Source organism: Chelon labrosus (genome assembly GCF_963514085.1).
Source record: "Chelon labrosus genome assembly, chromosome: 7".
In the NCBI taxonomy this organism is placed as follows: Eukaryota; Metazoa; Chordata; class Actinopteri; order Mugiliformes; family Mugilidae; genus Chelon; species Chelon labrosus.
In genome coordinates, this window is record NC_140343.1 from 7,921,483 (window position 1) to 8,043,378 (window position 121,896).

General features: G+C 44.0%; 2 protein-coding genes across 2 annotated transcripts in view; both read right to left on the reverse strand.

Annotated features, from left to right (window-relative positions):
- The window catches only part of raver2 (ribonucleoprotein, PTB-binding 2), a gene marked incomplete at both ends in the record, with an annotated part of 88,484 nt that extends 72,616 nt beyond the window's left edge, over positions 1 to 15,868 (reverse strand). The window contains one exon of the mRNA XM_084548475.1: positions 15,593 to 15,868. Coding sequence (XP_084404601.1) covers positions 15,593 to 15,868 — 276 coding nt within the window. The remainder of the gene's footprint in view (positions 1 to 15,592) is intronic.
- A 12,781-nt stretch (positions 15,869 to 28,649) lies between these two features.
- Positions 28,650 to 119,327, reverse strand: cachd1 (cache domain containing 1). The gene is made up of 27 exons (XM_084547834.1): positions 118,540 to 119,327; positions 85,760 to 85,822; positions 78,916 to 79,064; positions 68,191 to 68,297; positions 60,450 to 60,576; positions 59,232 to 59,376; positions 58,898 to 59,114; positions 58,672 to 58,821; positions 55,102 to 55,380; positions 54,739 to 54,888; positions 53,138 to 53,261; positions 52,912 to 53,029; positions 49,921 to 50,089; positions 49,675 to 49,817; positions 48,700 to 48,881; positions 47,052 to 47,162; positions 46,132 to 46,254; positions 45,423 to 45,522; positions 45,163 to 45,279; positions 44,624 to 44,784; positions 44,243 to 44,329; positions 42,011 to 42,127; positions 41,485 to 41,636; positions 40,306 to 40,467; positions 38,891 to 38,968; positions 38,684 to 38,785; positions 28,650 to 32,785 (listed from the first exon to the last, which is right to left on the reverse strand). The coding sequence occupies exons 1-27, from the start codon at positions 118,786 to 118,788 to the stop codon at positions 32,541 to 32,543; spliced, it is 3,927 nt and encodes a 1,308-aa protein (XP_084403960.1). The 5' UTR covers positions 118,789 to 119,327; the 3' UTR covers positions 28,650 to 32,540.
- Between the last annotated feature and the right edge of the window lie 2,569 nt (positions 119,328 to 121,896).

Below are 121,896 nucleotides of genomic sequence, written 5' to 3' on the forward strand. Positions count from 1 at the left end.
TTCTTTCTCTGGAGTCGTTTGATTGCGCAAACCTCTGCTATTCTGTGCTTAAATCGCACTGAATGTTTGTTTCTCACAGCACTGGCACACGAAAAGACATTGAAAGACTATTTTTAGGAGAGCAAACAATGCTGCCTCTCGTCTCAGCCATACAATTTACCAGTTGAGCACACAGCACTGCTCTTCTACGATATTCCTGTTTGTTTCTCCCTATTCCATTTCCACCTTCAGCTCCATGTTTTAATGATCTCTTGCATTTACTACATCCAATCACACCGCTGTATAGTGCTGCACTCGTTTCATTGAGTTCCCCCTTTGCACTATTTTAACAGCTTTCTAATCAACACTTTCAGAAGTGTTTCAAAACAGCCACTGGGATCAACCACCAAAGAAAAATTAAATCTTGATTTTCACTTCCCTCTCTATACATGGTTTTACTTTTTATTAAAACTACCAGCCTACAAAAAAACGGTTAAAAAAAAAAAAACCATGTCCATGTCTTTTTAATAAATGGACTATGTTTCTTTAGCCTCGTTGTATTGTATTTTGTCGTATTCAGCTCCTGATGCCATTATTGAAGCGTTTTTGACTGGCAAAGGCCACAAACATGGACATCTCCAAGGTAACTGTGACTACTTCCTTTAATGTTGTGACTCCAGAGAAGAATTTCTCACTGCCACTGCTGGTGCCATTGACGACAAAGGAAGACGATTTCTCAATGTAGGCTTTTTATTACAAGGTGCAAATAGCAAATCTCAAATTATTTAAACATATATCAACCAAACATAGCCTACAGTTTCAAACTTACACCGATAAGCCACAACATTATGATCACTGACAGGAGAAGTAAGTAACATTGACCATCTTGTGACAATTCAGTGTTCTGCTGGGAAACCTTTGGATCTGGCATTTTGGGGATGTGACTTAGACATGTAGCACCCACCTAGACCAGGCACCCCCACCCCATAGCAATGACACTTCTTGATGGCAGCAGCCATCCCCAGCAGGATGCACCCTGACGCAGGCACACACACATAAACGGAATATGAACAACATGAAGAATAGCACAAGGTGTTGACCTGGCCTCCAAATTCATTAGATCCCAAACTGATCAAGTATCTGTGAGATGATCCAGGCCCCTCCCCTCAACCCATAGAACCAAAAGCCCCCACCCCCCACTAGACACCCTCAGAAGGACCATGTCCATTCTCTGATGAGTCACTACTATTTTGGAGGCACAAAGGAGACCTACACAATATTAGGAAGGTGGTCATAATGTTATGCCTGACTGGTGTACTGCAAATCATAAACAACCCTGACCTCAATAACCCACACCAAACTGAGCTACATTTAGTTTCCTGAGAGGTGAACAAAGTCAACCAAAACAGCTTCTCTAAAGATCAAGCTGTTCCATGATAGTATCAAGCATGTCATTCTTTGAATTGTGTGCTATAACGTTCCCTCTACATGCTTCAACACTTCAAAAAGTCAGCATCTCCTGCAAGTCCAGTCAACACCCCAGCACTAGCTTTAACCCCGTGGCCAATTTCAGATTGTTGGTTCACACTTTAGTGGCGCATTAAAGCAAAGTGCCCCTAGAGGATGGGCTTGATAAGGAATGTGATAGCAGCCTGGTCTGACACCTGGTAAGATTACATGTAGGTTCAGGGAACGTGAAGTCACTTGCACCGCACTAAAACAGCTGATAATCACCTCAGCCCATGTTGGCTGCACACTCACTAAACAGCTGCTGGTGTTGTTTTCAGCTGAAATTCACTGATCAATGACTGCAATGCAAGATTAAACACACCGCCCACCACCCCAGCCTCGTCTACACCACATTTAATTTTAAGCTACTGTTAGTAACTGCTACCCACAAGCTGAAAGAGCACACATTTTATTTAAGTCGATTCAAGCATCGTAGGCATATTTCTTCCAAATATTTTTACGGTCTGTGGTCTGTTCTGCAGAGATACAAGGAAATCTACTGGCGGATCGAATGAACGCAGCAAACATTTGCACTTCAGCCTACCAGTGTTGCAGTGCTGCTTACTCTCAGATGCAATATGTGGCGTCCACAAAGGGCTCCCTGAAAGCCGGTGCCCGTGCTCAGCCAAAGGTCCTTTGTAACTGAAGAAGTTCCAGTCTGGAAATACGACTGTATAATCCAAGTGGATCACATTCATCTCCAATTCCAACAACTCCAGAGTGATGCATCCTCTCTCTGGCCGACTTTGTCAAGTCATTAGGCCTTTTTCACAGAAGACATGTTCACTTTGTGATGTACTGGAAAAGTGAGACAAATGTATTTAATGGCTCGACTCCATCAAGTGTCGGAGCACAAAATGACGGAATGCACAATGCACTGACCCGGGCATTAGCTCCACTGACTGGAATCCAGCCACGATTGACATTGGTTACACCTGCGCTTTTCTTGCCATTACGCACCCAAATGTCTGCTGTGAAAACAGACAATGCAGGAGCTGTATTCTCAAAGTTAAGTTTCTATTCACACATCATTTTATTTATAAATTTGAATCAAGCCATTCCAGTGCTTGGATGAAGTAGCTCATGAAAAAGGAGTCGCAAGATTTAATAGGCCACAACTGTTATTTCAATCAACTGTTTAAGTATATACAAGATTTAGTAGGAGCAGATACTAAAATAAATCTGATCAGGATTGAAGCCAATAAACTGAGATTGAAAGCGTACCACTTGGAAAGGTGCGTTGAGCAAAGGCCATTGCATTAAATTAAATGCGTTTGGTACGGTCGTAAACTAAGACAGTGTTTTGTTACAGCCACGCGTGAAAAATGTAGGAGGAGAGACTTCACGTCCTGTTCTTTGACTTTTGGTTTCCATCATTGTAAGCACATGCAGACTACTTCCTCAAAAAATAAGTCACTGTCTGGTCTATAGGTTGGACAGTTTTTACTGGCATTATATCAGATATTTGTGCAGACTCGAGAACTGTCTTTACGGTCAGTTGAAATCCATGCTAAGTTCATGGCATTCATGCGGATGTTACTTAGACATGTAGCACCCACCTAGACCAGACCAGGCACCCCCACCCGATAGCAATGACACCCCCAGCAGGATGTAGCCTGACACAGGCACACACACAAAAAACGCTTTAGGAACAACTCAAAAAAACATGAAGAACAGCACAAGGTGTTGACCTGGCCTCCAAATTCATTAGATCCCAAACTGATCAAGTATCTGTGGGATGATCCACAGAGGCCTCTCCCCTCAACCCATAGGACCCAAAAGCCCCCCACTAACACCACAGGACACCCTCAGAAGGCCCATGTCCATTCTCTGATGATTCACAACTGTTTTGGAGGCAACTAGTGAGACCGACACTATATTAGGCAGGTGGTCATAATGTTATGCCTGATCGGTGTATCTACATCTGATGTTGGATGTCGTTACTTCTCAAAATCCTCATCGCCCCCAACATTTCAGCATCAGCCGAGGCTGTGCTGGTCTTCTTTCCCAGCATCAGCACAAGCCACAGTTCCTGAAAAGCAGCAATTCTGTTCTATTCAACCCCAATTTGTGCCATGGGCATCAAATAAAAAGACCCACTGTTTCAGGGACAACAGTTGCAGCAAGATGCTGAATCCTCAGCGGCACATCTGTAACTGTAACTAGCACTTCAACTGACCCAGGAGGCAGACTCAGAGAGAGAAGATCCCATTGTGGACAAGTGTTATATTGCTGCAATATCTGTGATGTGCAACGACAAGTCCCGTGTCTGTTACAGAGCGTCCCTTCAGCCTCAACTTCAATCAATTCCCTGCAAGTAAAGAGCAAACACGCTGCAAATTGCCTTTCAGTGTTGTTTTGACCCCTTCGCCGTTTACATCTGTCCATGTAGGCATTTCTAAATCCCCTGCTGCACTTTGTAAGTCAGTCTAGAGGTGGTCACATTCTATACAGAGAAGGTGTTGAAGGAAATGGAAATTAAGATTAAGATTAAGATTAAGTGTCTATCGGCCAAGTATACTTGTGTATACAAGGAATTTGGTCTCTGCATTTATCCCATCCGTGAATTAGTGAACACAAAGCACACAGTGAGGTGAAGCACACACTAACCCGGAGCAGTGAGCTGCCATGCTACAGCGGCACTCGGGGAGCAGTGAGGGGTTAGGTGCCTTGCTCAAGGGCACTTCAGCCGCTTTCTACCGGTCGGGGGTTCGAACCGGCAACCCTCCGGTCACAAGCCCAAAGCGCTAACCAGTAGGCCACGGCTGCTGAAATGTAAGGTGAGGAAGCGAAACTAGAAGGATTTTCCGCACTCAGACAAAGAGATAAAGAGGAGAGAAGAATGTGTTTACTGTGACACCTGTTCATTCGTTACACAAACAAGCGCGCGCACACTCATTCCCCTATTGTCCTGCTGTCATAAATGAGATGGCTTAAAAACACAAACAGGGGCACTGGGGAAAGGTAGCAGCGGTGTATCTCTTCAACTCGGCGTGTCGGCGTGAGTGGGAGAGATGGAGGGATTAGGGGACAAACGCACTCTGCATGGCCTCCTTACCGACAGAAACTGCGTCCTTGACCTACTGATAGAGTGATATATACTACGGAGAGGAGGGGGATGAAGCCCGGGTCGGCCAGCCAGAAGAGAGCTGTTCCCTCTCCACAGTAGCACTACGCTACGGTGACATTATTAGCTGCATCACTATTAATCACATTACTAGAGCTGTACTAGTAGCAGTGAATTCAGACAAGTGATTTTAGTGGCCCTGTGCATTTATGAACCACTTATGAAGTCCTGTCTAATAGTCAAACGCTTACACCGATCAGGCATAACATTATGACCACTTCCCTAATATTGTGTAGGTCTCCCTTGTGCCTCCAAAACAGTTGCGACTCATCAGAGAATGGACATGGGCCTTCTGAGGGTGTAGTGTGGTGTCTAGTGGGAGGTGGGGGCTTTGGGTTCTATGGGTTGAGGGGAGGGGTCTCTATGGATCATCCCACAGATGCGTGGTCAGTTTGGGGTCTAGTGAATTTGGAGGCCAGCCCAACACCTTGTGCTGTTCTTCATATTTTTTTTTTTGTGTGTGTGTGCCTGTGTCAGGCTGCATCCTACTGGGGATGGCTGCTGCCATCAAGGAGTGTCATTGCTATGGGTGGGGGTACATGTCTGACTAACATCCACATGAATGCTAGGTCCAAAAGTTTCGCAGCAGAAGATTGAATTGTCACAAGATGGTCAGTGTTATTCACTTCTCCTGCAAGCGGTCATAATGTCGTGGCTGATCGATGTAAATGTGACATAAAAGAGGGACTGTAAAATCATAAAAAAAACAAATGAATGAGACATCGCCGTCTGCTGCTTTCAGTTTCAACACCTACAAGCAGTTTGTTATGCGCTCACTGGAAATTCTAACAACGCGTCCCTAATAGATGTGAAAAACATTGTTTTCCATATTTGGTATGAGCCAGGCTCTGTGTCTGTGTGACAGGTGGCTCAAACCATGCACAGCATGGATCACTGGCCCATCAAATGGCTGCCAGGAGAGCTTCTTAGAAAACGTGCACACCCGCATATTGCGAGCAGGCAAGCATAAAAACACGAGTGGAGACATCTCTGTTTCTCTTCAGCCTTCACGTTCTCTCTCGAACATATTCTCAGAGGTTTCGCACCACGTACTCTACGCTAGTTCAACACCTTCGCTCTGCATACAAACTAGTCAAATTCCTTGGTTAAATGAGTTCACTGCAAATCCTCTCTTTTTCTTTTTTTTTCTCTGCATCCATTTCTCAGCCTTGTTGACTTTTCCCTTAAACTTATTTCTCATCTGAACCACACTGCTTCCACATGCTCCTCCCCTTTCTCTCTGCTGCACAGAACTCAAGCTGTCGAGTAAATTTTCATGTGCAATTACTGCTACCCTGCAGAAACAATGCAAAAATTCTCACCAAATACTACCCTTCACATACGACTCCCATTTCATCCTCCTTTTTCTTTCGTTTCATTTTCTTTTTTCCTCGCCCCCTCCTCAGTTCCTTTGCTCACTTCTAGATGATGCAGTAAAGCGGCGCAGCGGGAGCAGGGATTCAAACCCATAATCAACTTCAGCGGTCACAGGCAACGTGATTCAAGAAGTGCACTATAAGTCTAAAGTCTTACTGTGGCAGTTCGCTAAAGTGTAAATAGCTGCGAACCCACTTGGTGCTTACATCAGGTTATGTGTTTCCAGTTTACTTTTATTCTGACTGCGACTAAACATGAAATAATCTGATCAGTGTTTGTATTTATCAGATTATGCTGCTTTCAGAAAGCATTATTGGGATAGTACTGCTCCATGTAGGCAGGAACTTCAAATTAGTTCAGGGCTGAACTTTCATATCTGACTAAACGCATACAAGACAATATACACCCATCAGGCATAACATTATGACCACCTTCCTAATATTGTGTAGGTCTCCCTTGTGCCTCCAAAACAGTTGTGACTCATCAGAGAATGGACATGGGCCTTCTGAGAGTGTCCTGTGGTGTCTGGCGACAGAATATTGTTAGTGGGGGGTTTTGGGTCCTATAGGTTGAGGGGAGGGGCCTCTGTGGATCATCCAACAGATACTTGATCAGTTTGGGATCTAGTGAGATCAACACCTTGTGCTGTTCTTCATGTTTTTTTTAAGTTGTTTCTAAACTGTGTACCTGTGTCAGGCTGCATCCTGCTGGGGATGGCTGCTGCCATCAAGGAGTCATTGCTATGGGGTGGGGGGTGCCTGGTCTGGTCTAGGTGGGTGCTACATGTTTGAGTAACATCCACATGAAAGCCAGGTCCAAACGTTTCCCAGCAGAACACTGAATTGTCAAAAGATGTTCAATGTTATTTACTTCTCACTGGTCATAATGTTGTGTCTGATCAGTGTACAATGAGGGCCTTAAAGGAACTGACGTGTTTTTGAGAACATAATGACGTCACAGTTTAGTTGACCTTTGACCTGTTGGGTTAAGGCCAAAAAAAAAATGTGTTATGTAAGGCCCAAGGTGACCCTGGCCTTTGACAAACAAATCCTTATCAGGTTGTCCTTGAATCCCAGTAAACATTTCAGCCACATCTGAAAAGATTCTGTTGAAGTGTTGTTGATAATTGCGTTCACAAGGATGGGAGACACAAGGTCACGGTGACTCAAACAAACAAAACATGTCTCGAAATAGATTCTTCACACACCGATAACTCCTCGGCAGAACATTATTACAACAGGACGTCCATTAGAGGAAGTGAAATTACCTTCTAAGTGTTGGTGCGTTGTGAGGAAAATGTACTGTTTTAGTTTTTAGGTTTTCCTAAGGTGGCTTTACTCCCGTAAAGAAATGGATTTTACAGGAGTGTCTGGTCAAACACAGCCTGCTGCTCGCGTTTGTCCATTTCTTCATTTCACTTTTTCTTTTTGAGGAAAGCTGTCTGCTTTGATCTCAGCGAGGTCAGAATCAGTGGGTTGAAGGAAGCAGGTGGCTTGCCCTGAGACAGGACGGATTCTGCTGTCAGCCAGTGTGACCCTGCCTCCCTCCCCTTTTCACCCACCCGTCTCTGCTTGGCTCTGGCCCTGCAGCGACGGGGCTCAGATTGGAAGTTATTTTTCCCACCGAGTCAACAGATCACTCCCCCTTCAACGTATCAGCAGAGTCCTGCAGTCGCTGGGTGAAAACGTCCAGCAGTCTTTGATGTGTGGGGTTTACAGAATGCTACACTGCAATAATTGAGGTAAACTAAGAACAAGCTATGTTTATTATTTGAATCAGGCGTTGAACACTGTTGAAATCTTTACAGCGCTTTGTCTGTGGTCTAGCTTTGAATTCTGCACTACACTTAACTCTGAGAGGACAGTTTCTGCGCGAGGTTACAGCACGATGCATCATCACAGCAGCACAAAAAGCAAAAGCTCTTAAGACATAAAAGCTAAATGGCCTCTTGTAGTCGTTTGTACTCGTACACCGAGGCGCCAGTAGAAGCTGTGTGTGCACATCAACAGGTTGGGTGTGGGAAGGAAATGTCTCTCAGTGCTGGCATTACACACACATCATCACTGACTTTAAACAGTCAAAAGCAGCTTCACATTACTGGGACTCATAATAGTCTAAGCAAGTGCTCCAGCTTGAAGAATGACATTACTAACACAGTCAAAGGTAGAAGTGACATATGTCGTGTCCATTTAGCTTTTCTGTAAGGTGAAAAGGTGTTTTAGAGTTGACACGCTATATCTAAATAAGCAGATTTTACTTGTGACCGATACATTCGCAGCAATGTCCGCTGTGACTTCAGTTACATCGATGCCCTTATTCAAATGGCTAGCACTCAAATTTCATAAGTCATCAGATTAAAATACTTGATGCTGATCAAACTAAGGGAACAACTATACTCTCTTGCGAGTTTCTATTCCATTTGAAGGACACATAACCAAAAGGTGCAATTACAGCCTAGTAGCTACAAGCTACACGCACATCCACGCATATACACCACCTGATGGTTAAAGTCACTCAGAACCGAGTGAGCCCTCACACACGCGCAAATCCAGAACGCGCAACGCTAGCGCAAGCAATACATTTTGTCTCTTAACGTGGTTTTGCTTCATACACACAGAAATGACCAGGGAGAAAATAATTTATGGCAGTCCTTCACTTCCTGTTCTTTTAACTCAATACATCAGACTTGAAAACATCAAATAAAAAAAATGTATTATTACATTTCTGGATATGCGGTAATCATTTCAGGCAGGCTAACCGAATCAAGGCATTTCTGTAAAAAGTATTATATTTCAAAAAGACCTAAAGTAGTGACATTTCTGTCTCTTCCTTTCTGCCTTTATATTCCAGACAGATTGAAAGATCCCTATGTTCCCCCTGGGTGGAATAAAACTTCTAAAAGTGATTCATGAAAATAAACCACTGACACAAGGGATAATGGATGGGTTCATGCTGTTAATTCCAACTCTGCCATCAGCGCCTCACAGAAGAAACTGAAATCAATTAGATTGAGTATTGTTCGCTTTTTTTCCTCCCTCACATTTCTATTCTTATCGGAAATGGAAATTGGTATAGTTCGCTCTTATTCTGATGTAATCGCTCTGATTACAGACAATAGAGCTGCCACTGACTGGACTGTATCTTCTCCATTCATATGTATGAGGTTCATTGACCAGCCCAGATGCAATTTTTATAAATATCCAAACAGGAGCGGCAAAAACACGTCCGGAGCGTAGACTGTATAAAATATGCATGACGCACCCCCACTTCCTTCCATTGGTCAAACTTATGTTAGAATTCATGCCAACCTACCTACCTAAAATGACAGAAACCATCCTTGAAAAAAATAATAATAATAATTTTACATGTACTTTAGTGTTTTAGTTTGGCCCATTGACTAACATGGGGGAGGCGGAGCTTATGACCTATACTGCAGCCACCCACCAGGGGGAGCTCTACGTGCTTTGGCTTCACTTTCGAGAAGCTGTCATGGTGTCCATCACAGTCTACGGTCCAGACACTCAAACTGGAGCTCTGATTTTCTTTTAACATCTAATATGACACAATGACTATGTCAAATCGAGAGTGGTGAAAATGCGGAGCAGAATCCACGATAGCACTAGCAGAGAGAGAGGCAACATGAAGAACTAACATCTTGTGGAAAGATGTCAAAATAAATTGACTGCCAGCCCCGTGGAGTCTTCTGTACAAGTCGAGGAAGCAATCTACTGGAACATGATAATTCAAAGCAGCAACTCACCAGCATGGCTACATAGTTAATGGCCTCGCTGTTGTTTCCACAGCAAACTACGCACACACACACGATTGATGATGTACGGAGACAGTAAATCACTTACAAATAACAGTCTGTCCTAAAGATCAGACTTGAGACAGAAATCGAACACGCCTGCAGTTTGAACACAGACCCATGTTCGGTGTAAATTAAACTGTGCATCATGCAGTCATGAGGTTCTGATCAATGTGGAGGTTTAACATGCAGGTCAGGCATTACAAAAACCTCATGTCAAATACTTGATTCTTCTTTATTCTTGTGTATTGTATCAGCAGCATTACTTTCAGCTACCGCATAAACGTCAAGGGTCCAGAAGTCTAGAAGAATCTAGAGCGGTGGCAACCGGCCCTCCACCTGCTAATTCTCGCAATGACAAACACATGCAGCAATGACAGCAGGAGAGTTCAGCAGGCACGCAACTCTTGGCAAAGGCAGAACATACTTTAACCAGTGCTAAGAGCAAGATGATGAGCAACTGGACAGACTTTTGGCCGTGCAACCAAGAAGGCCACCCCGCCTCAGCGCTCCTCACACACACTCATTATTTCCCTTTAGCCCTTTATCCAATTAGTCTACTCTCCGTTCTTCCTGTACTTATCCAGTCGATGCCTTTCTTCCTCGGTTACTTCCAAACCTTTTATCCAGTCAGCACAATCCCCACCACCTCCATTTACTCTGAAACTATTTATTAAAAATAAAAGTGGCTTGTTTTGATTTTCAGTGGACGTATGCTATAAATTTGGTGGTTAGCACTGATGCCTCACAGCAAGAAGGTTCTGGGTTCGAATCAGTCAACTCTTTGCATGTTCTCCCTGTGTCTGCGTGGGTTCTCTCCAGATACTCCAGCTTCCTCCCACCGCCCGAAGACATGCTCGTTAGGTTAATGTGATTCTGAACTGGCCGTAGGTGTGAGTGTGAATGGTTGTCTGTCTCTCTGTGTTAGCCCTGCGATAGACTGGAGACCTGTCCAGGGTGTACCCCGCCTCTCACCAAGTGACAGCTAGAATAGATCTAGATCTAGCGCCGCCACGACCCTCCAGAGATAAGCGATTACAGAAAATTAATGAATGGATATGCTATACATTTACAAAATTCAGTTGATAAAGGGTTGACACAGATTTGAATTAAATCATCCAGTCCTAATTTACAACACCGCCCTTTGTCCTGCTTATCATCATCTTCGAACTGGCTCAGCATCAGAGGTCACTGTCCGTCTCCAGCCAAGTTCATTACCTCACCTAAACAAGGTCACCTTCATATCTGAAACGAATGGATAAATAAAGTGCATTGTGTCGGTCTTTCCTGGCCGCGCCAACAGTCTAACAGGTGCATCTTGAAATAGATGTGCCACAAACATCTGCGAAACTCCGAGGTGACTAATGCTACGGTAAACAGCTAAACGACAATAATGTGTGTGCACGCGGGCTCACAGGTGAAGAAGGTGACAAAGACTGCCCACTGTCAGGAGTGGCAGATTTCATGAACATCTGCTACTGACATACACACACATACACATACACACACACACACACACACAGACACATCGCAGCATGGAAAGTGAAAGGAGGAGGAGGAGGTGGGCGGAAAGAGAACGGCTCCGGGCACACTCCGCTCGGTCACATTTGCATGTATTTGTGTTTACCTGCGCATATGCAAACGTAACTGCACACACGCACAGACACAGTTCCTCCTGGTGCTCAAAAGGAAAACGTATAAACATGGGCACATGCGCTAAGCATGTTGTTGTACGTTTTGTGGGTTTCTAAGAAACTCATTAATCCAAGAATTTGGCAGAAGACCTTGGATGCTAACCTCCTCCTTGTGCACACACACACACACACACAAAAACAACCCACATTTATTTTACCCTGCTGTGCATCTGCGAGTATGTTTTCGCACTGGCTGCTTGGATTTAATGAAACATGATTTTTATTCCAGTGGAGGCCTGGGTGCATAGTTAGGATAGAGACAAAATTCTCGAAAATCATCCTAACTACTGCATGGTTCAAAGTGCACAATATTTATTTAATAATTTGAAAATAGATTTATTTAATCACCGAGCCAGATTAGTTGTTTTTTTATATAGATTTATAAGTAATTGTTGTGTCTTTCATGTCAGTAGAAAGGATTTCTGAGAAGAAGAAGCTAACAATGGCATGGTACTGGCTAATTGGACCTGATCTGTGAATCACACTAAAGACAGTATAAAGGCATCTATACTTCATCCTCTTTTAGGCCTGGCTAATCATGCATACAGTATCATGTAGCCAACAAGTGGTCTGAACGATGGGTGATGTCTATGGTTCGGGTCCCTCATTCAGCTCCACTACTAACAAATTTATTGTCCAACGTGTGATCGCTGTAATCTTTATTTTTTTTCCTGCAAGAAGCTATATCGTCAACATTATTCCTACTGATAATACCAAACTGGTAAGACAGAACTTGGGTGCTGACGGGTTGATGGGGCAAAGCTGGTATCTGCACTCGACCTGGGATTATCTTTAAGAGTAGCTTTGTGTTTGTTTTTGTACAGTGTCCTTCAGAGTCTTGAAAGGCGCTTATAAATCAAATGTATTATTATTATCATTAAGAAACATGACTTTGCAAGCCTGAGTGAACTGTGCATATGGCATCAATAATTTAAGCTCATCAACTTAAAAGTTCTAAACCAGGAAATTGAGGGCCTCCAGTATCTGGAGCAAGTAGCTCATAAAAAGTAATGGACAATTGTAAAAGACTTTTAGAGCATCAAGGCGCTTTGGGAGGTCATGGCCCTCATGGTCTGACAGAAGCAGCTCAATTCGCAATGTTGTCTAGGATCTGAAGATCAGAGTGTCTGGGTTTCAGATAATCTGCATGGAAACTAAAGCTACTCAGATTTATAGGGGATTCAAAAGAATTTCAATGGATTCTGATCTGATAAAATGCCAACAAACAATCACAACTACACTTGCTGCCACGTTAGCATTAGAGCTGTTAAGATATATGAGTTTGAACCTGCAATAACCGATTGTTTGAGCACTTTCGAGCTGTGGAAACAAGCTGTGAACACAACACCAGCACATCATGATGCTTAAGTTGACATACAAACGTGTGTCATTCGTACACATCCAGCAGTTAAGAAGCAAAATTGTTAATCTAGAGCGATCAAAGAGAGAGAGATAGAGAGAGAACACCTGTGGGAGATATCTGGCTCTACATATCATACACACAATGTTCACCAGTTAGCTGCTCTGTCTGTCTGCTAATTGGCGCTGAGCAGCTAGTGTAAAGCCGAGTTAAATTATTTGTTTCTGCTGAAAACAGGTGGATGCTGTGGCTATAAATGCAATGAATGCAGCGAGAGCAAATGAAGGCAGGAAATATGCCGGCCACGCGGCGTAACAATGGACAGCAACCCTCAAAATACTGATTAAGGCCAATTAAAAGGCCAATTAAAACCAACACCTCTCACATTCTCAACAAATTCCCTCAACATCCTTTCCCACCCTCTTTTCTATTATTTCCATTTCACTCTCCTCTCACCCAACACTTTTGCCTTCTCTCCACTTCCCTCATTGTACTTGCTCTTCCACCATCCCCCCACTTTTCCCCGAGATGAGGACTGTCAACGGGGCCATATATCTGACATAGTGCACCACACACACACACATCCAGTCCGCGATAGAGTGTTCACTAATGGGCCAGCGTGTAAGAGTGGAAAGGGAGATGGAGCAGGCCGTGTGTTGCTGACTCCATCAGACGGGTTATATAAGACAGTGACAAGGATTTTCCTCTGCTATAAATTTTTACAGTTATGGAAGATGCTGTAATGTCAACACCGGCACTATGAAGATCACTGGATTGTGTTTTAAGCTGTATACAACGCCAATGCAGGATGTGCGGTTATTAATACTGGTAGACTTATTTACTGTTTAATCTAAACGAATCTGAGCCACAGGTGGCATTTTCAAACCACCTCTTTGTACAACCAACTGTTGGAAAACCAAGATTACTTAGTGAGAAAAATACATATAAGGAAATGCGGCAAAAATCCATATTTGAGAAGCTGGCACAGGAATGTTTTGCATGTATCTGTGCGCCAGTTATATACCAAAACTCCACTCCATAGCCTGAGATCATGTCAGTTCAACAGTATCACTGTCAGTGGACACACCGTGTAATGTCAAACACTCAGTGCTACTCCTTTAAACGGATGGATTTATGCGGCGCGTTCAGCGGGGCAGCCCTCACGCTGCTCCGCTCAGGCTCACTCAACATACCGCTCTCGACTCGACACGTGAACAATACGGAAAACGCAGGGAGAAATTCCACTTCTGTAGCATCACCTGATCCAAGTGACTTTTCCTCCCTCGCCCCCCCCCCCCCCCCCCCCCCGTGTTCCTCATTTCGCACACACACTCACACACCATGCAGTCGCACTCTTTCACACTCCCTCTCTCACAAACACCAGGCAGAGTGCTGGCTCTCCTTGGCAGCGAGCCTCTCTGACATCGCTTAGTGCTACAACCCAGAAGGTATACGCCATCAGCGCCTTCCTGGAGGCTTGCATGCTGACACAAGTGATGAATGACTCCTAGGAGAAATCAAAAAGGTCGCGAGGCTGTAAACAGTGAAGTCACGCTGCGGGCTTTGACGAGAACCATGCGAAGTCCTCGCATGGGATCTGCTTTTGCCTCGAGTAAAGGAATCTGACAAGACTTGTATGCAAAGAATGAAACCACGGATTCCACCTGCCAAGTCTGCCACTTATTGACACCGATCAAAGCGTTTAAATATAAAACTACAAGAACGGATGAGAACTTAAAAGTTTACTGTACGAGAATTAAATAAAAAATGCTGGACTCTCTGAACACAGTGTCGGAGAGGGGGATGTTGGCAAAAGTGAAGGACACCTCCTCCCACCCACTCCAAAACACACTGGCCGGTCTAAGGAGTACCTTCCTTCCCAAATGCCCCACAGAAACGCCACTGAGGTCATTCCTGCCTGTGCCCATCAAACTTTCTAACTCCTCCTGCTGATTGCTGGTCACTCTCAACACTTCAGACTTTATTTGTAACCATTTTACCTCTATTAAATTGCTTTTTATGCATCTACATCTCATTTTTTATATTTATTTTTTATTCTATTTGTATTTGACTCGGTCACCTTGCAACTTGTCACTTTATGGGAGCAACAAAACAGTTTCCTTGACAGATTAACAAAGTATTCTGATTCTGATGAGCAAAATCAAAGCAACAGACTTGCAACGTTCAGCCCATCCAGTCAAGAATTCACAGAGAAACATGCGTGCATTTCATGTCATTGCTGTTCTGGTTCTGGTTTGTTTAAATCACCGTTTCAATAAATACAAGCGTCAAACTAGATTTAGTGGCCAAACTATACACGTCCTGATAGAGATGAGGAGAATAAAAGTCAAACCATTAAATAGTAGTTGGGTGTATGTTTTTTTATCCACTAGAGATCTTGACATACAAAATTCTGCTCAGGGTGATTTGTTTTAAGAAAAAATAAACCATAGCCTATGTAGGGCTGTCCCCAGGGGCGAATGAAATGGCACATTTCAGAACTATAAGCTCCTTTTAGATGGGAACTAAAAGTCGATCCTGGGTAAACTGACGTTCACCATCATCCCTAGAGAGCAGCCACCGACTCTCTTAGACGTACTGAAAAGTGCGACAGTCAGTGCACGTCTGTGAAGTTGAGTAGTTTAGTTTGCACCGAGTCTCGCCGCGCGTAAAAACTGATACCCAACATCCCCGCGCTACTTTCGCTTCAGTCCCTCCAGAGTCAAAGTGACATGTACCTGGTTGGTGGTGTCAGACGGCAGGTTCTTAATGAGGATTTTCCTCCTGTTGCTCAGCTCCTGGCGAGTTTTGGCGAGCCTCCTCTCGATCTCGTCCGGCTCCAGGTCCGGCAGGTCGCGGAGGCAAATCCCCGAGTCGGGTGGCTGCGCCGCCGCCGTCGTCTCCTCATCCTCCGGCTGTCGGCTCTCGGGGCTGTCCATCTCCGGGGAAAGTGCGCTATCCCGGGCGAGAGAAGAGTGAACGCTCGGCGGCTGAATGGATGAGGCTGCCGCCATCTTGGGTAGCTGAGGGAAAAGTGCGAGGAAAGCGAGCGAGGGAGAGAGATAGAGCAGGTGGGAGGTGTGTTAGTGAAAGAGAGAGAGACGGAGAGAGGGAGTAGCTACTGTAAATACAGCGAGGATAGAATGCAAAAATACTTTTAGAGCGTCAGGTAAAGTACTCTTCAATATGTTTCTGACATGGGAAAACGTTTCATTCATTTATTTACTTGTCTATAATAACCCAAACAACCGAATCAGATCTAATCTTTAAACTTGTGCAAGCTCTTACTTTTCTGGTTATTTTTATTTATTTATTTTGGAAGATGCGCATTTGCTTCAAGTGAAACCACAACTAAACAATGATTTTATTCCATTGTGCATAACATTTAGCGTGCACTTATCATTATTATTGATGTAACCACTTGTTTATCATGCCGGGCTGCACATCGGACTCCTGGCGACCCCAGCTGTCTGTTGAACGTATAGGAGCTCGTTAAAAGAAGCCCTTTAAACGTTTGTGTCTGAGCTGCGTCTTCACTAACAGCTTGTGATCAGCTACATCTGGAGGTGGCTTGATTTTTGGCGTGGACTCGAGCCCTTTAAACAACGAGCCTCCTGATTTAAAGGAAGCAGAAACAACATGAAGTGAATGTATAATCAACCACGTGTTGAACCTTCAGGATGGTTTGTGTTCTTTAAGCTACAGCACATTTTAGACAGCACTAAAATAGTAATATATGCACAACCTTCCTTGCATTGGTGAGAATAAAGAGGCACTCAGTTCTCATTTTTGTTCTTTCTGCAGCCTAATTAAAACATTTCTTCTTTTGTAAAGGAGAAAGACAGGAAGGCATTCAGTGGAGAATATCTCTGAACCGCCAGAGCTTTCCTGTTCCCCATGTGCATAATGTGACCATGAATGGCTGTGTGCCTTCCCTTCTCTCTACCCAACTCATCCAGTGAATGCCAACGTAACAGCCAACCAAGCAAGCCTGCCTGCCTGCCTGCCTGCCTGCCCACCGTGGGTGGAAAGCTGCTCCTGGCAAACACAAGGGGAGCAGAGCTCCCTGCCGAGCCCTCACAATGCCTATGTAGCTTCCGCAGGCAGCATGAGTCGCTGACAGACACACACACACTGCATGCTCGCGCTCATAGGATGCATTCACACTCGTGTAGACACACAAACATGTCAACAAGCACACATCAACCCACTTAGGAAATATTTAGAGCGCGATTATGCCGAGGCCTGCAAGAGACGGTGAAATCAGCCTCCATGTTCTCCCTCTCTCTCGCCATCTGCGTGGAGCGTTTCTTGGCAGATTGAAGTCCAGACAATCACAGTTGTCAGTGGGTGAAAATGATTTTACATTGCCAAGCGCCCGAACCAGTGTAACTGAAATGCAGTGACTGTATGTAGACTGTTTTTTTTTTTTTGCCTGTATGAAAGCTCCAGTCGAGCTTCGTCAGTCCGGGCGAGAGGGCAGAGGCCAAGCATTGCAGGATGAACATTGTTTTTGCCTGCTGAGGACTAAAAATGCAAGTCACAAATCAACTCCTGCAAATGTTCTCCTACAAATCGAAAGATGGCAACAGTTCCGATCACCGAAACGCAACTATACCAGACTTTGTATGGTTATTTGAATGAAGGACAACAAAAACTTTCAGGGTTCATTGCTTACAGGTTAAACTATGTGGGCGTGGTGACTATTTTGACAATAAAACAATCACTTATCAAGCAGAAATGCAGAATCTTTCCACTTCTTCTCAAATGTGAGAATTGGTAGCTTTCATTTTTAAGAAACCTGGAGCATCTTTCGCTTTTGTTTTGTACCGCTGACTAGGGAACACATCTGAGAATTGGAGTCCGGGAAAATTATGATTTTTTAAAAACTCTGAAAGAACAAACTGGTAGACTAATAGATGCTGGTTCCATAGACAGTTTTTTGATCAGCACGGTCCTGACACCCGCTACAAATCACAAACTTAAGTCCTCCTAAAGGGAAATCAAACAGGTGAATTCGACCAAGCCAGGTTGTCGGTCCAATAAATATTACATTCAGCTAAAACGGACGTTCTTAAAAAAAAAAAAAAAAAACACAGAGGGGAGTTTAGATTTGGATCCAACTGCAGCTCCAGCCAGTCGGCGTCTGCTGACAGATTGGGGGACATGAATCATTGAACAGTGGTTCTGTGAAAAGACAGCGAGGACTTGCCTGTCACTTAGACAAGCTGATTTTGGAGACGCATGAATCACTCCACTAAGTGCTAAACAACGTTTCCATGAGAGAACAATTAATTTGTTCTCTCTGTCCCCCTGACACACAAACCCACACACGCCTGCACCGTGTTACACTTACAAATGCACACCAACAAATACACACATGCATTAACTCTGGCATTAACTTTCATCTTTCAAAGCATTTTTATTTATTTTTTTTTCACCTATGTTGAAGTCAAATCCCCATAATAACGGGGTATGCTTCACCAAAGGGAAAGAAAAAAAAGAGATGTTAGTCGCTCTCCATCTAAAACACAAGAGCCTTGCTGGTGCCTCAGTGTGTCAGCCAGTGATTCACAGCCGTTTGGAGTGGGTGGCAGAGAGGAGAAGAAGAAAGCGGGAAAACGTTCACCGCTGCTCACCGGGACCGAGAGTGTGAGGGCGTGGGTGGGCAGAGTGGCTGAACAGGCGAACCAGGTACCTGGGATGAGCTCAGTAGGCGTGAGGACGGGAGGGGAAGGGGAGGAGGAGGTATCAGGATAGAGAGAGAGAGAGAGAGAGAGAGAGAGAGAGAGAGAGAAAAAGGGAGGGGGGGTTAACCCTAAATGGTGCAGTGGTTCATAGCGAGTGGGAGTTGATGCCGAGCACATCCACGTGAGCACAAATTGTGTAACATGATTGTGTGCCGCGTGATTATGGATATCTCACTCCGCAATCACGCCAGGAATGGGTTGAGTCGAAAGTGGTTTGTAGGCCGTCCCTCCGTTTTTTTTTGGAGCAGCGCTCTCACAAGTGAATTTAATGTGGTGGCTGGCGAGGCTTCCGTTCTCTTATGGCATTGAGATTAAGGGACATGTGACCTACTAAAAACAGCTGACCTGAACACACGGGGACAATATGCACAAGAGCTCCCTGCCCAATTCATGTCCTAATTACAGTGGTCATAAGCATACCAGTGACGCAGGGTGGCTACTTTTATGTGGTGAGCGAGAGAGTCGGTATGGAGGAAGTCCCGTTTGGTCAAGCGTGCTCCCTGTTTTCAAAAGCAAACAAGTGTGTACTTTTAAACATCTTGACCCCCACTAAAAAAGCCGTAATTATATATTTGTTTATAATAGTAAGGTTACAAGAATCCAGGCCGACTGGGGCCTTTCTGTGTGGAGTTTGCATGTTCCAAAGACATGCTCCTTAGGTTAATTGGTGATTCTAGGTGTCAGTTATTGCTCACATTTGACTCATTATAAGCAAAATCCACATGACAGGGTAGAAAGCGTCGCATGTCGAAGCGATTTCAAAGTGTTATAACTCGCTTGCTTGCATGCAAGATTTAAAATCACACTGCTAAGATGCGTTTGGGAAACTGGGACTCTGGACTGCACTAAAATATGCTGCTAGTGCATGTCTGCTGTACCAGTTGGCAGAGCGGAGACTGACTGAAATGACCCGAGGGTGCTTGGACACCGAGCTCAGTGCTCTAATTCACAGCGTTTCCCTGGCAGAGAGCAGCAGACAGCTCGAGAGAAAGGGAGCAGAGGAGATACGGTGACAGAGAGAATGGGGGGAGACAAAGACAGAGCCGTGTGGAGGAGGTACGAATGGATGCAGACAAACTGATAAGCTTTATGGGACATGGCGACAGGCGGGCAGACATGTCGAGAGCGCTCCTTCTCTCTCTCAGCTCTCGACTGTGCTGAACTACTTCCCTGCTGGAGTTCAGTAAACTGAAAGCCCAGCGCGCCCCTCAAGGAGAAACAATTTACCTGGCTACACTTTGTGACCTTCTCTTAAAATAGACAAAGAAACAGCAGCTATTTAGAAACAACATGTGCTGTTGTGCATTTAAATAATATGAGATCTCAAAAAGGTGCAATCAAATCAAAGTAGGAACAAAACAAAAAAGGAAACTCGCACTTACATATGCTGCAAACAGACTATATCTCAGTATTAGAACTAGTGACTGAAGCTGTGCAGTAGCAGAAACAATATATTTCTCACATCTTAATAGAAAGTAATAATAGGGGCAATAAAACAGAAGCCATATTTTATGGAGATGTGTCTAAAAATGGAGTATAATACAAGACCAAAGCATGAAATTTAGTTCACTTTCACTCCTTTTGGTGGGTTTCAAGTTAACAGGAATTAAATTTGTAGGTCACAATGCACACAGAATTATTGTTTTCTAACTATGCATCAAACAATTTAGTCACAAATCTGTCACGATCTGGTGAGATTGTGACAAAAAGATAATAAATACATTAAACAACGTTTTAAATGACAAGTATGTGTTAGATTATCGTCACCATATCATGTATGCCATTGACCCTGTACAGGTCGAGGAACCGTATTTGGTAACTTAGGGTTAGGGTGAAGGGTGTCATTGAGCGAGAGGCGGGGTCCACCCTGGACAGGTCTCCAGTCTACCACAGGGCTAACACAGAGAGACAGACGACCATTCACACTCACACCTACGGCCAATTTAGAATCACCAATGAACCTAACCAGCATGTCTTTAGACGAGGGAAGAAGCTGGAGTACCTGGACAGAACATGCAAACTCCACACAGAAAGGCCCCAGTCGGCCAGTGGACTAAAACCCAATCTGGTCTACAAGGTCCACCTCTGCATGAACGCTGAGCGCAACTGCTTTATTAGGTACCACAAAGAAGAGGTCTAATGTGGTCTAATGTGATAATGTGTATGTTGACAAGTGCCTGAATCAGCACTTATGTTCTAAATACATTTGTTTACCACTTCAGGGCAATGAACCATATATGGTAACTTCAATGACCTTGACAAAGGTGAAAAAAAAAAAAAAAAAAAAAAAAAAGTCTTCTTGTGTCCTACAATAACACTATAGGATTGAAATGTAGAATTTCCAAATATTTCAAAGGACGCCATGTGAAGGGTTAAAAGAGAGAAAAAAAAAAAAAAGCAATAAGTTCCTCCCACTCAATTCTTTCTAAGGCGTCCAGAGTCTCTCTCAGCTCCAAGTCCGTTTCGTCCCAATATATACATCTTTAAAAGTAGGTCACAGACATGTACCATCACTTTTAGAGCAGACGTCTGATGCAGTGCTGTCTAATAAACATGAAAACATATTCAGTGCAGTGAGTTAATACACAACAATCACAAAGAGCATCTGCAGACAATGCAGCAACAAGGATGTCTGAAGGGAAAGAGTGGACTATAATATGTTAATGACAGTCTTAAATCATTAACGTCACAACGACCGGTGATAAACTGTTATAGAATAAATCTCCTACAACAGTCTGAACACTGCAGCTTTGAGCGAGCTAAACATCACTCAGAGAGGTGTAAACTGTTGACGTTAGAAACTATTCAGCGGCAGTTTGGGTCCACGAGTGAGTGTTCAGCACAACGGAGGAGATTTTAATGTGTTTTCTGGGCTTTTGGACAAAAATTAAGGTTTATGGCACATAGATCATTCATTCATCTTCTGTAACCGCTTGTGCTCTGGAGGGTCGCGGGGGTGGCTGGAGCCTATCCCAGCTGTCATTGGGCGAGAGGCGGGGTACACCCTGGACAGGTCGTGTTTATGGCACATAGCACCAAGTTAAATTAAGTTTTGCAGACAATACCGAGTTAGTAGGATCAATTCATTGTTGGATTTTGACAGTATAACAAAATATCAAAGCAGCTACACAAAACTTTGGGTTTATTTAACTGTGCACATTGGTTGTATGATTGATAACATTATAATGTAGCTGAAGGCAGCATATAAGTACAGCTTATAAGTATTTGCAGCCCTCCGAAAGTTTAATATATCTGCAGAAAAATGATTCAAAGCATCAGCCGAGTGTCACACAAGACAGAGATAAACCCAATCAAACGGATATGTTATGCTTTGGCGTTTGTTTATTCAGGAAAAATAACCCAGAGTTGCATCTCTCTGAGGTACATACACTATATTACCAAAAGTATTCGCTCACCCATTCAAATGATCAGAATCAGGTGTTCTAATCACTTGGCCTGGCCCCAGGTGTATAAATTCAAGCACTCAGGCATGCAGACTGTGAAACAAGACATTTGTGAAAGAATGGGCCGCTCTCAGGAGCTCAGTGAATTCCAGCGTGGAACTGTCATAGGATGCCACTTGTGCAACAAATCCAGTCGTGAAATTTCCTCGCTCCTAAATATTCCACAGTCAACTGTCAGCTCTATTATAACAAAATGGAAGCGTTTGGGAAAAACAGCAACTCAGCCACGAAGTGGTAGGCCACGTAAAGTGACGGAGAGGGGTCAGTGGATGCTGAAGCGCATAGTGCAAAGAGGTCGCCGACTTTCTGCACAGTCAATTGCTACAGAGCTACAAACTTCATGTGACCTTCAGATTAGCCCAAGTACAGTACGCAGAGAGCTTCATGGAATGGGTTTCCATGGCCGAGCAGCTGCAGCCAAGCCACACATCACCAAGTGCAATGCAAGGCGTCGGATGCAATGGTGTAAAGCACGCCGCCACTGGCCTCTAGAGCAGTGGAGACGCGTTCTCTGGAGTGATGAATCACGCTTTACCATCTGGCAATCTGATGGACGAGTCTGGGTTTGGAGGTTGCCAGGAGAACGGTACATTTCAGATTGCATTGTGCCAACTGTGAAATTTGGTGGAGGAGGAATTATGGTATGGGGTTGTTTTTCAGGAGCTGGGCTTGGCCCCTTAGTTCCAGTGAAAGGAACATTGAATGCTTCAGGATACCAAAACATTTTGGACAATTCCATGCTCCCAACCTTGTGGGAACAGTTTGGAGCGGGCCCCTTCCTCTTCCAACATGACTGTGCACCAGTGCACAAAGCAAGGTCCATAAAGACGTGGATGACAGAGTCTGGTGTGGATGAACTTGACTGGCCTGCACAGAGTCCTGACCTGAACCCGATAGAACACCTTTGGGATGAATTAGAGCGGAGACTGAGAGCCAGGCCTTCTCGACCAACATCAGTGTGTGACCTCACCAATGCGCTTTTGGAAGAATGGTCAAAAATTCCTATAAACACTCTCCTCAACCTTGTGGACAGTCTTCCCAGAAGAGTTGAAGCTGTAATAGCTGCAAAAGGTGGACCGACATCATATTGAATTCTATGAGTTAGGAATGGGATGGCACTTCAGTTCATAGAATGAGTAAAGGCAGGTGAGCGAATACTTTTGGTAATATAGTGTAAGTAAGTGAACCTCTAGGATTACCAGTTAATTTCAAGGCCAAATTAGAATCCATCTGTTTAGAGGTGTTTCCAATCAATGTAATGAGACTTTGACATTGTGTGTCAAACCATCTAGGATTTGTCACAGTCTGATCTTCACGCACGTGTTTATGGAAGTGTATGATGGCACGGACAAAGGAGATTTCCGAGCACCTCAGAAAAGAGTTGCTGTTGCTCTTCAGGCTGGAAAAGGGTTTGAAATCAGTAAATCCAGTCAGACAGATTGTGAACAAATGGAGGATATTTAAGACGACTGTTACCCTCCACAGGAGTGGTCCACCAACAAAGATCCCTCCAAAAGCCAGACACGTAGTAGTACAAGATGTCACAAAGGAACCCAGGGTAACTTCTTAGCAACTAAAGGCCTCTCTTACAATGGGTAATGTTGATGTTAATGAATCCACCATCAGGAGAACACTGAACAACCATGATGCACGAGGCACAAGTGGAAAAGACAAAGACACTGCTCTCCAAAAAGAACATTTAAGCCCGTCTGCAGTTTGATCGACATCATGCTGTCAAACCATAAGGCTAGTGGGAAAATGTTTTGTGGATGGATGAGACTAAAGTAGAATTATTAGGTTTAAATAAGAGATGATCAGATTCTCATCCCATCCATGAAACATGGAGGTGGTAATGTCCTTGTTTGGGCCAGAAGAACAAGTCAAGTCAAAGTCCTGACCTTAATCCAATAGAAATGTTGTGGAAGGACCTGAAGCAAGCGGTTCATGCGAGGAAACCCACAGACATCTGAGAACTGAAGAGGGTTTTTTTTTTTTTTTTTTTTTTAACACAGGCCTTAAGATCATAGACAATGAGAACCCAACCAAACAAATACAAAAGCATGACATTTCACTTGAATTTGTTTGGTTGGGTTCTCTTTGTCCATGATCCTAAGACCTGTGCAAAAATCCGCTGAAGTTTTGAGTCACTTTTATGCAATTGTTGTAAATTCTGAGGCTTGCAAATACTTTTAAGCTGCACTGTAGATCTTTTTAAATGTTTAATAATGTGCAACAATTGTGAACTAAACACATACTATTGGGCTATGGCTGCAATCTGCTATGCTTGATGATCTTGGTGGTGCTCCCAGGTGGATTTGTACAAATACATTGCACTCAATATGTTTACAGTTACATTATGGTGTGTAGTCATTAATTAAATTCTAATTTAACGCTAAAAAGCGTGGATTAAAGTTTAGTGCGACCATTGTTTCTTTTTTATGTTTTGAGCAGCAGACATGAAAGAAGATCAGGGACTTTCCACTCAGACAAACCGTAGACGCTGGTGTTCACGGTTGATTTCTTCTTTCAAAGAAAAGGAACGACACACAAAAATATAAACTCATACACTGCTCTCTCTCCCTCTCTCCCTCAGAGCAAAGGTGCCTCTTGTTATATTGTTGTGTTATGAAACCATGTTGCCTCTCCATCTGTGGTCGTTTCCCAGATCCCCTGGCAGGAAACACCATATGTACAGAGAGGCCTCATAAATAACTGATAGGGTCTTCCAGGCAGTACCACTGTTCTTCCTCCTCTTGCAAAATGCTCGACCTACGGCCAGCAGCTTCAAAGATGCTGAAAAAAATACACTGCCCTTACAAAGTTCAGACGCATCACTTTTATTCTTAAACGCCCCATAAAGATGCATTTAAGATCTAAACCTTTGTGACTATGGCACCATGTCAAGTTTTTATTCTTACGAAACCCATAATGATCCATTGGTCTTCTGAATAAAAACATGATTTGAATTTAGTTTTCTCACTGAACTAGTTTTATTACTGAACTAATACCAACAATTCATATTTAGCCGTCGAGTGATAATTACTAGAATTTTGTGCATCTTTTGTGGCTGTATCAATGCCTATAAGGAATATTTGCCATGTTTGTTATGTTGAACCTGTGAATTAATTCATCCTAATTAGGCTTCCAACAGGGTGGAGACTCACTAGATCTCCTACTGCGTCCTAACAGCAGGCAGTTCTACGTGTCATAAAAAGAAATACCTTCCAAACAAGGCCAAAAAGCCTCTGAAGAGCAGCTTTCTGGAGCGTAGGTGGCCTAAATGTCCCTGCACGAACCGGAGAGAATAAAACAGGCTGGAAAGGCACCAGACAATATTACACTGCCGTCAGCGTGGATGAACACTGGACCAGGTATTGAGACAACAACACACAAAAGCCCCTGCAGATAATCTCCCTGGCTTACCGTGCAGGGCGGTTTTTGGGTGACCTGCTGCGTGACCTCCTACAGTAAAAACAAAATGTGCCCATTGATGATTAAAAGGCACAATTACTGTAGCAACATTCACGAAAAAATATCTATTAAGATAGTTTCCTAAATTATATTTTTTGTGCATGTGAAGCTTTTCCTAAAGAATTTAAAGCTTTCCATCTTAACTGTAAAAATCATTGTAATATTTGTAATTGATTATCACTAATGACATATTCATTGCTCTCCGTCACATTAAGTTGGTTTCCAAACTATTTCATATTTAAATCTTACACGGTACACCATACAATGGCTACTTAACTTTTTATCCACTAACCAATGCATGTACAATGCATCTTTTAATTGAAATCAACTTCAAACTGACCATCAAGCTCAGTTATTGGGTTTTGTATGCCGATTACGTATATAATTCATACGATAGCACTCAAAGCAAATTTAGGTTCAAAACTCACTTCTGATCCTTCATTTTATTTGTTAATGTTTAAGTGTTTTCACCAACTAGCCCAATTATGGTCGCAGGCAAGAATTAAACAAGCATTCACGCTGTTTTACAAATCCTTGTGTGTGCTTTTTGTGCTGAAAGTATGTACAAAACCGAGTAGTGCATTTCAAGTTACATGAATATGATTTTGATTTGTGCATCATCTTTGAAACTTCAATCGCTTTTCTGTGCAGTGATTGAAACTTTTTGCCTGAAAACGAAAATGGCTCATCACTCTCACGTCCACAAAGCTGTGATCACTGTACCCTGTCAGCCCAGTGAGCAGCTTCCTTAAAAGTGAAAAAGACCCTTTTCCATGGCAGACATCTGAATGAGGGAAAACACAGGTGCGCTAATGATGGCTCAGTTAAGAGTCCCAGTATGCAAAACAGAAAAGCAGCATGTATAAAAAGCAGAAGCACTCAAAGTGGATCCAGCTCACGTGAGGGGCCCAGCGGAGCTTTTCTTACAGGAGACATTTTTACTTGCTGTTAAAAGGGTCTATCGGGCGCCATCTTTGAGCTCTGTTCAAACATTAGGGTAATGAGTTAGCATAACAAATGTGAGCAGTATTAAGAGAAACTGGGTCGTGCAGGAAGACAACGAGCTCAAGAAGACAAGCCGTTCTACAAAAAAGAAAAACACTTCAAGAAGAACAAGTCAAGTCAAAGTCCTGACCTTACTCCAACAGAAATGTTGTGGAAGGACCTGAAGCTAGCTAACATTTTTTAAGCTAACTCATTCAATTCAATTCAATTCAATTTTATTTATATAGCGTCAATAACAATACAAATCGTCTCAAGACGCTTTACAAAAACCCGGCCTGAAACCCCCAGAGCAAGCCTGAAGGCAACGGTGGCAAGGAAAAACTCCCTTTTAACAGGAAGAAACCTCGAGCAGAACCCAGCTCATATGGAGGGACCCATCTGCCTAAGGCCAGCCGGGTACAGACAGAAGAAAGAGAGAAGAGAACAGCAAAGAGAGAAGAGAAGAGAAGAGCAAGATAAACATACATCTGTCATAGATACACATATCTGACTAAAGTGTACATGTGGAATCTTATGATATAAACTGATGATGTTACATGACAGTTTGAAAATGTAAGAGGAATCATAGGCAGGTTGGAGAATTGTTCATTCAGGTAGGAGTGGATAACTGCAGGATTCCATGAAGACTGGGCAGGCTGATGAGACCACGACAACAGATGTAGTATAGAGCTCCACAGGAAACACACCACTCCAGGCCAGAGATACTCACAAGAAGAGGGGGGAAGGGGGGGGGGGGGGGGGGGGGGGGGGACACACACAGCAGTAAACATTCTACATAGTAATAGCACAGAATTGTATGACTAGTAGTATATAGGAAATTAGAGGGCAAGAGCTCTGTGCCAGAGAAAAGGAAGTGGAGGATGCGAGAGAGGAGAGAGAAGAAAGAAGGAGGACATGTGTTTGGTGCATCGTCCCCCAGCAGCCTAGGCCTATAGCAGCATAACTAAGGGATGGTTTAGTCCAGCCCTAACTATAAGCCTGATCAAAAAGGAAAGTCTTAAGCCTGACCTTAAAAATAGAGAGAGTGTCTGCCTCCCGAACCCAAACTGGGAGCTGGTGTTCCCTAGTGTTTGTACAGAGCTCAAAGATGGCGCCCGATAGACCTTTTTTAACAGCAAGTAAAAATGTCTCCTTAAGAAAAGCTCCGTTGGGCCCCTCATAGCATAGTTAGATATTTTTCTCCAGTCCAAAAAGGAGCTAAACACAAAGTAAATAGACTTACATTCATCAGGAAGTCAGTAACACAACTTCAAAGTAACATTGTGCCGGGTAGAGTTCCTGGATGTGCTGATAGCTAACTGTTTGCTAACATGTTAGCCACACTGGTGCAAGTCCATACAAAAAATCTTGTGTCCCATATTTTCACTAACTGAACTAGTAATTAGTCCTACTAAATATACTGTATACTGTTTGTTACACTGGATTTTATTAGAATCCAGCTTCTTCAAGGTAAATCTACGTCACATCCATCAGGTGTTTAGCTGCTGATAATCAATTTAAAACACCTGTAGTGACATCACTGACTGGGGCGTGGCCTGGAATGCAGAGCAAGTGCGTTTAAAGGGAAACTTCATCTTTTCAGAAAGGTATATCAAGGACACGCTCTCCGTGACTTCATCAAAAGGTTTTCTTGAAGAGAAAAGACAAAGCTTAGAGGGGAGCCATCTTGGCTAATGCAAAAAAAATAAAAATGGCAAAGGTGGGTGGAGCATTGTCTCAATTTTCCTCGAGGAAATGGCGTTTTTGGAGCTTCGTGTCATCTCAGTTTTTTTCAGGTCGTGAGGTTGCCGGGCGAGGGGGAAATTAAAAACGTCCTCAAATTATATCAGTTAGGGGCCATTACTTAAAGTTTGTTCATGGTATGGCGTTAAAAGAAAGTGAGCTTATCATGAATTTCTCCTCGTTTCCGCCTTAGCTGCTGCTAGCATAATGCTACATTGAAATGGGGTTGTGGAAACTCTATATGAGCAGCCTCCGCTCGTGGTATTAAATATAAAAAAACACATATATATATAAATGTTTGAGTATAATATTTCATTTAAGGTCTGAGTTCACAAGTTTTGATATTTTTTTTCCAGATTTTTGCCAAAAATGGCGGAGATGTATGGTTGCTGTTATGTAGCGTTTTCTTTGTAACATGACTTTCCATGTCCTACACAAGCTCATAAGTTTCACTGAAAGGCAGCAAAACACAATCTTCTACCTAACTGTTGGAGATCAAGTTGAATCGCGGGAAATGTATGTGGCAGTTCTGATGAGACGGAAGAATTCGTGCAATCAAACAGACGCATCTCTTGTTCTGCTGCATCGATTTCGTTCATTATGAAACCCCCTGTAGGCTGTGCAGCGGCAGTTTGCTGATCTGGATGTTTCCGTACACAGCAGATAGGCCATTAAAAAAAAAACACAAACTGAGCAGGAATTAGAAACACACCACCACACGTTTTAAGTGAAAAAATGGACTTTATCACATTCACATTGCAATAAATCTCAGTTTTGATAACTTTTTATATGATACATGAGGGGGGTGACGTACACATGTTCCTTCAGCACATTAATTGCAATTCAGACTGTTCTGTATACACACACACATATATACTCGTTTAAAACAGCTGGTAAATACTGTTTAAAAAGCTCTCCAGGAAAAAACAAATAAAAAAAAAACAACTAAATTTGGAGAAAAATAATTGTCCCAACACAGATATATATATAAAAAAAAAAACTGCATTTGATGTAAAGATTGCGCTACATGATTGCTTCGATGTAAAATTACGTACCGTTTAGAGTAGTGAAAACCGGACATTAAAAATATAAAATAATTTCCTGTGATGAAACACTGCAGGTGAAATGCGATTCACATAGTCAAAATATGATCTTACGGCAATGCTAGTAAATGTACTCGCAGTCAGGGTGGAATAATTAACCCACTGCATTCAGGAAGTTAAGTATTTTTGAGGAAACAGAAACTAAGACAGAGCCACCATGTTTTATCATCTGTTTTTTTTTTTTTTCAGATTATTTAACACTTGTGCGGATGAAAGTTTAATGAGCCGACACCGAAATGTGCAAATACTCTTCTAAAGTGTCAAACACACTAAAATGGCTGTAAATAATGAATATGGCCGACAGTCTTACGTAGGAAACGGAACCACAGCACCACAGGATTATGGCGGCAAACCCGAATCCACTACAAAGATGTTGTTCTGTTATTTTTCTAGAAAATGAGTCCGTGGAGGAGAGATAAGCTTTCTTTGACATTTTTGAAAACACACAATACAACTTTAAAAACTAGAAGTCTCTTAAACATAAGTGTGTATTAATTATTTTTTTTCCCCCAAGTATTGACTTCCATCCAATATGGACCTAAAGAAAAATAGACCTAAAAGAAAAAAACATCCAAGGCATCAAAAATATAGTGAGACACCATGAACAGACAATTCATCTGAGCATCATTTGAAGCATACATCACATCTTACCAACATAAAAAAAAAAAAAGTGTGTACAGGACGTTAATAGCTATTTCCGATTCTGTATTTACACTTCATAATGAATCTCTGAAGAACAATAGACATTTGGAAAAAATAAAATAATAATAAGAAAAAAAAAGAAAATTATGTGATTTGAACAATCAAATCCCAGATCGGGTCGAGTGACTCTTCATCGGAATAAAAATAAGTGGATTTCTCAATCATAATAATAATTTTACCTATAATTCTCTAATACTATTTTTGAAAAATAATGCATTCAGTGAAATCGTTCCGGTTGGATAATCATTCATTCGTCACACACACTCTCATTCTCTCTTACACACACTCAACAGTTAAACCAGACACATCTAGAAAACACATTTGGAGTGGTTAACCGCAGAGGAGCCGACAGATGGGGGGTATCCTCTTTAAAACAACAGCAGCATCTCTACCTCTCTCGCTCTTTGTGATGGGGAGGAGACTCCATTTTGGGGCACTGTCACTGTACAAAATCCAGCACGCAACCTCAACACGCATACAGCATCCGCTTGGCCTCAGAGGCAAAAATAGGGTGAAAGAATCTGCGCTGGTTTTTCTACTCAGGCGGATGTGGAGGACAGCAGTGTGCGAGTCTCTCAGGACGTCTATGAGGGTTCCCAAGTATCCTCGCGCACCAAATCGCCGGCACTGACTAAAGCCGGGAATGTCTTGCCGGTGCTGGTTTCCGTCTTTCATCCTCAGTCCCCACGGGGGAGGCCGGAAAAGGCCAGCAAGCACAAGAAGTGAGGATGTGTTCGACTTGCTCGGCACAGCTAGTTTTACCTCCGTGAAAATCAGACGAAAGTCAGTCGAAACACCACTTCCCCCTCTAAACTGCTCAGACACAGGATGTGATTAAGGCTCATTGTTTTCATTTTTTATTTTTTTTTTGTTAATCAGCCAATTTGGAGTCCACTCGGATTAAAAGGTTCCTGCTACAAAAATACTCCTCGTCTAATTAAGACGCCGTTCACCAGTCTATACACCGAGTGGCCACTTCACTAGGTACACCTTTAATGTAATACAAGCCAATAAAAAAAGCCTGCTGTTACATTTATCACATAAAAGCTCTGAGTGTTTTGGTGGCATTGTCAGAAGTGGGTAAAATCTAAGGTAATTATAAAAGTCAAAGTAAAAGTACGTCTTATATAAAACGGAAAGATTATTTAAATTACGTACAGGGTCAGGATTGTTACAATAGATCAGACTGGAGAGGTGTACCTAATAAACTGACCACTGTGTGTATACAACAGTGAATGGGGAACTAAGAATGGCCAAGAATATGGTTCTGGTGACAAAGAACAAGTAAATGAGCTCTTGATAATTCAAGGGAGCTCCTCGGTGCGACGAAAAACTTTTATAAAATAAATTCACACGGTCCGTCGTATTACTGCTGTTCAAAATAAATGCGAAATAAACAACCCTCGGATGTTTTCAAGGGAATAAAATAATGAGCCCTAAATTAAGATGCACCGTTTGCAGGAAGCGGGCCGGAACGTCTCAAGTATCCCGACTACTGTCTTGTCTGCATTCGCGCCAGCTGCTTTCTCGTCTGTCTTGAAAATCTACCTCTTTAATAAATAGTAGAAAAATAATATTTTCCTCTTTAAAGTGTTTCTCCTTGCATTTGTGTGAATCGTTGAAGCTTTTCGTTGAGTCCACAGACATTCAGGAAAATGTCCAGATACCATCATCCGAAACATCGTCGACGACAGACCGACAGCCTTTCAGCGGAGGCGGCAAGTTTCAGAGACATAAAAAAACAACAACAACTCTGGAGTGTCTACCTGCAGAACCAAGGGGTGTAGAGTTGAAATAGAAACTGTGTTAGTATCCCACTGGATCGCAGGTCTTTGTCAGACATTCAGTATTTTTACTCAGAGATATCCCACAGTTTTCACACATATAAGGAGTGCTCCGCTCACTTCTTGCCCCTTGCCACAGCTGGGTGTTTCAGGGATACAATCTATGTGGAGTTTGGCGAGGTGCCCCGGGCAAACTGGGCCCAAATATCCACTGGTCTGTAGAATAATTAAAAATGAATACATTTGTTCTCTCTCAGGGCTCTAAGGTTCCAGTTGTGTCCTGTCCTCACGTAGGTCAGTGGATTGGTTCAGACTGTGTTTTGTTTGCTCCTGAAGTTTGTGCTCTTGCTCGCAAGTCTTGAATACCAAATTCCTTCAGAAAAAAAAAAATGAAAATCCCATGTGGTTATGCGTACTGAGCCACGCCTGGTAATTTTCAGTGTGTACCAGGTTTGAATAAAGGCGAGATTGAGATGCTGCAACCACAAAGCGTTGCCCAGGAGTCCCAGTGCCAAAGTGACACCAAGCATCCGAGTCCGGCCTTCCATCCATCCATCTCGACAGTACCCACTGTGTGCTGTCTAATTAAGCACAACTGTTTTTTTGTTTTTTAAAAAAATGGTCTTTAGTGTAAAAAGCCCCAACAGTTCCATCCCTGACAGTCAGGCGAATGCCGCGCCGAGGATCAGCACTCTGCGTCCACACTGTGCACGGTCACGGCGGCTTGCAGGTGGTGCGTGTGCAGCGGGTGGTGGTGCGTGTGCGCGTGCCGGTAGGGGTGGAACTTGTGGCTGAGCAACGCGGCCGTCTGGGGTGGCGTGTCCAGGTCCAGGTCGTCGTCGTGGTTGCCGACGTCAACGCCGGCCGAGAGCGGGTCGTTGTTTCCAGGTGGATTCTCGCTGTCCTCCTGCGGACTCATGGTGCTGTAGCCTGGATACAGAAATACAAGCAGAGGTTCCCGTTAGTGCATTTATTATTTTAACGCTTGTTCCCTCAAATAAATCCCTTGAGTGACTCCCCGGGCAAAATCTTCTCAGTTTGCACAGGCCGGCTTTGATGAAGGGCTTGCCTGAATATTGTACAAGTGGAGCCATGAGGCTATGCTCAGCACGCTCATGAAATTAGAATATAAACACATGAGTCACTCAAAGTTAAGGCTACAAACTGAATAATTGGGTGGGTCAGGACCATAGACTGTATATAAATGTGGATGATGTGGACACTTCCTTGCATTGGTCAAACTGACGCTATTTTCCCGGTGATACAGGTGGCGCCATCTTGCAACTTTGGAGCCAGAGTCTGCAGTACAGTCCGAGAGTGGAGCCACGTGGAGCCGCGATATCGATGCTCTACCTCCACCAGTTATAAGGAAATGTTGGATTATACACTGTGCTTATTTTTACATTTTTTTATACAACCCTTAAAGACCCATGGGACCACTTTACGGACCAGTTTGCGTGGTGATTGGTAGTCGCCATTTTGTTACATCCTGTTTCTGTAGCGTCAAAAAACTAACTAAAACTAAACTCATCCAAAAAAACTCATTGACACTTGAGCATGCATCAACATTATATTAACTACCTAAAATGACATTTTAATGTTTGAATTTGGTTGAAGTCCCATTCACTAACATGGAGGAGGCGGAGCTTATGACGTATACTGCAGCCAGCCACCAGGGGGAGCTCTACTTGCATTGGCTTCACTGTTGAGGAGCAGTTCCGTCGTCCATCTTTATACAATCTATGGTCAAGACATTATTCAAATTAATACTAATTAGGGTTTATTGTATTTTTTTAATGTCTAATATTATTAATCAGATTAACTTTTTAAAATGAATCACTTAAAAATGTCTGACAATAGTAGAATCAGGGACAAGCTGGTGACTGGCACATTTGTTAATTAAGTCAATATTCAAAACTGTACTAACTAATACAGTAGAGTCTAATTTGGGCTATGTAACTGTAAAGTCCAAAATTGGTGTCATGCCCTAAAAATGGCCACCTGACTGATAAACTGATGTCCACTTGTGTATTTCCCCAGTTTTGAAATAGGAAAAATATCAGAACATGAAAAGAAATCCGCTATGTAGAGGAGGATTCAACGTTCAAGCTCTGGTAATAAAGAAATGTGTTCCAGTTTGGCATAACTGCCGCGCACTGATTGAGCGGAAATTGGAAAACACCGTAGAAGCAGAAACTCAGCAAATGACGCCCTCCAGTCAGAGACATTCAACACGTTCGTGTGTCGTAACTCGGTATTTCCAAAAAAGCGGTACCAGCTATTTAATGGCACGCCGACAACTAAGCATCGCCTCTGGACATTTTCACTCCTTCTGTTTGCGGACGCACACATATTTATGACTGATTTCCAACGCGTCTTGCATTTACCCCGAGGAGCCTGAGACATAAGCCAACACGGCTGTTAGGATTCACTGCAAGTGGAGCAGTGGGAGGGCAGGGCCGCCGTCATAGAGAAAAGGGATTAGTGGGTCAGAGAATAAGTAAATCTCAGATTAAATATTAAGAGGCCAAAATGTAAGGAACGGAAGGATAATAAATATGACTTGTTGCTTTAAAACGGCCATATTTTACATACTCTTGAATATAATGGTTTTCATTACACATCCAGCAGCCAATTTCCCCAAATCCTTCCAGATTTATTCAGTTTGCTTAATTTTTCACCTAAACTCCCAACGTTTATGTGAACCCCTTCATGTACTGAGTGGGTTTTTCCCCCCCTTGGGGCCCATGAAATCCATGTGAGGCTGATCTGGAAATGAACCCATTTTCCTTAATTCCCTTATCGCCGTCTTTTTCAGCTCCTGACACCGACGACACCAGCAACATGCTGCACGATGGAACATCAGTCTGTTATTACCGTTTGAGCAAATATCCCTGTAAGCATGAGCGCCTCGATGATTATATTTATAGAAAAATCCCTGTCAGTTTGGATGATGAAACGTTAAACCTCCAGAGACACTGAAGCCGGTGATTTGTGAGCTGCGGCATGCAGGCTTGAAGGCGGTGGGTTAGAAGTGTGTTTGTGTGCTTGGTCCTGTGTTCAATTTATCTCCCAATGACATTTTCTATCCTATCGTTAAGATGTTTCACCCATCATATCAACATATCTGATCCCTCGCTATTCTTTTCAGGGCTTTGGGAGTTCAAAATCTTCTAAAACCGAGCTTAGTATTGGCTATATCCCCAAGCAAATGTTAAAGAACTCCAGGCCCGTGTCAAATAGCTTACAGTATCTATGCTAGCAGCTATAATACTATGCACAGTGGTGCTTTAAGACAAACAAATACTAATCAAGTATCTGTGGGATCCACAGAGGCCCCTTCCCTCAACCCATAGGACACAAAGGCCTCCACTGACAACAATTTGTTGCCAGACACCACAGGACACCCTCAGAAGGCCCATGTCCATTCTCTGAGTCACAACTGTTTTGGAGGCACAAGGGAGACCTACACAATATCAGGAAGGTGGTCATAATGTTATGCCTGATCAGTGTATGTCCCACAGTGAAGCAGCATGTGAAATAAGGTAACGTGTCTCACTCCAAGTCCTTAACTAGAGTCAAACTTGGCAGTTCTCTCAAGCGTTTCCTACCCTGATCCTGGCCCGGGCTTTTATACCAAACAACAGCCAGCTGACAAGAAAATGAGAGACAGAAGAAAGAATGGGTGTCAAGTAGAGCAAAAGAGAGGAGGGTGGCAGAGCGAAGGAGAGAAGAAGGAAGAGAGGGATTAAACAAAAGACTGAGGGATGGAGACTTCAAAGTTCCACCATGTGGAAGGTGCCAACTCCTGCAGAGTTTATCCCTCTTTCCCCCAAAGCGAGAGCTGGCGCTTCGGGTAAATCTACTGCTAACTGTGTCCTGTTGACAATTTCCAGCTGCACCAGGTGAGGAACTCAAATCCCCCTTAATGTCATGAGATGAAAAGAGACAGGGTAAAGTAGCATGTTACTGCACTGCAGAGACACACTCCAAAATATCTTATTACGACTTGACTAGACAGCTTGAAAGGCGACGACTAAATCCAGGAAACAAATCCCGGCAAAGCAGTTATGTCTGTGGAATACCGAAAAACACACTGACTAACCTGCCTGTATCTCAAAGAATACTGGGATAAACTGTGCTTATTTGTTTTCTTGCGGAGAGTCAGACGAGAAGATAGATACCTTACTCGCATATCTGAGAGTTAAAAGTCAAGCGACCAACAGCAGCTAATTGGCTTAGCTTAGCATAAAGACTGGACACCGGACATTGGTCTTTAGCCGTAGATTTACATGTACCGCACAGCCTCCAAAGTGTCATTACATTAGGTATTTTAATTGTAAATAAAATGCACAATACATACTACAGCATCCTCTTTCAGTCCTTTCATAATTTGGAGTTTATTAACCTTTATAACAATAGCGAAGATGGAATTGAGTATTCATGGCTGCTGCGCAAACTCCCGTTCAAACGCAATAATACACGTCTATCCCTCTCTCTGGATATGAATTATGATGTATATAGTGGTTCAGAGTATAAATATATACTCAACAATGATGGGGTATATGGATTAGAGTAGGAGATTATATGTCTGCATGCAGCATTCATTATTAAATAGCAGCTGCCTGGAAGCTAATATTGCAGCTCGGACCAGTGACGCCAAACAGCACTCAGTGAGTGAGTGCGTCATTCACTTGATAGACTTAATGCTTTGATGTTTTTCGGCGATCCGCGTTCAATGTGCGCGAGGTTCTCATTCCCCTCAGCGGTACGAGCGAGTGAATAATGGTAGGAGGACACCTTTGACCGAGCAGAGAGGAGGAAGCAACTTTGAAGCATCAACTTATGAATTTGTTTGAATCCCTGACGGAATACAACACCCCCACTCTCTCTCTCCATTATTTCAAACTCCTCTTCCTCTCTGCCCCCCTACAGCCCTCTTCCTTGTGCATTTCCCATCTTTCATCATATTTGCATCTCTCCACTTGTAGTCCCAAATTTTCAGTTTCGCAACCTCGTCCAGTTCTTTCTCAAGTTGCACAACAGGTGACCGTCATTCCTGTTCATGTGCTGCTCTTTACTGCTCTTTTTCTGACCCCTTTCAAATAACTTTGCTATTTTACAACTCGAGAAAAGAGAATTCAGATGCCCTTCACAAATAAATGCATTTGACATTTCTCGCTCAAAAGAAAAAATTAGGAGTATGCAGTCGTATTGTAAAATACGATCGACATGAAGACTGAAAGCTAGAATAACTGCACATGAAATCCCTTTTCAATAAAATCTGTAGTGTATCATTGTTTTTTTGTATTAGTTTCATTCTAACCCTCTCTCCTCTCTTCATATTCATCCTCTGGCATCATCAGTTATGCAACAAGTAACAGGGATGCTCATTGCCAGCCAGTGGAGCGATGCCACGCGTGGGTGGCAAGAGCTCATGTGGGTGAAGCTGTCCATCCACGTCGAGTGTCAGACTTGCAAGTTGCACAATCAAACGTGAGCGACTCTTGCGCGGCGAGCGACGTGAGAAAATGAGGTTCGGAGCTGCAGGAAGAACAAACATCTGAGAGCTAACTGTGGAATCGGAAGACCGGAGCCGCAGGCTTCAAAAGGGAATAGGATTCATTAAAATACTTAAGCCCCAAATATGACTGTTGACGCTGGAGCTAAAATTAATTTGATGGTTTCATGCTCTCTGAAGAGCTCCAAGGTGTCCGATGAGGCTTATAATAGAGAAAATAAACTTTATTTTAAGTCCTGTTGCTTCTTCTTAGCCTGGCTCACTGTGGCGGGTGCGGAAGAAATGTCATGCAGATATTATTTAATCACACATCCTTCCAAATATTCCTGAGGAATGCCGAGGTGTTTCCAAATCGGGTGGGACATTCTGGCTCCGCTGTGCTATGAAAGACAGAAACTGTCATGATAAAAAAAATAAAGAAAAGAATTAAATAATTTAAAAAATATATATATTTATATATAATTAATTTAATATTATTTAAAAAATAAACAATATAACAAAATTAAATTGTAAATATAATTAAAAGTCTAAAAAATGTAATTTTTTGTTTTATTTATTTTTTGCTTATTTATAAAAATTGTATTTATTTACCCCGTTATTATTTTCCACAAACTTATTAATTGATGTCTTTTATTTACTTAATGTATTTTCGTCTTTCAATATGCAAATGAGTGGAGGGCATTTCTATTATGAGGCAAAAATAAAAAATAAAACAGGCAAAGGGTGACCCCAGACACTTTTAAGTGACCTTTCTGCGTCATTAGGTCTCGTCCCAGAGCCTCTGGTCCACGAAACCCCCTGAATCTTTGAGCGAAATAACCCGCCCTTCTTTTCTCTAGGCAAATTGAGATAAAGGAAGAGCCAGACTCTTGATCTAGGAGGTTGTTGTGCAGCTGTTACGGTGTGAAGAAGTTGCAGTAAGCCAACGCGTTTCTGTTTCTATCACTATTTTCCAGTGCCTGAGTTTTAGCAAGCAGTTCACACTGATTCTGTAACCTGTGAATGATTCACAAAGCAGATTATTTTAGACTGACCTATCTGTTTCGTAAGAACAACACGGCACGGATTCAAATATCATCTCCGTTTGCTAGAAGTATTTTCTGACAGCACACCCACTGACTATCAGCTTCCTCGAACTCCTCACTCATTCAGCTTGACCTGGAAGCAGCGAGGTGTTTTAGCAGCTTTCAGCCTCCAGGGCACAACTCATAACAAATGGGTATTCTATAAAAAGTTTTCCTTTGACACAGGATGCAGGGATTAAATTACGCCATCTCAATCAGTATACTACACATGCGACGCCTTACCGTGGTCACTCTCCGTGCCAGACCGCCCCCAGTACCGCCGCCTCCGTTCGGGAGTGTGAGTGTGCCTCTCGATCACCGCAGCTATGAATCTGGTGTTGCTGACTAGAAGTGAACAAGGGTGTAAATGTCAGAGCGAAGACAAAAGGCGCTGGGATCGACGCCGTTAATAAATGTTTTAGCAGACGTGAGGTAGCAATTAGCACTCACTGATTCCTCGGTCCTCGTGGCTGTCTTCGTCCCTCTCGTCTCGTTCATTATCCAGGTTTGACATTCTCACTGACATTTCTGAAGAATGGAGTTGAAGAGGAAGAGGGGGAAGAAGAATGATGATGAAATACACTGGATATTGGTGTCGGGATTATAGGTTACAGGTAATGTTGAGCTCACCGAACACAGACATTAAGCCAAGGAAGCTTATTAAGCAGAGGGAGAAACACAGATCGGGCATAACATTATGACCACCATCCTAATATTGTGTAGGTCACCTTTGTGCCTCCAAAACAGTTGTGACTCATCAGAGAATAGGCATGGGCCTTCTGAGGGTGTCCTGTGGTGTCTGGTCACATGACGTTGTTAGTGGGGGACCTTTGAGGGGAGGGGCCTTGGTGGATCATCCCACAGATACTTGATCAGTTTGGGATCTAGTGAATTTGGAGGCCAGGTCAACACCTTGTGCTGTTCTTCATGTTTTTATAGTTGTTCCTAAAGTGTTTTTGTGTGTGCGCCTGTGTCAGGCTGCATCCTGCTGGGGATGGCTGCTGAGTGTCATTGCTATGGGGTGGGGGGTGCCTGGTCTGGTCTGGTCTGGTCTAGTCTAGGTGGGTGCTATATGTCTAAGTAACATCCACAGGAACACCAGGTCCAAACGTTTCCCAGCAGAACAATGACTTGTCACAAGACGGTCAATGTCACTTCACCTGTCCGTGGTCATAATGTTATGCCTGATCGGTGTACATGTTCAATCAAGTCCTCACTTTATGTGCAGATTCAGTCTCTACAGAATGGGTGGAGAACATGCCTCAAAACCGCAACTTCAAGCGCGTTTTAACCTCGCCTTTCGTCCGCATATGCGCGTATTGTTGATGCAAGCACCTTCACACTGCAACTCTACGGACCAATCGATCAGTCTAATGCCTCGTGATAACGTTGCCACTCTCCACAGCATCTCCTCCAAGTTGTTTACCAAACTATCGGACGGAAAGCGACTTGGAACGAAGAGTTTTAATGAGGCTGTAATCTTGTTTGATGTTTTTGTCAATATGGTGGAGTAATTACACAAATCACGCGGCCGCGGCGGCTGTCGCGTCGACGCTAGTCAGCTGTTTAGTTTCGACAGCGCCTGCCGCAGTGCTTGTTAATCACCCCGCTTTGGAACTTCTTTGCTTTTTTTTTTTTTTCTTCCTGTGGTGTTTATAGAAATGGCGCCACATAAATTCATAATGTCAAGGTTAACATAAACATTTCTCCTTGTCCTTTCTGTGCTGAGGCGTGGGAGCGCACAAGAGGCAGATGAATTTACTCAAAGTGTCCTACTAATATATCAGGTCACAAGTTCATTTATATATAAATTATGTGTTATAGACAAAACAAACATTTAAATCCCTCCCATTCATCACTCCTACCTTGTGCAGCCAGCGGTGACATGTGCTGGTGTGAGCGCCTGTGGATCTGGTGTCTGTACGCGTACACCGCCAGCACCAGCACCATGATGCATCCCATAATGCCCCCAGCGACGGGACCCACGGGGGCGCTCTTGATCATGTTTAAAGATGCCACCTCCTCGTCTGGAGGAAGAAGAAGAAACGAGAAGAAATGAGAGGCAGAACGCGGTTTAAAGAAGCCAGGCGGCTCAGGGAGAGACAACACAGCGAGACGCTATCAAGCTGCTCGGGCTCGGGCTCTGTCCCCTGCTGTGACGCCGCGGCGCATTTTATACTTTGCTTCTATCTTCTGATCGGTGTGAAAATGCCACAGAAAAATTATTTAACTGCAGGTGGGCGGTCGGTTGTCTTTCTTGAAAAGGCCGATAACAGAACTAAAGGAAAAGCTGAGGAGAAAAATTAAATCATAAATATGAATCTACTGACATAACTCTGTATGTACGTCACGGGAAATAATCTGACTTTTGACTTCTTTTGAGTTTGTTTCTTTGCTCTGCTGGTTGGCAAGACATTCTACAGTAGATCGAGGAAAAACAAAGCTGATTTACACCGATTGGGCATAACATTATGACCACCTTCCTAATATTGTGTAGGTCTCCCTTGAGCCTCAAAACAGTTGTGACTCATCTGAAAATTAACATGGGCTTTCTGAGGGTGTCCTGTGGTGTCTGGCAACCGAATGCTGTTAGTGGGGGCCTTTGGGTCCTATGGGTTGAGAGGAGGGGCCACAGATACTTGATCAGTTTGGAATCTAGTGAATTTGGAGGCCAGGTCAACACCTTGTGCTTTTTCATGTTTTTTTGAGTAGTTCCTAAAGTGTGTGCCTGTGTCAGGCTGCATCCTGCTGGGGATGGCTGCTGTCATTGATATGGGGTGGGGGTGCCTGGTCTGGTCTAGGTGGGTGCTACATGTCTAAGTAACATCCACATGAATGCCAGGTGCAAACGTTTCCTAGCAGAACATTGAACAATGTTATTTACTTCTACTGTCAGTGATCATAATGTTATGCCAGATCGGTGTATACACTTAATGCATACAGGATACATAGGGTATCTAAAGTCTAAAGACAGTAAATAATATTATTATTACAGACAACAAAAATGACCTATGTGATTTATTGCTTTGGTGTAAGCTACTCACCTATTTGTCCTAGTCCATCTGCATAGGGACTCTTGGCTCCAACAATGCCCCCGAAACACTCCTTCTGCAGGGCACAGTACGGCTTGTCGAGGTGAGTCTTACCATCACTGTCCACCATGCACCACTCACAGTCCAAGACGCCGAAACAGTCACTGAAACACGTTGCAGAGTACCAAAAAATTAGATTCTTGGCCAGTATTAAATAACAAAAAGGCAAAGGGTATTATCCATAATGCTACTCAGGAAAGAACATGCATCATACATATACAGAATCACAGTTCAACCTCTACTGCACTACACATAGCGTATGGGAATTTGTGCACTTCCCATGTATTAACACTGGGTGGCACTGTGTTTCGATATCAAATCATGGTTGGATTTATAATTATGAATATACTCAATAACTCATGGTAGATTCATGTGTCTGAGGTGGAAAAGAGTGTGTTGGTATATATTTCCCATGTGCCTTGGTTTGTTGAATACATCTGCGGATGTGTATAAAACGTTTGCAGTTTAGCGCTGGTACCTGCTGGTGTATCGCTGGCTGCAGCGGGTGTTGATACACTGGGGCAGAGTGTCGTGCAGGCTGGGGTCAATAACATTTAGACTGACCGGCTCTTGGTGCACTTCACAGCTGGGGTTCCTGTTGCAACACACAACGACAGAACGGTGAAAAAGGTCACTATAGAGACGGGTGCAGGCGCATTTGCTCGGGCAAAATACAAAACATTCAACAGAGAGCAGACGTTTCAAACCTAGCATGAAGTTCCATCACATTCAACGAAAGCACAAACGGCAAAACTGACTTAAAAGATTAAAAAAAAGAAATAAATCTGCACACAATCGCTTCAGCATGTATGCAAAAGAAGTTCTGAAGCGACAAACGTCGACGCCGCCTGACACGAAGCACAAAGAAAAAAAAGAAAAGCTGTGAAAAATGATAATTGCATGTCTTCCTGAAATAAAGGAGGAATTGGCATTTGAGAAACATTGACGTGCCGTCAAAGACTGCTGATGGCTGATGAAAGGAGGTGGGAGAAACAAGGGGGAGGGAGGGAGAGATGTGAGAGACACACTGCGAGTGATGGACGGACGCTTACAGCAAAGGAAAGGACAGGAGGTAGAAGGTGGAAAGATAATGAGCGATAAATAAAAGTGAGGAAACACCCACAGACATTTGCACAGGAAGCAGCTGCGCGAAAGCTCCCTAAACGTCTGCGAGGGGTCCACTCATGCCCACAGCTCAAAGTTATACTGACAGGAATATGAAAGGGAGCTGCCAGTGTGGAAATACAGTAAGTAGGTGCATTTTAACAGCACAATCGAGGAGAAGTGATAAAGAAAAGAGTTTTACGAGCAGTTTACCTGAAACTCAGAGATTATTGATCACTAGTGGTGTTTTGAGATATTGCATATTGTTTACACTGATAAGACATGCTGATACATATGGTACAGAGAAGAGAACATACAGAAAATATGTAGCTTTGAACAGGAACGCTCCAGCATTTGTACATATGCAAATCTTGCATTTTATTTATTTCATTATTATTATTATAATTTTAATTTTATTATTTGTTATTTTAATTTAACATTTTTATTTTTATTTTATTTATTTTTTAATTTAATTATATATATTTTTTTAACTGTCTTACACCTGTTTTTCTTTTTACTAGCGTTTATTATTTATTTTTTTTTATTTTTTTTTAATGTGCAACTAAGCTACTGTGACCAAGCAATTTCCCTTGTGGATCGATAAAGTCTATCTGAGTCTAATCCAGCTTTAGCATGCTGCTTTCTGTTTGCATCTGTAATCAATAATAAAAAAATCAATATAATGGCTAAAAGAAGATGACAGTAGGATAACGACGCAGTATCAATTCCACGTTCTCTCTCAGTTTATACTATTTATTTAATTTGATGTGCAGAAAAAAAGTTCCAAGTTACAGATTTGCTTTCATTTTACTGCAGATACGGCATCCTTTCATATTTATTGTAGACAGATTGCAAGTAATCATACTTACACAGGCGGCTTTATTTTCCAGCTATTGTACAATTTACCTGCATAGCCATTGCACAAGCAGTCATATTTATTGTCCACAATAACAAATTTGCTTGCACGTGTGCAATCTCGAACATATAGATCTATGTACAATTATTACACGTTATTAAAATCTGTGCTGTTATTTTCTTTGCACAGGCCTATATGCAGATTAATGGATTTTCTTCTGTATCTTGTTCTAATGCTGCTGTGTCGGCCTGAATTCCTACTACGGGGAGAATCAATAAAGGTACCTCTCCTCTTATCTTATATCCCTTAAAAGTTTTTCAGGTGATATAAGATCCAGATAGTGACAGCTATGACTTTCATCTGCCCTTTTATTTTAAAAGGACAGGACCATTTCCAAGCACTTCTGAGACGACGGGAGCTATTGCGAGAGAAATAATTTAACTACGTCACTATTTTACCTAAGAAAAAGAATCAGGTACTACCTGAAAAGTAATTTACTACCTCCAAATAGTGTGGCAGTCCTAATACTTCTATCCTCCTTCTGCCCTCCTCTCAGAGGCTGTGGTGCTCTCTTCTGGATATTTCACTGTTCTGCATTTACTGGGTTATTATTATGTAAGCTATAAGGTGTTTGCATGCTGGGTAAACTGGACGTGCTGTTGCAGCCTTTCTCTGCAGCTTTTTGAATTTTCATCATGCATCCAATAGTTAAAAACAATTGCATTTAAATGCTTTAGGCATTGTACTGACCTGTTCTCAGCATTGGTGAGGTTGCCTGTGCACTCATTGACCTCCAGGGGGCACTCACACGGACACTCACACTCATTCTGCTCCATTCTGCACAAAACAAAAACAGTTAATTAGAACACGCTGGAGAGAAACACTGTCAGATTCTTGGTAAACACATAAACACACAATATTCAAGCAGCCGCTGGTCGATAATGCGACTAAAAATACAGTTTACATAACTCATGACGACTATGCCGTCCTTTCACAGCATCAAATTATGCTAATCTTTAAAGCTTGATTTGTGGGTGGGGGGTGGGGGGGGGAATCCATTCTTTTACGCGTGTGCCATCTTACGTCAGCGCACGAAAGCGCCTGAGAGCTAAACGCGGCGTCGGTATTGACCTGTGGCAGTTGAGACAGAGGCGGTCCACCGTGCTGCACGCGCAGAACGCCAGCGAGTCGCACGTCTCGTTGACGATGCCGGCGAAGGCGTTGGTGCCAGGGATTCTGGTCAGACGGTACTTGGAGCAGTGGCTGCCGTGGACCAGGTTGGTGAGGTCCCCCTGAGAGAGAAATGGTCGGTGAGATTAGTGAGATGCAACTTCCTATGGTACTTTCTAACCCTATTTACCAAAACAAGAGACAGAAAAGTGGTAATAACTAAGTGAATTAATTTAAATACTAGGGAAAAGCATGTTTTTTGTTGCATTTTTTTGTGTGTGTGCATGTGAGACATCTAAGTATGAAGGAAAACAGGTCATAGTTTAACAGAATCACAAGAAATAGGAATATTGAGACTGCAACACTGAAGACCACCACCAGATGACAGTGTTATACTATGAAATTTTCACATGTTGCTTTAGAGAAGCCATGCCTCTGCTCACTGCAGAAAGAATTTCTTTCCTTTGAAGCCGTTCTCGAGTCCGGTGTTTCTGACTTACCACTATGCTGGTGTTGAATTTGTAAAAGCGCTGCACTGTGCGGTCGCTGAAGCTGTTGCACAGGTTCTTCTTGACAAAGTTGGGATGGTTCAGGATGTCGTTGGCCACCAGCGGCTCCTGCCATCAAAAAGCCAGGAAGACAAAGTGGATTTTTTTTTAGGGCAGGAGATAAATAAATACAACTTGTCATCTCTTATGCATGCTGATGGTTAGAGACACTGATTGTTTGCTTGTGTATGTGTTGTCCTCGTGTCTTTTACCTTGTGTGTGATGTGCTGCTGCTCTGCAGGTGCATGACCTTTAGGGTCAATGAGAGTCGGGTGGGCGACCAGGTACCCCCTGTCCTCCATTATGAAGCACCTTCAACGCAGACAAATGAGTATGTGTTAGGACAGCCGACACACAGAAGGGTAGTTAAAGAACTCATGTAAACTTCCATTGGTCACACCAGGACTCTGAATTCCTTCAATCCACCTGCAAAATACCGCTCCACTCTACTTCTCACTGCTCCTTAAGTATTTTGCTAAATACTGCTCCTAAGTCCCTTTTGGGCTAATCCGGTTTTATATGCACCCCTGAACACCAACAGAAAGAGCATGGAGGAAGCGGAGAGAGAGAGAAAAAGGGGAGAGAGACAGGAGATTGGTGGAGAATGGGGGGTGGAAGAGAAAAAAAGAAGTGTGTGTGGGGGGGGGCATAAAAGCAAGGAGAAAGTATGCAGGAGCGAGGCGGCAGCAGCAACGCTACATCTCCAGCAAGAATGTCACCATAATCTGCTTATGTCTTCTTCCCTCTTTCTTTCTTTTTTTTTTTCTCCTCAGTCTCCCAGCGTGTTTAATTCTCGCTCGGCAAAACTGAATTTTAGCAGCCTCGCATTCAGAGAGAGGAAAAAAAAGGACGTGGGAATAGAAGAAATCACCTGCACGAGCGAGCGAGAACAAGACAACACCAAAGCCGTTGTCTTCCTACCTGATCTTGTTGCCTTTGTCCTGGTTGCAGATGGGCAGCAGGTCTAGTAGGACCTTGTAGAAGTAGCGGAGGGTGAAGTCTATGCCCATCACTGCAATTGCATAACCAGGGGCCATCTGAGAGCTGTGGAGCAGAAGACACAGAGAAATGCATCACGAGGGCATTAAATATCTGGGAAGGCAGACACAAGAAGCCTTGATAGTCTGCAGATCCTTAGGGAAACACGAATCTGCGCGTTCTCTTTAAACCTCTGTTTACTGCAGACTTTAAGTTATGCTCACTGAGGCAGCGTGCAACAACACACTAATCATGACTTATCTCGGAAACTGATACTGAATGTTTGTGTACATACTGAGCGCTTGCATGCACCGTGGTAAACAGTCGCTACTGCACCGCTGCGAGCGGCGGCCATCGCGACAGGCTGCATTTTAAGCTCACTGAACTCGAAACAAATAGTCTCAGACGCCGCTCCGGCTTTCCTCGAAGCCTCCGAGGAGAAAACATTTTGCAAAAGCTCCAGCGATATCTGTGTAACGGACGGAGCGTAGCACTCAGTTTGTCATTTGGCTTTCCCTCTTTCACATCAGGAGTTGGCACCGATACTCCATCTTGCTCCAGGGCACTTTGGAAGACTTGAATATAATTGTGGCTGAACTAAGCATTTCAAGGAGGGATATTATGTCAGTGACTAAACAGTCCTCAGGCAACACATGGTGTACGGACTCTTTTAGTTTCCCTCAAATTATTTCCTGTGTTCAGAGATAGTGCAGCCTGGCTGGACTTTCTTCTAGGCAGAGAGCCCAGCTGGCCGCAAGGATGTCCTGGCTTATAAAACCTGTTACAAAATCTAATCTAATATAGAAAACTGACTCTTGTTCAGTAAAAACTTAAAGTGCTACATAAACAGCCGGTGTTCTTACCTGGAGGAATGAATGGTGTGACTGATGGTGACGACGTAGCCGGCCCCGCCCACATCCAGGTATGGCCCGGTGAAGGTGATGAGGCCAGGGTTAGCCACAGCATGCTGGTACCTAGACAACACAACACAACACAACACAACACACAGTCAGAAGTCTTCATAATGAAGTTGAGACCATCTCAAATTGCATCAGCGTTAAGCCATCTAACTTTAAACTGTGCATCGATGTGACAATAATTATTTGCATGATCAACACAAAAAAAAAATCATGCACACAAAGTGAAGTAATAATTATAATCCCACATGAGAAACTGAATCCTGCTTTTAGACCAATCCATTTCTTCACACAGTAGCGTGTGCAGTCGGAGGAGTGGGCTGCAGCCACACCCAGAGAGCAATGTGAGGGTTAGGTGGTTGCTCAAGGCACCTTAGCCATGGGGTGAGGTGAACCCGGGACCTTTTGATCCCAAGCTGCATCTCTAACCAATTCTCATGCACACACAGAGCAGCGGGCAGGTGCCTTGCTCATGGGCACTTCGGCCATGGACGAGGTGGGGATTCAAACCAGTGAGTTACCACAGCACCCCAAAACCTCTGGTGCCGACACTTTGCACTATGAGCTACAAGCAACAGGACAAGTTACTGTCAAGACCCACTTAACTTGTACACACTGAGCTGCTGTTGTTGTGCTGCATAGACTGTATATAAATATGGACAATGCGTCGCCACTTTCTTGCATTGGCCAAACTGACGCTATTTTCCCGGGGATACGGGTGGCACCATCTTGCGACTTTGGAGCCAGAGTCTGCGCAGCGTGGTCCGAGAGTGGAGACAAGGGGACCAGCGATATCGATGACCCGCATGTCGGATCCAGTTTATATAGCGTCAAATAACTAACTAAAACGAAACTTAGCGATAAATTTGACACTTGAACATGCATCAGCATTATATTTACTACCTAAAATGACAGAAACCATCCTTGAAAAAAATTTATTTGACATGTTTTAGTTCGTCCCAAGTCCCATCCACTAACATGGAGGAGGTGGAGCTTATGACCTATACTGCAGCCAGCCACCAGGGGGAGCTCTACTTGCTTTGGCTTCACTTTTGAGGAGCAGTTCCTGTGTCCATCTTTATACTGTCTATGGTTGAAGTCTGTTTCTAAATCAGGATGTTTGTCTCACCTTAACAAGAATTAGTTTTTTGTTTCCAAACCACGAGTGTTATTCTTTTGAAGTACTTAATAATAACCTAGCACAACTTAAACAGGAAAGTTGTAGTGGAAGGGAAACACAATCTCATGGGGAAACTTCCACACCAGACTTGTTTTTAGATTAACATAAATGGTCTGATTTTGGGGGACCATCAGCGTGTGTAGTACCCTCAGTGTGAACCATCAGGTATTTTTATAAATCACTCTTTAAAAGCTTCAATTGTCGACACTTTGATGGGAACATCTTAACTGGACTTAACTCAATAAAGCCTGGAGGCCATTCTCTTAAACTCCTAAACTCCCAACACTACCTCAAACTTTTCTTTGCCCTCCTAAAAAACACACACATCTACACACACACACACACACACGCCTTCGCTCCTTTCTCCCCCCCAGCCCCCACACCCCTCTTCACACCCTCCAGAGTGAGCCTCACCATTGTCTGCGGGTCGGGTCGAAGGCTTTGTCCATCAGTGATCCTGGGTAAATCCGGAGCACCCCGCTGGGCGTTGCTATGTAACGGCGCACAATGTAGCAGTTGAGGCTACTCATTTCCATTAGTGTCATCCACTCATCCGTGACATGACTGGTCGCCATAACCTCGTTCCTGACGGAGGACTGCAGAGGGGGAAAGGATGGAGGAAGAGAGAAAGAGGGAGAGTGAGGGTGGAAAGAATGGATGGAGGAGGTAGGAAAGGAGAAGAGGAAGGAGTGGAAAGGAAAGTTGGATAAACATTTTAGGAGTTTGCTTTCAGCCAGTCCACGAACGAAATACTTTGCGGGCTGCGTTTCTAAGCTGCACCTGGAAATGAATTGAGTTTGACTGTATTTCTGCTAAAGGGGGCAAGATCCAAACAAAACCAGCATTTAGGGATAAATGCAGCCCCATTAGCCGCTAAGCCCCGAAAAACATCCCTGAAAAAAAATCACGTCCCAGAAGCATTTTCAAACGAGCTGCTAAGTTTGAAAGGGGGTGATGAGGTCACTGGAGGGGGTCTTTAAGACTAGCCTGGGAATCAGAGCTTGGACTAGAGCTTGGAGTTCAAACTCTAACCCCCTCCACCACCACCCCAGGACAGGAATGCACACAGAATGCCAAAACCCATGTGGGGATTCGTCCCCTTCTTAAAGATGCAGAACATAAAACACATGTTTGAATTTTGGATCAGATTTAAACTGCACGACATATACGGACAGACAAAGAACTTAAAAACACTGCATTACTAAAGTATGGAAATGTGACACACTGATCGTATTTAAAAGTGTTTCTAATTCCTTGTAGAATATTCAGGAGCATGTCTGTGTGCAGACTGCAGGGCTGGCCGTGTGTTTGTGTGCGTTCTGTAAACAAGATTCAGGCTGACATTTGCCATAAGCTGCATGTTTGCTCCCAGGCTTTTGTGCTTCGTACCTTGAGGCCCGGGTTGGCTATGAGCCTGGTGTTATCACTCAGGTAGGCCGTGTAGTGCTCCACCATGCGCTTTGTTTCTGGCTGACTGAGATGCTCGTAGGGAGAAGAGAAACTACCGGCTGCCAACATCACCGTGGGAGACTCTGGGAAAGGAAGAGGGACAAGGGACGGAGAGTTAGAGATGCTAAGCAGTGATTTTGAGCTAAAGGTAAAGTTACTACGTCAAGTTTTTTTGGGTTTCCTTACCGACAGTGGCGAGCTGTTTGAAGTGCAGACAGGAGCTGGGCTGACCCAGCAGGTCCAAGCGGTGGTAGAGCAGCTTGGAGCTGGGAGCCGTGTTCAGGTTCTTCAAATGCTTCACTGGAATCTCTGGCTGCACGTACACGATGCACAGGATGAACGATGTGTCCTGAACCTAGAGGACAAGAGGACAAGGAGGGAATTGAGATTTTGCACTTACTTTGTGACTTCCCAAACCTTTCTGTGGCTCTCAACGGCAAGCTTCTTTTGTGGGGGACTATTTTCAGGTGTGTATTAATAAACATTTAGTGGGAGTGACTTCACACTGCCCACATGAAATGAAGGAACGTGTCATCCAGTCCAGCAACAAGTAGTTGTTTCAAGGTTTAGGTGTGGGCTGCTAATATTTAAGGATCTATGTTCCTTTATTATCCAGCATCCACATCAACTCCACTCACTGGTACAGAATGCAAAGAGGGCGGCCAAATAAATGAAGACACAGTACTACATGGATGTACAGTAAGGTTAATATCAAAGTTGAGGTTACCTTAACTGGTGACATAGTTCATTGGGCCTGTTCAGACCTTGCATTAAAGGGGAACTACTGTTTTTTTACTACCTGGACCTTATTTCTGGTATAAAATAAGATCGTTTACTCACCCATATAACTTTTGTGTCATTTGCACTCGTTCAGGAGATAATTAGATCCACGTATATCCATATAGCAGGAGTCAATGGGGCACCGAAACGCAGCCTCTAAATAACAGATTATCTGCCGCGAAACTCGTTCATTTCGCCAATATTTTGTTACGATACGCTAGTGCTATTCCCCATTGAGAATAGTTATCATCATCCAGTAAATGTAGATTAACCTACAGACCCCGGATGATGTCTTTTGACCTGGATGATGTCGCGACGGTCGGATTGTTTACCTGTAATTTGCTACTGCTATGGTTCGTCCACAACCTCAGAATTGGAAAAATATTCAGCCATGTTGCAAAAAACTAGCAGTAGCAAATTACCGGTAAACAAGCCGACCGGTGCGTGAGGCGCTCAGAGATGACATCATCCAGGTCAGAAGACGTCATACAGGGTCCGCGTCTCGGTGCCCCATTCACTCTCGCTATATGGATATACGCTGATTATCTCCTGAACGAGTGCAAATGACACCAAAGTTATATGGGTGTGTAAACGATCGTATTTTATGCTAGAAATAAGGTCCAGGTTGTAAAAAACAGTAACTCCCCTTTAAGATCTGATCTGGGCTACCCGATCGCCAAGAGGCCAGCTTAGGTACGTGTGTTCAGACCTGGTATTAAACACGCGTCTCCAGATCATCTGGGGTGCAGTAGAATATTGCAACAGCTGATGTCTCTATTGGAGCTCTACCGCTGCTCTGGAACCGAGAACAGTGCTGTTCTACGTGTGTGCGTCATGACTTTGGCTTCACACGTTAAGTAATTATTTTCTGATCTCTGCCTTGACGTTAAATTAGACCTGCACCAAACTCAGATTATAACTCCAACCCTGGAAGCTTCCATACGCGCCGTAATCACCGTAATTTGTGATTGAGGAAATACGTAACTTAACCACACGTGAATCATACTCATGTACATGTTAAATGCTCTCATTTGCAAATACTTACTTAGATTATTTATCAGTTAGTCAACAGCCCTATATAGTAAAGAGTATAAGAGGTCTTTTATGTGACTTGGGATGCATTGTGTTCACACTACCAAAGGAATGTGGACACATGTGACCCAGACCACCTCCAAGTGTGGTCAGAGATCTGGATCTCTCAAATGTGATCTCAACGCGTCCTAGGGGTGTTCACACCTGTCTTTTACACGATCGAATCGCCCAGACCGGATGCTAATACAAGCTCTGAACAGGCTCATAGTCTCAACTCGGACAGCGTCCAGACTCGAGTATAACTCTGACTCCACCCGTCGCTACCAGCTCTCTTTTTCATTGTTTACTGTCAGCCATCACAGGCGGTGTTTTACGGACCGCAGAGGAAGATAAATGTATCCGGTTTAACGGCTGCTTTCACCACTGATTCTACACGAACCCTGGAGGGAGCACAGTCTGCTTCCAAATTATGTGCGACTCCGTTGCTAAATCCTGCAGACTCCCAAACACACACACACAGCGAGCACTTTTCCCAGGACGTTCCCATAACTCAAGAGGAAATGAAAGGCAATCAGAAAGGTGATACGATCCTTAAGGACAGAGTGCCATGGGAAACAACTGATACTTCTTGATTGTTGCTTTCTAGGCCAATTACCCCATTTTCTCTGGCTCTGGAAAGCTCATTTAAAAAAATAGAGACAACTGCCAAACTCATGGCAAAGGTGACGCTATGAACTCTGGGGCCTGTGTGAAAAAAAAACAAAATGTCAAAAGCTTTTAGTAAAAGGCTCGAGTGAAATGCCCAAATTAAGTGCGATATTTCTGCTGCTGCCAGACAAAAAAAAAAAAAAAAAAAAAAAGAGCCTAAATGTCAGAAAGCAAAAAGACTCTGATGTTGTGTTGCTGACCGGTCGCCATTTGTTCCTAAAACATGACACTTCTGAGCCCGGGGAGGAAAAGCAGATTCGAGGGATAGACGAGTTTCTGGGTGTGTAAGGTTTTTATTGCGCCGACTAATTTAACGTGGTGGAGGTTTGGTGGAGACCTAAAGGCTGGGACCATAAATCTCCGCGCTGCTTTTAGTCAGCGGCACAGTAATGATAAAGAGCTTTAGACAGAGAGGGAAGAGAAAGTGAATGCAGTTATTGTTATTGTTCCCGCCGCTACAATGGCTCATTGGTCCGGAGGCGATGATGGACTACGAAAGAACTTGCTTTGGCTTCAGAGATGCAGCCCTTTTGCTATTATGGGCCACTGGCCAAATCTTTTTCCAGAAATATATAAACAATAGGAACAAGAAAATGCAGAGGGAACCATATGAGGACGTGTCTTTGAGAGTAATTTCTGGTCTATAAGGACACCTACCAGTTTCCAGGCATAGCTGACATTGTACGCATCCTTGCTGTTGTCCCTTAGTCGGTTGGTGTGCCAAGACAAAGAGGAGTTGACCGGCACAGCAATGATCTGACTGCCCAACGGGAGGCTGTGAAAGAGAAGCCACGAATCAGACAACGTACATCCACGGCTGGAGGACTTCAGCTTCTCAAAGCCAAGTCTCCACTCTCCCAACCGGACGTGCATCCCGTCTCACCTGAGGATGTTCTGTCGGACAGCAGGGAATCCCGGGATGTTCTCGTAGTGGATGATGTCTGTGTGCAGGGGCGGCTCCGTCATCAGGTAGGGCCGCGTCAGCGACGGGTGCATCAGGGTGTAACCTGGGAAATATGACAAACCAGTTGCAACATCAACATTATATGTGATTAAAACAGCAGCTATAGGTCACTATTACTAAATAAACCACTATATTTTGCTAATAGCAATCAAAATTGTGTATAGACACTATAAAGAACCCAGAGGATAAAGCCTCGGGTAGCGGTGGCAAGGAAAAACTCCCTCCCAAACGAGGGCTGCGAGAACAAACTTCTCGCTTCTCACAGAGTATGTAACGGCCTTAAAAGTATCACACTCGTCTTTCACGCCTTCCTCTTCTAAGCTCTTTGGAAACATGTGCCTCCTTTTCCTTTAATTTCAGCCTCTTTTTTAAATCCTCTCTTGCTAAATCCTCTGATTAGCATGACACTGGCTTTGAGGTCAAAACCCAAACGCCAGTTAAGTGAGGTTACCGCGGTTTCTCTTACCAGCCAACACAGACGAGCCTGCGTTCCCTGTCCTGTCTAAAGTCAAAAGTTAAATTCACCTTTGAGCTGAAATTTCTAGTTTGTTTATGGTTATTTATCTAATAATAGCTGAGAGAAACAAATATCGTGCAAAGGTGTGTGAAGTGGAAGAGCCTCAAGCGTCACAAAACTCATCTCTCTACATTCCCGGCATTCCTCCTCCTGTTCTGTACCAGCTATAAACGCAGTGACAGAAAGAGACTTTTATTCATCTCTCAGACGACATTTTTAAATAAAAAAACTCTAAATCCGTCTTTTTACATAACACTAAAGACCGCATACAAACTCTAGTCGGATCTGCAAAATTTCAGGTTTTCCATCTTCGTCTAGTTCCACCTAAAATCACATTTATTCAGCAAATATTATTAGGTGGAAGTAAACAGTACAAATCTGTACCTATAGTGTCATCTATTAAAACCGGGACCTTCAATGTCACTCCTCTTTGGCCCGCAGAGCACAGCGTACCTGTTGCTCGGCACCAGCAGTTCAGTCGAGGCCTCCTTAGCCGAGGCCAAGACAAACCAGGGCCGGACGCGAGCGCTAAACGCCCTGCACTGTGGCAACTCGCTGATGCGCGGTTTGACAGAAAACGAAAAGCCAAAGAAATGCCAGCGCCGCCTAGAAGACGTCAATTAAGTCTAATGAGGGGTAATGGCTGTGGAGGAAGTGGAGACAGGCAAAATAAAGTGTAGTTCCAGTTGTATGTGACACAGGAACGCTCAAATACGCTTGTCGAAAGGATGTGAGTAATAACAAGTGGTACACTGAACATGCACAGAAATGTTTTGAAGGGAGTCTGTTTGGCATGTTGACGTTTGTTGGGTTGCTGCATTTGGCACCAGGTGTAATTTAAAAGTTTTCTTTGCAAATACACCTTCAAACACCGCTGCTAATGATGCCGACGGCAACTTGGAGAAAGCGCGGCTGTAGATAATTCCAAGAAACGGGTGCCTGACAAAAATGTCCTCACTGAGACGGTCAGCGTGTACACGTGCTGGCCTCAGCTGTGGCTAACCTTTGTTGTCGATGAGGAAGGTGTACGAGGCCAGAGAGTCTTGGTAATACGTGACGTCCTCCAAAATGTAGGCCAGGTTCACATCCACCCCGACCACGCCCAGGAGCAGGTTCCCAAAATAGCACGGGCGGCTCACGGTCATAATAAAGCCTGGAGGAAGAGGATTAAGTACAGGTTCATGCAACACTTCAGGTTTAGTTTGAGTATCGTTAAAATGTCAGTTTACTCTTGTCAGAAATTGTCTACATGTATACATGAAAGGAGCTCAACAGGCTTTTATTGTGAAACAGTAACAGGAAGTCAAAAATGCTTCTAGGAGTCTATCCCAGCAGAACCCAAAGCATAAACCCCAGCTCCACTCACCATCCCCCATTGGGTCGGAGTAGGGCAGGCTGAAGCGGGCCAGGTCGATCATGCGATTGGGCAGGTTGATGTAAAAGCGCCCCACCGTCGTCTCCAGGTTGCTCAGCTGGTTCAGCACCATCATGCTTCCCTTCACCACCGGCATCATGGAGGCCCCCGCCGACCCGGACGAGGACGGGGAGCGGTCTCGGTCGGACATCCGGGCGACGCCGTACTTCACGGAGTTCTGCTCGGCGAGGTCCCTCAGGAAGGCCAGCTCCTTCAGGCCTGTGACTCCCTCTGCAAAAGGGAGGGGGTGGGGAAGAAATTTAGCCGAGGACGTGAAAAGGAAAGCTGAGTAACACCGAGTAAACATCTCTTAACTGAAGAGCACACGACTCAAATTACTAAAAGAACGAGGAGCACAGTGTTTTCTTCTTTCCCCTCTGACTGTAAGAAATAATTCCTCAAGGAGCTTGGAAGTCGAAAATAACACTCCCCATCGTTTCTTGTGATGAGCTATTTCGAAGATCACGTGGTCAAACAGCAAAGGGCTCGCATTAAACTGGATTATAACAAACACCGACACACGAATTCCCCGAACTAATTTGGCGTCGGCAGCAGGGAGATCTCATACATGCAGGCCCCGATCTTATGTCATGATCTCTATAAGCTTTATCCGCACAGTTCCACGCAAGAGCCAAAGCCAGCTGTCATCTGTTCGGCTCAGAGATCATATATAAATCCCTCATCGCTTAAAAGGAAAATACACAAGCGAGATGTTAACGCACACTTCAGACTTGATGTTTCCAGGCCTCATAAGGTCATTTGGAGGAGGACGGATAACCACAGCTGTCACCTGGAACATTTGGCATCCCACCACATATTGGGAAGGATACGCCGGTGCGTCAGCCAGTATCCAATCACTGAGCGGATTACGGCGGAATCTCTTTATAACGCCAAGGCTCCGCTCTTTTGATCGTCACAGGAGGCAATGTCGCCACGGGTGACAAGCGAACACAAAGTGGAAACTGTGCTGACAGCGCAGGTATTTTAATTGACGAGGGAGAGGCAATGACTGCTACTCTTACTAGAGAGAATACAATGAACCTGAACCCAACCAGGCGTTTCCCAGAAATATTTGAATTCTGGCAGAACACGCTGTATCTAAAAAGCCACCGAAATTGCTGTCCCTGCGAAATGAACGTGAAGCCAAAGTTCGAGTTCGCTGGAACCCGCTGATGTTTGCAAGTTGACATCATTCCTGTCCTCTGCCTTTTCGTGTAGCTACATCTCTTGGTGTGATCACAAGCAACTTTCGGCTTTTTAAAGGGGAACTACTGTTTTTTTGCAACCTGGACCTTATTTCTGGCATAAAATACGGTCGTTTACTCACCCATATAACTTTGGTGTCATTTGTAGCCGTTCGGGAGTTTCGCGGCAGATAATGCGTTATTTAGAGGCTGCGTTTCGGTGCCCCATTCACTCCCACTATATGGCTATACGCAGATCTAAATATCTACCGAACAACTACAAATGACACAAAAGTTATATGGGTGAGTAAACGACCGTATTTTTTGCTAGAAATAAGGTCCAGGTTGTAAAAAACAGTAGTTCCCCTTTAAGTTTGAATAAGATGGGGTCTACTCCGCTTTTTGGCTTCTTCTTGCTGCTTTCTCTTGCACCTTCTTGAAGCTCTGCACTACTCCACTACAACAGCAGGATTGTTTGATGAATCGCCTCCACGAAGGTGCATTATGGGGCACAATAATTACTTCCAGGTTCTGCTAGTGGTTCAAATACTCGCCAGGGCAGCTTTAAACCGTCTGGATATAGCAGATATTGATTGCAAATGAATGGATTCAAATATCCATGATGAATGGGCCAGGCTATGAGAGTGCCCAGAGACGATTAGTTGATTAGTTCAGCGATGGCCAGGAAAGAAATTTGATTGCGAATTTATATTTTGGACTTTTGTCAGAGAGGGTGAAGCTTTGAAAAATATCAGAATTGACACATAGAACAGAAACTTGGAGCTGTATTCCAGCCGACATACACTGTTTTGGCAATGGAGGTGGGCATCTCAAACACACACACACACACACAGTGCATTGTTCTGCCAGGAGACTGCTGATCTCCTTGAACAATCCGCACTTCACATTTGGCAGGGGATGCAGGGAATAAGACTCCCACACCCGCAGTGGGCCTTTCAGCTGTGCGCAACAGCATCAGCAACAAAACAAATGTTTTTTTGAATATGCAATGCTAATAAACTCGGAGGACGGCAGATTTCTGCATCCTTTTCATCATCTCCCTTTAAAGAGCCAAGGTCCTCTGCCAGTCGCACACACAGAGTGAGCAGCGCGCCCTTTGAAGTCTCACTCTCTCCTCTCTTAGATGTACCTCATTTCCATTCTCCGATGCAAAAATGATTTGTATTAATGGTGGACTAATGCATGCACGGCAGAGGTGTGTGTGTGTGTGTTGCAGAGGGACGCAAGAATGAGAGGAGGCAGATGGATGGACAAGGACAATGAAAAAGGAAAAGGAAGCATATACACCAACGCACATGCACACACACAAACACAGAGAAAACAAAAAGCCTTTGAGGTTTCGGAGCACCTCTCTAACCTTCAGTCGTCTCTTGAGCACACTGCACCCAAGAACAGAGAATAACTAACATTAGGATATCAAACACAGCCACAGAGAGATGAAGCTAGGTATTGCAGAGTTCGAGATGTGCAGAGTACATATAGCAAATGAACAAAACCCTTATAAAGAAATGTTTGCCATTCTTGTTACTGTTGAAGGAGACACCCCTTTTTTTGCATGAAATGAGGACACTTTTAGTTCTTAAAATGTTGTCTTTTTAGGTCCTTCCTCACAGTAGACACCTTCCCAGCACGACTCCTGAGTGCGCGGTGACTGGTTGAACACATCTTGTGACAATCCATTGTTCTGCTGGGAATCTTTTGGACCTGGCATTCGTGTGGATGTTACTTAGACATGTAGCACCCACCTAGACCAGACCAGGCACTACCAGCAGGATGCAGCCTGACACAAGCACACTCACAAAAACGGTAGCAACAACTCAAAAAAACATGCACAGCACAAGGTGTTGACCTGGCCTCCAAATTCACTAGCTCCCAAACTCATCAACTATCTGTGGGATGATCCACAGAGGCCCCTCCCCTCAACCCTTAGGACCCAAAGGCCCCCCCCACTGACAACATTCTGTTGCCAGACACCACAGGACACCCTCAGAAGGCCCATGTCCATTCTCTGATGAGTCACAACTGTTTTGGAGGCACAAGGTAGACCTACACAATATTGGGAAGTTGGTCATAATGTTATGCCTGATTGGTGTGCGTCACATAGAACAAAGTGAGGTTGTTATACCAACCACCTGTTCATTGTCACTTCAGCATTTCCTTTTAGCGGTGAGAATGCAAAACAAGAGAAGGAATTCCTTGAAGGTTTACTCCGTCGGGTAGTTATCCTAAGAGAGTTGCCAGAACTCTTGTATTCAATAGAGCTTAAAAGTTTAAATGAGAATCTGGTGAATAAAAAATCCTAATACGAGTGACTTACCATTCATGAGAGCATAGGTGAGAATCATGACAGAGTTGTTGAGGTGTCTGTTCTCCTCTCTGACCACACTGAGCGTGGCTCTCTTCTCCGGCTCGGACGACTCTCGGGAAGTGATGCCCGACGACAGGTAGATGATCACCATGTCTGTGGCTGAGAGGACAGAAACGGGATAAATGCACGTTCCCAATGCGCAGTTTTCACAACACTGCCTTCTTCGGTGTCTTACTGGGGCCGTGTTTGCTGATGCTGCTGGTGTTGCGGAGCAGCTGGAAGGCCTTCTGGAAGCCCGCCGCGTGCTGCGTGGCTCCGTCGGACGCCTTGATGTTGGAGATGAAGGTGCTCATCTTCCGCTTCGTCTCACTGGTGGCCGGAGACAGCAGACTCTTGTAGCACTGGTCGAGAGAGCAGGAGCGGACCGTCTCCGCCACCGACAGGATGGAGATCTGTGGAGGAGCGATGGTGCCGCTGATTTAACAAAGTGTCTTATCTTGAACTATACAACAGTCCCGACAACTCAAACCTCTTAATAAAGTAAAGCGAGTCGGTTGCCTTTCACAAACCTTGTCGTGCTCGTCTACTGAATTGAGGATGACCAGCGCCGAGTCCCTGGCGATCTGCAGCTGAGTGTCAGTTACAGACGCTCCATGGTCGACCATCACCACGATGTGTTTCGACTGTGGACGCACTGCAGAGACGTACACGGGCCTGCAAGAGTACATACACAAAAATACAGGTCAGATGGAAACACATAATACAGAACTGCACTGCAGGGGAGGTGCAGCACTTGAATTTCACGCCATCACTGCAGAGAAGCCTTAACCACCTATTAGGTCATGGTGCACCACCAGCGTTGAGAAGATCTAGGTGGAGTTGGTATGAGAACAGTAAGCAGACAGTGGCGCAGATGAAAGGCAGACTTGCTTGATAGTTGGTGGCATTTGTCGTGGCATATTGTTTTTTGAAATCCCAACAATTACAAGACCCTCTTTGTATTTTGAAGGACTTCGCACTGCAGTGCAAATAGAGGTAGTTAACTATTATTTTCAAATCGATATTTTCCGAGATTCATTAGAGGTGTGTGTCACCGCATGCCTTAAAGCAGGGTGGGCTGGAGAGGGTTACAGAGCATTGGCGGGTCAGAGCTTCTGTGTGTGTGGTCCGCTGGACAAGGAGACACTAACACAGGGCGGAGAAGGGGAGAGATGTTCTCACAAAGCCTCATTCACACTTAAAGCATGCCAAGAAAGGTCATTCCTCCCATGCCCGTGTGCCAGCTCGCCGACTTGAACAGCGATTAATAAAAAAAAGGTAGAAAAAAAAAAGAGAGAGAGCCTATGCAAACTGCACAAGGGAGCGAGCGAGACAGAGAGAGAGAGACGTCTTTCAACCATGGCCACACACAAAAAAAAAAAAACCCACAACACTGGAGGTGTGAAATTCCAACGGGCTTTAGTGGTACAGAGCTACATTCCTGCCAAGGGCATGTGTGTTCAGGGTGTACGGGGGGCAGCATGCCATCAACGTGCCATCAACGTGCCCTTTGGGCCACCCCACAGCAACTGGCAGAAGAGGAGGGAGATGGTAGAAAAGGGTTATGAAGATGAAGAAAGGAGGGAGTTGTTGTTGTGGCCGGTCTGTTCCAGCCGTCTGGTACGTTCACTGACAACCTGTGCACTGGGTAAAACCCTAGAGCTTCTTTGCGTTGCCCTTTTACCTCGTCACACAGATGAATAACACTGTGAGATTCATTTTGAAGGAAAGAATAATATTTGCTGTACCTGCTGCGGTGCTCGTAGTTTCCTTTGCATTGGAACTTGTGGGCGGGGAAGACGGTGAAGATGCCCTCCTCTGAGCTGAAGTACTGCCACTTGATCCCTGGGTTTGACTTCAAGTTGTCTGCCAACACTGGAGAGACAGAGAGGAGGGGGGGCAATGGAAATGAAAGAAATTAGGAGAGAACAGGAAGGAGAAAGACAGTTTGTTTTCTTTGAGAGCTTCTCTTCTTTGGCTTTAACCCTTAATGTTACTGTGAACTGCAACCTATTGCAGGAGGGAGAACGTCTGAGTTCAACTGTGGATGGGACAAAGCACATGAAAGTAGTACAGTTGATGTACTACTGCAAACATGCTAAACCCTTGATTAATACCATTATACATTGATGAGCCACAACATTATGACAGGAGAAGTAAATAACATTGACCATCTTGTGACAATTCAATGTTCTACTGGGAATCTTTTGGACCTGCCATTCATGTGGATGTTACTTAGACATGTAGCACCCACCTAGACCAGACCAGGCACCCCCGCCGCATAGCAATGACACTCCTTGGTGGAAGCAGCAATCCCCAGGTTTAGGAACAACTCAAAAGAACATGAAGAACAGCACAAGGTGTTGACCTGGCCTCCAAATTTACTAGATCCCAAACTGATCAAGTATCTGTGGGATGATCCACAGGGATCCCTCCCCTCAAGTCTGTGCAAGTCTGTCTGCTCAGGCCAAATTTATCCCTTTCCGGACTGGACATATTCGTTCACACCTGCCACAGAATAAACTGACTCCACAAAGAACAAGACGTTTGAACTGCCCAACTACACAGTACATTTCTTTCATTTTGGATTCTGCGTTTTGTCTAAAACGACAGCCAACTACAACCTCTGCAGGGACGTGGAGCCTATTTGCTCAAAACTAACATATCCTTTTTTTTTTTTTTATACAGGGTCACAGAGTCAACTGTATCTACACAGAGATCCCGTCACAAAGCCAGACACTTCCTTTCCCCTTGCTTGAGCACAAAATGGCCTTTCACAAAGAGATGGTGGGTGTTGGAGTCAGGGAGACGCAAACTGAAATTTCTGGTCTTTAACCAAGCAAAAACAAAGAGGAAATCAAAGTAGGCTTTATTAAAATAACACAGTGCACGTTTAATTTATTAAAGCGCATGAATTTGGGAAAATCCAAGCATGTTTAGTTCTCAAACAAAATGCCAAATTAATTAATCTTATTCTTATTAACAGAGATGCACATTTGATTGAAAGCTAAAGCACCTAAACACGGCGATAATAGAAATTAGTAGTGAAATTGCAATTTGCGCGCCAGGTAATTGCTTCAACTCTATTAACCGCAATTATTTTTTTTGGCTTGAATTTAATCTAATCTTACATTCAGTCTATTTTGTATTCTGAGCAAAACTTCAACAAATATTACAATGACTAATTTCTCACAACTAATTAATAGTCATTCTCATTCCTGCAGGACATCAGCAGCTGCTTGTATTCACCAGCTTTTTTTTTTTTTTCACCATTCGTCTGAGTATTTGTTATGACTCAGATGGAGGTTTCCATTACCTTGAATAGGATTTCAAATATCTTGTTAATTACATCCATGGTCTTCGCCAGACCGTGCACCATCCTCGCACGTCAGCTGAGTTTAAATAGTCCCAAAATGTGGTTCTTGGCTTGTGATCACGTTGAATTAATCACACGCTGAAGAGAACCTGTTTTGACCTTTTCCAACCCTCCGGCTATACTACAAGCTTATGTATATGTTTTTTTTTTTTTTTCTATGGACGGGATGGAAAATCACAAGTCAAATATTCACCTGACGCTAAAATCCAAAACAAGTCACACGCAAATAGAATAAATCCCAGAGCTTCTGCAAAGTTGTCCAACTGCCAACCATTATAAATACCGCTGAAGCGCTACGTTTACTTGGCAACTTTCTCGAGACGCAACCGGTTCACCCATCATAAATTATCCCTGCTCAGTCACTTCATCCATCTCCAAGGCTCATATAAACAGGAACCACTCGGTGGTGTTGACAGTGGAAGAAGGGCTCTGTATACATCTGTCAGGCTAAAACGCTCCATTCTGCCACCAGTGTTTAGATCTTCTCAGCGACATATGGACACGCAAAGAAACGCGACCCAAATGACACCCATTTCCTCAAACCTCACAGGTCCTGACCGTTGCCAAATGAGCTCCGAGCCTGCTTTGATGCATGTGCGTCGCACATGTACATAAACACGCCAAATGAACGGCTTTACGCATCACTGGCAGTTGGAGAAGGATCCAGGTACCGTGGAAATGTCAGAAGAATCTAGTGTGACCAAGGTGTAGCCTCAGCCTGGTGTAAACAGCTTTGCTTACGAGGGCTAGGGATTGCACAATCTTAACGATTGGTATAGAGAATCATTTAAATCCAGGCAACAAATCAGGCACTTCGTTAAACATTCTTGATTCTACTTTAAATTACAGCAATTATTCTGTGTGTATTTCCATTTTACTTCAGTTGTAACAGAGTAAACAACACTAGGAGACTGGGAAGTATACTTTTGGCACAGTCGTACTTTGGGCTACATGTTGCCCAGCATGCTAACAATGACAGTAGTAGCATGCCAATATTAGGTAGATAACGGTTACTACATTCACCATCATAATGGAGTGAAAGCAAGCCAACATTGGCTAATAGTACTTACAGCTAGATGCCGAACCCAGGATTGCCCTGGCTAATGAACTCTCGCTTTACTTAACCACTCTACTTGCTGAATGTTGCATTCAGCTCAGATTCTGCAGGCTGTACTTTGGCTGCAGAGCAGCAATCTTTTATTGTTTCCACAGTGAATAACTGTGGTTAAGTTCGCTGTCCAGTTTTCCATCCAGCGGTCAGAAAGCCTTTTGGCCTCCCTGGTCGAACACCTGACAACAATAGCGACTTTTCCCACTCATGTTTTACAGTAAACTTGATCCAATAAACAACGAGTTGGATGAGACGTCACAGAAGTAATTCGGTTACATTCACGTGGGAACAATAAATACTTGTTCCAAATTATGTGACAGCTCGTCAAGTAAATGTGCACATAGACCACATAAGGTGAACTGCTGGCAACACCAGATGCAACGTCAGGGCATCACCAAAGTCATTACGGTACATCCTCAAGCCATGTCTAAACGTAACAATCCAATCCAACCAATAGCTGCTTGACTCATTCGATCTGGACCACAGTGGTGGAATGACAGACTGAATGAACTACAGACACTTTAACTCTGGAGCCACAGAACCTCAATACATGTGAGCTTCTGAATGCTGTGTATGGTGCTAAATCTTATCAATTGTCTCCATGACTCCATGAGATAGGTCCCCCAAAATGATTTTAAGGTTCTGCTCAAGGTTTCTTCCCGTTAAAAGGGAGTTTTTCCTCACCACCGTCGCCTTCATTCTTGCTCTGAGCGTTTCAGGCCGGGTGTTGTAAAGCATCTTGAAACGATTTAAACTGTTATTCATGCTGTATAAAACAACTGAACTGAACTGAAGACAAAGCTTTGCAGTGTGGACAAAAAAAAAATAAAAAAGAAAAGATTTGTATTTGCGCTCATATCTGGAGCTCTTGTTCAAATTTGGATTCCCGGCTTGTTGAACCCGGCCAAAATACTTTACGTGGTGAATACGAATCGATGCGTTCAGTGGTGCTCTGGCCCGAAGTTGAAGTATTTGATATTAGCATGTACATAAAGGTTGGTGCTGGAAGCAATGCACCCTTTGGGAACCATTAAAAATATGAGGCTGGGTGGATGGAGAGGAAATTGGAGGTCGCACAACATCTCGAAGTCAGAAAAATGGCTGTTATTTCATACGAAGAAAGACTGCAAAAATAGATGCAAGAAAAGACGGCTCCAACCGTAATCACACGGCACTTCACTTCACAGTTATTTCCCCATCTAGCTGTCTTTTTTTCTCCCACCTGCTGGCAGCAGTACTTATGCCTCCCACATCCACTAGCGTTCCCTTCCTCTCCAAAAAATGAAATGGAAGATGAGAGGAGAGAAGATTGAAGACATACAATGCAGTCTTGATACAATTACTCCATTTCAATCAGCTCTCACCCCTCCCCTTCTTTCCATTCATTCATCATTCATCATTCTCTCTCTCTCTCTCTCTCTCTCTCTCAATTACCCCTCGCTCGCTCACCCACTCCCTCCCTCCCCCACTGTGGCTGCTTGTTTAGACTGGGCCGAGACAAATAGGAGGGAGGATGAATACAGTGCGAGTGTGGGGGTCAAGGAGTGCCGAGCGTGAGGGACAGGGAGAGGAGAGGGGAGACAGAGGCGTAACTTGAACTCACGGTGACTGGCTCGCAAGGAAAATAAAACCCGGCCGACGGTGATGTGTTATGAATGGCAGTCATTATGAATGGTTTGCAGAGGGGATATGTGGAGAAAGAAAAAGCTATGAGGTGGGGGCAGCAATGGGATGACAGAGGAAGAACAAATGATGATGGAGGTTGTAATGAGTAAGAGAGGAGGGGGCAATACATGCGGTGCAATGAAAGAGTAAAGAGTTGGTATTAGATTTGAAAACAGGCGCTGGTCATTATTACTGGGTGAGAGTGCGGCCTGGTAATACACGTTTATATAGAAACAGTTCTTCCACTCCAATCCAACTTTATTAAAAAAGCACTTTAAAAACCACCAAAGTGCTGTATGGGAGAAATAAAAGACATAAATCAAAGATAAAATAGCTTACACTAGACTAAAAAGACAAGCGCAGCCATACAATAGAAACAATAAAATAAATCAATCTTACAGGGTGTCAAACGCCAAGGAGAAGAGACAGGTTTTAAGAGGTTACTTAAAAACAGACAGAGAAGAGGCCCGTCTGATGTGTTCCACAACTGTGGAACAGCCTCCTCTGGGATTCCTTTTAAAGCTCGTTTAGCGTACTGCCGGACATAGACGCCGTAACCTACGTACGTAGACACTGGTACTTGTGCGCTCATCAGTCTGTCTCGCTCTGTAAAAACGCCACCCAAACGCCAGTCGGCGCTGCGTCTTTTTTGCCAGTCCTGCTTCACTTTCAACAATGGCGACTGAAACGTTCGCCGAAATTTCGCCAAAGACGAGCCATACAAATGTTTGTGTCTCCCAAACTCCTCAGTTAAACTTTGCTCCATGTGTTCCATCTTTATTGATCCAAAACAATCAGTTCGGAGAAATTGCGGAGATGGAGAAGCAGCCGGAAACACTAAAGCGGAAACACGCTCCTACCAAGCGGACCAACCACAGCTCTTGAGGTCTGCATTGCTGCGATGGTTAGTAACGTTTCTGGGGAGGTGAACGTCAGCTACAGCTCAACGGTCTGCGTATGCTCTGCGCAGTCACAGTAGCTACGGCGGCAAATTGGTGCACAAGTCTAAACCGCCTATTAGTCTTTGGCCCGCTCTGGAGAAGCTGATCGAAAAAGCAAATAGAAGAACTTCAAAACGGATCCTAAAGCATACAGGCAGTCGGTCGACTAGAATTTGGGAAATGTGCTCATGTCCCAGTTAAAAGACGTGCAGAGGCGTTCTGTAGCATCTGGAGACGGGCAATGGAGGACCCACTAACCCCTACATACAGTGTATTACAGCAACCCAGCAGAGTGGTGACAAAGGCCAAGCTGGCCAAAGTGCAGCCTCAGAAGAAGTGGCTTTATTTTTGGCCAACTGCCTCAGGTGGAAAAAAGCCAGATTTAAAAACTGCCTTGATCTGACAGTCGAGCTTAAGATCTGAGTACACTTTCACCCCCAGGTTTGTGATGGTTGGTTTGGTGTACTGGGTGAGGGAACCCAGATCTGCTGCAATTCATTCAATGCAGGGTTGGTCAATTTCCCACCATATGACCATTTTCATATCCCAAAAATGCTTCAGAGATTGGTAGAATTTGGAAAGCAGTTCATCATTATTCCGGGAAACACAGCTTGTGTCTGTCATGAATGCATGCAGTACAGCTTGATATTTCTCCTCTGGATGCACGCGGAGCACACCGCTAACCGAACGATGGCAGCAGAACAGAAAAAAAAACAGCAAGGGGAAAGTTGGCCTTTGTCTGGCTTTAGGCAATTCGGTCCATTTTCTTCTTAATCAAATGCAGACATGAATCCTGTGGAGCAGACACATGTGACATTCTGCAGTGCAGCTTATACAATCTGGAACCTCAATAAACACACTGAGGGAGCAGCGAGAACACCACCAAACTGCTCATGCGATTTGTGCGGAGGACACTAGGGTTACATACAGCACACATACTGTTACATATAGGCCCTATTTTTGTGAACCGATAAAGCTTCTGTTTGAGGTGAAGTGAGAACGGAATCAAAGAACTAAAGACGCTCTTGACAACGGGACGATAAAAACATATACAACCCGCATATAATTGCAGACGAGAGTTCAAAGTCAAACGGGGTGCATTTGATCCCAGACTTTAAAAAGAAAAGTGTTTCAAAATCAAAGGCTGAAAAAAATAAAAAAATAAATAGGAGACGGAAAGAGAGGCGGAAGAAAGTCAGAGCACAGGAGACACTACAAAACCACCTCTTCTGACAAGCACGGCTTATTATTTTAATTTCAGATCAATGGCGTCTACTTTTTTTTTTAAAGGCCAAGGAGGGTAAAAAAAGAAAAAAGGTAACGCAACGTCTTAATTAAAAACTGTTGCCACGGCAACTGCAGTTGAATTATATACACTGATCAGGCATAACATTATCACCACCTTCCTAATATTGTGTAGGTCTCCCTTGTGCCTCCAAAACAGTTGTGACTCATCAGAGACTGGACATGGGTCTTCTGAGGGTGTCCTGTGGCGTCTGGGAGAACGAAACAGAATGGGGACCTTTGGACCCTATGGGTTGAGGGGAGGGGCCTCTGTGGATCATCCCACAGATACTTGATCAGTTTGGGATCTAGTGAATTTGGAGGCCAGGTCAACACCTTGTGCTGTTCTTCATGTTTTTTTGAGGTGTTCCTAAACCGTTTGTGTGTGTGTGTGTCTGTGTCAGGCTGCATCCTGCTGGGGATGGCTGCTGCCATCAAGGAGTGTCATTGCTATGGGGTGGGGGTGCCTGGTCTGGTCTAGGTGGGTGCTACATGTCTAAGTAAAGGCTGTTACATACTCCCCGAGAAGCAAGAAATTTATCCTCGCAGCCCTCGTTTGGGAGTCCTCGTAGCTTGTTCTCGACACATCAACCAGGCAGAACTTTTTTCTCTTCGGGGGATATCCGGCTACAATTCTGTTAGTGGTCAGAAATCGTCCAGAAGTAAGGGGCCTCTCGTCGTCCATCTCCCACAATGCTTAGCGTGTGTGATGTATGCTGCAGTGGGATGCCCCTATGAGGACTTCACCGGAGCTTGGGACTTGAGTTTCTTGTGAAGTATAAATGACCTGGCCAGAACAACTTTTTTCTTGTTCTTGCAGCCCTGGGAGTGAGAACAAATTTCTCACTTCTCACAGAGTATGAAACAAGCTTAACATCCACATGAATGCCAGGTCCAAAAGTTTCCCTGCATAACACTGAATTGTAACAAGACGCTCAATGTTGTTCACTTCTCCTGTCAGTGGTCATAATGTTATGCCTGATCGTTGTATATAGTTTTGTCAAAAAGTTGCTTTTAAATGACAACGTAAGCCCAGTGTGTGCATGCTTGATTTGTTAAACCAGATCAGTTTGTGCATGAGCTTTGCGTGTGTTTGTGAGCGGCGAACAAACCTGAGTTGAGGTCTCGTCCGGGGTTGAAAGCTCGGCTGCTGACGGTGGGGGAAAGTCTGTCACAGCAGATGGTCTTGGAGACGTTGGTATTGAAGTTTCCATCAAACCTAAACACACAAGAACAGGCAACATTTGAGAGTTTATCGTACGTGTCCAAGTCAATTGTTGGTGGAGCGACGCTGGCTTTTTCCCCTCAGCAATAACAGATTTACTACTCCAACGCTTCATTTCCCATAAAACCAAACATGCAGGTTTGCACGTACCTCTAACTTAACGGCAAAGATCATGTTCTAACTAAGAAAAGCTATTGACTGAGATTTCTGCAATTAGTGAAATAAAAAACACGTAAAACCATGCAGTTAATGAAATAACATAAAACATATGCTGAAACTAGTCCGCCCAGCCCGTTTCATTTGAGCTAAATTGTATCATTAACTGTATCATCTGTTGCCCAGACTTCGCATTAAAGTCAAAGTTACGACTGGTGAATAATACTTTCCATGGAAAAGTGCTTGAATTCTGCTTTTCTCCCGGCAAAGCCAATATCCAGTTCCCTGAATACATCTGAATGTGATTGTAAGAATGGCTGCCGGCTTAATTTGGTGATTTAAATCATCTGTCAAAGTGCTCCGTCTTCCGCTGGCTGTGTTGGCGCGGCAAAAAATACTTTATTGACATTGGTGAATTCATTCAATAGGAAGAGATGACCAAGATGGACGACTGGGGCAACTACAAAGCCCACATGGATCCACTGGCTATTCATATTTTTAGTACTAACCACCACCACAACAAATTCCTCATTTGTCTGAACATATGGGGCAATAAAGAGAAGTCTGCACGTACATATTCTGTTTCAGATTTTTTTTACACCATCATTCAGACATTAGTTTGAAGTACTCCTTGTTTTGCTACAAACAATTACAGTTACATATTTTTCGTACACTGTACCTCTATCCAAAAACGGTTAAAAAAAGGGCAACTGGACTTGTAGAGTTTTTTGAGAAGACGTTTCACCACTCATCCGAGTAGCTTCTTCAGTTCTAGGGGACTGGTGGGAAGTCTGAGGTTTAAACAGGAACTCCAACTGGAACTTGCTTGTCGTGTTAACAACCAGAAACCAGTGCAGAAACGTAGGTGGTTCCTGTAGTCTGCAAGTTTCCTCAAGGTCCTCTCATACTCCCGCAGTAGTCGAAGGGTGCTGTTCCCAAAGTGCGTCGCAATATGTCTGTGAAGGTTCTCAGTCATCCAGGTCATGGTATATCCAAACTTCCAGTAGGAGTTCCTATTTAAACCTCAGACTTCCCACCAGTCCCCTAGTACTGAAGAAGCTACTCAGATGAATAGTGAAACATCTTCTCAAACTCTACAAGTCCAGCCCTTTTGTTGAACCTTTTCTGGATATACCATGACCTGGATGACTGAGAACCTTCACCGATACATTGTACCTCAACTTTATTTTATTTTTGACCCATTTTGCTAACTGGAATTCCTCCCCCCACTTGTCACCTTTGTAATTATGCTCTACATGCTGTAATTTCCGCGCTTCTTAGCGTTACCGTAATCTGAATCTGACCTCTTGGTTCAATTTAAAACAAAATGCTATAAAATACTATGATACTATAAAATACTACTTCAATTCGACGTCTCAGCTACAGCGTCAGCCCAGACCCTAGCGCCGTATCCTGATGCACCAGACCTTCCCTGAAATGTACCCACGCGCCGCAGCGATGCAGACCCCAAGAGCTGTGATTGGTCCGCTTGGTAGTAGCGTGTTTCCGCTTTAGTATTTCCAATTGATCGTTTTGGATCAATAAAGATGGAACAAGTCGAAGAAAGGTTAACTGAGGAGGTTAATGTGTCAATGCGGTTAAAAACAATTGCTGAAAACTGGCAATTTCTTAAATTAAGAAAACCACAGTTACATGAAAATCTCAATTATAAGTTCACAAGCTCTCCCATATATATATATAATTAGAAGACAGACAAAACCACATGGAACAGAATGGACTCGGTTCAGAAAATATGGCCACTTAACAGCCTTGGCTGACCCTGTACTGGCCGGTCTAGGGTTGTGTTCTACACAAGGCATTCGAGGAGTTGAAAGAGGACGCAGAGCGAAGGCCGGGCTCCGAGAAGATTTTCCTCCAAACATTTACATCAACCAAGCCAACGTCTAAACAAATACACAATGGGGTTTCATGTGACTGAATTGTTTGCTCGCTCTATTGTGCTCAAGCTTTTGTGGCATTTTTATTTATTTTTTATTTTTTTTAAGCTGGCATTTAATGAGCTGCAGAATGTAAATCTTTGAATAAATGGATTTTTCTCCCAGACCAGAGTGAGCGGCTAATTAAGAGGCGCAATTAAACGGCGCGAACCGTACGCGGGTCAGATCATCTGCGGTGCTCAGACCGTCTGATCGGTATCTCTTAAAGCCCTGGAACTAATCGGAGAGTGGACAGAAAGAGACAGAAAGGAGGAGGTCGTGGGTAAAAGAGCAAGGATTGAAGATCTGGCTCGGTTTGGAGAGTCCATAAAGGGTCAAAAGAAATAAAGGGCGCCGCTTCTGACATGCGTAGGACAGGCAAGAATCTGCTTTGTCCAAATTGTTTGGAACTATTTACTGCAATGTGGGGCAAACACACGTCATGTGGATGTGAGACATGTCAGTCTCACTTCTGTCACTTCCAAATATTTATAAGACTGTGCACAGCAAGTAATTGTACGCATATTGCAAGACTTTTTTTTCTTTTTTGAGGCAAAGACATCATTAAAAATTAGGGTTGTCAGATTGAACGCGTTAACATGGATTAATCCATCATCATGATTAATATGATTAAAAATTTTAATGCAATTTACCCATCCCTGGCAACGCATTTCAGGCAGTTTGCCCAAGTAAAGTCAACGTCGCGCATGCGCTAATGGGCAGTTGATCTGCTCTACTTGGACAGCCCTACTAAAAACATAAAAAATGTCTTCATCAGTGGCACAAACGCGTTCCAAAATTGTGCAAGACCTCAGCTGGTTGTTGTAAACAATGAACATGTGTGCTTTCTCCCGTGAAGAGTGCTTTGCAGCAAAACCCAACTAATTACACCAAAAGCACAAACATGCCACGGATCTGTTTCTCGTCCGATTAACGGTTTCATTCACTACCAAACAGTAACATTTGCGAAAAACGCTAGGTCATAATGATTGCTGGCTGTCGGCGCGTAAGACGTGTTGGCAAAGCTCTGACAAAAATCTGCAATTGTAATGACCTGTTGTTGGGGGGGAAAAAAACAACAACTCTTTGTAGTCTTTATTCCTAGTGCCTACGCTGCCGTCACGAGGCCGAGCTCCGGTGCGATAGGAGAGATGTGGCTCAGTGGTGAAGCGTCGTCCTTGAGCATATGCACACACCCAAAAGCGCTAAAGAGGTGCCAAAAGAACGAAACACGCATCGCAATCAGCACATCTTTAACGCGCCGCCGTTTCTATAAACATCACACGCGGAGTATCGCTTTTCAGCCGTTCGCTTTTAGCGTTAAGCAGCAGTGTTATCTTAGAATGGGTTATACGTGTGCGTTGCTGGTAAAGAGTGGTTTCAACAACCCACAAAAAACGGGGAGGTATGCAGAGAAGCAGACTGTTCTGCACTGCACCAAGCCCGGGCGCTTTGATCCCTCCATTCCTGCGACTCCACTCACCCCCTCCTCCTCCTCCTCCTCCTCCTCCTCCTCCTCCTCCTCCTCTTCTGGCTTAGCAACATACCGTACAAACACACGTGTGTGCACGTAAACACACACACACACACACACACGTGTTACACACTCTTTGGCTCCCTTCTCTTTGCAGACCCCGTGTCCGTTGGTTTGACTGACAGGCGCTGTGATGTACAGGTTGCTTTTGAACTTCACTCATTTAGAATCCCATAAGGCCAAAGTCATTACTATTCTCCTTCAACCCACTCTGCATAGAAGGGCCGGGGCAGGACGCTCGGCAAAATGTGTGCCAGATAAAAAATACATTTGCAGCCGCTTTGAATCCCACATCAAAAAAACATATGAGAAAGAGGGAGAGAGGGAGAGAGAGAGAGAGAGACGGAGGGAGAGTGCGGGGAGGAGAGCTGCGAGTCTGATCAGACGTCTTAATGAGGGCAGAGAAATGTGTTTTACAAAAAGGCTGGGCTCAAAACACACATGCACACAAAAGTACATATACGCGCTGGATAGGACTCAGTGCATAATGATGTGTTCACTCTCAGCCATAAATATTACAAAACCTCCGCACAATGCTTTAAATTATTCTTACATCGAATATGCATATTAATAATGTATTGAAGGAGCGCTTACTTGATTAACATACTCCCCCAAAAGGGGAGTTCTGCTGTAATTACCATCCATTTGTTAATGCTTCTTTATATCTTGATGGAAACGTGCCCTTTTGGTTCGCTTTTGCTCGAGAATGGAACCGTAACACATCGGTTCTGGCAAAGCAAAGGTTCCTTGCAAGAGGGAAAACAATCTGAAAATAAAAACTCTAAATAAGGTAGCATCTGTCGTTTTCGGCGAGCTACACCCTGCAGAAGGAACCATGTATATATCCAGAGAGGAGGCAGTCCCACACCATTAAAAAAAAAAGCAAACAATGAGAGCAATTACCCTGAAGAGGTTTGATATTGTGCACACCCTAATGTCAAGAGTAATACTATTTCTAACGTGCTTGCAATGCCTGGGCGGTAGCGGCGGTAAAGCAGGCAACACGCTAGCTGGTGAACCTTTTATGCACATGGCTCTGCTAGACGTCAGCGATACACAAACAGATTTTATTGTAATATCAATCTGCAGAATGGATTTCGGAGAACAGTTTGGTGTCTAGCAGCCATTTCACAAGATAAAATGCAAGTAGATTACGAGGCTTTTGTGCTCCTTTAAACCGAGAGGTGTCTCTAATATTCTGGTCACCTTCGTGTATGAAAACAGGAGTGGGTGAAAGCTGCTAATGAATTCAGAACAGCATCTCTACCAAAGACACAAAATATATTTTACTAAAAGATTTAACATTCATCTGTTGTACTTAACTGTATTAGACTAGGCGACTTGTGATTCATCATAGTCAGGGAATTAGATTGCGGGGAGACGTTGACAAAAAGTCAACGGAAAGTCAACAGAAAGTCAATTTCTTTTGCTGTGAGACACAGCAGACACAGCAGAGACACAGCAAAAGAAATTTAATCAATCAAAGGTTGCCTGAAAATATGTCCCAGGAATTTTATAGAATTGTATATGACCAGCGGACCACTCTGTTCCCAGTTTGTTAAAATAGCCATCCTTTCAACCCTTTGCTTTATTTTGCTCCTTCTCTGCTAAGCCGTCTATTAGCGTAATTACTGGGAAGGGCTTCCGAGTCAGTTTGACGCCATAGCTCCGTCAACAGCGCAGACCCTAACGCCATAGCCTAACCCAGAAATGCAACTACGCGCCGCGGCGACGCAGACAGCAAGAGCTGTGATTGGTCCGCTCGGTAGTAGCGTGTTTCCGTTTTAGCATTTCCGACTGCTTCTCCATCTCCCCAGTTTTTGAATTGATTGTTTTGGCTCAATAAAGATGGAACACATCGAGGAAAGGTTAACTGAGGAGGTTCGGAGATGCAAACATTTGTATGATACGGCAAAATTACAGCAAAATTTCGGCGAAAGTTTCAGCCGCCATTGTTGAAAACGAAGCAGGAAGTAGAAACAAATACTAACCGGACTGGCAAAAAAAGACACAGCGGCGACTAGCGTTTGGGTGGTGCTTTTACAGAGCAAGCCAGACTGAAGAATGCACAAGTATAAATGCCTCGGACCCACATAGTCTACGTGCGTAGGTTACGCCATCTAGCTCCCGCAATACTTTAAATAAGCCTTTATGGTCTCTCAGAACTAGCTCTTAAAATGTGCTGTCAAACCACATCAGAAATGAAATGTCTTTGTGGTTGTTATGGTAATTAAAAGAAGAATTTAAAAAAGCCATCATATAAAGGAGGCGGGAGAGGTCGGACATCAGAATTTATGCAGCGAGGACAACCCATAAATCTAGTTTACAGTAGCAGGAGGAGGAGGAGGCTTTCCTCAGTCATGGCTGGTATTAACAATTAAAACGTGTGCTTTAATGTTTAATAAGTTAAAGTACGATTGGAAAGTTGAACTTGTTTCAGTTGAACTTCATGTTGGTAGTAGCAAGCAGCACCTCAACAACCTTTAATTCAACCGAGGGGGCCGACGGTCATCATTCATAATTAGCGTGCAATATTCCAATTATTGCGATGCCCAACCTTTTCCAGATGCAGAAATGCCGCGCGCATCAACAGCCGATGTTATTACGCAAAATAATGCTGTTCAGAAGGTGCCCACTGGCAGACAACCACAAAGGTACGCCATGTTTGTGTCGAACCCTGGATAAGCCCTTGTTCTGGTTTGGAAAAAACGTGACTATGCACGATAAAAGAAACTGGGATCATGTTGCACGTATACATCTTATCTGCATTTATGAATCCCGCCGAGGCGACATGCTCAGGCACGGCAGGTGGCTGCAGTAAAAACACTTTCGGAGCAGAGAAGAAGCAAGGTTTTGCCTTTGGGTAAGAAATAATTTAAATAGACTTTGTCATTTCTATGTTACACATCTTGCAGCAGCCTGTCGGAGAAGGGTAACATAGTGGCAGCTTCCCAACATGGGCAGCGGTGCAAGGCGGTGCATAACCAAATTTCCCTGGGAATACAGGACGGGAGGTTTGGAAAGAGTGGTTTGGAAGGAAGGTCATAATGAAGGATAAAAGGGAAAATGAGAAAAAAGACTTGAGCAGGGAACGAAAGGTTGAAGAAAAGCAAAGGAGCGAGGAACAAAGAAGAGGACAGCCAAGTATGAAAGAGGAAGAGGCTGACATTAACGGAGGCATTTAGCATTTAGAGAGGGGGGGAAAGAACTTCTGAGAGAAACATTTACACCTGTTAGGTTCACTTAAACAAACCCCCTCCCAACCTGCCTGGTGTTTTCCCACCCCCTCCTCGGATGTGAAAACCAGCCCGGTCTGAAGTCCGAGCAGCTACTGGCGCAGCTATGCTCTTGAACCGAGCTGCAAATCTGTCAGTAGCTCAGATGGCGAGAATTCGCCTTCAGAAACAGGAGCTAAGTATTAGCACTATGCTACCTTTATGTTTAGTTTATGAGTGAAGCTACTAAATTCTGCAACATCACCCTTCAAGTGACATTACTACATATGGTGCAGCATTCATCTGAGCACAGGGGTTGTGTTGGGCAGTTGGAGTTAGGTTCAGCTTGTGTTTGCACCAAAAAAAAAGAAAACCTAGAATTTGTATACAAAAATATGCATGAGGCCTACCACAGTTTTAGAAAATCACATCCAGATTAACTTCCTTACTGATAGGAGCGTTGTTAAAAAGAGTATATCTAGAAATGTAGAACCAAAACACCCCAAAAGTCTTGTTATAATGCAGGTGCTGTTGAGGCTACCACTGCTGTGGTGCAGGCACGCCTGAAGTCTTTAGGGACCTCTTCTATTTTGGCGAGACAGTTGTTTGTTCCCGTCTTAAAAGAACTTTCCGGGATCACATGATTAGCATTTTCCTTTCACAGCCCATTCAGAGCTTATCTCTTCCAAGTGTTACCGCTGAAAAGGGACCATTAAGTGCCATCTGGGCTGCTCCCGAGCACACTTCTCACTCTCGCAACCGCATAGCAGTGGGACCGCTGGAATGAGCACCTGGAGATCGCATGTTTGAAATATAAACATTCAGGCGCACTTGCTCACACACCGATTCTACGAGGCACATACGTTTGCTATTTTCAAGCCCGGCCTGTCGAGGCGGGCGAGCAGTGATTAAAGCATACCACCGGGTGCTAAGCACTGCCCTCGCTGGCCTCCCGGCGAAATGATAGCCTGCCAGCTTGACGGCTAGCAGACATGGACACCCTGTGAACCACCTGATCCCCCACTAAACTGGCTGACCTGACTGAGACCCCCAGAAGCAGCTGATGCCTTAGACTGGAGGAGGGCTCTCTGAAGTGGACTACACAGGGCGGATTCCCGGCTACCTCCTGCCCAACCAGCCGACGCTGCATTGTGCATTTTTGCCGACGCACTTCTGTAGTTTTAAACTTATAGTTTGACAATATCCTTGCCAATAGTTAAACAATATGATCAACACCATTCTTGTAAAATTCCAAGTAGGATGGTGTAGCCAGGGGGGTGATTAGCATAGCTTATGCTAAGCTATGCTAATGCTATCACCCTATCTCTGTCGACTGTTACAAAGAAACAGATCCAAGAGCATGTTTAAAGCTTAATAGGGTTGCAGAGAGAGAAAGGTACGGCAACAAACTCCATAAAGATGCTCCACGCAGCTTTTGCTTTCCAAGAAGTGATTGTAGTACGTGTTTTTGTTTTTTTTATATTTCAGCTTGTTTTTGTGTTACAGTATATAATAGATGAGCCACAATGTGCTAAAGAGCAAGAATAGATATGTGCTATTATTTGGCTCCTGCTCTCTACGTAATAGCTTTACAACCGGGAAATATTTCACTTTACGGCAAGGGGTTAGATAAGAGCAGATCGATATTAAGATCAATACTACTCTAAAATCTTTCTGTTAATTATGTAATTTTAGCAGCAAGTTATAGGCGGTTTATGCTTCGCTTCAATTTGGCGCCGTAGTAGCTACAGTGATAGCATAGACCTACCGAGACCCTAACCTAGTAACTAGGGTGTAACTACGCGTCGCGGCGATGCAGACTGCTAGAGCAGTCAATTTCCCTGCAGGGAACCTACCAAAGGGATCAATAAAGTTGTCTATCTATCTATCTAGAGCTGTGATTGGTCCACTTGGTAGTAGCATGTTTCCGATTTAATATTTCCTGCTGCTTCTTTCGAGTTTTCGAATTGATTGTTTTGGATCAATAAAGACGGAAGACATCGAGGTAAGGTTAACTGAGGAGGTTTGGAGGTATAAACATTTGTATTACTTGTCTCTGCGAAATTTCGTTTAACGTTTCAGTCGCCATTGTTGACCGTGAAGCAGGAAGTAGAAACAAACATTAACCCAACTGACAAAAAAGACGGGTGGCGTTTTTAAAGGGCGAGCCAGACTGACAAGCGCACAAGTATAAATGGCTCGCACCGGCGTAGGCTACGTACATAGTCCCACAGAGGTCTAAACCATGCTTGAAATTAGCTCTGCATAAATACATGGGGGAAAAAAAAACAGCTGGTTCTTTCCAAAGGCTACAAAATCTGCTACCAACACAAAAACCTCCTTGACTAACCTACTGTATGTTGTTTCTTTAATCAGTCAATTGACTCGCAATGAAGCAGATAACCACATTTCCCAAAATGTGAAAAATACCTAACTATTCTGAACTAGAGCTCTATGACTATGAGCTACAATTAGATTGTTACATTAAATAATTTCTTCTGCTTTAATAGTAAGGAAATGTTTTTGATATTTCCTTCTCTATAAACCCCAAAACAAACACAAGAAAACTCTTTTTCCTTCCCCGAGGAAGACGCTTTGTAGTTGAGGGATCTATCACACACTAACACCACCTCCCCCTGCATCACAACCATCCTTCCAAAACTTATATAATCTATTTTTCTCAGCTTTTTTCTGCTTGAACTGCCTCCCAAATCTGCAAAACCACAATATTAGAGCCGGCTTTACACATGCCGGGATGAAAATAAAGCACGTTTATGTGCGAACAATGCGTGTGCGACGTGTCGTGCACATGATTCAGCTACAGGTGGCCAGTGGCCCCGATCCTCCCAGCACGACGGGAGGAAAGACAGGTGACCTTGCCGCCTGTGAAGTCTGCGGCGCAAAAAAAAACTTCAGAGAGCGGTAACTGGTTACGTCGGCTTGATGAAGGGGAGGGAGATGGACAGAAATGGATAGAGAGGAGATGAGGGGTAGAGACAGCTGCTGCTCTGTAGATTAGAACTGAAAGCAGCTCTCTCTCTCTCTCTCTGTCTCCCTCTCTGTCTGTCTTTTCCTCTGAGCTCAGCTTTGAACTGTGTTTCTGGCAGCTGGAGTTGGTGACTGACTGAAAATCTAGGTCTATAATGTAAGCGGGGCCATTTTTAAACTCTCTCTGAAGAGCAAAAAATCGGATGTATTGAAGCCTGCAACCAGATTCGTAAAAATAGAAGCCATTGTTAACGCGAGCGCGCTTTCCACAAGGCCCCGTGGCTTATTTGTGCTACGTTTATAAAAGACACAATGAAATGAATGAAAATGCACGACCTCCAATGAAAACGATAAAGCAAAATTGGGTTCCGCGTCCCAAAATGCCGCAGAAAACGAGCCGATGACTCCATATCTCTGTGCCATCCTCCCAGTCCAATAAAACGCATTATTGCCGGCGGTAACGCAATTGACATTTTTACGAGTTCTGAAATGAAGGTAGAGTTTAAAAAGTCTGCCAAGTATGAGAGCACGCTAGTACCGCTCAGGGCTGCAAACGGCGTGATTTACACACAGCTAGAACTAATCCGAGGATGATCGAAACATGTTTAAACAAGGAGGAAGTCGGGGATTTGCACGTGTAGCGAGAGTGTAAAGCAATATACGCAGGTGCTAACCGCGGGAGGTCGGTGTACGCATAGAATGGACCGCCTGTGGAGTATTATGATAGAGAGACAAAGAGGAAAAGTGTGTGTTTGTGCACGTAACAAAAGAAAGCTACTCACTCCATCATAGAGGCCGGTATGGAGCAGCAGTCCTGTATGGCGGTGAGAGGAGAGGTGAGGTGGGCGGTGTACGAGGCCTCCACCACCTGTTTGTTCCTGTTCACCACGTCCAGGTAGCGGTTGAACTTCTCCCGTATCTTCTTGGCCAGCTGCAGCAAGGAAACATAGACGTATTAATAAGACGATGAGTAACGGAGGCATTGGAAATCATCTTTTTACTTCTTTACGTCTCTATAGAAAGGATTTCGTCCATCTCACATGTCTGACGTAAGAGATAGTCTCCTAGTTTCATATAAGACTGTTTGTTGCGCATACACCATTCAGCCAAAACATTATGACCACCTTCCTAATATTGTGTAGGTCTCCTTGGTGCCTCCAAAACAGTTGTGACTCATCAGAGAATGGGCATGGGCCTTCTGAGGGTGTCCTGTGGTGTCTGGCAACACAATGTTGTTAGTGGGGGGGGGGGGGCTTTGAGGGGAGGGGCCTCTGTGGATCATCCCACAGATACTGGATCAGCTTGGGATCTAGTGAATTTGGAGGCCAGGTCAACACCTTGTGCTGTTCTTCATGTTTTTTGAGTTGTTCCTAAAGTGTTTTTGTGTGTGTGCCTGTGTCAGGCTGCATCCTGCTGGGGATGGTTGCTGCCATCAAGGAGTGTCATTGCTATGGGGTGGGGGTGCCTGGTCTGGTCTGGTCTAGGTGGGTGCTACAGGTCTAAGTAACATCCACACGAATGCAAGGTTCAATAGTTTCCCAGCAGAACACTGAATTGTCACAAGATGGTCAATGTTATTCACTTCTCCTGTCAGTGGTTTTAATGTTGTGGCTGATCGGTGTAAATCCATGTTTCTGCAATGGAATACTGCAGCAAAGAAGAGTAAATTAATTTAGATCTGTAAAATGTATAACATAGAAAATCCTTTGTAAGATGTATTTAACTTTTCATAAATGGTCGATCTATAGCAAAACTACATACATACACATCGGTATAAACACTTCCTACCTACAGTTCAGTACCATGTTTTTACATGGCAGATGTGAATATAAGGTCAGATCAGTTTATCTTCATGCATTCTTTTCCTCTCCCCTTACTGAAAGGCATCTGCATATAAATACAGCTAATTAAAGGAACTGACCCAGATTGAACCTTCACTTACAACATGAAAGCTTTTCAGTCTCTCATCCTCACTTCATCTCTCTCTCATTTTAACTAAACTGTATCCAAAAAAAATAAAAAACTTCCATTTGCTTTGACCTGTGCCTTCTTCTCTGCTCAAAGTTTTGAATATAAATAGATTAAATCCACATTTATCCTGGCTTCAAAACATAAATAACAGGGCATGCTTTAAAGGTAAAACCAGATCTGGTCTTAGGCAGCAACAAAGCAAACCCTGCAGCTCTCGGGGCCAACACGAAATTAACTTGATTAAACCCACATTTGCAGCCCCATTTATTTGACTGCAAATGTGTCAGCTCTGGTCGGAGGCGAACATGTGACAAACATCAAAGCAAACGTGACCACGCTCCTCGCTCTGTTCTGCAGGCATCCATCCGTGGAGCCAAAGCTCACTGGGGCCCTTCAATACGCATGTGACCGAACACACACACACACACAATTTATCATTCGCAAAGGAAGCGGAGTAATATCAAAGATGCTTAGTGGGAAATTCATCACTGTTAAAAGTGGAGCGGAGTGATGGATGCGTGAGGCTCGAGAACAGGAACCCTCTACGGTGTTTTAGGAGAAAATCCAACAAAAAATATCTCACACATGCTAAACACACAGCTGAAGTGAAACTACTAACAAAGCTTGGAAACCAGGAAGCAGGAAGGTGAAAATTGTGCTTCCAAACAAAGGCTGTAACAACAGCTAATTCAGCTTTGTCTACTGGGGCCCTCCATGCTGCCCACCCTGAACAAGCATATGTTATACTTTGCCTGTCTTCCTCTGAAGGACGAGGTTCTGGTCGAGCACACACATCACAGCGCTCCTTCGAAGTGAGGGGGAACTAAAGGCTCATTTAAGGTACTGCGGGACATAGACGCCGTAACCTACATGCGAAGCCAACGCCAGTGCCAGCCATTTATACATGTCAGTCTGGCTCACTCTGTAAAAACACCACCCAAACACTAGTGGGCGCTGTGTCTTTTTTTGCCAGTCGGGCTAATTTTTTTTTCTACTTCCTGCTTCACTTTCAACAATGGCGACGGAAACTTTCGGATCTCCTGAACCTCCTCGGTTAACCTTTTCTCGATGTGTCCCATCTTTATTGATCCAAAACAATCGATTCGAAAATTGGAGAAGCTGCCGGAAACGCTGAAGCGGAAGTTAATCTGAAACATGTACGTAATCTTGTACAGATTATCCTGATCCTTGAAAACTTTCACGTGAGTTACAGGATTAATACAAATTAAGGAGACATTCAGTATCTTTTAGATTACCTTTACATCCAAAACCTGTAAAATTACTAACTAACTAATTATGCTATCCCAGCTACATACTATAGCAGCAGCCTGTGTAGTTCATTTACGGGAATACTAAACATAATGCTGTTGAGGCGCTGCATTATATGTAGAAATAAGTATGCAAGATTAATTAAAGTATCAATCTAACTTGGCTAGCTAGCGCTTAAAGTTAAGCTAGCTCACGTTACGTACAAGTCTTTTCCTCCGGGTGTGACCAACTCTCTTTAAATATTTCTTTCAATCTCCATTGTTTTAAAAAAAAAAAATTTAAAAAAAAAATCAAGAGGTTTTAAAAAAATGGCGGTAACGTCAAATTGTATAAGTGAACGACACAAACCGGTGTGTGTGGAGGGTCTGGGGTGAGGCGGCTTTGGAGGGGGAAGGGAGGGAGAGACGCTTTCGGGAGCAAGAACACAAGCACGACATTGTTTGAGACGTGCAAAAATATGTCCGACTCGTTATGAGACCAGGGCAAATTTGACCCTGGCGGCCCGCCATAGTATTAACATTGTATGGAGACACTGGACTGTAATATTTTCCTATTCAATGGATTATGTAATGGTTACACTACCCATTAAAATCCAACTGAAAATTTGCTCCGATCAGACTGAGCAGTCTGTTCTGACTGCGACGGTTACATGAGGCATTTTTGTTCTGATTGGGCTAAACAATACTGAAACTGGCCGGTATTTTCCCTTTGTGCACCGACAATACTTTTTTTCCCCCATATTGTTATTTGTTTGGATCACAATGGCCTTAGTTCAGTAAAGTTTAGTGCCCTGCTACAATAGTTTCTCGTGCGTAAGCCATAAATACACTCAAGTTTTGTATATGTAAGGGGCAACGATAATAAAAAAAGTGGGGTCTGAGAACTCTGCAATCATTAAGGGAAATCAGAGAGTTAAATCGAAGTGTTTAACACGTCTAAAATAAACCCACAATGTTGTATTACGTGTGCAGCGAAGGCAACAATGACACAAACTCTCTGAATGCTTCCTAAAGCCATTGTACATCACCTCCTCAGCCGTGTCGAATACAGAAAAAGGCTTATTTCCACAGTAACTGGACGCCCTTTGTTCACATCCCATAATTACCGCCGCCTGCAAAAAGGCTGTGATTGAAGCCAGGAACAGGGAAGTGCACCGCGACCCACTGACCGCTTGTACACCTAATCAGCCGGCCGCTACTCCTATTAGGGTTTTAACAGGGGCCTGAGGCGCAGCCCACAATTACTGCTACTGCACCACAAGGAGCACACACACACACACACACACACACACACACACACACACACACACACACACACACACACACACACACACACAAGAAACGCACATGCCTCTCTCACTAGAGGACGTAAACTTTAACACAGAAATGCCGCACACCTCCACACACAGCGCTGTCCGTGCATGGCAATTAGCTGCAGTGGAATTTGTATTAAAAAGGGGGAAAATGGACCAGTGTTCGGCTGAGGAGTGTTTCCATGGCTGGGGGAGGGGGAGAAAGCGCGGCTCGAGTTTTTACCAAGTGACTTAAGAGGAACCAGAAACTTCCAGCAGCGCAAGTTAAAGCTAAGGTTACAGTCTGCCACAGTGCAGCCAAAACCAACCTGTGTTCTGCAGATTACCCGCGCTCTCCCAAGCGCTGGGCTCCACACTGCGTTCTCTGATCCGTCCAACCAGACGGTCGGGCTCGCAGCACCCGCTGGTGCCGGTGCAGCCACAGGACTGGTGTGAGTGGCGCTTGCTCTGCCAGCCAGCCTTCAACCACATTGGCAGCAGCGTTTATTGCAAGACTAGAACTTAATTTGAACTGCAGGAGTGATATAGGAGTGTGTGGAAGAACGACAAAATTCTATCCTGCAGAGTTCAGCATTCGAGTGTGAACTTGACACTGCAACTCTTGCTCCTCTTTAGATAATTTATTGAATTAGTGCAACTCCACCGGTCAGAAAAATGGATGTGTTGCATCCAGTGATGAACAGAAAGCTTAAAAACTTTGAATACTATCAATAAAAACTGAAAGGAATTTGAATTCGTTCGGCAAGATCAGGAACGACATGTCCTAAATATCAATGGTGCCATTATCTCAAATTGTTATTCTCAGAGCAGGAGTTCATGCAGTATGCCAGTAAAATGTCAGCAGCACAGATTTGACAAATGGGGGGGTGGGGGGTGGGGGGGGGGGGTTATCAACCAAATCTAATTTCTTTACTTGAATAGAGCCATTTCCAGTTGTCCTTTTTCCTCCATTTCTTAAATGTCACCATGCGAGGACGGCTCCGGCTCCATCTGGGCTGAGACTGACAGCCGTGACACGGTCTAACACTTGAAGCCAGACTGCCACACTGAACTGGAACACCGCCGTAACTCCGTGTGTCACTCGCATTTAAAAAATCGTGTCGTACGCATTCACATTTCCTTTTGTTTTTGTGATTAGTTGAAGTACTGGCACCTGTCTGATTCATGTTACACCAAAGCACAACATCAGGTAATTGCAGACTTGTTAAAAACAAGTGCAGGTTTTATCGCCGTCGAAGCCACTGACCTTCAATCTTTTCAATATTTTTCAAAACTGACCCGCAACTCCTGAGTTGTACGAGGTAAAATTGCCGTTTTTGTCAATGGAGTCTGGTGGCTTTGAAGAAAGCAATATAATGGCTTTTGGTTCCCCATCTGAAAAGGCTGTCTAAAATTGTTAATACAGAATACATTTAAATTGGTGGGCCTTGTTTCTGGTAGCCACAATACATCCCAGCAGTTCATTATGTTTAGTTTTTGGGGGCATGCCGATTGCCGTCTATTGCAGGTAATACCGCAAACAAAATGCCTCAAACAACAACACCGGCAAGAAGCCAAACTATTCCTTTTATAGAGTTTCCTCATTCCCTACAGTTCTCAGTGTATAGGTAAAAACAAAAGCACTCCAAAGCCTTTGTTAAAACAACAGAGACATGGTCCAGAAATACAAACATTAGGGGCAGCCAGCAGTTTCAATTAATGATAACCACCCTGACAGCACATGCCACTGAGTAAAACAAGCAGGACACACTCGTAGGACACATTCAAAGACGGACACAGGCAGTGAAGAGGGATGCAGGGAGGGAGAGAGGGACAGATGTCTGTGTTTCTCCCTGAATAATGAATTTCCGGAGGAGAAACTTGTCAAGAGAAGCCGGAGGTGGCTCATCTCTGCAGCTCCTTGCCCTCTCTCCCCCCTGCTCTCTCCCGGCCCTCTCTTCCTCTGCAGACACCCTCCTAATTGAACCTCGCCTTGGCTCGGGGACGCTGCCCCTCTGCCCGGAGTGAGCAAGCGAGCCAACTATGCCAGAGCTGTCATCTGAATTAGGATGGAGCCCGCCCGCCTGGGGAGGGCCATGTGTAGAATTTTTGGGAGCGCTCCTTGAACTGGCGATAAAATACTTAAAACTCTTCAAACGCCGCCGCACGATGAGCGAAATTGACTTTGGCGCGGCCGCTCATTAAAACGTACCTACAGGTGATGCTAGTTCAAAAGCCAAGTGTCACTGTTTTAGCTGGGGTTTCTGGGGTTCCCGGCGAGACGGGTTCAAGACTGCAATAATGATCCTCTTCAACAAGAAACCGTCGGAGCCGAGCGAGCGCCATTGGTTATTTAAGACAATAACATCTCTACAGAGAACTGCAGCGCTTCAAGGCCAATTTCAGCTGCCTCCGGAATAGTAAACACCTGCAACATGTTTCAGTGCGCCGACACAGATGGGTATACTAGCGCACGCTCAGAAACGCAGTCACAGGAGAAATGCAAACAAACATCAACCTGTCTGTTCTTGCTGGTGGCTGTTTACCACTCTGGTGTTTACTGTCACTCTTCCAAGATCCTCGACGCCGGATTGCAAACACACATGCACACAATCATGCCTGCGACCGATATGTCAGGAATCGTGCGCATAATTTGTCAACCTGGGCCCTGAAAAAAATAAATAAATAAAAGCGGCACACGTAATTCTGGCGTTTGTGGGTCATTTAAAAAAAATAAATCACTAATTTCTGCCTGCGCTCTGTTCCCCTCTCCTTCGAGCGATCTTATTCTGCCTGAATGAAGCTGTGCGCTCGTATTGTGAGCGGGAGGGAGAGATGAGTGGAAAAGCAGACAGAGAACTTCAAAGCCAATGAGACGGCAGCCATAGAATTTTAATAAACCCCCCTTTTTTTCCCCTCTGATGGCTGGTGCATGCGTCGACTGCTGCCGACTTGAACGCCGCACGAGTCCACCAGACAGACACCATGTGTGGCGCATGCATGCAAAAGGAGGTAGGCAGGCGCACACACACACACACACACATACACACATACACACACAAACAAGAAAGCAAGCAGGAGCCTTTGTTACTCACCTGCTGCACTTCTGTCTCTCCGTTTGATGTCTTCTCGGTGTACACAAATGAGCTGAAAATCCTCTGTGGAGAGAGAGAGGGAAGAAATGGTGAAGAAATGCTGCAGAGTCAAATTCAATAACTAAAAACCGTGACCTGAGGAAATGTCTGGAGAAGCAGATTTTCTTTCATGTGTTGGTGAGCAAAAAAAAAAAAACCTTTGTCGTTAAGATGCTGGACTCATTACACCTTCAAAAACTCTTTCAGAGTTTGAAAAACCGCTAAAAGTGAATTTGCAAATTTGCGCTTCACATCCACGCGGCCACTGAACCACCCGCACCTTTTTATGCACGCGTCACGATCGAGCTTCTTCGCATTCGTAAGGAACCCAGTCGAACCAGGACCTTTGGCGGCTACGTGCCTCTCGTGCTAATGAAGCCTGGCCGCTCTGATGAAGCTGGGTACTGAACCGCGCTCCGAGTGTGCAGAGTACAATTTGACATTTTGAGAACAAAGTGCATCAGCCAGAAATGAAAAAAATACCAAAAGCACCAGAGGCTGCCAAAATGAAAAAGGAAAAATAGTGAAACAAATGGTTGGAAACATCAATTTATATTACATTTCATGAATTAATAAATGCCTAGGTTTTATTTTTAATATTATTTTGTTGCAAGTAATGTTTATTTATTAAATTTTAGTTTTTATGTTTCTGTCCCCCAGACAGATTATTTGCCTTATTTCCACTTTTCCCATTTTTATTTTTTAAGCTAAAACTGCACAAATGTGTTCCTGCATTTCAACCGAAGCCTTAATATAGAACACCTTATTTGGCTCTTTACACGTGGACGCGTTAAAAAGCGACGCATCGACTCGTACAACGTCCCGCGCTAGAAGATAAATATCGGGTCGTGACAAAATCCTGTCCCCAAACACGGCAGAAAAAATCCCGACCGAAGGTAAGTAACTCTTATCTTCTTGTTTAAAATATCTGTTCCAGACATTTTAAAGCAAAATATGTTTGCAAAAACACCAGAATCAATGGATTTATTTTTAGTTAATGGCAGATATTTGCTTTTTGAAGCACTAATAACGTTGCAAACGGCCACATCTCATGCAGGTGTTTCAGCGCAGGAGCTCTGGTACTGTGTTGTGCATTTTGGCTCACTGGCTCGTCTAAATGCTCCAAAACCAACATTGATGCTATTTGTTACAGCTGTGCCTTTCCTGCTATTAAAAGACAAAATACAGGAACGTTAAGTTATGCTATTAATCTTATATAATCCTAAAATCATGGCACTGAACAAAGTTTATAAAGCATATGAAGGCTGGAAGGCTGCTCCAGTGTTTTATGTGTCTGATCAAATTTAACTTATAGCACCCAAAATATCTTCACACTCCCGAGTTTCCATCGTGACTCCAGATCCAGTGAGTAAGGCAGAGACATTAGCACTAGCGCTGATGCATTTCTCTGCTCAGACCAGTGCACCTGGAGGCATTTTATTAGCAGTCCAGAGAGAATGATAAACCTGACCGTCCGCCAGAACGACCAAACCGCACACCGAGACAGCACGGGCATTTACCTCGGGTTCTTGGTTAGGAGGGAAAATGCGTCACCTGTCTGGAGGTCAGCTATAATGCACAATAAAGTTCAGAATCACAAGCTTATGGTAAAAATCCCCCCACCATCCAGTCTGAAACATTTTAATAGGCCCTGATTTATATTGTTATGTGAACAGGAGGTGGAGTGGTGCATTACGGGACGGAGAAAATGAGTCCTGGTGTGACCGCAGCGCTCAGAAAGCCCCAGAGAAAGATTTCAAGAACTGCCATACACTACATAAGCTAACACAGACATTTATTCGTACGGTCTCTTGAGTCTCGTCGGCTAAATACCCCCTCTCTCTAACTCACACACACAGGCAGCAGTGCTGTGTGATGACTACAAACACAGTAAAAGCCAATGTTTGTGTTGAGGCAGCAGGTATAGGCAGGTGGTTCACTGTAACCTGCCCCACCGCACACACGAAACCTTAAATTGCCCGTCTCTGCGTTGCAACCATTTCCTGCTGCCTGTCCACGCCTTTTGTTTGACACATTCCAGAAGGCGCCGATTACCCAGAATGCACCATGCATATAAGTTACCTGGCCGGACCTGATTCACTACACACTTGCACCGACTTGATGATATTGAATGGCGCTACATTGAGGTTGAAGCCATGTCTACTCCTGCTGCTGCAGCAGCAGCACAACCATAGACTGTATACAAATATGGACAATGCGTCCCCACTTCCTTGCATTGGCCAAACTATTTTCCCGGGGATACGGGCAGCGCCATCTTGCGAGTTTGGAGCCCGAGTCTGTGCAGTACATACTCCAGACTCACTCGCGTTTTCGTTTAACTAATAATACGCTCTGCTCAACCTCCACCAGTTCCAAGGAAATGTTAAAGTAGTCACATGTTTCTATAGCGTCAAATAACTAACTAAAATGAAACTTATCCATAAAACGTACACTTGAACATGCATCATTATTATATTAACTACCTTAAATGACCATCCTGTAAAGATATTTACAGTGTATTTTAGTGTTTTAATTTGGCCCATCCACTAACGTGGAAGGGGTGGAGCTTACGACCTATACTGCAGGCAGCCACCAGGGGGAGCTCTACTTGCTTTGGCTTCATTTTTGAGGAGCAGTCCGTCTTTGTACGGCCTGTGAGCACAACCGCTAGGCACAAGCATCTCAGATGAGAAGATCCACCAGCTTTCGGACTTCAAGACGACAAGACATTTTGTTCAGTGTCAAAAAAACTTTTCCAGATTGTTTTGTCCAATTCTTGATTGGTGGCCGGTGCCTCGGGACAGTCGTTCTTGTTTTTCAGACAATAACTTAACAAAGACTCTCAGGTAGAGATCCTAATGGCTTAACACAAGGGTGATGACCGCTGTGTGTCTCAACTCACGGATTAGATAGACTTTACTAATCGACAAGGGAAATTTCTTGGTCACAGCAGCTCAGTTGCACATAAACAAACTCTTGAAAACCGCAAGTAAAAAAGAAAAATGGGTGTAAGATACGCAGGAATACATACTCTGAAAGTGACCGGAAAGGATGCAACTGTCCAATGAAATCTCTTCATAAAGCCCTTTTTTGAATCAGCATTGGTCTATGCAGATTACACTCTGGTAGATTAAGTAATCAATTACATTTCTGACAAACAAATAAATGTCTAAGTGACCAATTAACACACCAGCACAAACACAAAGTCATTAACAAAACAAAGTGTTATCCCAGATGGTCTAAATGGAGTCTGCAGTCCCTGTTATGACTGCGTGTTTTTGTTGTGCATATTCATTTTATTTTACAGGCCACATGACTAACAGTGGAGTGCTATACAAACAGTTTCATTATGTTATTATTACACACACAGCTGCATATTTCACTACTGAGTTATTTGCAAAGTGCAAAACCAAGCCCAGACAGTCTACAGTTCCACGCCCTTCTTAGTGGAAAAAAAAAAAAAAAAGCAGGTCCAAGATGTGGAACTGTCAAATAAACACGAACAAGCGCACACAAACAGAGCTGCCACTGCTGAGCAGGAACCGTGTGCTTTTAAAACTTAAGTCTACACTAACAAAAGAGAAAGAGGGGGGGCGGGGGGGAGAAACTGGCACCGGGGAGGGCACCTACATTTTTCCATCAAGCCCGCGATCCTGAAAAATTGGGAACAAATCCTGGAGCGAGAGAGAGCTCCTGTTGTTGATTAGCCACAGGTTAGCTGTCTTTCCCCCTGTGCCTTGAGTGTTTGTTGTTGGAGCTGCTTTGCGGTTTTCACAGCTATGGAGCAGTCGGGGAGGAATGCTCGGCTCTGAAACCTGAGAGCCCTGAGTTTGCCTGGGCCACCGTGGGCCTGTGGCCTCCCCTGACCCATAGTCAAACACTAACACATACGCAGACACACTGAAAACACAGTGTCAGGGCATACTTAGACTTCCCCGTGGACAGTTCCTCCCCGCTTACTTCTTCTAGATAAAGTTTGGCATTATGGAAAAAAATGAATTACCAATTGTTTGTGCATGTTATTATGGAATTAAATATTCTTTAAAGGCCGAACACATGGCGTGAACCAGTGTCATGTAACAAAAGCATTTATAGCCTGAGTTAGTCTTCAATGGAAAAGTCTTAACCACAGCTCAAACAGAAAACCTTTGCAAAACACAAATAATGCCGAAAACACAATTATTAAAAGCTGTGGAATAAAATCAGCCTGTAGCTAGAGTAGCAAGAGTATACTGAGCACACTTACAGCAGCAATCTTTCTGCTATCGAAGGACGGAAAGTTGCAAATAAATGAACTCTCTAAGACTATCCACATGTTGTTTTGTCCCCAAGTCAAAAGGAGCACCATAATAAGCACGCTTAAAAAGATCCAAATAGGCACCTTATTGACAGCTAAGCTCCAAAGAAATGCATTCAAACGGCTGTCTCATTGATCACAGAGCACCAGCCTTTGTCTCATTTGGCCACTTTTTAAATCCGTCCACCTTAGGGTTAATCCTAACCACAGTCCAATGGTTCTCAGGAATGGCCAGACCTCGGTGCTAGCTCGAACTGAGACCCACAGAGCTGCAGTTTTTCTCAGTCCTACGGTGCCGAGACGCATGTGTGTGGGTTGTTGAGATATACATCGAGCACACAGAGCAACCGACTTATCATTTAAACTATTTGCTCAGCTTTATCCAGACTAATTACTTAACTCGCTGCTCTAGCAAAAGAGGATTATGGGCGCTTTCACGCCTAGAAACCGGGAGCGTTCCCACCCCCGGGTCGGTTTGTTTGGGCTGGTGTGACCGCAGCTCTCTGTTCTGGAACGAATCAACCAAGCCCAGGTAGAGAGGGCTGTCTGAGCTCGCTCGCGTTCGCTCCCTGGAGCAGTTTGTAGTGTGAGCGCACATTACCCACAGACGGGTACGGCTACCCTTATAATTATATAACCCGAGTAATTTACCGATGTGGTTTTAGAAGAGGAGAGACTGTCAGGTGCGCTGCAGTGTGATGCAGCCAGACAGGCTACTTATAGTATCTTGGTTATAATTATGTAACCAAGCAGTTCATGTGATGATCACCCAACAGTGCGCACTGCAGCGCACCTGACAGACATGTCTGGCCACAGCTATGCATCCTCTCATCATATATATATATATATATATATATATATATATATATATATATATATATATGTGTGTGTGTGTGTGTGTGTGTGTGTGTGTGTGTGTTGTTATGCGTTGCCAGGATGCTCGATCAAACTAAACAGAGCACTGGTGCATTAGCCACACAGCAACAAATACTAGAGCCCCTCCTCACTGCTCCAGTTTTGACGCGATTATTTCCTGAAATCCAATTTTTACTGCAAAATTATAACCGATTGAGATCAACTGTCCTGGGACCACCGGCAGCCCCAGGGTTAAATGCAACCCTGTAACAACGTTGCATCAATTACTCTCTGACTCGGAATAAAATATAAGTGTGAATGCAACCTAAAGATTTATTTAGAGTACTGTGGTACTCGTGCGCTCGTCAGTCTGGATCGCTAAAACAATCAATTCGAAAGTTGCGTAGATGGAGAAGCAGGCGGAAACACTAAAGCGGAAATGCGCTACTACCAAGCGCACCAATCACAGCTCTTGCGGTCTGCGTCGCCGTGGCGCGTAGTTACATTTCTGGGGAGGTGCACGTCAGTTCTGCCGCTTCTTCTTTTGCACCCTGTTGCAGAAGCTCATGTCAACCGTGGGGACACTCTATGCACGCAGCATCGATTTGATCGGGCCTACGACTTCAGCTCTTCAGTCGGGCTCTCTTGTGAACGCCGTAAACTCCCCCAAGAGGTTTTTCTCCCTTTAAAGTGACTCTTTGTTCGCGGGCGAAGCAGCGAACAGGACCCGAACAGATGACGGATGACACCGACCACAGGACAAAGACAGAGTCGTGCGTGTGTGTGTGTGTGTGTGAGTGCGTTTTAAAGGAAATAAACGGATGAAAGGGCACAGATGCAGAATAATAAGAAGGTGGAGGGAAGAGTGAAAAGGAGAAAAATGAGACGAAAGAAGGAGACAGGAAGTGGAGGTGGGCCTAAATTGGGAAACCACCTATTACCAATTCAACCATCTTCAAAGGCTGCAGGGGAGCAGCGGTTCACGCTTATTTGCAATTGGACTGGAGAGTCTGCACGCAAAAATGCACACACAAACACACGCGCACGCACGCACACACGCCCGTTAATCCTGTCTTCAGGGCTTCAGTGGTCCAAGGTTCATCTGAGAACACACCGCAGGGCAAAACGAGAGCGTCCCTTGAGTGGGGCCCGAATTCAAAGTCGCTGTGTGCCAACCGTGAATTAAATAAATTGTGGGCTGTGCATGAGGAAACTTGCACGGGCCTCGCGCATGTGTGCAACCGAATACGTCGTTGTAAGGCCGTTTCTGTGAATGGGAAGGTCACAAATGAACACGTCTGGCTGCAGTGTGGATGTTTTCGAGCTGCACGGACAGAGATTGGTTCCCATACAACTGACAGATAAAAGCCCAGAGCCCAGGGGACAGTAACTGCTGCTTCCTCCATGCTGCTGGTATAACAGCCCTGCCTCTCTCCTTCCTTCAGTACTTTATCCCCCTTTGGCTTTTCCTCCCTCCCTCCCTCCCTCCCTGCCCCCAGCCAACTCTGCGCTCATTGCACTACAAAGGGTTGGAAGCCAAGGATTCAGCATTAGAGGTTTTCCTCTGATGTGCATGTGTGTGTTGTGTGTGTGTGTGCTTCCCCTAGACTCTTGCTATGTCTTCATCCTCAACCTTGCCTCCCATCTCGATTTTTTTTTTTTCAACGCTACAAAGCAGAGTCAGGAAACAGGCACCTGGGAGAGGAAAAGTGAAGGGAAGAGAGAGAGAGAGAGAGAGAGAGAGAGAAGAGAGAGAGAGAGAGGAGAGAGAGAGAGAGAGAGAGAGAGAGAGAGAGAGAGAGAGAGAGAGAGAGAGAGAGAGAGAGAGAGAGAGAGAGAGAGAGAGAGAGAGAGAGAGAGAGAGAGAGAGAGAGGGAGAGCTCGGTTTCTGTATTTTTTTTTCTCGCAATACTACAAACAAAGGCTGAAATAATTGCACCTGCAGTTTACAGCTTCACAGCACACAGGCCAGAACAACAGAAGAAAATTTCTACTCATTCATTTCTCTGTGGGATTAACCCCGGTGCAGTACGCTGGGAAGAAACACAGAAATGTTTTGCAGGATATATTCAAGATGTTTTCTATCAGTTGTGTGCAACGCAACTACAGCTGGAGCCGAAGTAAATAAAAGCTCGGTTGGGTTTATCTCTTCTAATCCTTGAAACATACAGACACAGCTATAGTGTAGGGTCACAGGAGACTTTGAAAGTATACATTACTGAACCATTCAGCCGATCAGCACCAATGAAAACCTTTAATAGGACAAATGTACAGAAATTTAAAATCGACACAGATCTATCGCTAATTTTCCAATTCCTCACATCTCTACTTTGCGCTCTGGCATTCCTCAGCTCACTGTTTGTCACCAGCAACACGAAAGCAGCCGACAAAGTTAGCATCTCGCCGATGAACAAAGTGGAGCATGCAGCAGGCAAAGAAACATAGATCTGTACGTGGTGGAGACCAAAACTGAGCAAAAGGGAGATTATCGGATTTGCAATCACCAGATGGACAGACACACAACTGTGTTGGACGTGTAGTTGTGCAACTGTTTGCTTACACATCAGTAACACGACTTAATAACAAGAATTAATGCTCTAAAGAAGCTACCAGGGAGAGTTAACGTTGTTTGCTAGCAAAGGTTTGCGCTTTTGTAGCTCTTTGAATACATCACATACGGATAAAAGTCATGCGCCATAATAGAGTTAGGCAGGAATATTGGCAAGTCATTTAATGGAAAATCCACTTCAAAACATCTTTATTAAATACAGATATGGAGAAAACATAACCCAATGAAAACTGTGTCGTTCAAAGCTAGTTTAACAGTTTAACACACAATTCATGGCAGAAGATTTCCAAATAATTAGTCACCAAGTCATTAAGGATTTGGTCTATCTTTGCCACAACAATAGAAGGAGGGGAAAAAAAAGAAGTAGGGAGGGGCATGTCAAAGCTGGACCACTAAATGTCACTATAATGACCACAGAGAAACCAAACCCTTGCTAATTAAGTGCGTCTCCATTTCAACCCAGCGGAGCAGGTTGGGATAATTAAATGACTGGCCCGCCAGTGTCTGCCAACTGCTTGCTTGCTGCATTTAGAGGGTGCTGGGGGTCAATTTAATTTGCCTGAATCTAACTAACGGACAACCTGAGGCAGTTTCCCCAAAGCCTCAGGCCACACACGGTGCTTGTGTTTGTGGCCTGCCAGTCAAAGTTCTTCAGCAGCACGATTTCAGATTCGCTCCGTTTTCAACCGTCTATACATGGTGTGCTTGACGCGTGGATGTTTATGTGCAGCTCAAAAAAAAAAGTGGAAGAAGCAGGGAGGACTGCTGCCACATGCAGAAATTCTTCCCAGCCTCCATATCTTCATAAAACGTAACTTGGCTGCCATGGTAACACTGTAATGGATAAAACAGTTCGGCGCTCTTTTCAAGGCAAAGCCCCAATCCCAAGATGCACTGGGTTCTTCACATCAACGCTGACTGATCAGACCGTCTATTGTGGATCCTCCCGTCAAACCTCACTCTCACACCGCCTAAAGCAGACTTCAGTCATAGTTAAAATGAGAGAGCAATTATTTTATCTTCTGTCGGAAAAAAATCACGCTTTTATATTAGAAAATTTGAAATCCTGATGAACCCACACCGACTCCACGGAGACGATCAAGGGGAGCGATCGATGGATCCTCTGGAGCAATAACAGATCTGAAAATTGCCGGAAACCTCATGAATACGTTTTAGCGGCGAGGGCGTGGTGGAATCCAGCTTTGGGGACGTAAAGTGAAGAAGTGAAGTGCAAGGATGATGGCTTTTTCATATGGAGAAACTTCTAAAAGGAAACAGTGGCTCTTGGAGAGTGCCTAAATCTAATTCTTGAGAACATTCATCAGCACTCAGAATGGTTTGACATCTCACTGACGAGATATTCCAGTTAAAAATGAGCAGTGAGTGAGTGTATTTCACCACTTATGCCTGGTTTTACACATTTCCCAGGCAAGAACTGACTGACTTTATTTTTATAGGACTTATTTAATGAGTGTGGAACCTTCAAAAGTTACTTTGCTTTTGAAAATGGTTCAACAGAACGAATCCTGCAGCCCAACCAGATGCTTCCAGATCGAAATCTGAGCATGCCTTAGAAAGACAATACAGAAAGAACCCAAAACTGTAATCAGCTCCCCGAGGAGGTACCTAAACATGTGCTATCTACAGATGGTGTAGATATCATCCGCCTGAAATGCACTGTATGCGTGTGCTAAGGGGCCAGTGCCCGTATTTTGGTGAATTCTAAGTGGACTTTGTTTATCTCCCTCCGCCTCATTCTCTTCGAGTCCAATGCGGCGCGGGGAGGGTGAAACCTGTCAGCTACTGGGTGCTGTGGTTCTGAAATAACAAGAGCCCCTTTTGTGCAAACAGGGCCGAGAGAAAGCGAGAGAGAGGGGAGAGAGAGGGGGAGAGAGTCACTACCATGCAGATCCTAAAAACCTCCCCACCATCCCCTACACCTCCCCAAGAGGCTCTCAGTCTCGGCCTGGGATGTTTGCTCTCCCTCTCCACCAGACAGGATATAATGCTTTCCACATGTGAGAGAAAAAAAAGGGAGGGAATGGAGGGTGGAGGAGAAAAAAAAAAAGAGGGGGGGAGGTGGAAAAGTGGGGCGGGGTCAGATAAAAGCAGGGAAGAGAAGAAAAAGATAGCAGAACCATGGTTAGATAGAAAGATTTTCATACCATAGCCAGGCCTGATGGCTGCTTAAAGCTAGGACTGTGAAAAGGCTTTTACTTGATACTTGAAAAAAACTGTATTGTGTAGAAAGTTTCTGGTATAGGATCTATAAAGTACATTTCCGTTTCTGTTCATGCAACCCAATAGCTCTGAACCTATTCAGAAACATCTGTACTTCCTTTTCTTTTTAACCCAGATTCCAGTAAACTTAACTGTGACGGGAGCTATGGTGCAGATATTTTTACTTTCTTGTCTCTACAAGCTCAAGCATACCGCCGGTATAATTTGCAGGACAAAGGATGGTAATAGACCATCTAAACTGTGGCTTAGCGGCAGTCCATAGACGACGCACTGGGACTCCAACGAGAGGCATTATCCAGGCGATTCTGGGTCGTTTGGTCGGTCAATGGGTGTCAGGAAACAATGAAATGAGCATTCTCGGCATCACATAACGTAAACTGTGGGCAGAACGGATGGCTGAGGTCCGCAAAGTGACGAAGAGAGACAATTTGCACAAAACCATCACGGCGACGAGGCTGCAACGCTGCGGTAAAATCCGAGCACACGCCATTCAAAGGTCAGAACTCTATGATACGGCAGGTTCCTCCTCTTGGCATTAACTACCGGGCGTGCCTGTGAGGGCAGAAGTCAAGTGCACGTAGTAAGAGGCACTGGGTACAAGTCGTTACCTTATGGTTTTCACCACATACAGTCTTTGAAGTCAAGGCAATCCAGTCATTAAAACAAGGCCTCAGGCCACAGTAACCACACAGCAATCATGCTTGACTAATTGGACATAGTAAAACTCCATAAAAAACTATTTCTTAATGGTGACATTCTTAATTTTTCCATAAAAGTACAGTTTAAATACATGTTAAAACTATAAGTCGAGACCCAAGCTTGAAGGAAGGAGGGTAAGTCTCGTACGGAACATTTGACAGATTTTCCCTTTGGATGTGTTTGCAGCAGCGTCAGGCCTGCGGTGCATTGTGGGAATAACGACTTGCTGCTAAAGTGGAGCCAACGTGAAAACGTTCCAAAGGTTGATCAAAGCCGCATACCGGAGCACCTCCATTAAGGTGATAAAATCTGGGGAGTGAAAGACGACGAAAACAAAACCTCACACGCGGCGGTCAAATTAGTTCAACAAAGGAATGCGCGATAATGAGAAAATTCTGTGTTTTTATAGGGGCTCTGAGTGCTTTCTCATATCAAAAGGCCCATAAACGACGGTGTTTGTGTTCACCCAACATGACTGAGACTGGAGACAGCAGACGCTCGTCGTTAAAACCAAGCGAGGTGCAAGCGGGCCTGCACGGAAAGCCTTCAAAGGGATGAACGTCTCGTCAATAAAAGGTCGACTAGTCAGTTAATTAGGAGTTGAATTACAGTAAGTGCTGCACTCGTTTCACGTGACAAACATCCGGACAAGAATGCTCGTAAATGACTGTATAGAAGTTTAAGGAAACAAAACAAAACAAAACAACACTGCTGTGCGTTGCCAACTATTAACTGAGACCTAGACCTTTTTACGTGCATTCCTTTATAGGAGTGGATACTGGTCCAGATCTTTTGCTTTCAGGCAAATCACTTGCATTTTCTGCTTCTTACTTTAAGCGGGGATCGACACTTTCATATTAAGGACAAAACTGGGAAAGCTTAATAATTAAACATAAACGATCAGGCACAACATTAAAACCACTGATAGGAGAAATGAATGACATTGACCATCTTGTGACAATTCAATGTTCTGCTGGGAAACGTTTGGACCTGGCATTCATGTGGATGTTACTTAGACATGTAGCACCCACCTAGACCAGACCAGGCACCCCCACCCCATAGCAATGACACTCCTTGATGGCAGCAGTAATAACAAAAACAGTTTAGGAACAACTCAAAAAAAACATGAAGAACAGCACAAGGTGTTGACCTGGCCTCCAAATTCACTAGATCCCAAACTGATCAAGTATCTGTGGGATGATACAAAGAGGCCCCTCCCCTCCCCTCAACTCATAGGACCCAAAGGCCCCCACTAACAACATCCTGTTGCCAGACATCGCAGGACACCCTCAGAAGGCCCATGTCCATTCTCTGATGAGTCACAACTGTTTTGGAGGCTTAAGGGACACTTACGCAATATTAGGAAGGTGGTCATAATGTTATGCATGATCAGTGTACACGGGTCATTGTGTCTCTGCACCCTGTTACTTTTTAAGAGCTGTAGTTTATCACGGAATAAAAATAAACTTTCTTTTTCCTGATTTCTGAACCAGCAGCTCCGGGTGAAATGACAAACAACCCGTCAGAAGCAAACCAGCCGTGGAAACCATGCAAAGTTTCCAAAACACTTAACCTCTGGACTGGGCTTCAGCCACCGAGGGCACGATGCCAGCATACAAGCAGCCTCTGGCACCACAAGCCCCAGTCACACCCTATTGGTACACACCCCGTCGGGGCCAAAACTCTGTTAGCCGGACTTAGAGATATGAAAAAGATCAGAGAGAGAGAGCAAGAGAGCGAGAGAGTGTGAGAATACTGAGATGGAACCACTGGGAGCCACGGTCAAAAAAGGACGGAGACAGATTTGCAGACACACACAGCGCCATGGCCTCATCACCAATAAAATGCAAAAGTTTGATATATGCTTCCTGCCAAGACAGCCCCTCTCTGAGCCAAGTGAAGGGGATGTTCAGATGGGGCGCCCGCACTGTCTGCACAAACTATCCTGGATTATCTTCACATTCCTGTGCAGTGGACTCATCTGTGAGGGCTTTCGATGCAGATTCCACACTATCAGCATACATATATAAACAAACACCCGAGTCACTTTGTAGATAAATCTGCAGAAGAAAATAAAAAAGATTGTGCTATTTTTTTCTTTGCACAACTCAAATACTCCCATTTTGTTTTTAATAATGGGCAGACAGTGTCAACTTGAATGATGACCCTTACATTATCAAGAGCGAGCGATAGAAAGCGGATAAAGGTATTCAAACAAAAATATTACAATAAGAGTCAGTCGGCAGGTAGGAGTGAGGGAGTTTCAGGGGGAAAAAGGGAAGAAGTAGAAGAGACGGAAAGATGGTAAAGAGATAAAGAAGAATAAAGGGCATTAGACGGAGAGGCAAAAAACAAAAAAAAGTTCCCGGGGTGGTCTCCTTCTCAGGTTTCCGAGCACGATGTGAGATCATGTCTGGCCACCGGTAGAAGGTCCCTCCACAGACAGGACGCTTTGTTCTAACTCATGTACTCTTAGGGCAGTTACACGCACTGATTAATAGAGGCAGGGGTCGCTCCGCGGAGAGGATTAAGCTACATATGATACCGGGTTCTGCCTTTGCCAAGCTAAACCAGTGCAGCCCGGTCCTGTTGACCCCCGTTGGCATGGCCTTCACACAGTTTATATAAAAAAAATAAATAAAAAATCTCAGTGATATTTGAACATGGTTTCATTAGTTGACCGAACAGGAACAAATGTCCCATGCAACACTATACGTTAGCCCACACCTAGGCTGAATGCCAGTGTAAATATTGCTGTGGTCGCTATTGTTAAGAAGTTATGTACATGAAAGCGCTGTAGCCTGATCTTGTGTTAATATCCAATAATCTGGGGTTACCTTGTAACAGTAGTCTTGTCAAATGTGCCAAAGGTACGAGTTACACACGGTTTCCAGTTTACTGGCTACTAAACTACTTGAAAAGAATGCTTTATAGTAATAAGACTTTATTACTATAGCAGGATTCATAATAAAAATGAAGCGCTCCACATACAAGTAAATAAAGATGGCATATACAGTAACAACAATGCAAGGGTTCATTTTAAATATGTAGAGGAGATGAATTCGGATGCTTTAGTTTGTCCACTAGGCTAGTTAAAGCAGCAACCTGGAGACGTTCGTTTAAACAAATGTCTAAAAAGACTGTGATCGAGTCCATGACCCACTGACAACAATTATATTAAAGTCCTTACGTACACAGCAAGTACAACCGGGTGTTATCGTTCAGCTGACTGACTACATGGCACAGGCGGCAACTTTTTGATCGCTGAGGAAGCGATCTGCAATTACCACTTACTGCCAAAGGTGTCGCCAAAGAGAACAAACCGGAGATTTTGGAGTGCCGCTTAAAATTTTTGGAGAAAAATCTATTTTGCCGTCGCTTACTATACAACTAAATTCTTTCAAAATTTTGTTCTAGTCTACTCAATAAATCACTGGAATTTGACACAGGCAACAAGGTTTGATCACTGAGTAGCGATTACCAAAAATTATCATGCAATTACCACTTACTGCCAAAGGTGTCGCCAAAGAGAACGAACCGGAGATTTTACAGACTGCCGCTTAAATTTTCTAACTATTTTGCAGTTGCTTACTATACAACTAAATTCTTTGAAAATGTTGTTCTAGTCTACTCAACAAATCACTGGAATTATAGATTTTTTTCAGGGTCAATGCATATAAATTAGGCTGGCTGTGGCTCAGTAGTAGAGCAGGTTGTCCACGAATTCGAGGGTTAGCGGTTTTATCCCCAAAACGTGCTACATGCCGAAATGTCCTTGAGCAAGACACTGAATCCCCAGTTGACCACAAAGAAAGGCACCATTTAATATATATAAAGACCATTTAATCAAACTGTAAATGCCAGATGATAAATTAGCCATGAAAGAAACAATAAAACATGAGCATGTGTTTGTTTTGGTAATACTATCTAGCAATGCAGATGGTTTCCAGTTTACATGCTTCTTGAGATATAAAAAGACAACTGCAGAGTTGCCTGCATACAAATCTTCCTCTCTCTGTAGAAGAAATGCTACAGCTGCTTTATCCAGATATCCTGCACCAATAGCTGTGCTAAATTCTTCAGCGGAAAATACAGACCTTGCAAACAGTCTGTGCCTCTCAATGGAACTGTGCAATGCACACAGATCAGAGCAACAAGTATATAAAAGTGATAACATGGCAGAAGAAAAGTTCAAAAGACACCATTACTAAAATAAGACCTCATTATTGAGCAGAGTAACGCCAGCCCCGGTGCAGCACACTGCAACATTAATCTTTACGACATGAAGTGATTAACTGGACGCAGGATTTGTGTTGGCATCTCAGCGTGCCGAGGGAGGCAACCTGGGAGCTGCGGCGAGGAAGGAAAACATCAGCCCACGGTCGACTAAATTACAGGAATACACATAAAAAGCACATTTAGGCAAAGTCATAGATGTGCACGTAAAGATGGAACAAATAACACCGCCTGACACATCGCACGGTGAAATGTTGTTTTCTTTCTTCATTCTAGTTTGACACCTGACCCGTCTACGTTGGCGGAGATCCGCAACTGCGCACGGCCGCATTGAAAAGGCGGCTGTTGAGTTGCGAGCATCATTTGCGACAGGAAACCACAATGCCAAGGTACACACATAAAATTCAACCGCATACACAAATTTGCCCTTTTTCTCTGTTCAATCAGTCAACTTCCTCAGGAGAGAGAGCGAAGCAGCCCGAGAGAAAAGTTATGAAATGAAAGCAGACAAAGAAAAAAGACAGTAGCAAAGTAGAAGAAGACAGGGGGATGAGGATGAAAGGAGGATGAGGAGGAAATGGAAGATGATCAAGCAGCTGATGACTGAACCTTTTTCTAAATTGACCTATCTATTCGAGAAAGTTAGAGATAGCAGAAGTTTGGGGTTTTAGGTCTCTAGGGAGGGTCAAAGGCAGGTAGGGAAAGAGACGAGACGGGATAAAGAAATGCAAACAGAAGGATTAGAAATGTGCACCTGCACTTTTGCAAGAATTACATTAGACAGTAAAAATGTGGCTAAAAAAACATTTGAACACTTGGTTCAAACACAGATGAGCAGTGCCAAACAAACTGTTGCCAGAGTGGCTGCAGTTGAGAGGTGTTTCCACCTGTAGCCTAAGAAACATGTCACAGCTCTCTGTTAGGTTGGGTTACTCGAATCATCTCAGGTAGTCTGTCCTCCCACACTACTTTCTCCATATGAAAGTAACACCACAGATTGCCCAACCAATGGGGAATTTGGTCAGATAAGGTTATCAAGGAACTGGGTTGAGGGAGGGGCCTCTGTGGATCAGGCTTTTCCCAGTGCATCCCACAGATACTTGATCAGTTTGGGATCTAGTGAATTTAGAGGCCAGGTCAATGCCTTGTGCTGTTCTTCATGTCTTTTGAGTTATTCCTAAACCGTTTTTGTTTGTCTGCATCCTGCTGGGGATGGCTGCTGCCATCAAGGAGTGTCATTGCTATGGGGTGTGGGTGCCTGGTCTGGTCTAGGTAAGTGGTACATGTCCAAGTAACATCCACACGAATGCCAGGTCCAAACGTTTCAATTTGGTCAATGTTATTGACTTCTCCTGTCAGTGGTTTTAATGTTGTGGCTGATCAGTGTAAACCTTCAGTGTGCTGGGAACAGCAGTCCTATGGGCAGTTCCAGTTAAGTGTGTGCGCATCTGTGTTAAACACACAATACAGTCACATTCCCTTTCTCTTAATTCAGAATTACCGTATTCATGTTAACATAATAATCCCTGAAAGGCAGGTAAACCTGTGAGACTAAACACAACTCCCCGCAGGAGCTACACTCAAAACAAACTACCGTACTATTCAGAAGTAAATAAATTAGTTCCGCATCCTGGGTCGGCTTGAATGAAGAGAAACTTGAAATGTTCCCCGTCAAGGCCACGGAGCCATGTTTTCTACCGCTAAGCCTATAATGCGCACACTGTTCGCGGGATGATTTAAAGAAGCATGACTGGCGAGGTCAGGCCGTTTCTCTGGGTGAGCGTGCAGCCTTCACACACCAGCGTGAGAGAAAGAGAAGCTGCCCGTTGCATCAATCTCAGTTTCATCATCAGCAGGAACTACAAGCCTGCAGCAACTCAGCAATTCCCGACAGAGGAGAGGAGTGCTGGGTGTCATTCTTGCTCCCTCATTAAACACCACCCTACTAAGAACAGGGTGCTTATCGAACAGCAAAGAAACACAGTAATTCAAGTTTAAAATGCATATGCACAAATCTCCTACGTGCAAAAGTAAAACATTTATATAATTTACACACACACAAAGTGCAGCCACACACTCTTGTGTTTTTGTGAACGTGTCAACTGTGGGGGACATCAACTGAATATGCATTTTTTTTGCACTGCGCTGTCTAAACATCGGAAATCTCCTCTATTCAGATTCATGAGTCAATCACTGCTGTGTGCAGACGCTTGAGCGCGAGTGCTTAAAGAAGAGAAGAGTTCCCCAAGGACATTCACGAGTTTCTGGTATGTAAATGACGGGTGGCTTTGCCATTGTGAACGCCGGGAGAGGGAGAGCAGTGCTTCTGTGATGATGCATGCGGCAGACACATGACAGCTCCTCTCAAAGAAGAATCCTCCGTTTGGCATTCCTGCAGCAGCGGTCAATCAAACTGCTTGGTTTGGCACCTCATTAAACACCAAAATATTATTCACATTCTGACAGTGGGTGATACGGGGAGGCACATACAGAACATATATATATATATATATATATATATATATATCCCCGAGTCCCATTTTATTTTGCAAACCACGAGACATAACATTCTTAGAGAAGACTCTGCAGCATCTTGAAATATTTCAGTGCATGGTTGAATCTTTGTTGGATTTTGATGTGCATGTCTCAACTAATATTACTGATATTATCTCTCTACTATATAGCAAATGTTGACACATGCTTCGATCAGGCATAACATTATGACCACCTTCCTAATGTTGTGTAGGTCTCCCTTGTGCCTCCAAAACACTTGTGACTCATCGGAGAGTGGACATGGGCCTTCTGAGGGTGTCTGAGGGTGTCTGAGGGTGTCTGGCCTTTGGGTCCTATGGGCTGAGGGGAGGGGCCTCTGTGGATCAGGTCTGTTCCAGTGGATCTCACAGATATTTGATTAGTTTGGGATCTAGGGAATTTGGAGGCCAGGTCAACACCTTGCTGGGGAAGGCTGCTGCCATCAAGGAGTGTCATTGCTATGGGGTAGGGGTGCCTGGTCTGGTCTAGGTGGGTGCTACATGTCTAAGTAACATCCATATGAATGAATGCCAGGTCCAAAAGATTTTACCAACAGAAAATTGCATTGTCACAAGACGGTCACTTCAACTGTCATAATGTTATGCCTGATCGGTGTATATGTATTCTTGCAATGGACAATTACGGCCTTCAGCTTAGATTATGAGTTCAAATATTTTTTTATGGTATACCGCTAAAATTAAAATGTTAAAAAATTGCCTTAATTGGAATTTAGCATTTACACAACAAGCCACCCACATACACACATGCAAAGGAATGTAAAACAACACACCACCTGTACGCACATGGGCACACACACACACAGGTCTACACAACAGCAAAAATGAACACATTCACACGGGCTCCTGTTCCCACAGAGCTCAGTATCAGGCTAACAGCCCTTTCACACATAGACCGAGTAACACTGACGGATTAACGTTTCCGGAAAAGGTAAGGGATCTGGCTGCGCCCCTGCGACTGGCAACCATGAAAGCAGAGCAGGTTTAAGACTGTGACGCGCTTCACTTTAAAGAATACCACAGGGTCAAATACCAGACATTTTGCATCCATCAGACAAAACATCAGACTAAAATCAGGTGTGCAAAAATGCGCAACTTGCTTTTTCAGATCGGCTTTTGATTGCACAGATGCAATTGCACTCACACTGCTATTTTAAACGAGGCAGTCCTTGGAGGGCTAGGGCTGCAGGGTTACCTCGCAGACAATGGCGTCTTAACGCAGCACGTAACCGGAGCACATCTTTTGTAAACACTTATTGACATATCACCAACTCCTAAATGCTAAATCCTGCAAAATGTAGGGAAAAGCTGCATGTCGTCTCTTGTTTCGCTGCCAAGAGATACCAGCAGAAACCCCGGCCGCCTCGCGGTGCCAACGTCTGGGCTAGACAGACAGTGAAAGAAAAGCTGGCGTGGCACCAGCCAACCAAACCTGGCAACAAAGCAGAGGCAAAGTCCGGAGAAGAGTGGATGAGACTGGATAAAAATGTAGCGTCCTTGCAGGAAGAGTTAACTGGGGCTTCTGTCTGAGGAAAGACACAAATGAGGGCTTAAGCAATGAGACGGCCCAGCTTGGTAGGCCACTGGCTCAGCATTAAGACCTCTCAGCTAGATTGCTGGTACTGATTTCACAAACACAGACTGGCAGACAATCCTTTGTTGAATCTCAGTTTTCTGGATGGGCAAAAACCATCAGGAAGGATCTGGTGAAATCCATCACTTGGTCGAAGGAGAAGCCATGACTGAAGCGTTTGAAGGTGAATCTGGATTAAATCAAACATACCTTTCAGACAATGCCAGTAGTGAGGTTTGAACCCATGTCAGAACTGAATCTAAAAGGGTATGGCATAAATGGCATAAATGTGGTTAATTGGGCGTTGAATGCGTGTTCACCAGAGAACAACTCAAAAGAAGAGAAAAAATTTCTGTTTATTATTCTTCTAAAGGCAATTATGCGCCCAGTCCCCGGTCCTTTTGTACAAGCAAATCCAACTGAAGTCGCTGCCAGAAACATTAAAAAAAAAAACACCATCCTTTCATACAGCCTTAATAATAACTGAATTTAGACGAAGAAAAGAGAACAGTTTATGAACCAGCGAGGTAACGCACAAAGGAACTTGAAAATCCTGATCGCCCAATACGCCCAACCCTTCTTGGTTTGTTGTAGCCAAGACTGGGAGACCACAAAGAGAATCTGGACCGACACAGTGATACAGCCAGAGAGGAAAAAAAAATAAAAAATCAAAGAAAATTTCAAGATGGTCCCCATGCAGCAAGAGCAATATGTTTTTATGAGTCAGAAACCTTGCGCGGGACATTATGGTTATCGTTTGTGAAACCGAGCGAAATACTTTAAAAGCCTCGGGGCTCAGTTATCCAACTTAAACGAGCTCCGTTGTCTGCTGGGTTGACATCCCGGTGGGAAGGAAAAGTCCACTGTAATTGCTGCAGAGACTGAACATGCCGTACTGGCACGTCTTATGCTAGACGTGCATGTAAGCCTGGATCTCCACGCTGAAATAAAGGAATCGAGATTGCATTCGCGTCCAGAATAAATAAAGACTTTGCATTCTTTAGTGGGCTTGAGTAATGTTGATACACCAGCTGACGAAAACGTCCTGGCTTTTCCTAATGCTCGTCTTCCATTACTTCTGAGTCAGCCTAGATCCAATAAGCCACTTGTTTGGCACCTATCTGAGCTCCCAGACAATGATAGCTAAACACAGCTGTGGCTACTCATGTACATGTAGCTTTATATGAGTCTATGTTTATGTGAAATATATGTGTGTGTATAGGTTGACACAGAGATAATGTAAGAGTGGGACTTAGGGTGTTTACATTGGTTTGGAACGCCGAAGGTGTCGAATCAGAGCCCACCTCCTTTTTCATCTGGCACATAAAGCTCCCTGCTTCCTAATTAGCAAGCCGTGTCACATCTTCTCCCTTGCCGTTCTTTTTCTCCCCTCCGCGAGAGCGAAAACATTGCATCGCTTTTCATCTCCCGGCCAGCCTTGTTTTACTGAGACGGAGGCAGAAAGTCCAAAGTTCAGCTCATTAGCCCAGGTCACTTCCTGACTCGTCTTCAAAGACGACGCACCGGCAGCAGACAAAAGGTGCAGGACACGCTTTCACGCGCCACCACCCACAGACACAAGATGAAGATGGTGGAGGAGATAGACGGAAGGGGGAACCAGGAACAGAGAGGCAGACAGCATCTCGTCAGACTGCTGGAGGCACAAAGGAAGACCGGGTTTTTTTTAAAAGAACTTAAAAGGTCAAGTACTGCAAAACCAACATTTGCTGCTTATTTGTAATAAGAAGCAAAATGTGAACCGCTTTCACTTGAAACTTTTGTTAAATCTCCTTTAGGTTCATGTACAATTAAGGCTGGAAGCTTTCACTTACCCACAAATGAACTACACGCATTCCAGATCAATGTTCTGTTGTTATAGGGTCAATCTGTTTGTTAATAGTGCATTTACACCAATCAGGCATAACATTATGACCTAATATTGTGTTGGTCTCCCTTGTTGTCTCCAAAACAGTTGTGACTCATCAGAGAATGGACATTGGCCTTCTGAGGGTGTCCTGTGGTGTCTGGTAACAGAATGTTGTTAGTGGGGGACCTTTGGGTCCTATGGGTTGAGGGGAGGGGCCTCTGTGAATCATCCAAAAGATACTTGATCAGTTCGGGATCTAGTGAATTTGGAGGCCAGGTCAACACATTGTGGTGTTCTTCATGTTTTTTTTTTTAGTTGTTCCTAAACCATTTTTGTGTGTCTGCCTGTGTCAGGCTGCATCCTGCTGGGGATGGCTGCTTTCATCAAGGAGTGTCATTACTATGGGATGGGGGTGCCTGGTCTGGTCTTGGTGGGTGCTACATGTCTAAGTAACATCCACACGAATGAATGCCAGGTCCAAAAGTTCCCCAGCAGAACACTGTATTGTCACAAGATGGTCAATGTTATTTACTTCAACGGTCAGTGGTTTTAATGTTGTGGCTGATTGGTGTATGCCTTCAATATTTGCATTAAAATATAAGGTAGTCAAGACAAAAACACAGCTAAATTCTGCTCAGTGTTTGCTGGATGTGAAAAGGCAGATATACGTCTTTGCATTGAATGCACAACAGCTGCGATTGTCTGGAAATGCATCTTCTCGTTCACGTCTCTCAGCGGTCTCTTTCTGCCTCCTACGCACCGTCCGGTAAAACAGTTTTTCAACATGTAGTAGCTCCAACTCCAACGTGGGCTGCTCAGTTCCAATTACCACTGGAGTTCGCAGAGAAGCTCAACACAGCTGACTAGGCTAGCACTTTATCGGCGAACGTTGGCTTAAATGCTGACAACAGTGTAGGCGTTGACATAGGTTCTGCGTAGATCCATTGCATAAATATAAACCAAGCTTTAGTAGAAGGAATATATCGGACGCAACAACATTGTTAGGTGATAATATTTAAGCAATGGTTGTTTTAGTGCCCCCAAGTGGTCACAAATTCAATGAATGCTCCTTTAAATATATATTTTCAACTCAACTATTCATTTCTAATCTACATGATTTCTTGTTGCAGCAGACGTCCTGCTTATGGATGGCTGTGAAGATAGAAGTTAGGCTAACTGAGCTGACCTCTATAACCCCGTGACCCTAGAGTTTGAGAGGCATCATAATTTCTCACCAGCAGAGAGCAGTGACTGTGCTTTGTGTGTGTGTGTGTGTGTGTGTGTGTGTGTGTGTGTGTGTGTGCGCATGCGACAATATGAGAGCCTGCCAAATCTTGGCTGCTACCGCTGCACTCAATCTCTCCCACTCTTCTTCCATTCCACCCCCTTGCACCTAATTTAGCATTTCTTTTTTGCACTCTGAACTGCGCCGCGGCTCGGCGAAGATCCCAAAAGCCTGCTGTTGCATATGCGCAGTCAGATCTTCGCCCTATCCAAACACAAAAATACTGCACACTGGCATAAAAACACGGCTGGAAATTCGAGACGACGTCGGAAACTGCGCTTCCCAATGGCTGTGAAGTTTTGGGTTTACCGTGAGTTTACGTACGCGACACCGACGCCTGAGAGAGAGGCATAAGAGAAAAGGGGGAAAAAAGGCATGGAGAGCAGTCTGATCTGCTTCTCCACAGTAGGAGTTCCAACTCTCTGCTCATCGAGAATGCAAAGCCTCTTCTGCAGGAGTGTGTGCACACTGAGGGGGATGGGGGCCTTTCAAATGCATGTTGTCTGGGGGAGGGAGCTAGTCCCTATATTCTCCTTGCCCTCCCAAATGGGCATTTTCCTCACTGGCCCTTTTGCCTTCACCACAAGCCCCCGCCCCTTTCCTTCCCCCTCTTTCTCTCTTTCAGGCAGAGTTCATTTTGAGTCCTGCCCATTGTGGCGAGTGAAGGGACTGACTTGCTAAAGGGTGGCCTGGGGTCCCTGGGCTCACACTGCCAGGTCAGCCCTGTTGGAGCTAACCAAGTAACTCTGGCAGGAATCTGGAAAGAAGAAAGAAAAAAAAAAAAAAAAAAAAAAAAACGCCCAACAAAGCTCGGATCACCAATAAAGATCCTTTCTTTTGCACATCGAGTGCATTTGTTATGGCTTTTTTGTCTGTTTGCGCGTGAGAGGCTGCGTGAAGAAAAGACGAGGCAGAGCAGGCAATAATGAATGGGAGATAAAGAGTGAGAGGGGTAATGGAGAAAGAGGGATTCATTAAGAAAAAGTGAGAATGAGCTGATTAAACGCAGCCAGTTAATTAGTTCTACTCTTTAATAAGCAGGACAGAGTTAGCTACTTTTAGTTAAGAAACCCGGAGGGCTTGGCTGTACAAAGACAGTGGTTATTGAGAAACTTGAGAAATTGGTTTCCAACCAAGTTTCTCTCCCACATTTGATAAATTAGCTATTTATTTCGGCTGATTGTTTATGTGCACACGAAATCACAAAACCAACATGAACACAGATGTGTGCACTTGCAAGCGGCACGACATGAGCACAGATGAGATGCTGCAAGTGCCATTCTGTTCTTTATATCAGGCAATGCTGATAAAGTCAGAATGTTTACAGCTGGAAGGAAGGGAAAAAAAAGTTCCCTAATCAGACCATGTTCAACTTGATTGCACTTAGATGGCAGTCAAGGAAACATTCCATCTAGATTCTTAACAGGAGCCAGGTCGGTACGAGACGCGAGCAGGCAAAGATGAAGAGTGAGCAAAAGCAGATCCAAGTGTGCTAAGGCTGGGGAGGCTGCAAGAAAACACTGCAAAACCAATTTCAGCCAAGGCCAAACAGAGAGAGGCCCTCCTTCAACTGAGAAATGTGGGGAATGGATCAAAAAGCGGGGCAGATAAATGATCTGGCCACGACAGTACAGACAGATTGAAACCACAACAGCTGGTGCAGAAGAGGAAGAACATCAGTTTCATGCTCCATCGTGACCACAGGCCAGCAAGGAGCCAAGAGACAGTGCACTAGGCTGTACTTACACTGGCAAAAAAAATTAAAGGGATTTGACTGAAATGAATGAGAGCGGTGTGGTCCAAGCGCCGTGGAGGAAAATCTCAGAAGAAGCTTCTGACACAGCGTTGAATGGCTGCACATTGATTAAGATACCAGACATTATTGTGGCCTGTTCAAAAGAAAACCCGCTTAACTTTAAATTTCACACTGTATATGTACACCAATCAGCCATAACATTAAAACCACTGACAGGAGAAGTCAATGACATTGACCATCTTGTGACAATTCAATGTTCTGCTGGGAAACTTTTGGACCTTCGTATAAATGTTACTCACACATGTACCACCCACCTAGACCAGACCAGGCACCCCCCAACCCATAGCAATGATACTCGCACACACAAAAACGGTTTAGGAACAACAACAACAAAAAAAAAAACATGAAAAACAGCACAAGGTGTTCACCTGGCCTCCGAATTCACTAGATCCCCAATTCACCAAATATCTGTGGGATGATCCACAGAGGTCGCTCCCCTCAACCCAAAGGACCCAAAGACAGACACCACAGGACACCTTCAGAAGGTCCATGTCCATGAGTCACAACTGTTTTGGAGGCACAAGGGAGACCTACACAATATTGGGAAGGTGGTCATAATGTTATGCATGATCTCCGTATATCGCAAGTAGTATGGAAGCCAATCTCAGTCTGGATTTTTCAACGTGGGCGTAAGTGGATATAATTGTAAGAACGTTTTAAAATAAACTTTTTTTTGAGAAACCCCCTTATTAGTGTTTTTATACTTCTTTAAAAATGCCTGAAGAGTATAATTACATTTTATTAGTTCATTTAAACCACGTACAGTTCTTTTGACCATACTGGTCCCGTGTTTGACTCCCGTTCGCAATTATACCTTTCTAATGTATCCTCATAAAATTTCAGTCTTTCCCGTTTAGAACCAGGGCTACTTGGGATGCACGAAGACTTTGGATAACTGGATCAACTAAATCCAGATTAAGACGCACCGTCTACAAAACGGGAACATACGCAACAAGTGCTGTGGCAATCCAGATTTAAGAAATTTCACAAGATAAGTGAAACCTTGAGCCTGCTTTCTTCCACTAAAGTAATTTGCGGAACCCCCAAGATCTGCAGGATTCATCTTATGAATAGCTCCTCAAAATTAAAAGACAATCCATTCAATAGTTGTTTCGATATATTCAGTCTGAACTAAAGCTGTGGAGCGACCAAGATTGTCATCCTTAAAGTCAGACCACTTGCATGGACGGAAACTGGAATATAAAAACAAACGATAAGAGAACATGATGTTTTCAGTTATGATTATGTTTTCATGCGAGTGTACGATAAGAAAGCACTGATCCTTGATACAAAGGCAAAAATTTTAGATTTTAATTTTGGAGATAAGATTGTTTTTCTTAAATCCTGAGCCAACAAGGTTTTCGTCTCGTCCAACAAGTTGGTGGACTTTCACCGTGTCTGGTGTGTGTTCGGCTTGGAGGACGGAGACACTGCGGTCTGAGGCGGTTGGATACGAGGGGCGCCCGAGCCTCTAAGCGCCTGGACACAGGCCAAAACCCACAAGCAGCCCCTACATTTAATAAAAACCATGGCCCTTTTACTCTGTTCTCTCCTGCATTGTGAAGGGAAGATAAAGGTAGAGTCGACAGAACTGGGCCGTTTCCCTGGTCTTGGACAGGCCAGGAATTCTGAAGACTGATATGGAAATCATTCCTGGTTTGAAAACACTGCAGATGTCGGCGTGGGATTCGGCAGCTGTTGGCAAAGAGCCCAGATTTTTCCAGAAAAATTAAAAGAAATTAGATTTTTTCATTTCTTTGTAAGACAGACTCAACCGTCTCACTTGAGTTGGCATTTAAAATTCATCAAAAAGGCAAAAACAACCACATAACACAATCAAAACAGTGTGGTGTGGGCTTATAAAGTATTCATGCATTAGGAGGAACCATGGGACCAAGAGTCCAATAACTGTATGTGAAAACAAGTTAAAAACAAAAACAACTTTCACTGAAATAACAGTTTTGGGGGGAAAGAAAAACAGTAAAGATGGAAAAAAAAAAAAAGGACAGAGGTGAGGATAGTTCAGCACAGCCTCGGAGGGCTAATAAAACACTGAGGCTCATCACGATTTATGGTCAGCGTGAAAAGGAGGTTTCTGCCCTCGCAATTCAACTCAAGGCTGACTAATGCAAAGCACCTGTAACTCCGTCAACCTGAACATCCAACACACTGAATAGTAAATAGTAGTAAAATTGAATTTAGGACCCAAATAAGGTTGAACAGAGGTATGACTACATTTTTGTTAGGTTAGTAATAGGCAGTTTAGGCTTCTGCGAGCCTAGACTCTATGCAGACCCTAACGCCATAGCCTGATGTGCACCTCCCCACAAATATAACTACGCGTTGAGGCAACGCAGACCACAACAGCTGCGACTGGTTGGCTTGGTCATTGATTGTTTTGGATCAATAAAGATGGAACACATGAAGGAAAGGTTAGCCGAGGAGGTTCGGCGACACAAACATTAGTATGGCCTTGGCTACGTGCGTAAGGTTACGGCATCTAGTCATGCAGATGTGTTGTTTAAATAATTAACGTCAGATGAATAAACAGCCTAAAGAATCATGAACTAAGGCAAAGAGAGAAATTTGTTCTCACTCCTAGGGTTGCGAGAACAAGAACAAAGTTCGTCCGAACCCCGGGGAAGTCCTCATAGGGAACTCCCACTGCAGCGTACGTCACACACGCCAAGCATTGTGGGAGAAAGACGGCAAGAGACGGCTTTCTTACTATTTTCGGATGTGGGACAGCAGTTTTGACGACCGCGTCTGTGGGATCACGTCGTTCATTCAGCATGTACCCACACACAGTATGCAGATCTCTACCCAGGAGAGATTAGCGGTCACACTATGAAAATTAGCATCTGGGAGCTCACAGAGTGGCCGCTAGCATTTCCGATTTTCCACACCCACTTCCAATTTCTGACCAGTCACGGAATAGTAACCAGACACCACACAAGAAAAAAGCCGCAAGAACTCCCAAACAAGGGCTGCGAGAACAAACTTCTCACAGAGTATGTAACACCCTTTATTCGTTTTGTTGCACAACTTGTATCATGTCACCATGTCAGAACATGCACACACACACAACAAACACCAAACTCTTCATTGTTCTGAAACAACAGAAACACTGGAAACAGCTACTGTTTGCAAAATATTATATATTCTAAAATATTTAGGCTACTTTGGCTTATTTTTCTGACTGTAGATGAGGTAATATATACGTCAATACTGATGACAGTGGAGAGGAGTTTATCAGAATAACATTTCCACGAGTTTGCTTGAAAATATTTTAATAACCACCATAAAACCTGAGTTATTGTCCTCAATCAATGGCATGTCCTCTTATTCAGCCATTTACACAACACTGTGTTGACTGACGGATAAAAGCTGGTCATATTGTGTGACCTCTGTCCTCTAAAGGAAAGAAAAACGAACTGAGCCCCAACAAGGAATGAGTAGGAATGTGCTTAGAGATATACATGACATTTAAGAGTTCGGTTGAGCTTTGGAGAGAAACGACTGTAAAGAAAAATGCTTCTCTTTCATATAATCCGTACATGTACTATAACGTATTCCACTGAACATGCGCTACACGGCCACCATGGAAACTTCTAGCTGAGGATGAAATAGCATTTCGTTAATAGATATCATGTTTATTAACTGAAAGATATGCACGGACATGTCACGCACACATTAAGCACACAAATACAGACTTGAAGTAAAAAAAACTAAAAAAGAGAGGGAGAGAGAGTACGGCTAAGAAACAGTAATATTTCAAGCTGAGGCACTGGGCTTGTGAGGCTCGTAGTAACCTTGACTGTTTGAGCACACAGCCATGCAAGCAATGCAGTAAGAGGCGAGGAGGCTTTGAAGCTGTGCTGCAGAGAGCCTAGCAGGAATTCTGATGTCCCGCTGTATATCCTCAAATCCTCCCCCTCTAACTCCAACCCGTCTCTGCAACTGGTTCAATATTAAAGTGAGGGAAAAAGAGCAGAAACACGGCAGCTGAAGGCCTATAAAAGAGAGCGTAGAGAAATAAGAAGATTAAAATAAAAAGCAGCGGCGGACAAAGAGAGACTCGGGGGGTGCATGCATGTTAAAAAAAAACGCTGTGCCAAGTCCAAGTTAAATAAAGCAAGGAAAAAAAAAAAAACAGACGTGGGCACTGTCGCAATTGGTTTGAACCCAAACCAGAAAAATGACAAGTTAAAGACAGAGCCAGAGCTCCCCCAATTTTCTCTTTTACTATCCAAACATCCACCGCCCTCAAATTGCTATCAATATTCTATTAGGGGGCCGGGGATACTGGACGAGGCGGCCTCAACTACAAACCACACTATTCCTTGGATTGGGGCCCTTAAAGCTAACACGGCGGAATATCCTTCATAAATAATCGGCCATTAGGGCGTAAATACCCTCTCAGTGAAAGCTATTGGGCCATCGACCTTTTAACGTCTCCTTTTTGTGCTGAGGGAGAGTCTCTGCACGCCTTTTATGTTAAAGCTGATTAAGCCTCTGTTGCAGAAACGTGTAGCACGGGCCCCGTCTCCAAAGGGCAGCCACGTGATCCGATCGGGTATTTTATTAACCTGGAAAAATAGTTTCATATTTAGATTTGAGGCTAAATCCAAACGAGGAAGCTCCTGCTTTAAGCTCCAAAGATTATTACGCTCATTAGTTACACAGAGCATTTTAGAGAAGCACGTGGTAAAAACCTGCGCCACAAATCACTCCGACGATGGGAAATAAGTTTCTCACTTATACACTGTAAACCTGCCAGAAAAATCAGAGAAATAGATTAATCTGAATAAAAGTTCCCACATTTTTTTTTATAATAACCACCTCATTCGAAAGAATTTCCAGTCTGATTGAGCGGGGTGGTGTAAATCTTATGACATAAGCACCTAAAATTGTGTAAATGCTTTGGATCAGACAGTTTCTTTCTGGTTGGAGTGAATGCATTCTTTTATGTGCATGTTTGCCCCACAAAGAGTTTGTGGGAGGCAAAAAAGTGATGAGATGTTTGAAAACTGTCGTATTTCTGGCAGATTTGTAGACGCCACAGTGCGCAGAACCACTCTGCTCATGTCAATAAAGAAACTACTCTGATTGCTGTTTGACGGGCTTCTAGCATCCGTGTAAACACTCAAGTTGGAATCTCTAATTGTTATTATTGTCCATGTACACAGATCAGGCATAACATTATGACTACCTTCCTAATATTGTGTAGATCTCACTCGCGCCTCCAAAACAGACTCATCAGAGAATGGACATGGGCCTTCTGAGGGTGTCCTGTGATGTTTGGCAACTTGTTAGAGGCGACCTTTGGGTCTTATGAGGGGAGGGGCATCTGTGGATCATCCCACAGACACTTGATCAGTTTGGGATCTAGTGAATTTGGACGCCAGGTCAACACCTTGTGCTGTTCTTCATGTTTTTTGAGTTGTTCCTAAACTTTTTTTGTCAGGCTGCATGCTGCTGGGGATGGCTGCTGCCATCAAGGAGTGTCATTGCTATGGGGTGGGGGGTGCCTGGTCTGGTCTGGGTGGGTGCTACATGTCTAAGCCCCATCCACACGAAAGGTCCAAAAGTTTCCCAGCAGAACATTGAATTGTCACAAGATGGTCAGTGTTGTTCACTTCTCCTGTCAGTGGTCATAATGTTGTGGCTGATCGGTGTAAGTGTAGCAGATGATACAACCCAAGCCTGTTAAATAACACAGAAGAAGTGTCCTCTGTGAATGATGTTACAGTTGAATCAGATCAGGCACTACTGCACGTGATACACCGATTAATTGTTAAGTATAAAACCTCATAACTAAACTGTCCCCAAAACAAATAAGCTGACCAGAATATAACACCTTTGAAAATCTTTGTCTCTTTGTTCAGCGACTGTGACTTAAAAGGGCATTTTGTTGTTGTTCCACTAATCGGCTCTTAAGTACACATGCTGGTGCTATAGAGGTTGCCGTGTTGGGAACCCAGAATAGTATTTCCTACAACTAAAACAGAGCTTCAAGGGGGGAAAATATGCTCCGAGAAGTGGGCCTATCAACTTAAACAAAGTGTCAACTATGCGCGCTCACGTCCCCTGATAGTAGAGTAACCCAATGACAGACTGAACAAGGTTGACCCAGTGACTCAGACGCACCGACAAGCCCAGCCTCAAATTACACATCTGCCGGAGAATGAGGGGCGGAGAGGAGAGGGGTAAAATTACATGTTTTTTTTTTTTCTCAATGGAGATGCCGGGGTGTTTGCTTGATAACGAAACCCCTCAGATGCTTGTCTGCAACGGTAGCGGCGTCTGAGCTGTGCGTGCGGATGCCTCTGCGCCCGACCAAGAAAGAGCAGAGAACTCCGCTTGGGGATAATGAATGCCAGCTGCGGCTCTAAAAACTAGAATTTTAATCAAAGTCAGCGGACGAGAGCGTGTTCGGGAGGAGCCAGGATGTGAAAAAATCTCATCCTTGTTTAAAAAAAAAAAAGAAAAAAAAGCTGCGAGTAGGTGATAAGATCGAGTTCAACATTCAACACACACACACACCTGCAGATCTCAGCCCGGGTCCGAGCAGATGTCCACGCCGGCTCCTGCAGTTTGTTTTCACATGCAGATGAAGGCTGTTTTTACTGGATGCACGTCTCGTACAGTTACACAAAACCGAATCCACCAAATGCACCACTTCAATCGCACTCACATTAGCTTCACGCCAAGTCACATTTTCACAGCTTGTACAACAACAGGAGAGCTCTGAAGGCTTTTCCCGTGATACAGAGGGGGGGGAGAATAATGACGCTGCGTTTTGTCTGCTGCCGCACCAATCCCAAATCAGTCGTAAACATTTCAGTGTTTATGACAAAAAGCTGAAACTGTTTCATTTTAATTACGTCTCCTCAGCTGACGGAACCGTTTCACTCTCATCCGAGAGAGAAAAAGTCATTAATTCTCGGTGTTTGCGCCGGCGAGGAGCAGAGGGGTGAGGGGGAAACGTTGGGGGAAGATGACGGGAAGAGGCAGAAATATGACAGCCAGGGAGCACAAGCTGCTGGAGCTCGGGGAGGGATGAGCGGTGACAACAGCGGATCCGGCGGGATCAGAGGGAGCCCTCAAAGCCGGCTCCCAGAGCTGGGATGAAGGCGGCTCAGTGTGGAAGCGGAGAAGATGAAACACCATTTGGGGCCGGGGCCCTCCCGCTGCCTTGCCTCTGTGTTCAGGGCCTGTGAGCTGCTCCGCCTCTGAAGTGCTAAACACCCCCCTTTTCCCTCCGCCTCGCACCCTCCGCACCCGCCACCGCTGCACCCTGCACCTCCTGCCATTTGGTGTCTCAATGCGGACGGACACGGCAGAGGAGGAGTGAGGCTTCACGTAGTGTTTTCACAGGCAATTAGGGCGTTCTGCTTTTCACTATCAATGAATCTTCTGGTTATTTTAACAACCCAAAAAAAATGTTTCATCTATGAAATGCCAAGAAATAACTAAATGCGCAACGTTTTGCCAACCAGCTGTCCAAATTTAAAAAAAAAGTACTCAGTTCAATATCACATAACACAAAAGAAAAAACAGCAAATCCTGTCAGTTTAGATGCCAAAGCGATGGGAATGTTTTGGTGTTATTGCGTGATTTAAAAAAAATGATTTCTCCAGTGTTGCCCGGGTCACTTTGAACCGCTATCTGTCGCAGCAAAAGCCCAACACCTCCAACGTTTGGAGTTTTTTAAACACTTACAGACATCGGTATAAACCCCTGAACTAACAGTTACAGCTCCAAAACATCCCACAAACGGGCCTGAGACGGGAAACGCCAGAGAAATTTAATCAGAAGCCTTCATTTCTCATTTCCACGTCATTGTAAAACTGAATCTGAATACGTTGGGGCGAGCGCAGGATTGACTTTGTTCACCTGAAGGTGTGACCTTGAGCTCTGGGATCATGTGGAGGTAAATATGCCAATTAAATGATTGGTGATGATGAAATGATGGAAAAAATAAAAAAATAAAAAAAAGAAAAGCTGCAGTTGCTGAGTGTTTCTATTCCAGTCATATGCAGGCAAAAATCCAATAGTTTGCATTAAATAATTAACTGCATCAAGTGTGGATGGGCCTGCAGTTAAAACTGAATTATCCATGTGGCTTAATGTGCAGGATATCAGCTCATCAACCGGTTAAAATGTGCTCGATAACATGTGCACATCTCTGCAGCCAGACACAAATCCTAAGAGCTGAAGTCACGCAGAATTTCATGCTGCTGATGAGAACCACGGTTTATTTTAGCTCCTGGTTGTGATAACGACCCAGTTTGTCCAGCCCTTTCAGCAGACACATGCAAACACACCACTGAATTGGTTTTATGAAAAATTAAAGAGTAGAAAAGATAATGATAATAATAAAGGGTACAAAAAAACAGCAGCCGGCCAGATACTAAGCCTCCACGGTGTTGATGTCCCAGATAAATGTGTCCTAACTTCAAAGCGCCTGTTGTTGCACCGCAACACTGGCAACATAAGAGCGAACTGGTTCATAACGCAGCAACGTTTCTGTCGACAAAGTTTCCATGTGTGATTGTAACATTATTGTTTTCATGTGTAGGTTTGTTTTTGCAAGCGTGTTCCTGCAAAAAAAAAAAAATGGATATTTAAACCCGCTGCAACTCGAAGCTGCACAAGTATCTCAATTTTACGCAAAGCAAATTAAACGCCCATTTGCAAAAAAAAATAAAACAAAAAACATTTTTTTGATTTCTTCTTCTGTTTTTTTACCTGCATGGTGAAGACTCCCAGCTCCTGAGAGGACAGCTTCTTCATCTGCTCGGCCAGAACTTGCGCCTCTTCCAGGATAGAAAACTCCGTCTCGGCGCCGCAATATCCACAAGAAAGCGCCGAGCAGACCAGAACGAAGCTCCACGAAAAAGCCAGCGAGCCCCCGCGAAAGCGAGGGTGTTTATCCCGGAGAGCGGCGCGCGTGCTCGGCGTCAAAACCAGAGGTTCCCCCGCGGTCCGCCTCGCCATGATGGCCGTGGGTTAACAGGCTGGAGGAACGCGGAGTCTGAGCTGGTGGCGGAAGAATAAAACTTCAAGGGAAGCAACTTTTACAACTTTGCAGCGCAGGGTACGCGAGCGCTTTCTCTCCGGCGCAAGTCTCCAAAATTCCCGGCAACGCGAACCATCGCAGCTCCCTGAAATCCCTCAAGAGAAGAAGGCAGATCCATGCGGGAAAAGAGGACAGGTTTTTCTTTTTCTTCTTCTTCTTCGTCTTTTAAGGTTGTCGGCGTTCCCTCTTCGGTCAGTCGCTTCAACTCCTGGAAGTCTGGCAAAGTGTGTGTGAGCCGGAGATTCACCACAATGGGGGTGAAAGTGGGAGGCGTGGAAACACCGAGGAGTCCTACCGTCGCCTGGATCTCTCCACCGAAGGATCAGGGTTTCGTGATGCATTCAAGCGCAGCTGGGGAAAGGGCAACTTGGAAAGAGGCCGATGTGGAAAAACAAATTAAACGAGGCCTGCTTTTGTTTTTCAATCGACCGAATAATTAACTCACTGTAAGTGTCCAATCAGATATTAAGAAGGCGACAGTTTTAAAGGTAATGTTTTTTTGTTTTTTTTAGAAACGCACAAAAATATCGCGTGTCTGATTCTCCTCGAACGCCCCACAAGACACTTCAAAAGATTTCTGATGAAACAAAAAAAACCCTTTTTGGATGTTTTCACATTTTACTTGGTGTCTTAATTATTAATATATACATATATATATATATTTTTTTTTTTCTTTTCAACGTGAACGTCAAAATACAAATTCAACACAGTTTTTATTACCAAAACTAAAATTCTGGCGGGAAAATAATTGAATTACCTTTTCACATTAAATTGATTTAAATCATAAATTTGTCCTGAATAGTTTTATAGTGTAAGTAAGAAAAAACTAACAAGTAATATCTCTTAAACATCCGTTTAATATGAAAAAAAAATGTGAATAAAATGGAGAAACTTGCTGACAGAGAGCCGTCTTCATGAATTCACCCTGACACGGTAGCTATACAAATAATTGAATCCATAAATAAAATACACACCAAGTTACCCATCACTTCCTTTGCCCTTTAATCCCAACAAACATTAAAGAGGAAACTGGCTTTGTCTCCCGTCAGTGTCACGTGACTGCAGGTATTTTATTGTTTGTCACTTTGTTCAGCCAGTTATCCGGTATAAGAGGCATTTAAAGGTACCCTCTAACAATTCATTTTCATGCATTTAGAATAACTATTGCATGAATGAATGAACCCAGCAACTGAATACACTACTCACATTTTCCCTTTTGTTGCCAGAATGGTGTTGTGATGATTTTGGAACCACCGAGAGTTCATTTCTATCTTGAGGGGATTATAAAAACTTTAAAGCCTGTGGTTTTTACGAGGGTATTGGATAGTTTTAGAATTGTCTGCACGTAACACTTTTACTTTTGTGTGCTGCAACTGATACTTTTATAAAAAAAAAACTATTTGTCAAATGGCAATGTGCAAAGTTTTGCTTGTGGAATTATCACCCGCATCCGCTACTCCGGGTCGCTCCCAAAACACACTGTTCTACCTGTGCAATACCAAACACCAAGTCACCAATCAAGTGGTTAACAGAGTTAGGGCATTCAGAAGCTAAATACTCGGGTATTTTCCCCACAGGAAATGGTGGTGACCAAAAACAGAGGTAAAAGGGAATAAATATTTCCCTCAACACTCATTATAGTGGCTTTAAACACAGCTCCGACAAGATGCCAATCAGCTTTGGTTAAAACCAGCGGTGCTGCCAAGGTAAAAGTCCGCAGGCACACAAAGAAACGTTCGGCTCTTGAGGCAAACCTATAAATCATTCATTCGTTTATCCTGCAGGTATGATTGTGGGAGTATTTGTGTGAACATGAATGAAAGCCGCTCTGGGTGTTAGTAACCCGGGCTGGAGCTTCCACTCCTGTGAGAATCCACTTCTTTTTTTCCCTGCAGCTTCAGGTTGACTTGGGCTGAGCTGTTTTGAGCGAGAGCAGAGAGGCTTGGTGTGTTTGGGCGACTCACGTTCTGATTGCAGCCCGCGAAATAAAGAAGCATGACAGGCAGTTTGTCCGTTAAGGAACCTTGTAGTCGTGCCTGATGATGTGAGGCTTTGAAGTACGACAGCACTCCAACCCCCTCGAGCAGCTGACCTCTAATCAGGGCTCCCTCTTTCTGGATGTCACTCCACTTCATTGGAGTGCAGAGTGTGTTTGACTTGCAGCTGCACAACTGGCCTCTTCCCAGGCATCTCATTGCCTAAAGTAAATTTTGGAGATTTTCTGGTTAACCTACATTGCATTCAGGCACAAAACGTCTGTCTCATGGCCTTTTGATTCCAGCTCACCCTGAATGTTTGGAATAAGCTTACACAGTGGGCTCAGTTTAAAGGCCAACTTTTTCATTTTTCTTTTGTAAATTTAAGACTTTTTAATGACCTGAAAGCATCCTGCCTTTAATCTGGATGTTATTTCACTAAAGACAGCTTTTAACAAGTCATCGTGTAATACTTCATTCAGACAGTTTTTGTAACGTTTGCCAAAGTTCTGGGGCTGAAAAACGAACTCGCAAAAACTGCTTTTCCACAAACATCCTCTTGAGGCTGGCTCCAATAGCGAGTCAACACCCATAGACCTCCTTGTTAGCTTTACAACTTACACCAGAAGTAAACATGTTTACAGCCCGGTACAAAAGTAGTTTTTGGTCTTTAGCTGGTTTCTCTATTCTTGACACGATACAGACAGGAATCACCCATCAACCTCAGCTCTTTCCACGCTGAACGTCTTTGAACATTTTCCATTTAAGTTAAAGGAGTCAAGAAGTTAAGGCTGTTACATACTTTGCAAGAAGCGGGAAATTTGTTCCTGCTCCTCGTTTGGGAGTTCTCGCAACTTGTTCTCGCCGCATCATCCGGGCAGAACCTTTTTCTCGTGTGTTGTCCAACAACTATTCTGTGATTGGTCAGAAATTGGAAGTGGGCGTGGCTAATGCGGAAAAGCGGAATTGCTAATATTCGCAGTGTGACCGCTAATCTCTCCCGGGTAGAGATCGGCATACTGCGTGTGGGTGCACGCTGAATGAACGCAG

What these genes read in the sequence shown, in the direction of transcription:
- cachd1 (XM_084547834.1), bottom strand. Translation starts at nt 118,788, where the DNA reads ATGGCGAGGCGGACCGCGGGGGAACCTCTGGTTTTGACGCCGAGCACG. An exon ending in TAGCCAACCCGGGCCTCAAG is followed by an intron (nt 48,882 to 49,674) that starts GTACGAAGCACA and finishes CCCCCTCTGCAG; the next exon opens with TCCTCCGTCAGGAACGAGGT. An exon ending in GTCACCGCTGGCTGCACAAG is followed by an intron (nt 38,969 to 40,305) that starts GTAGGAGTGATG and finishes TCCATTCTTCAG; the next exon opens with AAATGTCAGTGAGAATGTCA.